Source organism: Mytilus trossulus, chromosome 13, assembly GCF_036588685.1.
Source record: "Mytilus trossulus isolate FHL-02 chromosome 13, PNRI_Mtr1.1.1.hap1, whole genome shotgun sequence".
NCBI classification, from domain to species: domain Eukaryota; kingdom Metazoa; phylum Mollusca; class Bivalvia; order Mytilida; family Mytilidae; genus Mytilus; species Mytilus trossulus.
In genome coordinates, this window is record NC_086385.1 from 10,341,040 (window position 1) to 10,469,372 (window position 128,333).

General features: G+C 32.4%; 2 protein-coding genes across 2 annotated transcripts; both read right to left on the minus strand.

Moving 5' to 3' along the window:
* Window positions 1-19,821: 19,821 nt before the first annotated feature.
* On the minus strand, window positions 19,822-49,755 carry LOC134694774 (electrogenic sodium bicarbonate cotransporter 1-like). Its single transcript, XM_063555827.1, has 19 exons — window positions 49,583-49,755; window positions 41,896-42,043; window positions 40,247-40,407; window positions 39,039-39,272; window positions 38,733-38,827; window positions 36,854-37,099; window positions 35,655-35,801; window positions 34,648-34,727; window positions 33,554-33,728; window positions 32,546-32,679; window positions 30,372-30,921; window positions 29,204-29,317; window positions 27,716-27,880; window positions 26,858-27,036; window positions 26,006-26,078; window positions 25,552-25,620; window positions 24,194-24,370; window positions 22,545-22,661; window positions 19,822-21,414 (listed from the first exon to the last, which is right to left on the minus strand). The coding sequence occupies exons 2-19, from the start codon at window positions 42,039-42,041 to the stop codon at window positions 21,046-21,048; spliced, it is 3,231 nt and encodes a 1,076-aa protein (XP_063411897.1). The 5' UTR covers window positions 42,042-42,043; window positions 49,583-49,755; the 3' UTR covers window positions 19,822-21,045.
* A 10,612-nt stretch (window positions 49,756-60,367) lies between these two features.
* LOC134694721 (electrogenic sodium bicarbonate cotransporter 1-like) lies at window positions 60,368-114,795 on the minus strand. Its single transcript, XM_063555762.1, has 20 exons — window positions 114,754-114,795; window positions 87,643-87,838; window positions 86,141-86,301; window positions 85,373-85,588; window positions 83,670-83,773; window positions 83,006-83,251; window positions 81,950-82,096; window positions 79,687-79,778; window positions 79,115-79,289; window positions 78,430-78,563; window positions 77,261-77,810; window positions 76,250-76,363; window positions 74,873-75,037; window positions 73,944-74,122; window positions 72,801-72,873; window positions 71,856-71,924; window positions 70,763-70,939; window positions 66,027-66,143; window positions 63,675-63,713; window positions 60,368-61,152 (listed from the first exon to the last, which is right to left on the minus strand). The coding sequence occupies exons 2-20, from the start codon at window positions 87,834-87,836 to the stop codon at window positions 60,838-60,840; spliced, it is 3,267 nt and encodes a 1,088-aa protein (XP_063411832.1). The 5' UTR covers window positions 87,837-87,838; window positions 114,754-114,795; the 3' UTR covers window positions 60,368-60,837.
* Between the last annotated feature and the right edge of the window lie 13,538 nt (window positions 114,796-128,333).

The window sequence follows — 128,333 nt, forward strand, 5'->3', positions numbered from 1 at the left end:
CTGCCTTTGAACTAGAGTTTCCTACTCATAAATTGGCATTAGAATAGCATATGAGAGAGATCCTTAAAAGGTATAATAATTGTTTGTGTCTTAATTTGTAACAATAAATGATACTTAAAAATTTTGCTTTTGTTTATGACTTTTTTAATATGATAAACCGTTACATTTATAACTTTTCATAAGTAAACATCAAATGATGGTTTTAAGGTTCAAAATATCTCGTGTCAATGACTACCACAACACTTCCCTTGTCCAGTAAATTATCAATGGTTAGTTAGTATAATCAAATGTTATTTCAATAGTTGAATAAAAAAACAGTGCAAGTAAGTACTTTTGATAGCATTTATATTGTTCGTAAACAGCTCGAGAACCACATTACTGTTAAGATTCAAAATATTGGTATCAACAAATTGTATTATAAAAAGCGTTCACAGTTACAGTTTAGTGCAGAACTAGCATTTAAAATATCGTAAAGGCACGTTAACGTCGCGTACACATATTTCGATAATGAACTTCAATTTTCGCGATAACTATTAATCGCGCTGTTACTATAACTACGTTAACGCTCTCAAAATGGAAACTTCCAATGTCTTCCCGAGTAAACGCGTGTTTACTCTGTGACCGTTTAGTAAACGGGCCTTTACCTCGGATTTCACTAGCCTTTTTTTTCGTGCAATTTAAAGTAAATTGGCATTTACAGATTTTACAAACGCCGGTTACTTTTCGTGTTACTTCAAAGTGTAAATTATACAAAACAAACTTCGTGTTATTTGCACATCTGTTTTATTTGTTAAAACAACTTTATCTTAATATTTTACGCACGTTTGGCATATTAAATGTTAAACCTTGTGCCTTTTGTTAGCTATTATTCGTGTGTTTCTCTGTCATTTGTGTTCTCAAATTCATGTGTAGTCCTGTCATGGTATGTTGTCATTTTATGTTATATTTAACATTGCCATAAAAACGAGAGGTTTGGCATGCCACAAAACCAGGTTCAACCCACCATTTATTTCTTAAAATGTCCTGTACCAAGTCAGGAAAATGGCCATTGTTATATTATATTTTGTTATGTGTGTGTTACATTTTAACTTTGGTTTTATTCTCAATCGATTTATGAATTTTTAACTGCGATATACTATTGTTTCCTTTATTTCCGTAGTATTACATGCATTTTAACCGTAACAATTAAAAGAAAAACACCTTCAACTCCAATTATCAACTTTTATTTATTACAAAAAAATATATAAGTTCCAATAATATATCGGATATTTCTATTTTTGCTTTTCAAATGTACAGATATCGACTCACAAAAATATTTGAAACTGTTATTGAAAATTAAAAACTGCAAAACTATGTGAATATGTAATTTATGTTGAATGCAGTTTCATGAGTAATTGGTCAATTTCTTTACGCCAGATTCGAATAGATTATGCTTCAAGAAAAAAAAATGGCATATTGTACAATAATATGGTCCCATGCCGTAGCACATTATCTCAGCTTTTCATCTACAGTTGATCATGTGTCAATTTATATTAAAGAGGTGTTATATCATTAACTGTCATCGTCAATCAGTCTATCAAAAATGGACAGTTGGTCATTCTGATGAACCTTATCATTCGATATGTTAGATCGTATCTAGGATACGAGTTAACGCACTTTTTCAAACAAGCAGTAAACGTGTGTTTAATTTTTACAAATTAGAAGACGTTAACGCGGAGATACGTACACGCGAAAGAAAACACCCGTTTGTTTTATTGTCTACTGAAATTTCTGAGTTAACGATCACAATCAATGAATTTAAACAGCCAATGTTCAGATTGATTGTATCTAAAGATAATTTCTATATAAGCCGTACATGTTTGGATATGATGTCCCATTTGTAATTAGTTTTTTTTAAGAGGCAAGCCTCAGCTTTTATATCAATTATTTCTGTACAAATTTAGCTGACATTTGGAGCAATTCTTTTTGCAACTATAACCCTGATAGTGTCATATGTAATGTTCGTGTTGATTCGTGTAAGTTAGTCCTAAGTTTCTTCCTATTTTATAAGTTGATTGGTGTTTGTTTTTCATAATTTTTGCCATGATTTTCTCAGTTAATACTCGACCTTATAGTTTGTTAATGCCCATTCCATTTGTTATCTTGCAGTTTCATTGTGGACTGCTTAAATTAGGGATAAGGTTAATGTAAAATTTTAATTTTAGTCTGATCAAACCTCAATTAAGTGATTTTTTGAAAAAAAAAGAATGCATCAAACATATGCTTTCTGACTTTCAGTGGCCGATAAATTCGATATCAAATAAATGCGATTGGAGGATGGGGATTCAGTTGAAGTCATCCCTTCGTCAATTCTACGGACGCTATTACGAGTTGGTTGACCGATATGGATTAACCATTTTCACAGATGATATTTGATAGGTTCCCTATGTCGTAACTACAATACCCTTCCATTTTCGTGAATGTTACTACCGAATTAGACTTTTAACCGGATTTATGGAAACATAAGAAACACGACGGGTGCCACATGTGGAGCAGGATTTGAAAACGTATCCGGAGCACCTGGGGTCACTCCCAGTTTTTGGTGGGGTTTTTGTTGCTTAGTTTTTAGTTTTCTATGTTGTGTCTTCTGTGCTATTGTTTGTCTGTATGTCTTTTATTTTCGATCTATGAGTTTGACTGTCCCTCTGGTATCTTTCGTCTTTCTTCTAAATCTTCTACTGAACAACAGTTTATGTATGTTAAGTCCATTAGATGTTCTAGATGCATAATTTGTAATGCTTTTGACTTTACACTAGGAGTCGGTAACTACGAATACTCCAAGTTATGTTCTTTTTAATGTTATGATGTACAAGTACCCGGCCATGTCCACTCTATGTTTTTTGTTTGATGTTTCTATCCATATCTATATGATGAGTTAGGCCTTTTTAAACTGTTTTGTGAATGCTTTCCCTGATGTTGTACTGTTACACTTTTGTCCAAGGTTACAAGGAAAAGGTGGTGCCCTCTAACGTGAGGTGTAACATATTTGTGTTTTGTTCCTCTTATCGTACATTAATTAGGTTGCTAAGCTTCTCGTTGGAAATGCTTTACATTTGTCATTTAGATGCCTTTTATAGCTAAAGATGTGGTGTGAACTTTGCTCATTGTTGAAAGCCGTTCCATGACCTATAGTTGTTATTTTTCTGTCATGCTGTCTCTTGTGAAAGTTGACAAGCATACCTAATCTTCTTTTGAATGGCTAAAGCTGATTTTTAAAATTGATCATGTTATATTTTTTTTTTCAAATTGATAATTTTACATTTCTGTATGACTATTCGGAGAAAAATCATTTCCTCTATGGTGAAAAACAATCAACCTAAATTCCAATTTCAAAAGTTTACAAAAAGGAAGCCTGAATATCAAAATAAATGACATGTATTGAAAAGCAACAGTAAATATTGAAATTAATCAAAACCGCCCGGAACCACACGTTGGCCAATATTGATTGATTGTTGACTGCTTAACGTCCAGTGAAAATAGTTTATGCATGTTTAGGAAGATAAGATGTTGTCAAAGAAGATGAACATATTGTCTAAGTGTGTACAATTCATTATTTTGACACGATGATAGGTTATTCATTTGTACAGCACTACTTTTTAAACTAGTGCTTGTGATCATGTTTCAATACATCAACGTCTTATTTTTTAATGATGATTAATACAATTTGAAGAGTCGAAGAGCTCGTTACAACTAATAATTTATTATAACTTAAATTGACTATCAATTTAAAGTTTCTATTATTTCATAGGAAAAGTCAGAATCTATTTTGGCCAATTTAAGCTATTTGAATAAAGATGATTTCAAGGATCTCATTGGTCTCGGAACATTTGCTTCCTATGAAAACAGGGTGTATTTGGCTGGACCTTGCAATAGCGGAAAATCTTCGCTAGCAAGTATACTTATTGGCGAGACTATTCCAAGGAAATGGTTTTCAACTGATGGACTCATTATACACTTTGGTAGAAATGGTATCGATTTGCTTCACAAAAAAATGATTCCATTGAATAAAGGTATGTATAAGCGAGCTATTTCCTTTAAAGTGTATGTTAAAAAGATTACATACCGATAAACGTAATCTACTATGTCCATATGCCTTTCACTTTTTTTAGCGTTATTGTATATCGAAACTATGAGTAAAACGCAACAAATATATAACGATCTTATACTTCGCATGGAAAATCTTAATATAAGTTATTATTTTATTTTTTTATTCCAAAACCTATTAAGAAACATGTTGATGCAAAACACGATCAATTGAACAAACATTCAAATTACAGAAGCACCAAATTCTGTTTTACAAAAAAAAATAGTCAACAAAAAAGAAAGTAAAATATGTTAATGATTTAAATGAAAAAGATAGTAGTGCAAAGTCCAATAATTTTATATACATTGTTTGACAAGCATGTTCATCAAATTTCCTGAATATAAATCTTAGTATCTTATAAGGAATAAAAAATAAGAAAAATACTCAAAAAAATTGCTTACCAAATATATATTGCGTAACTAACAAAATTGATTGACATAACAATGTTTTGTATCAATCACTTAAAACAAATATTTAAAGTACAGTTGTATAGATGGTTGCTTTATATGTGAACCGAGTATGTATTTTCCTCTTTTTCTACAGCAATATGAATATGTCTTGCTTTTCCGTGTGTACAAAAGCTTCGTGTTGAAGACCTTTAATTGTTTAATTTTTACACATTGTGATTGAATAGACAGTAGTCTCATTGGCAGTCATGCCATATCTTCTTTTTTGCTATGTCGTTATACATAATTGAAATACTGTAATATATAAACTGCATCAAATGGAAATTGACAATATGTACGAGCGTGTTTACATGTAAATGAATAATACTTTGATTGTTCAATTTTCAAACATATACAAACTTTCAATAGATAATCTTTCAACCCGACATAGGATAACAGATGTATTGATTTGTATGTGTATCAGGTCGATTTTATCCGATGCAGCTTATTTATTGACTGCATAAGATGTGAAATATCTATAAATAATATCCCTACATTTGACCTCGAGTTATAGACTATCAGATTTTGTCAAAATGTCATATATGGAAGCATGCAATAAAATAGAAAAAAACAAATGTTCTGAAAGATGTACTATTTGGTATCAGAGACAAATGTAAGAAGTCAACCATAAATATTTAGATTTTGAACGATATGATCTATTCAAGAGACACTAAATAAAATATAATTGAAAATGACATTACAAAAGTCCAGAGAAACAGCACGTTTGCCATTTCAAGTTATTTGGGTTACTGCGGACAAAATGTCATAACCAGAATTAATAATATGTGCTTTTGTGTTGGATGGTTTAACACAAATACTGGGGATTCTTATACCTAGGACTATTGCAAGAACAATAAAAAGGGTGCTCTGTTATATACCTTTCTATAAATAAGGCTGTTTGTTGATATATGCTTGACTGTATGGATGCTCCATGACCTTCAAAAAATTACATTCAGTTCTTTGTTCATTAACGGTATCTCTTTGCATTGCTATATCACCTTATAATGCTTATACTACCCTCGCTGTAGCTGCTAGTTGAATTACAGAATCAATTGTATATCAGATTCGAACACTTATAATAACAGGAAGATATTGAGTTGCAAAACTAGAAGAAAGCAGTTAGTAGATATAGGAAGATGTGGTGTGAGTGCCAGTGAGACAATGAGGTTTATATTGATAGCATTAAATTAGTTATTTTGAAAGACGGAGATGGGAAACATGATACATGATAAAAATCTTCACGTAGTTCCAGTACTTCAAAATGTTTTCAAAAATTTCATAGCAAATAAAAAAAAGACATAAGTACGAAATTGTACTATCCATACATTTTGTACTGTTTTTATTAGGTTCATTTTCTGGATCAATCATTGCTTGCAGTTTAAAGTTAAATGATAATTTATTTGAAATAGGCAATGGCGGTGTTTTAACAAAACTTCTGCTTGGTAATCCCGAATTGAATGAGCAACACGGAAAGTACCATTCCTCCCAGACCCAGCTGAATGAAATGAAAAGTAAAGGTGAACCTGAAGATGCTCCACTTCAAAATCCTAAGATTGATCAACATCCGATCAAAAAGCAGCAAGTCAAGACTAGTTTGACTTCTAAACATACTCCTTCCGTTTGGCGCCCGAAAGTGCCACCTAAACCTGATGCATCTAAGATAAAGTTGTTCGCCAAACACAAGAAAGGTGAAGTACAAGATGCTTCAAATCAAAATTTTAGAAAAATAGAAAATCCTTCTGCTGGACGTCCACAATTACCACCTAAACCTGATCTGAAGAAATTAAAAGCCTTTCAGAAACGACCAGTGTATACTGCACATTCGATTCAGCAAGACATATTAGACAAAATTAAGAAAGGATCTTACATTATGAATGTAGCACCGTCTGATTTGGTAGATTTTGGAGGGCAAAAATCTTTTGATATGACTCATCAATTATTTATCCAGCACAAGGGAACGTTTATTCTAATGTTTAATGGACGAAAAGGGCTTAATACTGAACTGGATGAATACCCACAAGGAAATGTAACAGCAGGCTGTAAGTTTATTTTAATTCAATTATCAAAATAGTGACACGTGCATTCTAAATAAGAGAAAGTCATTTACAATTAAGACATTCATCTTCTAGCGTAAGCATTAGTCGTGGTTTTGGTCCTGTTTAGAATTATCAGCTTGTCAAAATTTTCTAAGTGTACTGTTTTTAAGTTGAGTGATAATCGATAAGGGTACATAAAACATATGTGCACACTGGGCGAATTTGAACATCATAGCGGGCGCAATACTCTTCACAGAAAAATGTATACAAAAAAAACAAGAATCAAATATCATAAACAAAACTCAAGAGCTATGAATTACATGCTCCTGTGTTACGACAGACATATAAGGAATATGTGGTGAAACAAAAAGAAAAATAACACAGTCACATACAAAAAAACACAGTATGAAAAAACAACAAGAACAAAATAGGGTTGATCTCAGGTCCACAATTTAGAAACTCATTTTGTGTCACTGTAACTTCAGAATGAGAACATAAACATTAAAAGGTTGATCATGGCGAGTTGACAAAGTTTGATTCAGAGGAATTTAGATCCCGATATAAAAATTGTTGAAGACCAGTTGGTGGCCTGGAGCAGTTTTCTCTTGCTCTTTGGACGGCTTGTTGTCTCTTTAATTGCCCCCCCCCCCCCCCCCCCCCCCGTTTTTTTTTATTTGTGTCATTGATCTGTCATATGAAGAAGCAAGATGTAAATTTTAGACAATGGTTTAAATACAACTCTATAGCAAATAACTCAAGATTGCACAAAAAGTTCTGAGTTTGAACCCCGCTCGTGCGGTTGCACTCAAACTCAAATCTAATAGGATTGTCAGTTTTCATACCGAAGGTCGAGATTTTTCTCCGGGCACGGCCGCCACGACATAGTCAAAAAGGGGTGTTTAAAATAAACTCATCATAGATACCAGGACTAAATTTCATATGTACGCCAGACGCGCGTTTTGTCTACAAAAGACTCATCAGTGACGCTCGAATCCAAAAAAAAAATTAAAACGAAAGCCAAATAAAGTACGAAGTTGAAGAGCAATGAGATCCAAAATTCCTTAAAGTGTTGCCAAAAACAGCTACAATAAAGTGGCGTTAAAACCCCCAAAAATCATAAAAGGACCGACTAACCGGTGAACATTTTTGTATCAGATATTTGGTCCTTTGAACAGGTAACGAGTTAACATGTTACTTGTTGAAAACACAGATATTTGCCAATGTAGAATAACAGTGTTACGTGTATCGTGTACAGTCGTTAGTTTAACTATTTATTTTTTTCAATTGGTACAACTTTTTCCAAAGCTTGCTATACATCTTTTAGTTGATAGAACTGATTATAATTCCAATGTATGCAATTATTGCGAGCACCTGGATGAAAATTGACTTACTTGAAAGGTAATCTCATTAAGTTATCTCTATTTTCCAGCGATTCTAGAACACTGGATTAATTCTATATTGACTTACTGCAACAAAACTGATGATAAAATGCCGAGAATCATATTTGCTGCTACACACGGAGATAAGTTCTCTGAGGTATTTTTTATTTATGTTAACCATTTGATCGCTCTGTCTCTGAGTAACTTACAATCTCCTTCGTAATTGTAACATATAAGCCGTGAACAAAATATGAGCCCAATGACCATCACATTGTGACGAAAGTAATACGTATGTACAGCAAGTAATGTACCTAAAGACGAAACATTACCGAGGCGATTTACGTATAAAGCAGGTTAAACTTAGAAAAAAAACATCTGGTCTAAGCTTGTTTGTAAGGTCATCCACCATAATGTACCTAAACTTTTGTTTTATGTGTTTGCATTATTGCACATTCTGTGTACTTAATTATTGTGTTGTTCATGTAAATATATCCATTATCAAAGCCAATTATAATAAACCATGCAAATGCCCAAAATACCGCCATCTGCAAATAAAAAGTTTTGTCAGCTGTTCTATGTTAAAACAATTTGTATGAAGTCCGTACCAGGTTGACAAACACAAATCTTTAAAATGCAAAAATGTTAAGGGATACAAATAATGCACAGAAAATCTATGTTTTCTTTCAAGATGTTTAGAAAAACAGAGCGTTATTTTAGTAGATCATCTGTTGAGCTTTGATTAAATAGTAACATATAAAAACGTATATTTGCACTAAGAATATATATGGTTAAAATGTTGCCACTTAATCTAAAATATCTACACAATTGAATGAATTGTGAGAAATGAAAATTGTGGTTGAAATTTTAATTGGTTTTATGTCATCTTAACATACATTATATTTGGTGGTATTTTTTTTTTAACTAAGCCCTCTGTTGTTGATATTACAGCAACTTTTGGTGATTTTCTTACTTGATATTCCTATTTTTTTTTCGTTTGGGTTTTGTTTTGGGTTTCAAACAGTGCGAAGATTTCACAACAACAATACGTGATATAAGTTGACATTGGGAGGAAACCGTACACAATGAAATGTATAAGTGCTTAGCCTATTTTCAGCGGTTGTCGATCGTTGCTGTGTTTATTATTTTTGTATCGTTCATCATGCGTATGAAGACTAGACAAAACACGAGTATGGCGTATCAATATATAAGCCTACGTGCTACCTTTTATATTATGTTAATTCAAATATTCAACAAGAATGAACTTCGTAACATGTCTTTTAATGTCAAAAAACAGATTTTTACTAATTATATCTTGTGTTTTCCTTAAATATTGCAATTATCCTTTTTTCAAAGATAGGTGACAATATCATCTAAACAATAAAAGCAAAATAATCATTTTGCAGATGGTAATTTTTTTTATTTCAATTTTATCATATTTGTAAGTTTTTTGTCTGAAAATTCAATGGTTTGTTAATTATGCAATGAACAGTTGAGTTTGCCTTTGATTTGGAATTGTGGTAGTTTGCTTTTTTTAAGGATAAGTTGATTTTTAGAAGAAATAAAAAGTACCAGAAAATGGCATTTGGTTTAATTCTTGCCAAATTTTGGAATATTCAGTTATGACCTTTTACCTTAATTTCACGAAACTTGTATCGTGCGAATTATTTTCGACCGAGCAAAACAGCAAGTAAAGTTAATGACAAGGATTTTATAGAATTCTTAAACATGATTTTTGTATGTAATAAAACTAGAAAAATAGAATAGTAGTAGCGGGCAAAACTGTTTTTGACACAACATCGATAAAACAAGAGGATTTCGAATATCTGGCAACAATTCAAAAACAAGAGAAGCAACAACTGTTTACTATAGTTTTAGTATTTTGTTTCATTTCAGTGATCCCTAATTACAAACAATAAACAAAGATATATACATATTTGTTAAACTATTTCAATTTTGTTCATGCATATATATTTTGCATAGTCCATTTCTATTCTAATAATTTTATTCAAATATCTTTCTTTCTTTTTTAATTAATATCCCAGTAATCGTCCGAATTTCAAATCTCTAACACAAACCTTGAAGGGGCACTAGCTGTCAAATTCATGGTCACCAATTTGACTCAAATTCTCATATTTGATTTATAACAATGTAAAACATTTATCCAAACTACCAAAAGACCTCAGATGACAATATAAGCGATGTAAACATAAATAACGATATGAATAGATTAAACCAACACGTGCAATTGGATTTTTATAAGTTTGTTTGATTTTATCTTAAGTTATAGATTAAAAAAATATGTTTATCATTGTTTTTAACCGTAAAAGAATGATTTTATATAGATCGAATCAGTAATCAAATGATTTACAGTTGTTTCACTTTCATTGTTGACACTCTTTTTCTTTAAATAACCTGGACACGTATAATGCATGCATTGTCAACCTCTAGCTAGGTGTTAAATTGAAGTTCACATGAATACGAATTTAATGAGGTCGACTGATTCACTTGCAAGTGAATGAGTAATTATCAATGTTTCTTCGCTTCATTTGACAAAATTGAACCATTTTGGCTGCTAAAAGCGAATCATTATTTCACTATTTCACTTTCATTATTGATTGAACAAACAAAAAATTACTGAAGATTTTTTAGATATCTCGTAGCTAGTGCCCCTTTAATAACAGTACATATAAGCTATTCAAGTTTGGCGCACATGAAATCATTCCATTGTGTATCAAATAAACCACAGATGGTATAATGTGTCAGGTAAGTCACATGCAGAACAAATATTGATGTTACACTTTTCTAAAAATAAAAAGTCGGCAATGTCAGCATCAGGGAAATAAAAGTGTTTAAATATTGACCATGTTGGGTTTCTTTCGTTTAATGTCCGTTTGGTTTTTATTTCTTAACTTAATTTGGTGCTAACAGACGACTTGTATGATTTGGGAAATTAACGTTAATTTTTTTGGCAAATCTAGATATTGATATAACAATACATTCATCGTTGAGAAAGAAAGATTTTAACAAGTTACTCTTTGATATTGTCCTTTAGCTTGTATCAAAATCATTCTTTTAACACACCTTGGTGATCTTGATGTGATGGTTAAGGATTTTTGCAACTCTTTTTTTTTCTTTTTTTTCTCAGATATTCGGAATCCTGTAGTGTTATTCATGTAGTTCCAATAAAACTGCCTGCGTATCCCTTCAGCTTCTCGAATGTTGCTACATAGAAATAGGAAGTTTACAACTGGGAAACTGAAATCATCTCTTTTGTCGTAGAGTGTTTTAAGACTTGGATGGATAGTCGTCTCATTGACACTCACTCCACATCTTCTTATATCTTTTGTAATATTGAAAAGTAGTAGCGAACATCATGAAGTAAATAAATAACCTCCATTTGCAGTTATAAGGACTCACGGTGACATGTAACTGTTAAATTCTGTGTCATCTGGTCTCTTTTTGAGAGTTGTGTCATTGGCAATTATACCACACAGTCGTTTTACATTCATTCGATGCCAATAACACAAAAATCACCGAACAAATAAAATTGTGAATGAAATGAGGATTGTGTCCAAGATAACTTGCCAAAGTGCAGAAAGCAGCCCGAAATCCCTGGATATCAAATGATTCCCTTTCCAGAGCACACTATACGTAAACTCTTTTTTTTTTAAATACAACATTTACGATTTATTTGTCTCAGTTTTAGTGTTAATCTATTGTAATTTACAGGAGGAAAAAAAGGAGCTATCTCTGCGTTTCCAGAAAGAGCTGACAAAAAAGTTTTCTTCACATAAGCTGCACAACCACATAGTGTACGACAAGGTTTTTTTTATCAATGCAACAGACGCAACTGATCTAAATATTGATCGATTGAAGGATACATTAGTTGATATCGCTTTCCAGCAGTCAACATGGGGACAAAGAATGCCGATTGTTTGGGTACCACTTGATTTACAGATTGCAGATTTGAGATTAAATGGTTTAAAAATTATAACAAAACAGAGGGTTTTGGAGATAAACAAGTCCAATAGAGAATTTGCTTTAACTGAAAGAAGAGTTGAAGATTTCTTACTTGTGCAGCACTCTATAGGAAAGTTATTGTACTTTGACGAACCTTCCTTAAGGGATTTTATTGTAATTCAACCTACTGCAATGGTCAATATCCTGAGAGCCTTCATCACAGACAGAATGTTTTGGCCAAAAGAAGGAACCATTCGAAACATATTGGAGAATTTAGCCTCTACAGGAGTTTTAAAGAAAACAGACCTGTTTTCCTTGTGGTCACAACCAGCTTTTGCAGATATCTTGACGGATGACAAAACAAAAGAATATACGGTACAGATGCTTCTTCACCTTGATATCCTTGTAGAACCTAAACGTTACTCTGAAAAGGATATAGCGTCAGAATTGTTTTTAGTACCAAGCATGGTTAAGGAAAAGATTCCACAAAAGTTACAGAAAACTGAAACAGATCAAAATACTATATGCATTGCATATCATCTGAAAGATACGGTGGTCCCATCTGCATTATCATTCAAGCTTATAGGCGCTGCAATAAGCATCTGGCCTTTGAAAGTAATAGATAATCGTTTTTGTCTATATTTTCAAGCTGCTATTATGGATGCCAATGATCAAAATGAGCTGCTCATTTATGTGGAAGGACAACGAATTGTTGCGTGCCTACGCAACAAAGTTTCAAAGCAATTAATATCACCAGATCTAGCGACAACAACTCAGGAATGTTTGACCTTGGCATTAGAACGTATTCTTCAGTTTTATCGTCGTAGTTTTGGTACACAAGATAGCAGAACCAATTCAGATTTGATGGAAGTTGAACTTGGCGAAATTTGCAATGACGAAACATGTTTGATACCCTTGGTAGATGCAAAACAATTAACACATTGGTGCTGTGGAAGCAGGAAAGAACATGAGACCAAAATTCCTCTGAATTGGGTTTATGACAAGGTATGTAATACAAAATTGATTGTTGCCTATAATCGTTATGATCAAAATTAATATAAAATGCAAAACAAACATTGCTATCTGGTAGTATCTTTCATTCAAAGATAGTATTTATAAAGCCAATTTCGTAATTTTATAAATGACAGCCTTCCATTCAGCTGGACGTTTTAATCACATACCTTTCGTGAAGACCTCCAAAGATCAAAATTAGTGTTTGTCAAAATGCTTTATATCCAATTAATTTATTCATGTAAATTGTATAGTGCAAACTTTAAACTTTGATGTTTTTGTAACTTGTTTCAGCAAATATTTCATTTAAATTCCATTAAAATTAAGATAGACAAATTTCTTTAAGCCAAATTGCTGAGCAGTCCATTTACCTTTTTTATATTACTTATTACCATAGGAAAGGGAAATTGATGTATTATTGTTCGTGTCAGTATATGTTGCATTGACGTTTATTTTGTGTTTACTCGGTGTTTCTGTTGTTTCGTTGTTTTCCTCTTTTTTCCTGTAACAGATATATATATATATTTCTTTTTTATTATTAGAATCAGGATCACTGTGACCCAAAATGTCAAGGTAAAACATTTATTTCATTTATAGTCAGAACATATGAATGAATTGCTGTATGAATGCACGTATAAAATAATAGATGGATGCACGCATTGGCTTGTGATCGATTAATACTTTTTTTACAAAAAATATTGCGAGGATTTTGTTGATAGAAATAATGCGACAGTGTAGGTATCGTATTAATAAGAACTCGCATTTTCACATCTGACGCCTATACCAGTAAGTAGAATATTTCAGAAATTGCAATAATTTAATTCGCATTTATGTCCATATTTCAAAATTCGCAATAATAAATTAACTTATAAATTTGTGAATATAAAATTAACTGTTGATCAAGATAAATCTTTCCTTGACAACAAAATTACCACGTACACTTAACATGCTTACACTGTGATACATTTCTATAGTTTGAGATTGTTTCGATATTAAACACGTGGAAGAAATATTTATTTTACTGACATAATTACATTTCATTTCAATATATCATATTTTTTTATTATTATTTGGTGACCTTTGTCGTGAAATGAGGACAAAGAAATACATAGTTTTGCAAAAAGTTACATGTATTTCATTCCATTACTGCTTTGATCAATATATTCTTATAATTTCGTTTCAAGGCCTCAAATCAGAAACTCTGGTATTAAGACCAAATGATCAGCATTTTGTTCAGCTAGCAAGAACAATAGGGATCAGTGATTTCTACAACTTCTTCATTCACCTTGGTATGACAAAATCTGATTACGACAACTTAAATTTTCGTTATTTCTCAAATCCAATGGATTTTATGCTGATGGGTCTATTTGATTGGAGAGATAAAACAGAGAGCGGCAAAGCAATGGCATCATTCGAAGATTTGCAGAAGGCACTGAGTGCAATTGAAAGACAGCACTACCTTTGTCAGGTTAGATGGGGTTTTTTTTGCTTTTATTTTCTTTTGTTCAATTTGAATATTTTTTGTGATACTCGGATTGAAAAATGTGTGTGTATTTTGAGTTGCATCAACTTTTAAAAAAAAAGAATACATACTGTAATACCATAAAATAAGGAGATAACATGTGATTGCAAATATGACAACTATCTTACAGGGTCAGCTATTCAGATTTCTTCCTAGTCTAATAATTATGACGTCTCGGAAGGCTATTTTTAATTTTTGCCTCGACGCATTCCTGCGATGTCATAATACTGAAGCACCATTTTCGGTTGGAATTTGAGAGCATATTTTGCTCTTAACTTTGAGACCAAATTACTCCATAAAAGATTCATTGTAGGCTAAAATGTTTTGCCTATATCAAAATTCTTTCCTGTTATGTGTTTGTTTGTGAAAAATATTTTCAATTAATCCCTTGCAGTAATAATAAGATAAGTTACAATTCCATCCGAGGCGGGAATTTCTAGACTGTTTTTTTTCTTTTTCTAATCTGTATTCTTTTAAGGAGATTATTAAATAATTTTTGCACCAAACTTTATATTATCCGGAAATTCAGGTTCGTCAAATATTACCGAGTTTGGCTATAAAATATATTTTATACTCCCAAAATGAAACATCCTTGGGACATATCAGCTAAACGTTTTAATAAAGCAGTAAATTTCCTCTCAAAGTCCAACTGAAAATATGAGTATGGCGTTATGACGTCGATGTAAGGCGTAAAAAAACAATATAATAGCCTTTTAAATTGTTATAATTAGTATGACTGTATAACAGACAGCAAAAGACGAAAACCAAGACAGAAAAGCTTCGGACTTTACAAGATATCCGTAGCTTCGAGACACAAAGGTCTTATCTACATTATATAATATTTGATTGAATACATATTTGCTTTCAATTTGTAAACTTATTTGCATAAATAATTGTGTTCGTTAGATGTAGTCTTTGTCCTTTCTAAACTTGCATTGAACATATTTTAGGTATGCAGAGAGGACCATAGTTTAGTGGGTAAGTAGTATGTTTAGAATATAAAAAAAAGAATACTCAGGTTTATGACATATTCTAAAAATAAATATAAATTAATACTATACTTATTATTGTATTTAACAAAATGTACCTTTTTTATTAAATAATATTGGACTGCTATAATTTGTTATGGTTGTTTAAAGATGGTTATTTCTAAATTTGATATACATGATATATAAAATATGGCATTGTTTTTATTCCGTTTAACGCTTATATATCTTTTAGAAATAGCGCAAAATCGGCTACAGGTTAGTCCGCCAGATCATGTTATCAAAATGTTGACAGATAAGAAGCTGATCGGTGATTGTGTGGTCCACTTAGGAGTAGAATTGGGTCTGAGCATTGGTAATATCAAGGAGACTATGCACAACTATCCGAGGGACTTGAATGGTCAAATTAACAATCTTCTTGTGAAATGGACTGATTGGGAAAAGTCAAACAGGTCGAAACCAACGATTTACCGTCTGATGGTTGTTTTAAAACGTATCAAGGCGGCTGAAGGACTAGCCTTTGTGAAGAGCACATACGATGTGAAGTGAACATTTGAACTATATGAAAAAGTCTTATGGTGTGGAGTTAAATGTTGTACTATATAATATCCATGATATGTATACATAACAACATGTCCCCTCCTTCATATAAAAAGAGATGAGCTGTCTTATCATTTAAATTTTTTAATGTGAGTTTATTCGATTTCACTTAGACAGGCAATTAAAAATGTAACATGTTAAAATTATTTGTTGTATATAAATTGGTATAAAGTAGATTTGACCTATGCATCTATTGGAACTTATACATATCGAAAATGATTCCTTATTGAATTCAAATATAACTGTAGTAGATAGTGCAACTGTTTAAATGAAAATGAGATAATGTCTTCTTCATTGCATGTTTCTGTGTTTTAAGGTGGCTCGGGGTCTAAATCATTTTTTTTTTATTTTGGATTTTGCTATATTTTCCCATAAATATACTTTATCTTGTACCTAAAATAAAAATAAAATTAAAAATTGGGGTCACCCTTCATTTACGCTCACAATCTGCATTCGAAAGAAGCATATATTTTTGTAAAGGTACTTTTTCTGTTGAACTAATTGCAGAAATAGAGGTATTATCGAAATGAAAAATAACCTAATAACAGAAATCGCTTATATTTTACAATTATCTAGTTTAAGTACAGCTTATTTAAAAGCAATAATAAAAAATATAGGTCACCGATGCGTCGAAAAAGATATTTCAATTTTAATGCCACAAAATGTTTTTTTTGGACCAAAGGGAGATAATTTGGAGCTTTTTCAAAGATATAAACATTTTAAAAGTCTGGGGGCAAACAGAATCGATTTTATTGGTTGATTTTTGTACCATATCAAAAAGTAATAACTAATAGTGTAATAAATAAAATTTGTAATGAAAAAACAAATGTTTAATTTTTTGCTGTAATTTTTGTTCCCGCGAGCCTCCTTAAGGTAATTATCTTAATGTAATTTTTCTTATTGTTACTTGTAAAATCTTCATTTTCCGCTGTATAATCCTGTAAATATCAAGTTACAGTTGTACATGTATTGGGTTTTTTTATCTCTCCACTATTCATTTTTTTATGTCTGTTTTTAATTATGTTATATTGAAATATTTCTGTTTAATTTTCTTTAATATTTTAAAAGCTTTGACACAGGAATTACTTTTCCCAACTATTAGTCGACCGATTAACCTTATATTCAATAAGACAGGAAACAATGATGACTGCTACATGTAATTGATGCATTATCAGAGATTGTTTTGCAACTTTTATCTTATGAACTTTCACATTATCATTCAAAAGACACAAAAAAGGTAGAAAAACTGAGAGAATCTTGCCAAAAGAGAAAGATTTATGTCTACGAGGTAAGCATCTCAGGTGATGCATGCAAATATAAATTACTTCGGAGGAATCCCAAATATAAATTTCCTAAGAGAAGAATAAGGTTTTTACTAAAAGTATGGTATTTTCTTCTGTCATGAATTTTAATAACGATATTCAGAAACGCTTTCATTCCACAGTATAATAAGATCACTGTTTAAAACAAATCAAATGTTGATTGTACTTTTTATTCAATGACCAAGTGGTACGTGTCATGCTGGTCATTGCAAGTATAATGCCACAAGAAATAGTGTAATTTGGTTACAAAATCAACATTTTCGTAGAGATAAAAAGTATGAACACGTTTGGTATATGTCTACTAGCTACATTACATCAACCCATATCAATGTACACAAATGAAAGCAAACCAACTGGGGGAATCTAAATGTGGTATTTAAATCAACACATCTTCTGCTTTGCTTGAAACTTCTCTGTGTTCATGTTCTATTGAACTTCGAGTAATCCATACTTTGTACAGACCTCATCAAAATACTACAAAGTGCCTTTTGACAAATTGTCTCCTGTGTTCCTTATTTCCATGATACGAAAAGAGATATATTTCAAAAAAATAATATTTGAATATAAGTGTTTTCCCCCACTCTTGGTACATTTATCATGTAAATTGTTATAATATCCATGGTCAGAGCATGATATAGTGTACAAGACATGGGAACATCTTTTTGTAAGGAACTACCCTGAAAAACGTTTGATATGAACTTAAAGTACAATCACCTACATTCTGCTAATACATTAAAAAAGAAACATTCCACATGAATTATAGAAATGCACTTGAAAATTATATTTTTGAAGTGTAACATTTCAACGTTATATGAAATCATTTGATGAATATGAAAATAAGTGTTTCATTAAAAGATTATTATGTATTATGATTACTTATATGTATCCGAATGGCTTTCGCCAATGAGCAAAACCCATAATGTACATCAAGCCATACAAAGTTATAAGAATAACAAATGTAAAGCAATGCAAACGAGAAATCTAACGAACATTTTAATGCACAAACAAAAACAACTAAATTAGAGGAGCCTGACTGTTTTTGACAAAAAATCCAAATTAAAATGATATTTGTTCGAATATATTTGGGGAAAAAATTGGTGGCAATTTAAAAATAAAATCATCACACTTACTAATCGTATATTCTGAATATGAATGTATACTATATTTGTTCATTATTAAGTATTTATATTTAATATTTAGATATGGAAATAACTATCTGACTTGTCTTGAATATCCACAATAATTATCATAATTGAAAAATAGATTTTGTTGGTTTTTTCTTTTTAAATATCTAATTGACTGGATTAGAAATAAAACTAAGTACAATAAGATGACGTGCTTTGATTCACATTAATAACATTTGGATAAATTGGGAAATATAAAGAAATAATGCTGTTTTTTCATCGTCAATTACTGGAAAAAAATATTTTCGTTACCTTTTTCGCCACTTGTAAGCGCATTTTAATACAAATAAATAAATTTACATCATACAAAAACACGGGATTGTTATTCATGTTTAATCTTTAAGTTACATGTCAGATTATTAACTGTGGTTATTTAAGTTTTGTTTAGACAATTCAGTTGCAGTCAATTCAGTACTGTTCAGTAGCTTTTCAGGCAATTCAGTAATAAATAAATTAATTTTTCATACAATTCCATTTACACAATGATTCATTTTTCTGATCAGTATGATTGAGTAACAACCGATAGATATTACTTGACTGCAAGCGCATGGTCTGAACAGTACTGAATTTACAGAAGCATTAAAATTAAACGAATATGAATAAATAGTTTATTTTGGTGTTGACATGAATATCAATAATGTGGTCAATTTTATAAATTTCCTGTATACAAAACTTTGAACTTTTTGAAAAAATAAGGATGTTCTTATCCCAGGCATAGATTACCTTAGCCGTATTTGGCACAACATTTTGGAATTTTGGATCCTCAATGCTCTTCAACTTTGTATTTGTTTGAATTTATAACTATTTTGATATGAGCGTCACTGATGAGTCTTATGTAGACGAAACGCGCGTCTGGCGTAAAAAATTATAATCCTGGTACCTTTTGATAACTATTATTGGTAAATCTTATTGGTCAACCTAGTTTTTGGTGGAGTTCATGTTGCTTATTCTTTAGTTTTCTTTGTTGTGCCATGTGTACTATTGTTTGTCTGTTGGTCTTATTTCATTTTAGCCATTTCGTTGTCGGTTTATTTTCGATTTATGAGTTTGACTGTCCCTATGGTATCTTTCTTTCCTCTTTAAACTTTAAAGAGCTTTACAGATCAAAATGACAGTTTCACAAAACATGCATTCAATGGTGTATGTTAAGCATGAAAATAATCCCATCAATCTAAAATATAATGAAAAGATAAGAACATCTAAAACATTATAAAAAATATGTAAGGAAACATTTCAGTTATGTGATTTTTTTATTACTGCAAACATTTAAAAAAAAAAAGTTTAATTATTGTCATCCTTGTATAAATGGAATACTTCTGATCTGCTGATTGTCTCCTTAAATTGTATTCTGAACTTTTAAAAAATTAAATCTATTTTAGAATGTTTTGCTGAATGGTAACGCTACTGGAACACTTGAGATGACCCATTTTCTTTAATTCTTTATTATGCCAAATCTTCAGTTTCTTTTAACTATATCGCAAAATGTGACATTTTTCATTTGTTCACGGTGTTGTTTAATCTTCGATTTGCGAATTCATTCTTACATACACTAAAGGAGACACTTACTTGTTTATCTATTTTTTTTCTTTTTTTTGTTTCTTTAGTCGATTATTTTTTGTACTGTTGGTAGGTACATAAAAATGTTTCGACTTGATGATATTTGAGGTATAAACCATGTTAACCACAATGTAATAAATGTTATACATATTAGATAAAGTATTACATAGCAATTATAGTTAAAATGCAGTAACTGATTTGTGTTAAGTCGGTTTTATAACAATAAACTTCAGAAAAATGTGAGTCAAAACCAAACTGACAATTCCATGCAAACATAAAACAACAGTACAAAAAACCACTACTCAAAACTTAAGACTGAGCCACACCCAAATCCAAAACGTGTTGACCCCAGATGACCAAGAAGGTTAAATTATACTAAATTATAACACTGGTACTTTGATAACTATTAAGCAGGTTCTATATGGACACTACAGTAACTATTCAAATATCACACAAATATAAATTGAACACTAGAAATATAACCGAAATAACCAAACGGTTATATCGGTTTAAAGAGCAATACAGTAAGAAGTAAAATTGCATTGTACTGTTGTCCACTTGTTACAAATGTCATGTTATCGTTCGTTCTTATTTAACAATACGAAAAGTTATAATGATACGTTTTTATCGTCAATCAACATACTGGTCATCTATATACATTTATATAAGGTCATTTATTCTTATAGCAACACATTGAAAAAGTACAGTTTCATATATGATATTACATCAATACATTATCGAGCAAATAATACAAATAATGTCCTCTGTGAAGCTATCTGACAGTAGAGATTATTATATACACTAGTTCAGTCTTAAAGCCAACACTTTCAAAACGCGGTACTCTCTTTAATACAAATCAATTTATGAACTCCTACAGTTTTATTATGGTTATATGTTACGCGGTCACGTGGTTTTTTGTTTACTCGTGCACTGTTGGTGGTGGTATAGCAAGTAGAGATGGTCGTCGTGTTTTCCTCTTGTCAAATATTTCTTGATTTCTTATACCGTCTGTATTTTCCTGTGATAATGACCTGTTTAAACAGGAAACAGATAACTGAAAATCACTATTTATAGAACGTTCACTTGACTTCCGGTAAGTTTTGTCATCCGGAAGTGCCATTAGTGAAATCTTCCTTTGGCGTTTATCAAATGCATGCAAGTTGTGTGTATTCATTGCAGTTTCGTCAACACTTGGTAAATGAGGTCGAAATCCCATGTTTGCTGTTGCTGGTAGCGATTTACACCTTTCTCTTCTTGCTGAAACAGACTCTCTCCTACGTGTATTGTCCTGTAAAAATAACAACTTTATTTATCAAATTTCCAGAATCGTAATTGTGATGAAAAACAAATATGTCAATAAACGTTTGCTAATAAAATTTCTCATGAGAGCAAAGCAGTAAATTAATATCTCCAAAAACAGGACGCATGTTTAAGATTAATTCATATAATTTGCATTGACCTTTTTGATTTTATTTTTTTATTATCTGCCCCGCTTTTTGAGAAATGAGAAATTACTCCTTGATACTAAATATTTTTAAAGTTAGTACCAATTATAATAAACATGTGTTAAACAATGATTGAGAAATATAATAACGAAAAAGGTGGAGCAAAAACATAAGGGAGATAACGCTTGAAGTAAAAAATTACATGACTTCAGTAAGAGAAAGCAAGCTTCGTAATGATACAAACTTGTGTTTGTGAATTGTGTCTAATTAAATTATGCATGACAAATGTGTGATTCAAATTCCTTACAATCTTGCTATTTTTGAGGACAGGAAAATATTTTATAAACATTGTAATTATAGATTATCGTTGATTATCTCAAAGAGATTGATTTTCTCGCTTGAGCTGGTACAGCGAAAGTGAGAAAAGCATTCGAGTTGAGATAACCAATGATAATCTGTTTATCGCTATTTTACCTATGACGAAGTTGTCAATTTCAATGTCAATTTCGTTAGCAACACCACGTGGCCTCCTTAGTTTCTAGCAATAATTTTTCCATATCAAGCGAGAAGCATGATATGAAAATTATCACAAAAAAATATCAAAGGAAAAATGAACAAAATAGCGATAAGAAAAATTACAGCCAAATGCAGTAATGTCAAAGTGTTGGGTATCATTTTAAACAGGTGATAAAATTTAGATTTGAAATGGGAAATATGTCAAAGGGATAACAACCCGACTAAAGAGCAGACAGCAACCAACAGCCACCAATTGGTCTTCAACGCAGTATTGAAATTTAACACCCGAGTCTTGTCCACAGCTGACCAATGAAAACAATTGTGTAATAGTTCACAGTGAAAACTATATTTAGATACACGACCATATTGATATCCGAAGTACATGAATGACAACTTATCGATTTCACAAGATGCGCATGTCTACAAATAATTTCTCATAACTTTATGTAATATTTACAATATGTTTTTCATTTTCAATTTCCTTCTTTTTAGGTGGTGATCCGTCTAACCATTTTAATTCATGCTCTGAGAAAAAATAATCCATCCCTTTCCTCACAAAGCATGTTGCTAGAACCTTTTGAGAAAAGAAAATGAATGATTATCTTATATCCGATGAAAATACTTAATATATTATTAACTATGATTATAACGAATACATAATACATTCTGCTACATTTGCTTCAAGTCATGGTAATATTGCTATAAAATAGAGAGAGTAGTTCGTTTTTTGCAAGGTTAATTTATTTCCTGTGCTCGTTAGAAAATCTACGACATCGATTTCAAACAAATTCAAGGTGATCTAAGCGATTAGTGATTATCTGTTAAACATTCAATTTGAATAAACTAGGCACCAGAATTACCAACGAATATAACATTATCATCTGCTGTGTGTATTATTTTCGATTCAGCTCGTTACTAATAAAAGTAATTAAAAAACAAACATACTCATACTTGTTGTTCGGTGTGAGCCAAGGCTCCGTGTTGAAGGCCGTACTTTAACCTATAATGGTTTAATTTTTAAATTGTTATTTGGATGGAGAGTTGTCTCATTGGCACTCACACCACATCTTCCTATATCATATTTGTTTTTGTTCATATATCGTCAGGAATAAACTAGTTTTTTTTGTTATTTCAATCCGTTAAGCAAGATACGTCTTTATTGATATGGTGTGCTCTTACATCACTATCCCAGGTTAGGGTAGTGTTTTACCCCGTCATATGCTGTAAATGCCTGTCCTAAGTCTTATCATGCAATGCAATGGTCGTTGCTGCATATCATTTTTTTTTTCGTTCATCGATTTTGACATTGATAAGAGCGTTAGTATTTTCGTTGAATTGTTTTGACATTTTTTTGTTTCTGAGCCTTTAATAGCATACTGTGCTGTATGAGTTTTGTTCATTGTTTAAAGCCGAATGGTTACCTTTAGTTTTTTATTTGTATGTAATTTGGTCTCTGTTGGATTGGTTTTTTTTATGGGAATACATATCAAGGATATAAGATCCTTTTTTTGAGAGAGAAAGAGAGAAAGAGATATATATATATATATATATATATATTAGGAATCCTCATGTAATGTCATTAAAAAGATATCAACTACACCCTTCTTTTCTTTTCAAAGTTCAATTACTTACAGTTAAAAAAGTCAACTTTGAAAATAAAAATAAAATCCTTTAATTATTATTAAATATTTATCATAGTTTTGGAAATAACAAATGTTTTTTTTTATGTTGAAGAAATGAAAATCAAGAGAGAATCATTTCCCCCCAAATTTTCAATATCTTTTATCTCGAAAAAACAAACCCATGGCTCCTTAATTTGTTTCGGTTTTTTTAGATCCTTTATCATATGCTATCAAATTATAACATTCTTTTCCACAGCTTGTTATTGTGATAAAGAGCAGAAAACATCCTCTGTTTTCCTAGCATTACTAAATACAGGCAACAGTAGTGTACTACTGTTCGAAATTCATAAATCGATTGAGAAAAAAACAAATCCGGTTTACAAACTAAAACTGGGGAAAACGCATCCAATATAAGAGAAGAACTACTACACAACAAAAACACAACATTAAAATGTAAACTTACTCAAATATACTGACTACCTACCATCACAGGAAATATTATTGAAATCTCATGAATACTTTTAACAGCCCATAAAACACCCAAACAAATTATTTGAAGGAATGTGAAGAGATGAACCTTCATCAATGGAACATGTCGGAGGTATTCATAATCAGGCTGGTATTTTGGTGGAATAAATACGATTTTTATTCGTTGAACTAGCTGAAAAAAAAGAAACTCAATCATACTAATGATGCATCATTATGCAGTACCCCTATACATAAAGAAATCTTGATATGTTGCATAGTCATTTACTGGTTTTAGTTTTCAATATTGGAATGTGCAAGGAAAGAATCTTCTATTAGGTAATGAAACTGTACGTTATGCTTTTATGAGTTTGACTGTCCCTCTGGTATCTTTTGTCCCTCTTGTATTGAGGAAAACACGTGTCACTTCGAAACAAATGTAATGAATTAAAAACAATAGCCATGGTAAAAATATTCAATTGTATTCATTTGAAAATAACAAAAGCAATTGTTAGTTAGAGTTCATTAATATCGTTGACCGTTGATTTAAATAATCACAGTGCTACAGTGTAGACAGTATAATTTTATTTGTAGGTTTCCTCATTAGACACAAATCATTATAATGAATTCGCCGTTTCAGAATATAATGTATCCTTGGTATTATTTATAAAAGTGTATACTAAAACGCCGTGATTGGTTAAAATTGTCATAACAAATGAGAATTCAACCATAGCTGTGACGTTATTTTCATTTAAGGGTACTGACAATGAAATAACATATGGTTCTTCAGATTCTACCGGCATATTCAAATTGGTATATATTAGGCTAGAATGTGTATTGATAAACATGTTTTATTATAGGGGAAGCAGAAATGCTCAGTGATAATCACCGACTTTCGATATGAATACTGACAGTCCTAGTCATTCAAGATTAAAGTTGAATGCAACTACCACGTGTCAGATTAGAACGCATCCTTAAGGTAGGCAGGCTAGTGATATGGTATATTCACTATTTACACCAAATTGCGAGTGAGATCCCTATATAAAAACGTCCCCTGACTATATATGTTCTATCATTTATTTTATACAACGGAACAATGCAACAATACTCTAGTTGGATGTCGTGTATTTCACTGCGTGTGTGTATATTCTTTACACTCATCTAACAACTGAGGACTGACGACTCACTATTGACGCTTAATTAAAGTTAAAAAAAAAGGCTAATAAAGTGCGAAGTTGGATGGCATCGAGGACTCTTAATACATAAACGTTTTCCAAAACAACATAGTGATGTTCGCGTTTTTTGGATTGTTTATTTGCACTTACTCCACCAACATTATGTTTTAAGATGACTAACAAACACTGTACCAATACTGACCTGCATTCCTTTCAGGGAAGCAACACCCATGTAAAGAAACACACCATAGAGAACTGGCATTGGTATGAACTATAAAAATAGAAATTTGGATCAATATTATTCAAACAACACATGTCATGCAAGATATTTGTGCAATCCATCTTAGAGAAAGGGGAGCGAAACGTGCATTTTATTGTTTTTGTCGTAAAACATTAATGGATGATGTGTTTTTATAACTGCAGACAACGTGCGTGTTAAAAATTGTGCACGACTCCTAGTATGTGTTCTACTAAATCATGTAAATATAGCCCTAACTTATATTACTGGTAAAGCAAAGGAGAACATATACATACGTTTGTTCCGATTTTGTTTTAGTGATTGCGATTCCCACTCTAACCATGCATTATTAAAAAATAAAAAAAGTTATAAGCCTTTCACATATTTCATTAAGCTAAAATACAAAAAATACGCTTACCTTGAGAACTGAAGTTATAAGAACAGCAAAACCACTCAATATTCCCACAAGTAATGCTGTTACCCTCTGTTCCCTATAAACATTATCAATATTCAGATAACAAAACCGCATTGTCATTGGTATCATCAAAACGTGATACAACTCTCTGTTAGGTAAAGGAACATATTTCTGACATAAGTTATTTGACTTATACATGTTCATTATATCATTAGTTACATAGATAGTTATGTAGTCAGTAAATCCATCATATATAGTAAAAGGGCACTAGCACACTATGTAACGAATTTATCGTATCAGGTAGCATTTCGTCAAGTGACCTATCAAAGTGATAAAGATAACAATATGCTTTGTTTTGCTCATTGTTCAATGCCGTACGATGACCTATAGTTGTTAATGTTTGTGTCATTTTAGTCTCTTGTGGACATTTATTTGCAATTGTACCACATCTTGTGTTTTATATTTTCAAAATTCTGCATATACTTCCATTGGTCAATACAAAAACAAATGCCAAAATTAACTACTTGCTTTTATGTATTTTCGGGATTTATTTAAATCGTTCATTATCAATTTCTTCGTCTGTTCAAGGTCTTTTGGATTTTCTTCAACAGCGCGATCACTTTTAACCAATCATATCCCTATTTATGTTTAGGAGGCAAGATACTTTGACAGTCACTTCCCTATGACCGTTATCATCGACATATCATTAAATATTTCAGTTTTCTGTTGTTGAATATTCTTGTTATTTCTAACTTGTTGTGCATGCTTTATCTATTATTTTAGACTCTCATATTTATGTTTGATTATCTTCATTGGGCTATTTGTTCCCTGTCCATGATTAAGCTTCTTTATTACCTTACACCAAGAAACGTTGGTTTCTCTCCTGGAGCAGCACATTCTGACTCTCTTGTTAAACTCTTTATGTGCGCCAGCGCCGACACGGTGGCTGCAACATACCATGGAAGTCCAAATAACGAGAGAACAACTATCAATATACCAAGAATGAGCATGTCTAAATGGTAGCCTCCTCCTTTCTAAAATACAAAGAGAGGTTTGAAGGTTGGTATTAAAATCAAGATACAAAATTTAAAAAAATGTTTAAGTCTGATTCTAAAATGAAGCTTTTTTCGCTTTGTAAACAACACCATGATATATATATAAAAACGCAATGCAGACTCATAGATTTACATAATAAAAGCTGATACAATATTCCTGCCTCGTAAACCCACATATATCGTAACCCTTGTGCAAACGCTCTGTCGATTTCGCTGTATAAAACATAAAAACAAAATATAAAAATCAGTTGAAAAAAGGTTAATGATGTACTCAGGTAATCTAAGGTAAAATTAAATAAATGAAAAATTCAAAATTGATACTTTAAGCTTGAAGAGTAATAGTTTAGAATCAAAATAAGATCAATATATTGATAAGTCATGGAGCTCCTTTTCAAGATATTTGATTATAATAAAAGATGGCGGGAAAAGGCTGACTCTGACTTTAACCTTATATTTGTATTGGTTATTTGGGTCTCAAATCCAAAGAAAGAAAATCAAGAATTAGCTTAAATTTTGTGAGATGACCTTTTATGAGCTATTAAGTCTTACATGTAAATAATGTGTTAAAAACAACAAGGAGTCCGAACATTTGACACTTTTTCCAAAACCTCTAATAAGTACATCCTTAACTATTCAGATTGATAAGAATTAAACAAACCCTAAGTTTATGAGCTGGTCGATTAACGATAACAGCTGTTATTTGCTGATCCATGAATATCAGGATTGTTGTCAGTAGTGCTGGGATAGCTGCTACTAATATCAACCACCAGGGATTTTTATCACTCCAGGGATTGATGAACCAGCCACGGGCAGCATTACTAGGCTGAAATTAAAATAAATGTTACTGTGGGTTTTTCATTTTTTTCGTGGGTATCAATTTTCGAGGATTGAGGAAAATATTAATTTTCGCGGATATATGATTTCATGGTTTCGCCAACGTCGCATAGACAGCCTGTCGAAAATTGTAGGTTGTGAAACATTTGAATTGATGGTTCACCTATACCAACGAAACCCACGAAAATTAGTATCCATCGAAAATAAAATCCACAGTACTGTGGATTCTTTATTATTTATGGAGTAACAATTTTCGTTGATTTTGTGGTAACAGATTAATCACGAGTTCAAATGTTCAACGAATAACATATTTTGATAAGCTTTGTATACAGATTTTGGCAAAACCACGAATATTCATTTTTTTGGCAATCCACGCAAATTGATACCAACGAAATAAATGAATCCACAGTGTGTGTTACTAGCCTTTAAAATGTTAACAAGCTGTTTCTTTATTTCTCGCTTTCATAATTTTTCCTTCTTATATTTGTCATATATCGACAGATATTTGTTCTGATAATTTCTTGTGCGTGGCATTGCAAGACGGCGACCACTTGTACTAATAAATAAGTATTAATTTTGTTCCCTATAATTATGTAGAGATTTGACTCAATATGTTTATTAACGTTCCTTTTTGTCAATATAACGTTTTTTATGCGACTGTCATACTAGTTAGAGGTTTAACTCCTATAAACCAGGTATAATCCACCATTTTCTACCTACGGAAATGTCTATACATAGTCAGGAATATGACAAATGTTATCCATTCGTTGTATGTGTATGAATTTTTATTTTCCCATTTGCGTAGGTACTTTCCGTTTAGAAATTTCCTCGGACTTTCGTATTGTTGTTAATTGACTTTTTGTCGAGAAATATCATTAATAGCTTTAAAATTGTTTCAAAGAAAAGATTTTTAATTATCCGTGCCGTGCTCTTTATCAACAAAACCTCAATATCATGCATACCAAAATAGAGAGCCTTGGTATAGTGATTAGTACATCGGACTACTTACACAAAGATTCCTGGTTCGATTCCCATTCCGGGATGAAATTTCAGGGACTAACTTTTCGGCTCTCCCTTGACACCATTTGCGAGTATGGTCTTGAGAAACCAAAAATTTGCCGTCGGAAGGTACAATGAATTGCTGACCCGTGTTAAACGAAAGCCATATATCTTGCACGTTGAAGCGCCCTTGTAGATTTCGAAAAAGAGCAGGTCAATGCCGATACAAGGCCGCAAAGTGGAAAGGAATTAATATAAGTTGCAAAATTTGTTTCCCGATCCACTATGAATAAATATGTTTAAACATGCATACCTTAAACTCAGCAGGAACTGATAGTTTTTGTGTCGGAACGCCAACTAAAGCATCAACTACAACCATAGATATGATGGACAGTAGAACTCCAAAGTCACTGATAGTACGCCTTACCTACAATAATAAGCATTATATAACTGAGCGAAAATATAAAGCGAGACAGGAAAAAAAGAAAGAAAAACTATATTAGCATTCCAGACAAGTAATCGATCAAAAATCAATAACATTTTCAACAAAACTGCTTTTTTATAACATGTACTAATGAAATGTACGGAACTAAAAAAAAACTAAGAGGAATATAACTAAAAGAAAAGAGTTATCTCTTTCAAAGCTTCCTGAACGCTGTCATAACTTCTCAGCTTTCAGAAATATGTGTGGTTCATAAAACGATTTTTCCTGTCCATTCACATGATTATAATATTGACACCTTTTTGGAATTAAGTGTCCTCAATGCACTTCAACTTTGTACTTGTTTGGTTTTACAACTATTTTGATCTGAGCGTCACTGATGAGTCTTTTGAAGACAAAAAGCGCGTCTGACATTTTAAATCATAATCATGGTACCTTTGATAACTAATAAGTAGAAGTGTATAATCGCATAGTAGGTGATGCATGCATATCAGGAGTTTGTCGCACTACTTTGGAGTGCATGAGATTATAACATTGTTAACCTTGATTCATGATGTTTGATCATTAGTAAACTACGTTCACATTAACGTTAATGATTTGACTGTTGCCTCTCCTACAAAAAGACCTGGTAACATGTCTTGAGAACGTTCACCTACGGTTTTGTAATGACATATGTTAAAGGACAATCAAATTCATAAGTCGTATTTAATCTTGCATCACTATGGCATACAAAGAAAAGAAAACAACAAAATCTGATCTACACCAGTCCCACTAAAAATTTGGGTTCCATATAAGATCTTCAGTCAAAATGTGTTTTGTCGACTATTCACTTTCACCTTATTAATTTTAGCCAATACAATGCGTATCTTCCTTCGCTGCGTTTTTGAGCGGTTTTTTTTCTCTTGTTTCTTCTTTTACGATGATTTTTTTCATAGTCCCGAAAATGAGATAAAAAGTTCGGTTCTTATTCAAAAGAGGGACAAAAGATACCAGTGGGACAGTCAAACTCAGAAATTGAAAAAAAACTGACAAATCTTACCGTTGCAGTAGCAAACGTTCCTCCCTTGATGTTAACTAAAAATATTGCAATTCCAAATGTTCCTAGGAAAAGCAAACACGACATAAAGAACACATTCGGCTCATACAGTTTGTCGCCACATCCACTTCCGGTAAGATTACCGCCATATTCAGAACAGTAAGTTGGAAGCACACTATTGTTTATAGTACCCGCATCATGGAACGAAATATTGAAATCCCTGTCATGCGCATTTCTGCTTGACATGTTCGTTGTATATCCGGACACATTAAAATTAGTTGATCTATTATACGGTATTGTAAAGTTTTCGCACACGCATGAATTAGTTAATGATGCATGGAAATGAATTGGATACTTGTCTTCAATCTTAATTAAATTTTCAAATGCTTGGAAAATGAAGATCAGTGCAATAAGGCAAGCGAAGCATTCTTCTGTAAAACGGGTGATGAATCGAACTAACGCACTTAAATCTAGTGCAACGATAATGAAAATTATAAATGCTATCCATATTCCAACCCAGCATCTGAAAGGCATATAATCCCAATCTCTGTCACTGCAAAATGAATAAGCCTTTTTATTTTACAAATATATGATTATTATATTACTCATTATAGTAAAGAAAGGGTTTAATTGTTTTATTTTTAGGGGACGACCATTTGATATTCTGGGGCGGGGGGGGGGATGGGGTCAGGAGGATTTTGAAAATAAATAAGTCAGCCTTGATAGTCACAAAAAAAAATGGTTTGTCCTTTGGTTGTTTGAAAATAAATTACCTGACTTGCTCCGCATGGCGAAATATGATTGACAATACTTTTGACATAGGTTAGGTAAAATCAAACTTTAATACTATGTATGTATGTATCCAATACATGTATATTAGTTGGGAATATAAATTATTCATTTCCTGAAGAAAAGTATAAATTTAAATATTTAATCTAATTATACCAATTGTCTTTTATAATTTACTACGTATTTGTGTTTCGTTGGTCCTATCTCGCTTTGTATTATCTTGATATGTTTGTATATATGGTCCTCTTGTACACAAGTATATATATATGTGTCTGAGGTTATGACGAACATCTGGATTCTTAAAATTTCTAAAGGCGATAATGATTTATTTTGATTAAATGGTAAACAATAACTTGACCATTTGTTGACTATACATGTATTATTCATAATTAACAAATATTTAAAAAATTGTATGTTTTCGAATTTTGTAAATAATGTCATGATAGTTTTGAAAATAAATAATCAGTCCCTTTCTTTAATGAAAATGACAAATCTTGCTTCAATAGTGCAGAAAATGAATAATCTGTCCTCTTAGTTTACAAAAATGAATAACCGATCAAAAACAAACCATCCTGCCCCCCCCCCCGCCCCAGAATATCAAATGGTAGTCCCCTTAGTGTTTTAACGCCATTTTAAAAGCACGGAAAACGTTCTATTTCATGACGGCCAGTTTGTATATGTACAGGAAGCTGGAGTGCCAGGGCAAAAATAGCGACCTTCGATAAGAAAACTGACAATTTACTTCAATCAAGATAGAAGTCCAGTTACACGTACGAGGAGGATTCGATTTAACAACCTCAGTGTTGACTGGCTATTGTTTACAGTAATAACTATTTCGACCATTCAGCCATCAAGGTCCCTTAAGAAAAGGAAATACACTGTAACATGCAGTATTGCAACGCTGTTATATCTTTGTTTTTGTTCTTTTTAGCCTTTATTGACAAATTTTACCGAAACTGTAAAATGCATTTGTTTAACCTATTCCGTCTGTTTGTTTTGATTTCACATTGTTGTAAATATAATGAGACTGTATGCTACTGAAATATAAATTGGTTGTTTATCTAACTCTAAAACAAGTCTAAATCCACCATTTTCTAAATAAGCAAAAATAGTTTTTACGGAGTAATCTCCCTTTTTAATGGATTTTCAATAAGAAATTTATAATGCAAAATTTGAGTTTTCCTCAAGTAAGATGTTATGGCCCTTTTTTCTGTGTATATTTTGGGCTTAGGCTAAAGATAAGATCTGAAATATTTTCTATTGCAATTAGTTTGAGGTTTAGGTTCTTAGTCCATGGAAACTTGATTTTTAAATACAATACCGATTTTTCTTGAGCATTTTGGTTTTAACAGGTTTCACTGTAAATAAGAAATGTAGGTAATACTTACACGCAAAAGTTATACAGTATCATTTCTAATACCAACATTGGACCTGTACTTCCTAAGATATTCATTGGCTGACCAGAAAATAAGGCAAACACCACACCAGTTATAGCCGCGGCTAATATACACTCCATTGGTCCCTGGGATATAAAGATACACTACATGAATGCACGCGTTTACTTTCAGTTTGATAGATGCTTTTTGTGATTTTTTGTAACTTTTTGTTTGATTTGAGATTGTAAAACAGTAATGTATGCTGTAACAATATTTTGACTATATACCTATTATGTCTGTTTTGTTCACGCATCGTTGTATTTATAACAGAACAAGTGAAGGGTTTGGCGCTATTTGTCGACCATTTTCTATATTTGAAAATGTCTGTAACAAGTCATGTATATGACAGTTGTTGTCCATTCGTTTGATGTATTTTATCATTCGATCTTGCCGTTTGATTACGGACGTTCCGATTTGGGTTTCCTCGGAGTTCTGTGGTTGGTTTTTTTTTTGATTTTGCTTTACGCTACACGAGTGCATGCAGTTACTTACATATTTTTTCCCAATAAATGCACGAAAACAAAAACGATCAAATTATTCTTTTATTTTACGTTAATTGAAATGTGTAATTAGTATAGAAAAACGACTGGATTTGATTAACTTCATCTGGTTCGATTTATAGGTAAATAAGGCTAAGTTAGTTCAGTTGGATCTGATTATTTTATTGTTCAATTTGAAATTGCAAATAAGTATCAGCATTTCCAAAACGCTGCCCATCTCTTTACATGATGTATTTATTTCGCACATAATACTATGTTTTTGGAGTGAAAGTCACATCTATTTTTTATTGTTGTTCAACGTATATGAATTGCTAGAAATTGGTGTAAAATTGCAATAATAAGTTATGTTTTGCATTTTCAAATGACAAGTCTGAAAAGCGTATGATTCTTTTGTTAATTTTCATTCAAGAGAATATACAAAAGTGTATCATAAATAATTCTAATCCATTTAAAACAATACCATAAAATTATCAATTTCGTCTCCAAGTAATCCACCAAAGGTCACATTTGGTGCCAAAGTCGCTAGAAATAAATATATAAATGACGCAAAACACTGAATATGTAATCCATCCGTAAAGTCACTCTTATACCAGGGTAGTTTTCTCTTAACATCTGCCACAAGACCACCAAATAACCTGAAAATCAGTCCATTATATTTTATGAGAGTATGCAACATACGATCATGCAAACAACGTGCATTTCACGAATTTGGTCTAGGTAATTAATTTTTTTACATGATTTGTAATAACATTAGTATCACGTAAGGTGCCACAGGTTGAGCAGAATCTACTTACCCTTTCATTTCATTGAATCATTTGGGTGATAATTTCTAAAACCACTGACCCCGAAGTTTGTCCATCAGGAACGTATTGCATTATCTTTTTTACACTTCTAATAACATAGTACAAAATGGAATCATCAGATGTTCAGTAAAATTAAAAACAAACATACTGCCACTGGATGAAGGTGTTTGGTCCTGTACACAATAACATTCTGTTGTTAGGCAAATATCAAGCATCTCAATGATCGAAGTCAGTGTTTGTCAAACTGCTATGTATCTCATGAAATATTTCCCTTAACGTGTTTGGTTTTGTTTTAACTTTTATTTTTGTCAAAGACTATGATAGAATCATATTACTAATAAATATTTTGTCAAACTTTTCTGAAAACTTTACGATCAACATTTGTTTTGTCGTTGTGGTTAGTGTCACCTTCACAAGATTAAATCATCCATCATTGGAGGATAACTTGGCTTTTGCTTTTGATGCAACTCAGTGTTCTGTTGTTGATGTTGTTCCTGTGTTTTCATCTTATAATTTCGGTGTGTCTCTATGCTTTAGTTTGTAGCCCCAATTTATTTTCTCTCAATCCATTTATTAATTTTGAACACCGGTAAAATATTGCTGACAATTACATTATTAACTTTTGAAAAAGGAGGTGACAGAAAGTTGTAAGGTTATCAATGTTTGAATTGTGTTTGTTAATAATCAAGACAATTGCCGTGTCTTTTACCGGTATGCCATTTGAAGAGTATATCATTTATATAAGTATTACCTGCCAGTTCTTTGCAGGGTGGCATCTATATGAGTTTGGGGTTCTTTCTTCTTAAAGGATTGACCTGCTTTTCGAGTCTCCTGCAAATTTAAATAAGAAAACTTTAAGCAAATATTTAGGAAAACTGCTGAAGGAAAATTCAAAACGTAATGTCCCTAATCAAATGGAAAATGCTACAATGTTCCGATGTTTTATCAATATTATACTGTATGTAAATATTATCTTATACGCATTCCAGTTTCATTATCTTGATCCCATCAAAACGCTCGACTATTTCAAACAACATCATGATTGGAAAATCAACTTTCATGTTCCCGACTTTGGATATGCCTTTCTTTATGTACGGAAATAGTGGGTTGTATAGCTATCTAGTTTATTTTTAGTTCCGTACGCGTTATATCGACAAATCCAACAGAAACAACTAGTTTTAAAACTAGCCAATAATACTGAGATATACTACCACACATACAGCACTGACATAGAAAACAACTTGTTTAAATAATAATACAAAAGATAACTTACAGTACTTATAAAAAAAATCTGCAAACTCTTTACAGTTTGAAACTATAAGAAAGGTACTACTAGTATCGATAATTAAAATTGGTCATACATTAGGGCTAGTAAAGGCAACAGTAGTATCCAGGTGTTTAAACGTCATTGAGAGAACAATTCCTGGTTTAAAGAAAATGAGGGTAACGAAAAGAAACTACCGGAACAACAGTTACACTGAAGTAAAAAAATGTACAACAAAAACAAACGTCAACATACATAGAAACAAATTATTTTATAGCAAGTGCCATATTCCTGATTTAGTTCAGGACATTTTATAAATACTGTAAATCAATGCAACATTTTTACAAAGATACGCGAGTGATTTTTCATAGTCAATAAAAGACACATTCTTGCATATTGATTAGCCTAAAAAAATGTTTTTTCAATTTGAAAACGTGGAAGGAATGAACTATATTTCAGAATTTCGAAACATAATTTGATCCACTCATTCAAACCTTTGTTGGTAAAGTATCCGGAGGTTCTATTCTTGTAGATGGATTCCAACATCCAGGTGGCAGAACTGTTGTTTGACTGGTAAATTCTTGAATTCCGGTTAATATATCTATCTCTGATTCAGCCTTGTATGCTACCTCCCTAAAAATCTAAAGCAAAGGATTTCATTCAGAATAACTTTTTCATTTTTCTATTTCCTACTGTATTCGTATTACTCGATCTGTTTAGTGTTTCAAGGTGTGTTGTTCATGTTTTTGACATTTTCTTGTTTCACTTTTCATCCATGTTGTTATCTGTCAATCTTCATCTATCGATATCAATATCAACCTTGATTTATACCTTTCATATACACCATGGTATAGAACAATATAATTTCTTTTTAATATCTTATATCTAATATAAGTAGCATTGATTGTCATTAATCGAATGATAAGTTGTCTACAGTGATTATGCTGTACAACAATGAGGATGTGAGTTCGAATCGCACACAGGGCAGGTGCTCTCGACTCTAATATTTTTTTACAATGATTGCCAGTGTTTCTATCAAAGATCGGTGGTTCTCTCAGGGAACTCTGGTTCCCTCTACTTATAAAAGCTGTCTATCTCGATATTATGCTGATTACAAAAATGTAGAAAATAGAGTCCCACACACAAACAAACATAAACAATCTTTAACCTTAAAACGTTGATATCGTTTGTTTTGTTTAATTTGTATTTGAATACCCTAAAAAAATTATTTTCACTTATCAGATTTGAAAAATAATGCAAATTGAATTTGTAAACTCATAGTAAACAAACTAAGGGATATTTTTATTGACCTTATAATCATGATTATCTTATCTAAAGATGATTAAAAAGATATTGTATTTATCATTAAAAAAAAAGTTGAAATTTAACAAAGAGGACATTTAAAACAGTATTGAAATTTAAAAGTAAATAGTTGAATTCGTTTTTTCTTAATATTCATTTAAACGTCATTGATGAGTCTTTTGTACACGTTTCTGGCGCAAATACACTATAATTTCAATCCTGGTATCTATGATGAGTTCATTTGTCAGACGTGTCTCTGCTCCTAGTATAAAAATAAACAATAGAGAATCAGCAATTATTTTTCGCCTTGTACGACACGGTCAATTTAGTTTAGTCTCCCTTACTTCGAAATCTCAATCTCGTCCCTGGTTGTATCCATTTAATTACTTACGTCATCTGTGATCAGTGTTCCCATACATCGAGCAGCTTCCTCTGCTGGTTCCAAATTCCCTTTTGGAACCAGTAAAATAAACAGGAAACGAGTTGGTAGATCAACTTCTGTTATCATTCCAATATCACTAGCAGTTTGTAGTCGTACAAAAGCACACAGATTTCCCATCAAACCTTCGACTTCCCCTACCATAATATTCATTACTTCAGAACCCGGTGGTATCTTCTTCTTAAACTTCGTATTCCTCTGATAATAAAAAATGTAACTAGATAGTCAGTAAAAACACAAAAATACTGAACTTTGAGGAAATATTCAAAACGTTCAGCAAGAAAAAACAAATAAAAAGCTCAAATACATCAAATAAATGGATAACGACCGTCATATTCCTAACCTAGTTAAGGCCTTTTCTATGTAGACACTTTCGTTGTCAATATAATCGAAATGTATGCGACTGTCGTACAAATGAGAGGTTCATGTAGCTTTAAAACCAGGTCTAATCCTCCATTTTCTACATAAGAAAATGTCTGTACCAAAGTCAGGAATATGACAGTTGTTATCTCTTCATTTGATGTGTTATAGCTTTTGATTTTGCCATTTGATTACTGACTTTCCAGTTTGAATTTTCTTAGAATTTGATATTTTTGTTACTTTATTTTGAAAATACCATATGTACCAAAACCTAAAAAAACATGAAAACAATACTTTTTAAATTTTACACCTAAAAAACAACATAGACCTGATTTTCCTTGACCAGGCCTCACGGTCATAAAACTTTCGAGCATGATTTTTGTACTCAGACTCGAAAAGCAACAAATCAAATTGCTGGATTTCATGATTGAGCATCATTTTTGTGCTCAGAGTACTGAGCAAAGTTTTATGCCTTAAAGGCCAGGAACGCACAAAGACGAATATTTGAAAGTCAAGGATGTAAAAAGATCTCTAACAGTTGAAGAGCTGTATGAACAAAACAGGTCTTAAATTAGGAACAACATTTAGCTCAGGTCCAGTTACCAGAAGGAGTTTAAACCAGAGTTTCTTAATGAGTTATGGATTTATAAACAGACACTTTTAAAATGATTAACGTTGATGTGGATCATGTCAGTACAGAAGTGTCGACTACTGAGACGATGATACACTTAGAATACCCTCTAAAGTAAAAGAAGTGTTTGGGTGTTTTTTTCCTATTAGGTGTAGCAATGTATTTTTACAGTAAATTCCAATCATACTTAGTATTTAAAATTGTTATCTTGTGATTTGTTAATTGATATCAAAAATATATAAAGACGAAAATTTGTCTCGTCTACTTAATTTAGAGAAATCTACTGTACATATAAGCAGAATAATGATTCTCTGAATACTTTTTTCTTCAAATTAATGTTTAAATTTATTAAAAAAATTGACATATATGTATAGAACAATATGTAAAATTGAGAATGGAAATGAGGAATGTGTCAAAGAGACAACAACCCGACCATAGAAAAAAACAACAGCAGAAGGTCACCAACAGATCTTCAATGTAGCGAGAAATTCCCGCACCCGGAGGCGTCCTTTGGCTGGCCCCATAACAAATTGTACACAAGAAACAAAAAATTAAAATAATACAAGACTAACAAAGGCCATAGGCTCCTGACTTGGGACAGGCGCAAAAATGCGCCGGGGTTAAACATGTTTATGAGATATCAACCCCCTCCCCCTATACTTCTAGCCAATGTAGAAAGGTAAAGTACATGTTAAATAGTATAACCAGTTGAAATTATAGCGGACAAAAATACATTGAAAATGTGCACAAGGAAGATAAATTCCTTAATTTTACATATTTTCAAAAGATAAATGTCTCGTCTTCTTTGATCAACTTTAATAATAATACAAAAACGTTTACCTCCCCATCCGAAAGTCCAACCTCGTTTTTGTGATCGGATGTTCCGTTTTCAGTATTGTCTATTGATTCGGTAGATTCAGAATGGTTATATGCCTCTGAAATTAGAAAATATCCTATTTATGGTAAATTGTTAAGTTAAATACTTTTACTAACTTCTTCGATTGATATTAAAATTTGGTTTGAACTTTGAAAAATATCCACCAATGAACAAATGAAGTTTTTAGAATGCAATTAAAGTAAAACACCTTGATTTGTTTACCCGTTTGATGCCTGGGAGATAACTGTCTACTTAAAAACAGTACTTACGATTTGTGTGACTTTTTGACTCATTCGGGGTATCTCGGTCTTCGTCTTCACTCTGACTATGATTTTCGGATAATTGTACCCCCGATCGTATCTTTGGCAGACTTTTTGGCAGAATGTTATGAAGATGTTTATGAAGCGTCTTGTGTTTATGTTTCTTTAAGAGAACAGTTCTGACGTGGTTCAATAATAACGGCTGTAAAGTACCATCGCTGGACCAATGTTCAAGCAACAGATCTGAAATCAATCATACGATGATAAAAATCTGAAATCAAGCAACAGATCTGAAATCAAGCAAACGATGATAAAAATCTGTAATCAAGCAACAGATCTTGAATCAAGCAAAGTTGATAAAAATCTTGAAGCAAGCAACAGCTAAAAAAATTCTGGAATCTAGCAAAAGATGACAAAATTCTAAAATCAAGCAACAGATGACAAAATTCTAGTAATAAGCAAAAGATGATGAAATACTGGAAGCTAGCAAAAGATGATAACATTCTGGAATTAAGCAGCAAATGATAAAAATCTTGAATTAAGCAAAGGTGATAAAATTCTTGAATTAAGCAAAGGTGATAAAATTCTTGAATTAAGCAAAGGTGATAAAATTCTTGAATTAAGCAAAGGTGATAAAATTCTTGAATTAAGCAGCAAATGATAAAATAATTGAATTAAGCAACAAAGGATAACATTCTGGAATCAAGCAAAAGATGATAAAATTCTGCTATTAAGCAAAAGATGCTTAAATTTTCGAAATAAGCAACATATGATAAAGTTCTGGAAAAAAGCAAAAGATGATAAAATTCTTGAATTAAGCAACAGATGATAAACTCTGGTATCATGCAATAGATGACTTAATTAAGCAACATATGAAAAAATTCTGAAAATAAGCCAAAGATAATAAAATTCTGGAATTGAGGATGTAATTACGTGTAGGTAATTATGTGATTTTATTGGTAAACAATTTGTGATTATGTGATTCCTTATACCTTGTTTACACGTACATTTTTGTTAATACGAATTAAAAGTTATGTCGTGCGGATTATAAATTGAATTGACGCGTATTTCAATTCGAATTCGAATTTACGTTAGAACGTGAAACGTTTCAGATGCTAATTAAACTAGTTCGAATAAGTTGATGCGAATCGAATTCGAATTACGTGTGAATGCAGTATTAGACATCCTCTTAAGGGGCCACTCTACTTCCTTCTTACCTACTATTTCGTGCATAGATGTCGCTTCTAGGTCTAGCAGCACTGGATTGGCTGTTACAATCAGATGTAACTCTGTTAGATACTGCATACTCAATGATGACACGTGCGGCTTGGACCATCGTTTTCCATCCTCCTCTAGTTCCTCCTCAAACTTGACCCAACTTTTGTAAAATAAGAAAAAATATAAGCTTTCATATGTTTTGGTTTGTGAACCTGATTTGTTTTCGCTTATTGGATTTATGATAACTGAACATAGTCCAGTCAATCTAAGATTTAACCTCAAACTAATTGCAACAGAAAATGTTTTAGTTCTAATCTATAGCATTATGCCCTTAATATACACAGAAAACAGTCCCATAAAATCTAACTTGAGGAAAACTCAAAATCAGCATTTTTAATTTGACTAAATTATATGATCTTCTGTTCATGAAATGTACAAAACCGAAGTGTTATGAAAGTAGTTTTATTTTATTCATGCATATTTCATTAAAGAAATAGCAAATTTGAAGCTTTGTGACTATTTAGAAAAAAATAATGTGAAAATTTGGTAATGTTTATACCTGTATATTATATTGTTTCAGCAACTTACTTATCTAAAGAAACTCTAAACCACAAAAAGAAGTATACATGATTAATTATTTTGATTAATTTTGAGATTCTTTACCTTGACATGTTGAAAAATTCAATAAATGGTCAATTAATGAATTATGAAATCTAGATTATAGCTTGATAAAAGATATGAAAACACCGTTAGAGTTGTTTGTTATACACTAAAGACCGCTAAAAAATCAAAAATCAATACATTCTGATGAATAGAAGCAGTAAAGTAATAATTTTGTATCAATATTTTTTTATATTTCTGCCTTTTTTGCAAGAGTTATCTCCCTTTTCAATGCAAATCTCCATAGGAATTCTAAATGGTGATTTTTTTTTAGTCTTCCTCAAGTTAGATTTTATGGGACTTTTTTCTATATATATTTGGGGTATTATGCTAAAGATTAAAGCTTAAAAATCTTCTGTTCCAATTACTTTCGGGTTAGGGTCAAATTTATGCTATATTGACTGGACTAACAGCGGTATTCCAATATTGTTGCCTTGATTTGCTACGACAGAACATTCATTTTTCATCAGACCCCTTGTGTGTGGATAAACAAAGTCAACTCATAACTATTTTTATGATAGCAACATTCACCTGACATGTGAGCATTTTAATAAACGTATACTTGTGTGAAAATGCTAGCTAATGACAGAATAAAGCGTTATCAAAACTGTCGTATGATGCCATTGAGAGAAATATCCAACAATGACCAAATGCCACGAATGTGACCTACCGAATTAGACTAAACCAGGTTTGTAATAACATAAGCAACATGACGAGTGCTACGTGTGAATCAGGATCTGCGTATTCCTTCGGAGCCCGGAGCACATAAGATCAACCCCAGTTTTGGTTGGGTTCGTGTTGCTTAGTCTTAAATTTTCTATTTTTGTCTTGTGTAGAATTATTTGTCTGTTTGTCTTTTTTTCTTTTTTAGCCATGGCTGTGTCAGTTTATTTTCGATCTATGAGTTTTACTGTCCCTCTGGGATCTTTCGCCCCTCTTTCGTAACATTTAACTGTAGCACAATTGAGAAGTTTTACTTAACACCTACCGCCTGACCTCTTTCCAAACAGATTCGTCATGGAATGGCCTCAGAGCATCCATTTGACAAAACACAAAATGGCAAACCTCGCTTTCCTCTTTGTCAATAACAATATCTGGAATCCCATTGTTCTTTGGATTTCCTTCCACAGACATTTCTTCAAAGAAAACCAATATAGAAATATACGTCTATAGTCAATTAGTGAATTATATAAATCAGAGAATAGGATATATGTAAATGAATACATTGTAGTTATGATACTAATATTACACAATAAACAAAAATGTGTCCATAGTACACGGATGCCCCACTCGCACTATTATTTTCTATGTTCAATGGACCGTGATTTGGTTCGAAACTCTGATTTACCATTTAAATTAGAAAAATCATATTGAAGGAGCATTTGTACTAAGTTTCAAGTTGATTGGACTTAAAATTCATCAAAAACTACCTTGACCAAAAACTTTAGTCTGAAGCGGGACAGACGAACGATCAAACGAACGGACGAACAGACGAACAGACAAACGGACCCAAAGACCAGAAAACATAATGCACCTCTACTATTGTAGGTGGGGCATAAAAATAATTGTTTTGTTATTTTTTATGATACTGTTATGATATTGTTGTCAGGGCTAGCGGCCATGAAACTTTCGAGCACAATTATTGTACTCAGACTCAAAAATCAACCAATCACATTATCAGATTTGGTGTTTCAAGGATAATTATCGTACTCAGATTAAGAAATCAACCAATCAAACTATCAGATTTGTTGTTTCGAGCACACTTGTCGTACTCAGACGAAGAAATCAACCAATCAAATTATCACATTTGGTGTTTCGAGCACGATTATCGTACTCAGATTAAGAAATCAACCAATCAAATCAAAGAATCAGATTTGGTGATTCAAGCACAACTGTTGTACTCTGAGTCCGAGTATGTTTTCTGACCTAGAGTCTAGATCATTAAAGATGGTATATTTTGGTATTAATGTTGATTTACTCATAGTCTTTGGATTGGGTTGGCATGCTACATGTTATGGTTTTTTTTTTACATATATGTTGTGATGGTATGATAATAAAACCTTAATTGAAGGGATGGTGATCGATCATTGAAACACAATTTTTCATCAGTTTTGTTTAGGTCGGGAGCTGGCATTTCAGTAACTACATGTACTAGACTAGTCAGGAGCCTCTGGTCTTTCTTAATCTTGTATTATTTCAATTTTAGTTTCTTGTGTACAATTTGGAAATTAGTATGGCGTTCATTATCACTGAACTAGTATATATTTGTTTAGGGGCCAGCTGAAGGACGCCTCCGGGTGCGGGAATTTCTCGCTACATTGAAGACCTGTTGGTGACCTTCTGCTGTTGTTTTTTCCATGGTCGGGTTGTTGTCTCTTTGATACATTCCCCATTTTCATTCTCAATTTTATAATCTTTCAACTAATTTTATTAAGATCTTGAGCTGGCATGTCAGTACCTGCTAGTAGTCCCTTGTTACCTATTTGGCACCGTATGTCCATTGACAATTAGTTTAATATATACCTTATATAATTAGTCTTAATTAGTGTGTACCGAAGCCTATCCCATTAATTAAATCTGAAACGCAGTTACTGTTAAAAAGTGAAATTTAATGTGTACATTTCATATTTTACATGTACATGTAAGACACATGATTTATAGGCGTCACTATGATAATCTATCTTGTTTCTGCGTTATTGTATATTTAAAAAATGTGAGACAACAACAAAACATTTTTATAGGTCATGACGCGAATATTAAATTAACTATGAAATATAGTAAGAAATAGTTACCTGCAATGCAGAAATACTGCATGTATATGGAGTGAAGCTGTACATGAATCAATGACTTATTTGTCGGGGAATTTGCGTTACTCTTCGGGTCAAATCCGAGAGTAGACGAAACTTTGAAAAGATTTTTGATCCAAAAAAAAAGAAGATGTGGTATGATTGCCAATGAGAAAACTTTAATGTTGATATTTTTGTAATAATTTTTTTAGTTATACATCAAAACAAAAATATTTTCATATTTTTTTTGTCATTCGTCTCAACTCGGCCGATTCCGTAACCTCATAGAATGAGAGTAGCGGATTCTACCGAGGATTGCCGAATGATCATTTTGTATACTACTTTTCAAATACACTTTCGGGTCAAATGAGCTCACCTAAAATGGTTGGTGTGTTCTTGTTTCTCAGCATTTTAGTCTTTAAAATCTTTATCGTGAAAATATGGATATGGGGTATCAAACTTATTCGTTCATAGTGTGTTAATTTTTCGTTTTTTATTGAGTTAAGCTTGTCAGTTGATATTTTATCGTGTGTTTTTCTATGTTGTGATGTTACGCTATTGTTTCCGAAAAAAGGAGAAGGTTTGGTACCACTAAAACGTTCAATACCACTGCAAATGTTTGCACCTGTCTTCAGTCAGGAATCTGATGTACAGTAGATGTGAGTGTCGTTTGTTTATGTAATTTATCGTTTCTCTTTCTTGTTCTTTATTTAGATTAGACCATTGGTTTTCCCGTTTGATTGGTTTTTCACTAGTAATTTTGGGGCCCTTTATAGCTTGTTGTTCGGTGTGAGCCAAGGCTCCGTGTTGAAGGCCGTACATTGACCTATAATGGTTTACTTTAATAAATTGTGATTTGGATGGAGAGTTGTCTCATTGGCACTCACACCACATCTTCCTATATCTATGATTACAAATTAGACACCTATCAACAAAGTTCAAATGGAGTTGGTGTTTTGATGTAAGCAGTTATAGTCGACCGTACTACCTTCACCAACGAGCAACATCAATACCGTATACTGTGGATTCATTTATTTTCGTGGGTACCAATTTTCGTGGTTTGAGGAAAATTTACATATTCGTGGATATTTGTCATTCGTTGAACATTTGAGTTCGTGGTTCTCTTATACCAATGAAATCCACGAAAATTGATATCCAACGAATATTAATGAATCCACAGTAGTCGGCTATGAAAGACCCTAACATGAAAAATACGCATTTATTCAATTTAGAAAACTAATGGTCTAACACATTACAAAACTATTTACATAAACAAATATGACAGATATGAACCAACTGCAACCACTGAACTACATACAGTCTTGGGACAGGCACATATAGAATTTGGTTACATGTGGTTTCATGTTTGTGAGCGCTCAGTCCTCTCCTAACTTGGGGTAGTATAGTGTATCAGGACAACTTAAGAACAAACTATCGCTCGGTATTAAGATATTAACAAAATAATATAATGCCTACCCATGTTAAAATGAGCATAGAGCATGGCATGAAAGAATTATTTCTTAATTTAACTATATATATACTGGTTACAATTTGAATTTAAATTTGATAAAGAATGGTTTTCGCATTCATTTTTAGATAAAAATGCTTGAAACAGACCCAAATCCTTTAAAATTTGCTGTTTTATTGCATAGTGTAGGTAGATTCGAGCTCGATAACACATCTGTAAGTTATTTTCAAACAAGAGACGCGTGCATACATACAGAGAGTCGGAAATTACGATACCAAGTGGGTATATTCATTGTAATTTGAACTCACTATACTTACCACGGTGTCATAAAGTTATCTTTGCCATATAAAAAAGACAATGCATATTTGTTGGCTTGTATCGATAACACACACATAAAGTTCGTACGCGCGCTTGACAAAACCCAAATCCAAAGAAAGACATTGGAACTTTCGAATTGTAGAAAATATCATACGTCACTACATGCACACATCAAATTTATCATTGGTTTGATTTTATATATATCGTATTATCATTACTAGTACTTTACACGCCCCCCCCCCCCCTTTTTATTTATATCGCATTAGTACTTTACACGCCCCTCCCCCCTTTTTTATTCCCATGGATCCATCACTGGGTTTTGATCAAGAAGCCTTTAATTTATAAAAAACATTTCATATTTCATGTAAAACATATTCTAAAAATTTATCCATATGTGATTTTTATATTTTCAAAGGTTTATCTTTTGTTACTCTTATACCGTAACAGTATACATGTATAAACCTCGTGATGTCTAAATACGATCCACCATTTGATTAATTAAAGTCGTTTAGAATTAATTTTTCACTTATCTGACATAATACAAGGATAAAATATTCAACTATATTTTTGAGACAAGTAAACATACAAAAAATCCGAAAATACGTCTATGCATGCACTACTTGTTTTTTTTAATATATATCGTTACGTAAATCAGACAGGAAACAAATGACGCAACCAACCGAAGGACATCTACATGTGGCTTAAGAGGCCATCATACAATCTGCAACAAAAGACTCACGTCATGCATGACAAGTGAAATATACTCAACAAGCTCAACAAAATAGAATTAAATATGTAACCTTTTTATTTGATTTTAACTTTTTCACCCAAAGCCATATAAAATATTTCAGTTTTTTTAAAAAAACGGTAGAAACGTGAATATTTGAATAATCGATTTCGAATTTTTATGTACACGTTTGTGTTGAGAATGAGTTTATCATTTTACCTTTTCAATCGCATAAGAAAACCCACTTAAATGAGAAAAAAATATATGAACGCAGTTAACTTTCATCCTATTAATGTCTTCTATTCCCCTCCTTTTTCTGTTTCGTTATTTTGGAGGGGGGTCAAGGTTGGTGAGAGGTTTCCGGATGGGTGGTAATTAGAAATAATGAATGAAAGAAGAAACGTGATTTAAAGGAATTAAAATTACCTGCACATAAAAAAACTAAACAGCCAGCAGATAGTTAACCCTAATAAATGCAGATATATGCACTCATGTGCTCCAAAATTGGCTAGTCTGTAAAACTGCATAAAATAACGAGATGTTGTCTGATTGCTAAAAAGACATATTTACCCAAGCCGCAATGACGTATATTTAAACAATTATGGGGTCGGTAAACGGCCTTCAACACTGACAAGGCCCCTACATGACACATTGTAAAACAAATGATTTCAAACAAGAAAAACAACGTTCTGATTAATGTACTGAAAATGATAAACGAAAACACAAATGATAGAAAGTAACCAAAACGACAACCACTAAGCTTTAGAGACTTTTACAGGCATTTCTCGTTTTGTTTATATAGATTAGACCGTTGGTTTTCCCGTTTGAATGGTTTTACACATGTAATATTGGGGGCCTTTATAGCTTGTTGATCGGTGTGAGCCAAGGCTCCAAGTTGAAGGCCGTACTTTAACCTATAATGATTTACTTTTTAAATTGTTATTTGGATGGTGAGTTGTCTCATTGGCCCTCACACCACATCTTCCCATATCTACATACAACGGTTTGTCATTTTCTTGCATTGTACGGGAATATTATACAATTACTGTCTTTTGGTGAGGTTAATGTGTGGTTTTATTGACTTTTGAAAAACTGATATTCACTGAGGCCAACGGCCGAAGTGAATATCAGTTTTTCAAAAGTCAATAAAACCAAATATTTACCGAAACAAAAGACAGTAAATGTTTTATTCCATATTCCGAGAGAAATTATTGTAATGGAAAATATTTACCAAAACCAATTGTACATCAAACGTTTTTTTACCAAAATTATACACGTAAAAGCACGCGACGTTTTGCGCGGTGAATATCCTTTTTCCGCAGGTGAATATGCTTATTTATTCAAAATCCTATTCATATAGAAAAACCTACTAATATTTTATCAATATGGAATAATCGTAAATATTTGCGTGCATTTTTGTCAAATGATCTGGCTGCAGATATTTTGCCTCTTTTGACACAATTGTAAAAACTGCTCATGAGGGATATTTGCCCCACTTGTTTTTTTTATACTTTTTTTCCAAATATTCGGAATCCTCTGGTTTTATCCATGAAATGACATTATAAATTTGGCCGCTTACCATTACTTTCCTTTCATAAATCTACTACATATATAGTATAAACAGCAATATTTTAAAGATCTTATGAAACCCTTGTTATCTTTATTCATTCTATCAGAAAAAAAAATTGCCAATGTGAAATGTAAGAACAACCTAGAGAGAATAACTTTTCAATGATGTATATCATTCGGCAATGAATCCTCGGATTCTACCGCTACTCTCCTTCTATCACTCGGTGCTAAAAGAGGGTACGGAATCGGCCGAGTTGAGACGAATGTGATTTATATCTCGAAAACAAGGACACGGAGCACCAAATTTTCTATGTTATTTCTTTATAGACAGAAAAATATTACAGTCATAACTTAAATATAATACACTGACCGACGTTAGTGTGAGTAAAACATAACAGATGCATAAAGAACATGAGAAAAAATGGCAAAAATAATGGGTTTTTTAGAAGTTTGATAATTGTATCATTCTTGTCATTTGCAGTTTTGTCTCATCGTTTTTTTGTGTAAACGTTCAAATACAAACTAGAGGTCTGTCGTTTTCTATTTATTTTACTTTTCAAGTATTATACATGTGTACATTCGTTCAATAATGCCATACATGTTCTCTGTGTATACGACCTTTTAGTGCAATATACATAAATATATATAAGAAGATGTGGTGTGAGTGCCAATGAGAATAGTCTCAATCCATCTCCATAAAACACGTTTGAAAATATCATTTTACATTGAATTTCATATTTTGCATGTTTATCATCACAACGATAGAAAAGAGAAAAATTGTGCACTTCTTGTCCCCAAAAGTAGCGAAAACGATATTGACTTATGGATTAATGGATTTTTATGAGTACTTGTTTTTGTTGAATGAGGAAAATTAGTATTTTTTGCAGATATTTGATTTCAGGTTTTGTCAAAGTTTGCCTTGAAGCATTAAGAAAACTTGTATTTGCTGAACACAGAAATTCAACGTTATTTTCACAAACGAAATCCATAACAATTTTATATGTCGATCTTTATCAGGTGATACCTTTCAAAATTATATTTAGATGCGGTTTGATAGGAGGAAAAACTGCTTCCTAAAGATACTGTTTGAGTAGATATAGCCAGGAAGATGTGGTATGAGTGCCAATGAGACAACTCTCCATCCAAGTCAAACAAAATTTATAAAAGTAAACCATTATAGGTCAAGGTACAGTCTTCAACATAGAGCTTTGTCTCACACCGAACAGCAAGCTATAAAGGCATAAAATTAACTACTAGTATAAAACCATTCAGACGTTTAAACCAACGATCTAATCTATATGAAAAAAGAGAAACGAGAAATAATTATATTTTAAAGAACCACATCAACAAACGACAACTACTGAACATCAGATTCCTGACTTAGTATAGGGGCAAACAGTTGCAGCGGGTTTAAACGTTTAAATGGTACCAATCCATCACCTTATCTGAAACAATTTTATGTAATAGCATCACAACATAGGAAGATACACTATAAAATATCAATATCAATTGCTTAACTCAATCAAAAGACGTAGTAACATTAATGAACATACACTGAACGAATGAAGCATACTTTATGGGTTCTGCTCGTTGTTGAAGACCGTACGTTGATTTAACATAGATAATATCTGTATTATCTTGTATCATTGCAAACCATGCCACATCTTTCTTTTAATATTCAAGAGTAAAACTACCAGTAATACAGTTTTACTACATTGAGGTTGTGATAAACAGTAAATCAAGCATGCATAATAAAAATAAATTCAGATTTTAAAGATTACTAAATAGTTCATATCAAAAATCTTACCTTAATTGTGTAAGTTGAAATGCAAATAAAACATACAATATAAGCTATGCAATGTTACAATGCTTCCATTTGATTGAAATACGAAACTAATAATGCTGCTGCTGTGATCACGTGACCGACAAGGCAGGGACCTGCGAAAAATTCCAAGAACGCCCCTCTAATTACATTGTTATGGTGTTGTACAAGTGAATTGATGAGGATTGTCGGTAAATAACATTAATACTTGTAATCTAAAGTGTTAATTTTCATGTAGTAAATTTGCTTTTTGACAACAGTTTGACCTTTTAGGTCACTCTACCTCAGGGAAAGCCCTTCAAATTTAAATTTGAAAAAAAAACATGCATTTTTCTTTTTTCAAGGCTGGTACAAGTACATATAAAAGAAAACGACAAATACAAGTTTTATTTATCTGTAATCACTGAAATTAGCATGCATCCCGTTATCCAGAAAAATAAATCATTAATTTCCGAGTCAAATATATGTAAATCCTGAATTCCCGCTATATAATTAAAGGCATTTTCCCGAATTCCAGAAAAATGAAAAGCTAATCATGACATTCCGAAAAAGTTTTTTCGTCCCTCTGCAATGTTGGTGATTTCTGGCCTTGTGGTCATAAAACTTTTGAGCACGATTTTTGTACTCAGACTCAAGAATCACTAAATCATAATACTGGATTTCTGTTTCGAGCAGGATTTTTGTGCTCCGATCACTGAGCAAAGTTTTATGACTTCAACCCGCCTGTGTATGTTGTTCATGTAACTGAATGTATATCCGTTGATTTCAGATCCTGAGGGACTTTGAAGGTTAGTTGATATGGTTTTATTGTGTTCATTATAGTTCTGCTTTACGTGCCTTTATTTCAATCATACCGTTATTTGACGTATACAGGATCTTACGCTTTTTATGATTTATTATTAAATTTACTTATTTGGCTTCATCAACACAGATAACAATTAATTAAGGAATGTAATTGAGATATAAAAACTAGATTTACTCTTCTTCAAATGGTCATGCGCCCGTGTAATTTTAAATATATATATCCGTTCAATTTTAATATTGTTTCCGTTCTACCTGCTTCATTTACTTGTCGGTAATATTGCTTTTGTTGCAAAAATACACCCATGTGGGTCAAGCAAACACAAATACAAACATATATAACACAGAAAGTGAAGAACTTCAAATAGAAACATTAATAACAAAGTTATAATTGGCAATGTAACCTTTGATGGACATGGACCTCATTTTCGCAAATCAAACGATTGCTTTATAAGTCACCAACTTTTGACAAAAGCTCAGATTCAGGGTTTAAAAGTTGTTTTACATGTAGCTTTAAAAGTTGTTGATAATTTTTATAATCAGGGTTAATATCAATCTTTGAACATAAGCAGTCTTTTTTTAAGTTCAGTTTGTAATAGATAAAAAATGGTATTCATCACCAAGTTATATAACGTGTTATAAAGTTTACATTTATAATTTACATTTGATCTCTTGGAACATTTCAACTTCTAGATTACTGTCATATAATCTTCACAATTTACGTACCGGTCATAACGATATCTAATGGGTGTTCTACTTTTGACATTCGTAGTATATAATATATGACAATTAATAATGACCAGTTCAGCTAATGTGACACAGGGTGATGAAGAAATAAATTTAGCAAACAAAACTCTTCATCATCTTTTATCGGACTTTTTTTTTAAGCAAAATACATAATCATGGAATGTTAAAAGATAAGCATGATAAGTAAAGCTAGCTGTTATCTAAAAGTTAGCACAGTTCTTCGTTTTTTATCGGACTTTCATTTTCTAGCAAAATGCATATGAACGACTGTTACAAAAATAAGTAAAGCTAGCTGTTATATAAAGGTTTAGCATACTTTTTTACTCTTCATCATCTTATATTCGGACTTTCGTTTTCTAGCAAAATACATAAATGTTACAAAAATAAGTAAAGGTATCTGCTATTCAAAAGATTATCATGATGATCCTTTTTTTTTACTCTTCGTCATCTTTTATCGGACTTGTATTTTCTAGCAAATTACATATGAAATGTTACAAAAGTAAGTAAAACTAGCGATTAATTATCTAAAAGTTAGTACACTTCGACCATCGTCCTTTATCGGACTTTCATTTTGTAGCAAAATACACAGGAATGTTACAAAAAGCTAGCTGTTAAATGTAAGTAATCATACTTTATTTATAATGTGAAATTAAATCAAATGACATTAGACGATTTATATACGCCATTTTATTGCTTTTTTATGACCCTAATTTGTGTATTGTCATTTTTCCTACTTAAACTGACTAACGGTTTTTCTCACAAAAACTGACAGACATTTGATAAATGTACACAAGATATTAATAGGATGACCTGACTGTATAGAAAAATAAAGATATGGTGTATGATTGCCAATAAGACAACTAAATCCGCAAAAGTTCAAACGGAGTTGATGTAAGCAATTGTAGAAAACCGTACGGCCTTCGCCAATGAGAAAATGTCCATTCCGTATTATTTTCAATCGGCTATTGAAGGCGCCCCGACAAAAAAAATCGGATTCAAACGAGAACCTTATCAGTTCAAATAAGTTTTTCATGTGATATGACTTGAAACAGGAACATGAAAACATAATGTTTGTGAACATGTTTGCGATCGTTCCATTCTCCCTTTAACATTGACAATAGTGTAACACCACAACATTTAAACAAACTAGAACACATATATCATGTCGGTTACTTATTAGGGGACAGCTGATGGACGCCTCCGGGTGCGGGAATTTCTTGCTACATTGAAGAGCTGTTTGTGACCTTCTGCTGTTGTTTTTTCTATGGTCGGGTTGTTGTCTCTTTGACACATTCCCCATTTCCATTCTCAATTTTATAGCACTCATATATCATGTCGGCAAACTATAAAATGAAGATATCAATTAGTACACGTTCAAAGAATTAAGCAAACCTTCAAATCCAGGCGCGGATCCAGAGGGGGTGCCGGGGGTTGGAACCCCCCTTTTTTGGACGATCAATGCATTTGAATGGGGACATGCAATTGGAATCCCCCCACCTTTTGTCTCCCCCCTTTTAGTATGGCTGGATCCGCCCCTGAAATCTACTAGTTTGTTATGGAGAATGTTTGTCATCTTCGCTAGTCATCGATTAAGAACTAGTCCCCTGCCTCCGACTGTACTAGTCCGGGACCACAATTATTTCGTAGTGCATTTCTTTTAAAACATAAATGAAAATAAAAAAAATCCCACCTGCGCTTTCTCAAAGAAACTTTTACAGTGTGTTGTACTACTTTTAGGACAAAAGATATCAAAATTATAGAAAAAACTTCATCGGCTCTAACTCAAAATATGGACAATTTTATGTAGAGGGCGTCTTGAAATCTTTTGACAGCTTCCGAAGTGCTTATTTTAAACTTTTTTCAGCTGGACCAAATCACTACGTTTCTTTAAAATTCTGGACCCAAATTTTTTACAGTGTAATATCACCCCCATACTTGTAATATGAGGCATTAAACATGGAGAAATAAATTTACAAGGGGTATGAAAATCAATGGCAAGTAACCCACTGTCAACACTAGGGACTATATGGTCTCGGACCTACTGTATCGTTATCCTTAGCTAACGATGATTAATATATATACATTGTATCCATGTATGAAAAGCAGACTCTGTTGCTTTTGACCACAGTTTGAACTTTCGCATTTTTATCTGCCTGAAAGCTTAAGGTTGTTGTTTATCGTTGTTTCTATATTGTGGGTTATGATCATGATCTCAGGACTGACATACATGTATTCAATAAAAATTACTTGATACACAAGTACTGATGTTTAAACTCATCGATCACGTGATGTGATAGGGTGCTGCGGGGTTTTATACTGTTGACATGTTCTCTTTTCACTTGCAATTAATTATAACATGTACAATTGTACAAGGTTTAATCAGAACATGCATTTTCTACATCTTATAACATAGTGTGTTGTCTGCTAAAGTTACATGTTCACATGTCGTTTTAAAAAACAATGTGTTAGAAAATTGCAGGTAACCGGTGGTACAATGTACAATGTACATGTATGAAATTCTCTAAACTATAAAAACAAATAGATGTACATTTGCATTGTTACAACTTCATACAGGGTTAAAAAAAAACATTTTTATTAAATTAAATACGTAAAATTGCTCACAATTATTATGACAACATTATAATCGAAAAATAGTAGGTTTAAACGCCTTTAAAAATTTGACCATTTACCACATAAAATGTAACTCCCTTTATGCTTCATGTGCCATTTACATGTACGTACACATTGATTTTGTTTCGAATTTAAATGATTTTTTTTTTATTTTATTAACCAGGCAGTGGTGTCACGGAATAGAAGTCCCTTCATAATATAAGATCCAAAAGGAAGAAAATTCTGGAATATTATTTCCACAGGAAATGTTAGACGGAACAAATATACGTTGACAGTGGTAGTGGTGCAGGTAATCCTAGGCTAATTGTGTTTCAATATATAGATATAAGGAGATGCGGAATTAGCGCCAAAGAGACATCTGTCCACTATAATGGTTCAAGTTTATCTGGATCAATCAAATTCGGCCAATTAGGTAATTACAAACTGTAGTAATGTGGGGTTACATAACAGATGATAACAGGCAAATTATAAAAAAAGTAAAAAAACAACAACTTAAAAATCTAGAATGGAGAAGAACGAAGTACTAAAATATCAAGAAAAGAAGAGAATAAGGCAAACAGTTTACGAAAAATTGCCTACAAAATTCAAGAATACAAAAAGAAGACCCCTCCCCCTTTTTTCCAATCTAGATTCTAATAGATGTTCAACGTTGATTTTGATTTAATTAGATACGCCATAAATACTCCATTTGATGGTCGCAAAAATCAGTCTAACGCATTGGAACCGCAAATCTGCAAACGTAATACTGACTGTTATATATACTGTTTTGAGTACAATATTTTTGAGACTTCATGATTCCATGCTCAAGTTGTAACCTAGCTACTACAATTTCCAAATGCAAACAAAATATTAAACATACCATACCATACTTTTCTACAATTGCTTTTTTTTTAAATTAATTATCATGATAATATGCTTCAACAGTAACTTTCTGTTCTAAATCTGTCGTTTTTATGTAGAGAGCTACGATTTCTACCTTTATAGTTGAACTTAATGATATACATGTATAATTATATAAATTAAATAAACCTTATTCTTTATTGTTAATATTTTCATAATATTTAAATATTCATGCACAAGTTTTGGTCTAATGAAGCAAAATCAAAACGTACTTACTAATTAATATATTATGAATGCAAAACTTTTTAGATATGATGCTTCCGAAATTGTATGTGTTTGTTTTTCTTTTCATTAATATAACGTTAACTTTATCAAGGACGTTTAAACATAAATATTTGAAATCCCAGGATATGCTGTTTAACTACTTGATAACGACGGGAGTCAAATGACCTAAAGGGACCTTAAACTTTTAACCTTTTAAAACGTTTTTGTAACTTACTGAACTTATACATTTGTAATCAAATGTGTAACTTAGTTACCCTAAAATATTTGATAGAACAATAATTTCAAGACAAGACAGTCACGTCCTTGAAATTCAACTAGATGCCAGTCTTCTATTAAATGTCAGCATTATATTGTTGTTATTACATGAGCATTGTAGTTGTCATATATTTGATCATCTTATGGGTGTAATTTGTGCTTAATAAAGAATTACAAGCATATCACTGCCTATACATGTAGCATCATTATTCAACAAAATGAAGTTGTTAACGTCTATCCGCGTGTATTTCGGTTCGTTCGTCATACCGTCTTTCGCCTCGTTCACGTCTATCCGCGTGTATGTCGGTTCGTGTGTCAGACCGTCCTTCGTCTTGTGCGTTTATCCGCGTGCATGTCGGTTCGTTCGTCAGACCGTCCTTCGCCTTGTGCGTTTATCCGCGTGTATGTCGGTTCGTTCGTCAGACCATCTTTCGCCTTGTGCGTCTATCCGCGTGTATGTCGGTTTAGTTTAAACATATTTATTTATAGTGGATTGGGAAACAAGTTTTGCAACTTATATTAATCCCTTTCCATTTTGCGTGTGCGAGTGCTGCATTGTAGCGGCATTAGCCTACTCTTTTTCGAAATCTACAAGGGTGTCTTTAACGTGCAAGAGATATGGCTCTCTCTTTACACGGGCCAGCCAACATATCACTGCCTATACATGTAGCATTATAATTCAACAAAATGAAGTTGTTAACGTCTATCCGCGTGTATGTCGGTTCGTTCGTCAGACCAATCTTCGCCTTGTGCGTTTATCCGCGTGAATGTCGGTTCGTTCGTCAGACCATCTTTCGCCTTGTGCGTCATCCGCGTGTATGTCGGTTCGTTCGTCAGACCGTCCTTCGTCTTGTGCGTCTATCCTCGTGTATGTCGGTTCGTTCGTCAGACCATCTTTCGCCTTGTGCGTCTTTCCGCCTCTATGTCGTGTTGGTTCGTCAGACCGTCCTCGCCTTGTGCGTCTATTCGCGTGTATGTCAGTTCGTTGGTCAGACCGTCCTTCGTCTTGTGCGTCTATCCACGTGTATGTCGGTTCGTTCGTCAGACCGTCCTTTACCTTGTTCGTCAAACAAATATTTGCATCACACCTGTCTCAAATATTATCAAACAGTATGACTGCATCGCTTTATGTTTTTTTTTAAGGTTAACAGTGATGTTGAAGTCTGAACGGTAATTTATAGATATTACATGTACCTCCGCTGTCATTTTGTATCTGGCGGAGAATTGTCTCATCTGTATCTGTATTTTTATTTGTATGTGTACGTTGAAGATACCAATTCTGGCTTTTACTCAATAGGAGAGAGAGACACCTATTGGCGGTCTTAGGTAGTACCCTTGAAGCTCTCAACTATATCTGCGCATACAACACAGACTTCCAGTTGGTTCCAGTATATAGTATGCTCTTGACAAAGAAAGAGTTCTTATATGGATCGGTGTTGCAAGGAATAGTTTCTAGTGCCTTCGTATTGTTCTTCACTGAATTTGTTACTATATTGGCACTTACAAAATTGTCAAATGTTTTAGGTTTAATTTTAATAAGAAAATCGTCGGGATTAATAGCTGGGACCAACCCCTCAACTACTTTGTACAGAAATTCAGCCGTGGACTTGTTCTTCTCGATTGAAGGTTGTCTAGTTCTAACTCGGCTATCATTTTGAAATGAAAATCTGCAATAATACCATATCTCTTTAATATATTTATAAGAGTAATAATGTGTGTGCAAATTTTTGATCTGACAGATACAATGTATCTACTCCATGTTTGTTGATATTTTTATGCCCCACGTACATTAGAAGAGGGGCATTATATTTTCTGGTCTGTGCGTACGTTCGTCCGTCTGTTCGTCCGTTCGTCTGTCCAGCGTCAGGTTAAAGTTTTGATTGAGTTGAAGTTCAATCAACCTGACACTTAGTATATATGTTCCTTATAATATGATTCTTCTAATTTCAATGTCAAATTATAGTTCTGACCCCAATTCCACGGTCCACTGAACATAGAAAACGATAGTGTTAGTAGGGCATCCGTGTACTGTGGACACATTCTTGTTTTTTTTTATATTTCAACATGTTCAGTACGACTAAACAGAATACATGTACATGTAACTTCATATTTCGTCAACAGCTTGATATGAATTTGTAATTCGGGCTCTTCCGGTTCCGTCAAACACACATTTTGATTTACCATTAGGGTATGTTTAGCGCGAAAATGCGCGCATTTATGTTTACAAGTTCATATAGTTTGATACATTGAAAACACGTGTTGTGAGAATGAAATATACATTATTCATTTTACAACTAATAATTTTGTACTTCTGTATACTGCCTGTTCTTATTTTTATTTGAAAAAAATGTACATGATGTTCATCTTGTCGGTAAATTCCTGGTTCATAAACATAATTCAAACGTTGTAAAACTATGACCGCAACTCCCTCCGACAAATTTGACCGCAGACGTTCTGGAAAGTTTTGTTTGAAAGGGTTTGGAAATCTGTGCAGATTTTGATATATTTGAATTAAAAATAACATCTGTGATCACGTTCATAAATCCCGTGCCCCAACATTATCACTTGGAACACAAAATCGCATCAGATTCACGAGTATACTAGACTCATTTCTCTTAGCTGATAATTACACGTGGAAACGATATCATGTTCTAATTATCTAACAAGTTACATGAAATTCTGATATGTTGATTCAAAGAAGTTACAATGACAAATGTGCAATAGTGTATTTAGGAACACATTATATTAAGTTATAGGGCATCATAAGTTTCTGTTTATGCACTTCTAAATACTAGACTAAGTATATATAGTATCAAAGTATGTGTTGTTTTAGAGGATCCGGAGTTGCTATGACAAGAATTTGGCTTTTGAGCCCGGCAGATGCCAAATCGTGCCATCAGCCACTCATTTTTTTTCATTCGAACTACTAGTTTGGTCATTTAATAAAAAGCATTGTTGACAATATATTGGAATTATATGAGACTGCCATACAAGCGAGAGGTTTACCTAGCTATAAAGCCATTCCTTTCATTTCTACAAAAGGAAATGGATGTACCAAACCAGGAATATGGAAGTTGTTTTCCATTCGTTTGATGTGTTTTGATTTTGCCAATTTAACGAGGACTTTCTGTTTTGAAAGCCTCTTGAAGTTCGTTAATTCTAATCTATAAAAATTCATGCTCAAAGTGAAAAACGAATAAAGTATAACTGGTAACAATTTTTGCTTGTGGAATTATTGGAAAAAAGGGGCAAAATATACTAAATGGACTTTTAAACTCGTTAGTTAAAAATAAATTGACAACATCATGACAAAAAAAGACAAAGACAAAGGACAAACAAGTTAGAGTAGTTATCAAAAGTGCCAGGATTATAATTTAGTACGCCAGACGCGCGTTTCGTCTACATAAGACTCATCAGTGGCGCTCAAATCGAAATATTTAGAGTATACTAGTATATACATTTTTTGTAACACAACGTGGTAAAGAAAAGACTTATCAACACGACTCTGATGAAAACCGAGTGATCCCATGTGCTTCGGAAGAGTTAGTAGATGTGATTCTCGTCAAGGAGGTTAGTTATATAAATTAAACGTCAAAACAAACGTTTTATTCTCAAAATATGAGCATTGTAATTGTGACAGTATGATACTATGTCTGTTCTGTATCTTCCTCCTATAGTAGGAGCACCACTATGGGTTATGGTGTAAAAAAAAGACATTTAACACACTGTTTCGGTACAGATTTAGTATGAACATTTGTCTATCCAGTTTCCCAGCCTGGCCGTGACGGGTTCGTTCTTAATTTATGTATCATTGTCATTGTTATTTTGCTTAGTTTTACTTGTTACCTTTGTTGACATCAGATTCTGCCTTCTTCAAAAATGAGTTTTAATGTACGTATTGCTGTTTGTTTTTCTTTTCTTCATTGGCTAGAGGTATAGAGGGGTTTGAGATCTCAAAAATATGTTTTGCGGTGACCTATAATTGTTTATTTCTGTGTCATGTTGGTCTTATATAGAGAGTTGTCTCATTTGGCAATCATACCACATCTCCTTTTTTATATTATCCCCGCCGCATTATTGCGCCAGTCCAAATTCAGGTGCCTTTGGTTTTTGATTTTAGTTCACTTATATGTATTGGAGTTTAGGACTAGTACACATTTTTGTTTAGGGTCCAGCTGAAGCGTGGGTCCGGGCGCGAAATTTTCTGTCTGTGTTGAAGACCCATAGGTGGCTGTCGGTTGTGTATTGCTCTATGGTCGGGTTGTCTCTTTGACCCATTCCTTATTTCAATTCTCAAGTTTACAATCACACGTCAGGTGTTCCATTTCCCCCACTTGGTAAACGTGCCGCTACCATATAAAACAAAACTTTAGATTTCTTATAAAAGCAGTAAATAGTTATCAAAGGTAACAGGCTTATAATGTAATACACCAGACGCGCGTTTTGTCTACATAATACTCACCATTGATGCTCAGATCAAAATAGTTATGAAGCCAAAGAGGTATACAGTTGAGGAGCATTGCATGAGGACCTCAAATTCAAAATAGTTATGCCAAATACGGCTAATAAAGGTTAATTTTATCTATGCCTGGGATAAGTAAATCCTAAGTATTTCAAATAGATGTACTTGACTTTATTCATTATATAGTTTAGTAACTTTTTTTTCCATTCTAACAGAAGTCCCCTCCGCTGATATCAATCAGAACAAAAGTAGGAAAACATACTACAGTGAAACCTGGCTAAACCGAATCCTGTATCAACCGAAAACATATAAACCAAATATGTTCCGTCAAGCACCGTCATATCAAATTATGTGCGTTGTAAACCTGATGAAACCTTACATCGACCAAAACCTTACATCGACCAAAACCTAACACAATGTTAAGTCCCGAAGAGGTTCGGTGTATACAGGTTTCACTGTATTGAGCATATCCAACTAAGTTATACATCACGTGACTTTTGAGACGTATAATAGCCGCCATTTTGTATTTATATTTCCCCATATAAAATGCAAATATGGTTCTATAAAGTTTAATTTTCTCGTAAACCTGATCCGTTTTCTTACTTTTGCAAATCAATCTTTGATATTAAAACATATTTCTATCAAACAATGTTGGTCCTAACAGTTTAATGTTTGATTAAATTCGGTCAAATCGGAATCGTAAAACATGCACTTTGTATGTACACAATTAAAATTAAAGAAACAACATATTCAGCACTGATTCTTTTATAAATAAATGAAATTGCACAATTCCATATTAAATTACATATTTACAAATACTAGATTCTCATTGGACGATATAAATAAAATCGTAAAAGTCAACTATTCAAGACAAATCCGTAAGTTCCGGGTATATTTTCGCGCTACCTTGCACAACTATAACAATTCTAGCTTTTAAAAATGCATTCGAAGAAAAACTACATATTCCTAAAAATAAATTATGTCTAGGGAATGTTAAATGCGTTATAGGTCTTAAACATCAAAACCCTGAATTACATTTGGCCATAATACCCAACAGTGCGTAAACATCACTTGACATGGACACAGTCAAACTCGAATTCCGTTTACGCCAACTTCACACAAAACGTTGAACTGTTCTTATTGATAGATATTTACATTATTTTAGTTACGTTGTTCAAAACAGTTTCAATACTTTTGAATACACAACTCGCGTATATTCTCACTTGTATATATTTATAGAACGAGAAGATCCCTTTCTATTGGCATTTAGATCGTGACCAGTCTTTTCGAGTTCTTCTAAATAATTGAAGTTTGTTGGTAACGATAGCAACGACAATTTTCGGGTTGCTCTTTTTTCAAATATGTCCTGGTTCCTCGCTGAGTGTACTGATTCCTGGGATATTGTTCGTTGCAGATATGGTATTGGTGGCGGGAAACTTGTTTCCATTATAACTGGTTGCTGGGAGGTATAAATTGGCATCGACTTTGATCGACTTGTCTTTTTCTTTATGTATTTGGAAGGCTTTCGTATTTTCTGTAACGTGGAGAGAAAGGTTGATTTAAAGAACAATGTTTTGAATTTGAATTAATTAATACAAAAGAAAATCATATGCATACATCTATATGTAATTGTTATGCATGCAGACGGTACATGCCGAGAGACATACAGACTTAATATGATGTCACATTCTTGTATATTAGCGGAATAAGACGTATCAGACACGCATTACGACTGTTGAAGGAAATACATGAATACTTTTAGAGTCTCATTTGTCGTTTTGTCTCTTTCTTTGGTCCTTTCGTGTTTGTGTTTTGGTCTTTGACGGATTTGTTTTACTAGTATCGTCAGTTTGTTTTGACTTATGCGTTTGAACATATCTTTTGCTAACTTTAATCTCTCGTCTTTTCTTTTTATAATCGAATAATATTGTTCTTTTGTCCATCTTATCTAGAAATTGAGATGATATCATCAACAGTTTTCTGGTGCTTGTTTGTACATGTCTGATAATACATCTTATCGCTATTTGTCCGCCATTACTGGATATCACACAGGTTCCCGTAAAATTTTGACGTCATAAAACAAAATATCTGACGCCACAATGGAAAAGTGATTGTTATTTGCGTCAAAAGTTCAAGCGGCCGGGTCGGCCGGCCGATAAGGCAAATAACGATAAGGTGTATTGGTGGAAGCTTGAGCAAAGCTCACATTTCTTTTTGTTTTTTCTTTTCTTATGTGCACAACCTAGTACCGGCTATCACTATGGTAGATACACTGTATCATGTGTTTCTGATTGCCATTAAATATATCCTTTTTGTTAAATTTTATATGATGTGATGTAGCAGTTATTTGTTTGCGTTTTTATAATACTGCATTAAGGTGGTGCCCAACACTTTCCCTAAAATTAATTTGGCTCGTTTAATTTTCATAAAATTTTGACAAAGTATTTACTTTGACCCCTTTACAAAAATATAAAAAATTCAAAAAAATTGAACCAAGCTTTTTATCAGAAAAATTACACTGGTTATATAGCAGTTTGAAAAACAGTAATTTTGAACATTGAGAAGCTTTACATTGCCTTCACAATGCAACGTAATTAAAACGTTTAGCTGATATTACAGAGTTATCTCCCTGTAGTGTTAGGTACCACCTTAAACAGATTTTGCAATCGTGTATGGTAAATTTTGATCTGGATGCGTTACCTATTGCATCTATCATACCGATAGTCGGTTATATGATAGCCGGTGATATGATAGCCGGTTATATGATCGCCGGTTATAAGAGTGGTGTATGAAGTCGTAAACTTATATCCTAAGTCTGTATGTATTTGCTGGTTTCTGTTATTCATCTTGTTAGTTTCATAAACCATTCTCCAATTAGAACCCTTAAAACTTGACACCAAGAAGAATAGTCTTGTTACATATACTTTTTAGGAATCAATCTACATTGTAATTGCCATATATATGTTAGTTTGGGACAATTATAATTGACAAGTTATTATAGTTGAACGGTTTATAAACTAATACACCAAATAATTTAGAAAGAGTCATGCACTGCATATGTCGAAAATATAAACACATTTGTGACACGTAATAACTTAAAAAAAAATAAAAAAATCTGAATTTGACTAAATACCAAATCTGAATTCATTGTCTCACAACGTACTACTCTGTTCGGTGTGCCTTGATGTAAAAGTAGACTTAACACATATAATGATATAACCAGAAATGTTACGTGTATTTCATGCAGGCATGGTTTTAGGAAACGAATAGGGGTAACATACAGGAAATTAGAATATTCAACAAAGATCTGATTTCCTAATGCTTGTAGGGTAAGATTTTTGTTAGCCTGCTTGCTTTGTATTTTTAAAACGTTTACTCAAGCGTTGTAATAAAGATTGACATCTGCTATATAGATAGTTAAACCTGTATATTATGTTTATATTTGATTGGACGTCATCACAAAAACAATTGTACAATATACCAACAAAGCTAGCAAGCTAACCAAAGTGTTTCGCTACACACATTAGGAAATTAGTTCTTAAAAACTCATAAGTTACATTTAAGTGAAGTCTTGTTTTAGTCAAGAAATATAAAACAATACATCTATCCAAAGGCTTATTAAATGGATTAGGTGATATGTATACACTTCATGCAATAGATATTGCTTATATACATGTAGATTGGATTATTGCAGGGTTAGCCGTTTGATACTGTAGATAGGTTGAGATATGACGCAATTTAAGTTTGAGTAATTTCCCTTTACGCGCATAAATGTTTGATTTTCTTATTCAAATACAGTGACTTCATTTAAAACATGCGGTTTAATCAAGTCGCTGAAATGAGTTAATCAAGATAAAAAAAAACTAATTTTTCAAAAAAATATTTTTCCTGTAGCATAATAATTACTGATACCGAATTGTATCTTGATGCTTTTTTAAGAAACCTGAGCACATGGACCATCGACGTGGCCTCAAAAGGGAACTAACTCTTGTTTAAATAGCGTCAATCGATTTTGATTTATCCAGTACATGCAAGAGATATGATCATGTTGTTTACCGGTACGAAACATTGTATCCTTCTCCAGCAGTTTTCAAGCTGAAAGGGACAATGTGATATCAAAGTAATAGATGCAAGAGAATTCATTCATTAAGTTGAATGATGGTACCGTGACGTACGTCATAATTATTTTTCGTATGTGAACCAATCATGTCATGCGTCACAACTCGGCCGATTCCGTGTCTAAGGAGAGAAGCGGAATCACCCGAGGATTGCCGATTGCCAATCATGTGTCAATTTGTCCCTTTTCTAATGTTAGTCCATGTAAGCCAATCATGTGTCAATTCCACCGGAGCTGATGATTTTTTTTCAAATAAGCGAGGAAGATGATAAATACTGGTTCTGAAGACTTTCATATGTTTTAATTAAACAACATATTACGTTGAACTTGTTTTTTCACGTTTACATTGTATTTATAATAAACATGTATGATGATATTTGTACAGAACATGTCACGTTTTGGTGATCTCATTTTCATAAATTCAAGATTTGTTACTGGGTCGTTTTTGACATTTTTCCCCTCACATCGACATCTGTCGGCAATTCTTTTTTGGGGTTGGTTATCTCCACTTGATGCATGCATGATAATACGGGGCTCTAACGGACAAACCATTGAGACTAGCTGACATTTTTAAAAATTAATGTTTACGATCTGGAAATCAATTGTCGAGTATGCGCAATGCAATTTCAGAGAGCAAAAATATTGATTGCATTGCAAAATAAGCTTAGGAATCAGACAAAACAATACTGACAAGCTTATAGAAAGTTAAACAAAAGCTGAATGCAAAATACACAACTCATCGATACCAATTCAATATTCCATTTTCGTTTGGTCGAAAAGACTAGATTCCTCTGCCATACAAAGTAAAACACAATGATCTTAATTTTTATTTGAATTTGTAATATTAAAATTCATAATAAAATCCTAAAATTCCGTTTAGGTTTCCTTATTAGCTGTTTACTTCACTCTATATTGTGTAAATTCTTACTAGTCCTCTCTTAAATGCTGTATTTCTGTTCATAGTGTGACAGGCACTATTGATCTTTATTATTTATGTTGAAGTACATGTATCTATGGGTCATTTAAGGGTAATGCTTTTGTAAAAGTCAAAAATACCGTATGTCAAATATATGTGTCACCTATTGATTTTTGCAGTACTCGGGCATTTTTAAATTTTTTTATTCGAGCATTACTGATGAGCCTTTTGAAGACGAATCGCGCGTCTGGATCAAATATAAAATTTCAATCCTGGTATTTATGGTGAGTTTATTTACAGGCTTATAATATATTCCTTGAAGAGCGAATATAACAAAAAAGAGTTTATGTAGAGTTATGGCCCCTTACCAAGGTCAACATTCTTATTTAATCCGCAGCTTTTGTTTAACATTTTGCCATGGCAGTACATCAATATGAAGCTACATTTACAACATCTCAAAACAACAATCATACTTGACAGTGATATAAAAACGCGCTCAGCCATTTTGAAGCAGATATCAAAAGGGTATCATATTTACCGCCAGAATTTTTCTGAAAGCGAATAAAATTCCAAGCTCTGTATGTTTTACTTTCGTTATGACAAATGGAGGGAGAAATGATTTCTCAACTATTAGTCTACATTGACAACTTGACAAAAGTTAAGTGTATATGCATGTCCTACATAAATGTCATAAATTTGTCACTCCCCCCCCCCCGTAATTTTAAGATGTTGGATTGAGTGACGATAATAGGTATTTTCTCTTAAATTGATTCAAAACTTTTAGATTTCAATTCGATTAAGTGAGAGCTTGACTTTTTTTTAAATGAAATATGTGACTATTTTTTAAGACAGACAGTGGTTTGGTAATTTGCGTGGTCGGTCTGTGGACTCTAATGGGTACTAATATCTTCTTGTACATGTACGCATTCGGTATGGCAAAATTGAGGAAAAGAGTACAAAGTTTTAGCTACGACCTTTTATTTTGTTTCTTCATGTTTCTTTATGCTTCCAATTTAATCATCTTTATTGTTAAAAAAAGTGCTGAAGAAAACTTTCAATCATTTTTTCTTGGTTTTCCGTTTGTATATGTCGGAGTTTAGTTTTGCGTACATTCGCTGAACTAGTGTACATGTACATTCATTCGTTTTAACTGAAACCCGCCTCTTAGTTCGTTTTTTTTCCGTTGCGTTGAAGACCTATAAGTGGCGTATGGCTGTTTTCTGCTCTTCGATCGAATTTATTGTTTTTTGACATATCCCCCTTTTTCCATTCTCTATTCTATAAATGTTTCATTGACACATTACCCTTTTCCGTTCTCTATTCTAATAAGCAATTAAACAAAAATATATGCAATGTCATTCATTATAATTCGTACCTTTTCACTGTGTTTTCGGAACAATTGTTTACCAGGAAGCAGGTCGTCCAGCCACTTCAAATCATGATCAGTAAAAATCAGTTCCAGACCTTTCCGAATAAAACATGTTCCAAGTACCTTTAGAGTGAAAAAGAAAACATTTAATTAATATTACAGTGTTTTTGAGATATACTAATATCTTCACAGAGAACAAATAGTATGTTTTGAAAATTTTCCAAATCTATGACAGAACTACACGTACCTTGATAAGGGAGCTACCATTTGATTTTTATGGGGGGGGGGGGGGGCTAGGATGAAAAATTTTGTCCTGCTTTTTTTTTTACTGTAATCTCTGTCCTGCCTTTTTATTTTTCACTCTGTTCTGTCCTGCCTTTTTTTTTAAAAAGTTTATCCTGACTTTTTTACCTAGATTGTCGTCTTGACTTTTTTACCCAGATTGTCGTCCTGACTTTTTTTTTGCAAGTGTCTCATCCTGCCTATTTTTTTCAAATTTCATCCTAGCCAAATCAATTTAAGCACACTATTTGGAGTCTGGAGCATTTTATGTGCTCAGAGTTTGGAGTTTTATAAAACGAGATTCCAAGTATTGCAGTCAAAATATTCTAAGCAGTTCTTTAATTGACTACCAATATGTGCTTGGAACTCAAATTCCATGTTTTGATAGTTTAAGTGATAGTATGATAATCGTACTCAAGACTTTTATGAATGTAAGGCCTGGCCTTTCAGTCATAAAAAAAAGTATAAAAAATGAAGATGTGGTATGTTTGTTATTCTTCTGACAGCAGTGATGACCAAAAAGGAAAAAAATACAATGTATTTTATTTTTTACCGGTGTCCCATGTAAAATGAATACGGGCAAATGTTACTAAAAGCTGTGCACAAACGTAAAAAAATATCTCCCTATATGCGCGCAAAGTATTGAACTGTTGAAGGCCTCGCTTTCGGTTTGCGCTTACATGGAGGCGATTTGTACATTACGATGTTCATTATACAACACATTCACGAGAACAATTTTGATTTAATATTGATTGATTTGACTTGTGAAAAGTGCATGTAATAAGTCGTAACCTTGATCGATTTTATTCATAAATAGTATAATAATTAGCCATGGCCTTTAACAGTTAATTCCATAGATCACCGGCACAGATTAGTTTAGTTATAATTGTTTGGATTTATTTGACGTTTTACATACTACTAGTAAGTCGATAATTTACAATTTTAATAATTATAAATAAGTGTTGTGTTCTCCTGGTTTGATTTTTTACGTCTTGTACGGTAAGTCAGTAACATGTAGATACATTATGTAGGTACCATTCAAATAACTATGTATAGTTGTATAAAAAGAGGATTGTTATTGACATTTATTTACACAAATCAGAATCATTATTTATTTGCATAGTCATCTGGTTCGATAATACAGACAATATCTCGACTCTGCTTAAGGTATCAGCCAGCGACAAAATATATATTTAATAGGACGAGAACATGTGTATGTTGTATGAATAATAACCATATAAGTCTGTAATAGTTATCCCATGAAGACGCAGTGTGTCATTGTAAGATCATCTCGAAGGCCGGAGGCTAGAGGTTAAACTGTTACGTTCACCATTTAGTCCGAATGAAATAACTAGTTTACATTTGAGCTGTTCTAAATTCGTATAATAAACAATTACGCTTCATAAAATCTAGTTATGAACGCCACACAATCCTTATGATATACTTCATTAGCTTGACTTTAAATATGCTAGTTCACAATAGGTGACCAATATACACAAGGGGTCCAAGTAGTTCTACTGCTGTTATCACTAGCTAGTCAACACTCAGGTTATGAGTTCGAACTCCGCTCGAGCGAGCGCACTCGACTCCAATCTTAATTGACTAGGATTGTAAGTTTTCCTATCGAAGGTCGGTGGTTTTCCCCCTGGCACTCCGACTTCCTCCACCAATAAGAAATGACCGCCACGAAATAGCCTCGAAGTGGCGCTTGAAACGGTGGCGTTTAAACATAGAAAATTAATCAATCACAAGGCAAAAGTCCACTGGAAGGCATGTCACCAACCCATACATTAGGACTTATCCCCTTGTGTGTATTAAAATTTATTCTTTTTCTGAACATAGATATAAAAAGATGTGGTATGGGTGCCAATGAGACAACCTACCTTCCAAGTCACAATTTGTAAAAGTAAACCATTATAGGTGAAAGTACGGTCTTCGACACGGAGCATTGGCTCACACCGAACAGCAAGCTAGAAAGGGACCAAAAAAATATGACTAGCGTAATACCATATGCATTTAAACTGGAAAATCAACGGTCTTATCTGTATAAAAAAACGATAAACAAACATTCATGATCCACATCAACAAACGACAACCCTTGAACACCAGGTTCCTGACTTAGGACTAGCGCAAACAAATGCAGGGCGGGTTTAAACGTTTAAATGTATGAAATATTTGCCACTTGGCTAAAAACAAACAACAATCAATTAATCATTAAATCAATCAATCAATTTTGACTTCTTAAATTTTTTAGGTAACAGAAATGTTGTTATACAGACTCCTACGCGGTGGTGAGAACGTATCTGGGGGAATAGTCGCCAGGAACCCACAGTCTACAGTTTCTATAATCGATCATATAGCCTCTAAACAGGGTAACAGCTGGTGGGCAGGAACGAGGTTCATCTCTTCATGCCGTAGTTTAGAGGCTGTGATGTCGTTTGCTCTAAACAATATGACAACAGACTCATCTGATGTGAACGTACAGATAGCAGAAATCGATACGAGTACTTTACCTTCGGAAGTGGAAGTTATTGATTTATCGTCAAGGGAAAAGAGACGCGCATATTTGCAAAAGGAAGGCATAAAAAATACGGAAAATACAAAATTCCGAAGATTTGAGGATATCGCTGAAACGTCAAAAGAAGTCACAATAGCCAGCTTTATACCACCACAGTGTATAAAGCTGATAAGTAAAACAATCACTTCTCATTTACTGTTTAGACTGTTAAGAGACGAAGAAGTCAATCTCATTCAAAACGGAGATTCGATAACAGCAAAATCGCTTCTATCAGAAACATCTGTTGTTGATCACGTGACAAACGGCCTCCAATCGAATCCTTCGAAGTACATATCTACGTGTACGGCAGTCGATATTGTGAGGGAATTTGCTGCAACTCTTGTGAAATCAAACAAAACGAAGACATCAAAAACTTTTCACATAGCTAAGATTAATGTCAACAAACTGATTCCAACACAGTTTGAAATCATTGACCTGAGCTCCGAAGAAACCAGACGAAAACAAATAAAAAAAGAACACGATGAAACGAAAATTGCCAATTTTCACAAAGTCTGCGAGAAATTTAATGTTGTATTATTAGTGGGTCACGTGCCTAGTCGTTGTATTGACATTTTGAAATTGACTTATAATCCTGCAAAAGACGATTGGTCTGAATAAAACACACCATCAAAACATTTCAATTTCGTCACAACTAGGCCGATTCCAGAATTTGGAATTCATAGAAGGAGAGTAGCGAAATTACCTGAGGATTGCAGATTTCATCAAAACATTTAAATAACCATGGAAAGCCGTACGTTCTCGAACTCTGTGGTATTGTACCGGGTGAAAATGCGTATCACATATGATTGTTAAAAAATTGCACACTGTTGAAGTCAATACATTTAATTTATTTCTGATATTCAAACAAGGTGGTGCGCTCTTTTTCTATCACACATTTTGTTATTTCGTTTGTTGAGGAGAAAGATGTATGAGGGCTCTTTGAGAATGCACCTGACGTAATCATGTATCATATTAAAAAAAAAAAATGAAAAGTCATCATATGCAAATTTTCTAATATTTGAACAAGGAGATATGCCCGTCTTGTCGACGCATCTAGTTTTAATTTGTGATGTTATTGGTACAGTTCAGAGTGCGCTCGGTATGCGAGTTCCAGACGATCAGAAATGCACGGAATCAACCGGAAGTTCAATGAGAGATAACCGGCTGTGTTTTGAACGCGTTCCAAGTGTGCCGAAAAATATTCAAAGTGTCGGAGAAAGGAACTAAAAGGTTAATTAAGATACATGATCTTTCGCTTTCGTTGTTTTCGTTTTCGTTTAAAAATGTCATAAACAAAAAGTAACGATTCAACCAATGACGTGAGGTTATTTTCATGTTTGGGTACGGACAATAAAATTACCCATGATTCTTTGGATTCTGAAAAGATGAATTAGATTTTGATCACCTCGTTAATTAGCATATATACTGTAAATGTTAAATACAATAAGGTAAATGATCAAACAATACAAAACACAAAATATTGTCAATTCACTGGCCGAGCTGGTACGGTAATACGAGTTTGTCATTGTACGAGTTTGTTATAGGGTTATTGTTTTAGTCCGAATTCACCAACAGTGAGATTATCCGGTTCCCATTCATTCGACTGACATCTAGAATCTAGACTGACGGGATCTGTTCAGAACACTTCAACCGAGCTCACCCACAGACTCTCATGCTTGTTCAATAATGGTCAACTGGCAGAATCTAAAGGACGATGGGTGAACTCATTGTTCGTACTTAAAAATGAAAATAACGTTACGTCATTGGATGGATTTCCATTGTTTAGAACATTTTAAACCAATCACAACGTTTTGGTGTACACTTTTGAAAATATTACCCAGATTGCATTCTGAAACGACCAACTACCTTTTACTTAGAACCGGAAATAATAGTCGATACTTACCATTATGGGAAATCCTATTGATATTACATTGACACTTTTAACAATCCAGAGAATAGCTAAACATCCAATCTGTATACCGGTAAATATATGAACTTTCTGGAGCGGAACATGACGGAGATATTTATAGTCCGGTTGATATTTCTGTGGCGTTATCAAGAGAAAAAATCTATCTTTTAGCTACAAAAAACCAATACACATACTTGAGTTAAGCCTTCCAATTGATATTTTATCGTGTTTTTTTCTATGTTGTGATGTTATACTATTGTTTCAGAAAAAGTGAGAAGGTTGGTATCATTAAAACGTTTAATTCCGCTGCAAATGTTTGCACCTGTCCTAAGTCAGGAATCTGATGTACAGTAGTCGTCGTTTGTTTACAAAGATAAGATTAAGACCGTTGGTTTTCTCGTTTGAATAGTTTTACACTAGTTATTTTGCAGTGTATTTTAACAATAAAGGTTAAACAAAAATGTGTCCATAGTACACAGATGCCCCACTCGCACTATCATTTTCTTTGTAAAGTGGACCGTGATATTAAGGTAAAAACTCTAATTTGGCATTAAAATTAGAACGATCATATTATAGGGAACATGTATACTAAGTTTCAAGTTGATTGGACTTCAACTTCATCAAAAACTACCTTGACCAAAAACTTTAACCTGAACGGACGGACGGACACACGCACAGACCAGAAAACATAATGCCCCTGTACTATCGTTGTTGGGCATAACAATAGAACACTACAACACAAAATCTTGCTATAAAGAACATTTAATAGTACCTAGATTCTATACTGCATTACCATCATGTATTATTTTAAACAAATATTAATCAACAAGATCAATAGATTATTATTGCAAATTGCCTGCATTCCTTTGAGTAAAGCCACTCCTATGTACAAAAACGCCTATTTTTGAAAATAACCTGCACTCCTGTGAGTGAAGACGCTCCCATGTACAAAATACGCCTTCCTGCATTTCTGTGAGTGAAACCACTCCCACGTAAACAAAAATATGCCTATTTTGTAAATTACCTGCATTCCTGTGAGTGAAGCCACTCCCATGTACAAAAAAAAACGTCTATTATTGCAAATTACCTGCATTCCTGTGAGTGAAGCCACTCCCATGTACAAAAATACGCCGTAGAGCACTGGCATCGGAATAACCTGAAAGGGTTATATTTGAATGATTATAAAAGAATAATCAAAGTACTGAAGTACTGCACATTGGATGACCGCTAGTTCTTGTGGATGGCCAAAAGCACTTGTCAGTACTCACTGTAAAAGATCACATCTCTATACCTGAAACTGAGGTTAATGTACAGAGATATTTTTTTTGAGACAAGTTCGTGCGTGGATGATGAATAAATGACAGGAAATTCAACCGCATCTTAATAATTATTGTATTGTAGTGATACAAATCAGTATACACTGCAGTTACATGTATATATATAAAAAAAAATATAATTTTCATCGGTTTGTATATCCTTCCATTCTTCTATTCTAATAATAGTGCATTGCAAGTGCATTGTTGACCCTTTTCTGTAAAAATTATATTTTGCTTAAAGATTGGACATGAGTAGGCATTCATATTTTCCGCAAAAAAAAAATACAGAGTTAACGGTCGTTGTCGGGATTGTCGCAAAACGTTCTTGTGATATTCTTACGCATGCTTTAACACAATTTTTCGGTACGTGTGCATAGATAATATTAATGATTTTTTACTTATATATATATATATATATATATATATCTAACGACAAAACATTTTCATATTATTAATTTATGTTCTAAACAAAAATATTTTTATCAGTATTCAGTCAATGAAGAGATGTATTTATAACAAACTATAAGGAATGTTAGTTTGTACAACTTAATTTCCGCGTATTGATCGTTTTTATAGATCGGTTACAAACCCCAAACGAAAGTTACGTGTGCAAATCTAGGCGAGTGCAATACTTCGGAATGCCCTCACGGTCATCTCGATGTAATAATAAGAAATTATAACCTCAACGTTACTCAGTAAATATTTTCGAATATTACCTGTAATATTGATGTAATCAATACTGCAAATCCACTAAACACACCAACCAGAAGGGCTGTTACCCGCTGCTCTCTACAAAACATTTTGAAAATAGTGATAATGATAAAATATTTGTCCAGTTCGCTTTTGCTTTTCAGTTGTGTCCCTTTGATCAAATGACACATATTTACGTTATAGTTGTATAGTGTCTCATCAGATTCGACTCAATAAGTTTAAACAGGAAAACACGATAGTCGTTATGAGCGGAGCGGAAACGATATGTCGTTTAAACATATTTATTTATAGTGAATTGGGAAACAAGTTATTACAACTTATAGTAATCACTAAAGCTTTCTATTTTGCGGGTGCGATATTTACTTACCGAGCCAGAACACAAAACATCGCATGTGTTTTTCAGTAAGGTTTAATTTGACGAAAGCTGGTTTCCTTTTTGATTTTCGGTATATCTCTAGGTTTTATATACTATGGATTCAATAACTTTCATGGACTACAATTTTCTTGAATTTAATGTGTAAAGTCGAATCACGAATTTAATTTTTCAACTTAGTACAAATTATCTTTATTAAGTTTGTGTGCAGACATTGGTAAAACCATGAAATCACATATCAACGAACCATTTTTTTCAATTAACGAAAATTGGTATCAACTAAAATTAATACTCCCCAGTTACTTAATACAAGGTGGTACATACAAATTAATATGAAAGATAACCCTGCAAAATCGATTGAACGTTTAAAATATATATACAAGGATTTTTTTTTCAGATAAAATGTGTTGTTCAAATTTTTAAATTCATATATTTGGGTCAAAGGGTCAAAGTAAATATTTTGTAAATATTTCATGAAATAAACCGAGCCAAATTAAATTTGATTTAGTTGTTTGAATTGATACCACCTTGAAAGGTTATTACACAATTAAACTGTGTTTTTCCATCCACGTGGGTTTTACGTGGTCAGGGTCCGTATGCATAAAGCTACTTAAGTTAAGATTCGTTCCGAATGGACAGATTAACCCACATGTTCAACGCTAAATATGTATAACGATCGGATTTCTTAACTTCAAAGGTTTTATGCATACGGGCCCAGGTCATTAGAGGAGTACATTTTATGCTAATTTCAAATTAATTTCTCTCTAGATTTTACCTGACTCCTAGGAAGGTTGGTTTCTCCCCAGGGGCTGTACATTCGGATTCCTTCCTTAAACTCATCACGTGGGCCATGGCCGAGACTGTTGCTGCTACGTACCATGGTAACCCAAGAAATGATAACACTACAATAAGTACTGCTACTACAAGCATGTCCAAATGGTATCCACCGCCTTTCTGTAAGATTTTATAGATACACAATGTGTATGCAATATATATTTATGTTGATTAGTAAGTCTTAGTTGAAAAAAATCAAAATACGCTAGGTGAAGGAGAAACGGAAATAAACTAGATTTAACGATTTTCTTTGAAACTTGAAAAAATATTGTACAGATCATGAATTGGAAAACTCAATTTTGTGTGATAAAAATAAAACTACACTTTAGAATTTTAGGAAAGAATATGAGAAAATAGCTGTAATAGTATACTTTCAGAGAAGAAAAGATGAACAGAATCATCGGACTCGTTTTCTAGCTTCAAAACAAAAGACGGTAAATTCTTAATACAATCAATTATAAAAGTTATTTAATCTGAGTTATCTTTCCTTATCTGACAAAGTTTGAAAAACATGACTCTTTGTGTTTTTTGTAAAAGTTAGCAGTAAAATATGACAAAAAACACTATGTTCTATAATAACATGAAAATTCGAACTGATGAATTACGTGCAAACCTCGAAATTTGTAATTTTCGTGAAAGATCAAGACCGATTGTTATCTGCTATTGCAAAATTTAAGATGGCGGAACACACCCCAGTTAACTGATACCGAATGTTAGAGGGCTGTATAGCCAGTCAAGGTCATTCTCAGTTAAGGTCGTTACCATTCAAGGTCGTTAAAAACTTTCATCATCAGCTAACTCATAGATTGTATTTGAATCCCTAGTAAAAGATCAAGTTATGTTTGACTCTTTACAATGCATTAATATTACCTTGAGCTTATTTTCTTTTCTATTGACAATCACAGATGTAATCTGTTGATCCATAAAGATCAAGATTGTTGTCAGAAGGGCGGGAACTACTGCGACTAAGATTAACCACCAGGGGTTCTTATCACTGATAGGGTTGATCAACCATCCTCTTCCGGGCTTTGTAGGCTGAAAATGTATAATACACGTTATTTCATTGGACGACTAATCAGATTCTACAATTGATCGGATATCACCGGCTGTCTATGAACAAAGTGTAGTAGTCAGCCGAAAACCAGCTTACAAATGATAAAAGACACATAATTTCTGTATTATTTACTTCTTTATGCCAAATCCTAAAGCGAATCCTAACAATCGTTAAAGACATTTTAATGGTTTGTCTCATTTGAAGTGAACCATTTTACACTAAAAAAATCGTTCCAATTTGAAAATAACAATTCAAAATAAAGTCAGAAATTAGAGATATTCTCTTTTTGACCACAAAATACCAATAACCAACCGAAATTACTTTTTATAAGTGTTTTTTATGAGTCAACTCCTATTATTCAATTTTCGGTCCATTTTTTGTTTGTTTTGTTTTCTGAGACGGGGCTATTTCTAACCATTAGTGAACTGTGTCCTTGACTAAACCCTACGGATTTATATTAACCACATGACGGTAGTATAACCAATCACAACGTCATTATTTTCCCGCGAAATGGGAAAATGTTCTAAAATTTCGTTCGTATAAAAACCGCTGACATTATGATTGTTTGTAATTTCAATGATTTCTTACTGATATAATCCTCATCTACGTATATAATAACTGATGTTCTTAAAATATAAATGACTGCCATTGACAATTGCCAAATAAATCGATCACTAGGTGTAACAAAATGGATCTTAATAATAATTTAAATACCAAGTATTTAGTAGAACACAATGAACATGCGGCAAATATGTTATACCACAAACATGAGGTGCAAAAATTTGTACACTAGATGCGGATTTCGACAATCATGATCATAAATGTCTCTTTAGTTAATGAAATCATGCGTTTGCTATCAATGTTAATTTGATATTGTAAGTAAAAAAAAGTTCATTCGGTAATCCTTGGTAGAACCAGCTACTCTCCTTTTATCCCTCGGCTGTAATACGGTATGTGATATATGTCTACGCCTCACATTTCTTCGCCGGAAGATGAACAGTTTACTGCTAGTGTTAACATTTCTAATACTTAATCCCCCTCCTTTATAGGAGATCAGTAATGGAAACCTACGTATCACGGAGGTAAGATTCGGGTACGGAATCGGCCGAGTTGAGACAAATGTTAGATGAGGGTACGGAATAGGCCGAGATGAGACTAATGAGTATAGTTATGTCAAACAAGTGAGCACTCACCTTGAATACTGAGGGGACGTTCAATTTAGGTGTTGCTACACCAAACCATGCGTCAAATCCCACCATCACTACTATGGCAATCAGAACACTAAAGTCACTCACTATTTGTCGTATCTAAACAAATGAATACTCATATCATATCATTGACCGAAAATGACAATAATAATAGCTCATTGACGGGGAGTGTACTTTTTTTGCATAAATGGGATATCGAGGGTTCAGAAATTGAAGATTTTGGCTATAAGGGTTTAAAAGATGGGACAGAAGAAAGGAAAAGAAGTTTTTATGAAAGTTGGAAAGAATAACAAAACAAAAAAGGCAATAATCATCGGATTCTTTTCCGGAAACTTTTTATTTTCTTCTTATTACAAGAATGGTCTGACGTAGGACAGCCTTTTGTGGCGTTGTGCTTAATTTAGAGTTCCTTACTAACTATATTTCTAAAGTATAAGACTGTAGTTTTATGAGTTTTTTGTCATGTTTTGGGATTTTTGTCGCATTTTTGGAATCCTCTGGTTTTATCCATTTGAAAGTCTCAGAAAAATCTTTTTTTTTAATTAATCTTTGTACATGTATAATGAAGAGTCATCTGACTGTAAATGTAGATGTTTAGAACTCAAACTTGTCAATGATAAAGCTATGAAAAGTCAAAAGAGAATATTTTCCCGCCGAAATTTCAATGGCTATAAATATCTCGAAAACAAGCAAATTGACCTATATATATTTTTGTTTGGATCTTTTGATACCTTTCTTAATCCCGTGTCTGTATTTATATTGTATGTTTCTCTGTAAACTTGTATCTAGTTTTTAGAGAATAAAGTATCTATCTATCTATCTATCTAATATAAACTATTCTTTTGAAAAGCTAATTATTTTGAAACTGAGAATGAACTCTACTAAGATTGTTTTTCATCCACTTTGATTCACTTTATTTAAACTTTGGTAGTTATGGTATCTCATGGCTGTCGTACCATATTTCCTTATTTTTATGATATTTCTTTTTATACATACCATCGTAGAAAAATAACGTGTTTTTTTGAAAGACACCAGTAGTCTTGCAATTATAAATGTTCCAAAGAATAATACAATGGACATAAATAAAACATCAGGGGACTGAGAACTATCACATCCGGATCCAGTTAAAATCCCACCATAAAGTGTACAATTTGAAGGTGCAATAAACTGATGTAAAGGCATATCGTTATTTGGTGAGCGAGTTAATATATCTTCATTTGAGGAAAGACTGAGAGAAGCTGATCTGACATGACGAACCAATAAACCTTCTTCCGGTTTTGGCGGAATGGTAAAATTGTTTATGATACAAAAACATCCACTGTCAGTTGTCCATCTTTGAACTGGATATTTTATTCCGATTTTATATAATTGTTTAAAGGCTTGGTATATAAATATGAGTGCAATGAGACAAGCAAAACATTCTTCGGTAAATCTTGTTATGTATCGAACCAACGAGCTTAGATCAAACGCAACAATGATAAGGATTAAAAGTGCAGTCCACAAGCCTACCCATACACGTATAGGCATAAAATCCCAATCTTGATCTCTGAAAAAAATAAAAATAATAATTAAAAATTAAAATATGTAATGGACATGATTTAATTGATTGATTAATTGGCTGGTATTTAACGCCACTTTCAACACTATTGTGCTATTTCATATAAAAAAAGAAGATGTGGTATGCTTGCCAATGAGACAACTGTCCACAAGAGACCAAAATGACACAGACATTAACAACTATAGGTCACCGTACGGCCTTCAACAATGAGCAAAGCCCACACCGCATAGTCAGTTAGTTTATCATGAACAATCAATTAAAAAATTGATTGGAAATCATTCTCTATGAATTTTTCAACATTTAACATTGTCACATAATATCTTTAAAAACCTTGCAAAAAAAAGAATTTCAAGATAGACTTTTGAACTTTTATATGTAACGAAATTATGATGAAAAAAACTTGGGCAATTTTCTATATATAAGAACTACATAGTTAAAACTAATGAGACCGTGTTATAATAGCAATAATTTAAACTCCCATTTGTAATTTTTCGCAATATCGCAAAAATGGAAATCGCATTTTAGTCCAAATGACAAAATCGCAATAATAAATGCACGCAATAATTACTGATATTTACAACAGAGTATCATAATGAAATTATCGTACTTGCAAAATTTAAACAATATCATCTCCAATACAAGCATGGGTCCCGTGCTTCCTAGAATATTTAATGGTTGTCCAGCAAATAATGCGAATATAACTCCTGTTATCGATGCTGCCAGAATACACTCAATTGTTCCCTGTAAAAAACGTTTAGAAGATTAACTGTTCCTGCTAAAATGGGGAAAGCTGTCCGAATACATTCAATTGTTCCCTGTAAAAAAACGTCAAAGGGATTTAAGTCAGATGAAACGAGTAACTGGTGAAAAATAATGTTTATCCAATTCGTTAACCGATGCATGTATAAATTCATAAACTTAGTCTTCTGTGCACGATTTTTTTCATTTCTTACGCAAAAATATCGTATAATCGTTATTTTTTTAGTCTGTCTGTAATGATTTAACAAATATGGCAACTCATTAATTGCTGTGTTTTGAAGCAGTAGTTTACCAAATATCACCTTAAAGTAAACAATCAACAAAGAAACATGGATATTGAGCACGTATTTAACCTGTACAATCAGATAAAAGTTTATTCAAACGGCAGATGACACATAACAGTTTTGAAGTCTTTTGTTGACCAGACCATGATTCGACGGTCCACAGCCATCTGCAATCGATGCCTACTTTAGGCGAACGCGGCATCACGAGACCTTTGAGTCGCTTAAATTTTGTAAAGAAGAGACACTTACCATATATCCTTCTGTTGCAGTCGACAGCAATCCACCAAAGGTCACATTAGGGGTTAATGTGGCTAAGAAGAGATAAATGAATGATGCCACACACTGTATATGCAATGAGTCAGTAAAATCACTTTTGTAATGCGGAAGTTTTCGTTTTATGTCAGCAATAAGGCCACCAAATACTCTGAAAAATTACAAAAAGTTCACTTTCATAATGTTAAATGAAAACAAAGCACTTTAAGCGTTCGGGATGCTCCGACCAATACATTAATAATAAAGCCCCATATTTAAAAACAACTCATTTTATTAAAAAGGCTACATGTATATTACCAAAAGTGATCTAATACAAAAAGCTGAAGTAATCCTTGCCTATTCTTGACATATTTAATTGTCAATTCGCCTTTTCAAAATATAAAAGAGCATGGGTAATTTCATTTTTCGTACCGCAAAATGAAAATAACATCCTGTAATTTGTTGAATTTGTTAATGACAATATCTAACCAATCACATGTATATTTTAGAAATATTACCCAGGATGCATTAGATTCTGAAACGGGGAATTCTGATATATCAATACAAACCTTCCTGTTCTTTCTAATGTCGGGTCATCATGACTGTCATCCTCATTTTTATTAACAACAATAGTGGTATACACTGGAGGTTTTCTCGATTCCTACAATAAAATATACATGTAGTACAGATTCATTCATGATATATACGGTGATTTCTCTCATAATTTATGCGTTGATTTGTCTCATGATTTATTTGTTGATTTGTCTGATGATTTTTTTTTTTTTTTTTTTTTTATGATTTATGCGTTGATTTTTCTGATGATGTATGCATTCATGATTTATGCGTTGATTTATGAGTTCATGATTTATGCGTTGATTTGTCTCATGATATAGCAAACGTTGATTTGTCTCATGATTTATGCGTTAAATTATCCTCCTCCAAAGGAGTGCATTTTCATACTTTAGTATTGAAATTTATTTGCAATACACTTATACATTGTATTAGAAATATCATATCAACTTAAAGGTAGGTTTATAGTTTGCTGTTTACTTTATGTCCAGTGGCAGATATTTGAAGCATATAGACGCAACGTCAGATATTGCTACCATTTAGTGTAACAGAAAAATGACGTTAAATTGGAAACGCGCTTTATCTAATTCTTCCTGCTTTCCTTTTTGGGTAAATGCAAAGTATAATACACAAGTATGAATACCGTGAGAATTCATTAGTCCAATATGATCTTATAAATAACATAGGATATTCAATTTTACTGCTAGTAATTATGTGTTTTTGGAGGAATATTGCTGCATTATATCTTCAACCCGAGTATCATTTTATTCAAGCAGTGACATACAATAGCTTATACTTATGATACTGAAGTTTTCTTACTTTTTGATCGTATTATAGATGTGTATTTTTGTAATGTGTGCATCATATCGTTTTGTTGAAAGCAGGACATTTATATTTTAGGAAGGAACACGCGAATTCAGTGCATGCCGTCCCTAGCATATCACGCTTGAGGCGACGTCAAATTATGATAGCGGACAAACTTGCAAGACATTTTCAGTAATCCGTATTTTCTATAGATAACCCTGTAATCTTAATGCTATTTGGTGAACCAACTTCAACTTTAAAAGTACTTTTTATTGGTATAGTTATCAAAGCCGAAAAATAATCTTCACGAAATCAAATCTCTGTTTTTTTTGGCCGTAAAAGTTTTTTGAAGGCATGAAAGTTTAACTCGGACATTTCCGCAAGACATTGCAAATCTATTGTTTTGAATTGAATATGTAGCTCAATTTATTTTTCAATTCGAATGTTGGGAGCTAACACTTAGTACAAAACGATCGTGCTTACAATTTAATGAATTATCTGTCAAAATTTTATTTTTGAACTGAGATGTTTCAAGTTTCCAAATTAAATTTTCGATGGGACATTTCCGTACATGATGTCATCATATTTTTTTGGAAAATATGTATGCAAATTTTAAATGGAGACAGCCATGTTAACTATACTGAAATAAATCACGTCATATAATGTTCATGCAACATTTTGAAGAGTTGCGTGAACATTTCACGAATTGTTCGAGTTTTATGTTTCGAGTTTGTTACATGGGACAACGCTAAAGTAAACGTTTTTCGGATAATCTGTGACTTCCTAAGCCTATGAATATAATATTTTTATTCTTTCTGTATCATAATGTGAAAATTTAAGAATCAATCTTTATTTTCGTGTATGATTTTAAATATTTATTTCAGCGTTTCTATAAAAAAAATCCCGTCAAATATTTACTTAACGCTATTTTTCGGGGTAGTAGCAATATCTAACGTTGCGTCATACCTATTCCAAATGATAAAACAATTTAACAATCAACACAACACGAAGCATTCTAAGTGGATCAGGAGGTCACCTATACGGCTATACGCACCACTTAGAGCAATGTAATCACTCAAGAGTGTTTTAACACTTAAAAAGTAAGATACTGACCTGGGAAGCGTTAATGTGTTCATACTTAATTAATTGAGTCGTGCTTAGGCTAAATTTTGACTGGAGAAGTTAAATCTGATTTGAGTAGCATTTTTCATCAATGAATTAAGTTTAACTTATGTCGCAATTAGTACAAATGAATCTGATTTGACTGTAGAGAGATATTGTTTCAATGAAAAGAGTCTTACTCCGGTCGCTTTTTGCGGGGATGAAATAAATCTGACTTGAGTAGCATTTTTCATCAATTAGATGAGTTCACTTAGATCGCATTTTGCCTGAGATAATTAAACCTGACATGGACATCCTTTACTCTCGACTAATAAAACGATTTCGTGATTTTCCTACCTTTGTGGGGATTTCAGCTGGTGGTTCTATTCTGATGCTAGGGTCCCATGATCCAGGGGGCAGCACAATCGTTTGACTGATGAACTCCTGCAATCCTGAGAGAATATCAGTTTTATCCTCAGCAATGTAGGCAATTTCCCGGAAAATCTAATTGAACATAAATTATAATTTGGAATGGTGCACATATCAACGAATACATTAATGTGATTGGTTCGTTTGAATTTCTTACATAGATATACGCTGTTGTCATGACTCTTGACCATACACCTTTACTCAGCACTGGCAGCAGCACATGTGTATTTCTTTTGGTTAATTTCTGATACTGAGTTCATTAATCGTGTTTTCATGTTTGAATTGTTTACACTAGTCATTGTAGGTCCATCTATCTACAGGAGCTTACTATGTTTTGTGATTCCTTTTATTATTTTAATGTATTTTCAAAAACTCTAGTACTGTAGAATCAAAAATGAAAAACTAATAACACTCAATTTATGACTATTTTGAAGGACTTTCTATGCTTTTATTCTTTATAATAAACTTGTTTTCTCGTCAGCTATAAATATCCCAAATTACATCTATCGTGTATTTCATCTTTTTTAATGTTTTCATGTCCATATTTCAAATACTGTATTGTCTTGTTAACTAGATTTCTGGATACATGATAGTTAAGAAATGATTGATATATCAATGAAATACAATTTCTACTATTAAAAAGTACGATATTTATAAATAAATATACAAACAAACATAAAACAATAAAATATGACAAAGTTTTTTGATTTACATGACAATGTCAGTGTAGCTAATCACACGATTAAATGTTTGATCGTCTAGACTTCATGATAGAGGGTCAACAAGGGGTCCATCATTTCTATTCTTTAAATATTTAGGTCATGTTTTTTTTTTATTCCCCATACTTTTGTCCATTAATCAATGAAATTTATATTTCTGCAGCTCTCTTAATGGTAAAGATTATGTTTTAATTGTGAGATCATTACATTTTTTAAAGGAATACTATAATATGTTAGGCGCATGCGCGTTTATCATCAGTTTTACCTCATCTGTCATCAGCGCTCCCATACATCGACCAGCTTCTATTGCTGGTTCTAAATGAGCTTTAGGAACCAGTAGTATGAACAGGAAACGAGTTGGCAAGTCGACTTCCGTTATTTTTCCTAGGTCTTTTGCTTCGCGAAGACGCACAAAAGCACACAAGTTGTCAGTGAGTTCCTCCACCTCGCCAACCATTATATTCATAACCTCAGCTCCGTCTGGAATCTTTCTTTTGAACTTTCTATTTGTCTGGATTAAAAAAAAACCATGAATTACAGAAATCGATATTTTAGTTTCAAGTTGCAATTGTGTCTTGAAAGGTCCCGAAAAAAGTCTCGCAATGGAAAACAGAAAAAAGTTTTGAAAAAATTCATGTATGTACTAGTATTATTTTCGAATTTGTTCCTATTTTATACTTTTGTAACCCCGTTTCCTATGTTACCCTTATTTGTCATTCATAGGAGTGTATTCATTGTTTTAAATTTTGATTTAAATTTATTCATATATTTCTTTGATCAATGTGTTTAAGATGTAAAGAGTCCTCTTTAAGTTTCCCTTCTTTTTGAAGGAGCTGGAACTTGAATAATATGTTATTCTGTAAATGACAGTTCTGAACTATTATTCACTAGAAAAAAATGTAATATGTAAAATTCATGTCGTAACCAACCTCTCCACCGAATGATAGTAAATTAGGATTGCTTGCTTTAACATCACCATTTTCAATTCCGTTGGCCATCTCAGATAGGCTTTGTGAGCTAGGCTGGTATCCTCCTTAAAGTATATATTATGGGGTAACAGAAGAATCAATGATAAATTAATTTTAAAGGTTAATTTGAAGGCAATATATTGTGTGTTGAATTCTCAAAACACATTCTCTGCCTACTACCTAGACTATTTGGGGTGATGGGAGGTGCAGAAGTATAGCTAGTTTTTCTTTTTTGTCATTTCTTGACTGCAACCATTCGGACTATCTGAACCATGCGTTCTTCATTTGTTGTATTTCTCTGTACGCTCTTTTCCTAGCAGGAGTCAGATGTTCGTGGTTTATTTGACATGAACGTCAGGAGCTATTTGTCACCGTATGACCTTCAGAAATGAACACAATCCATTCCGTATGTTCAGATATAAAAGGCCCCTACATATCGGTTATCAGCCTTTCAACTAAGGAAACCACCAGCTAAATTAACGATAAAACTGTAAACGAAAAATGACAATCATCAACCAACAAAACCTTTGAATTGCAGGTGTTTGACTTAGGTGAGAAAAATAACACATTTGAGAGGGCTACACATGTTAGTAAGATCTTAACACTACGCCTAAAATAGAACACTTGTAATAGGTGTAATAGTACAACATAGAACAATGTGAAAAACAGAAAGATACATCTTTTTTCATCATTCTTAAATTTCATTTTTTTACATTCCAGTTTAAACTAAGTTTAAATTGATCTTGGCAGAATGTTCTGATCTGTTTGTACCTGCATAAAACATGGTCTTTTTTGCACACAACAAAGAAATACATGTGGTCTCGGTTTTCCCTAATGGTACGACATTTTGCATTATAGTACTTTGTCTTTGAACTTTCTATGACAAATTAGAGGATAATTAGTCTAAATTAAAATATAGGTACATGTATTCTGTACTTTTGTTACCTAAAAACCACTAATAAACAAGTATTATATCTTGATTCAACTTAAATTGTTTTGCATGCACTTTATAAACACGTGCTTGGGTATCGATCACGTGACCGGTCGAGACAAATCATATACCTTCAAATTTGACAGCTGCTGAACTGCTATTATGGTGGTTGCATTAGTAAGGGTAGATAAATGCAACAGTAGTATACCGCTGTTCAAAACTCATAAATCCATTGACAAAAAATAAAATCGGGGTAACAAACTAAAACCGAGGGAAACGCATTAAATATAAGAGGAGAACAATGACACAACACCGAAACGCAACACACACAGTAACGGACCATGCATCAGACAAAATCCCACGAGAATAACACATATAACATCTAAGCCAAATACATGAATTTGGAATAAACAAGTACCGTGTCACGTCTTATCCTAATATCTCAAAAGGGTAGAACTGTTCAATTGGAAGTCAGAAACATGTAGCACAAATTAAGCGAATATCCTCTTATCGAGTTTAGCATTTAAAACTGACTTGTCTTCGTTGGTGGTTCATATTACATAGCCATCTCATATAATAATATAACCTTTTCCTAAATATGGCTACAATATTTTGGACGTTCAATAGCCATCCATCTATTAAAAAATACAAAAAGGGAGGGTTATAGTTATTTACGCCCATCTGTAATATAAAGCATTTTATTTTTTCACATTAACTTCTATTCAATACAAACCATTCATTCTACTTCTTGTTTCTGGTGATGACGGCGCATCCTCTTCGTCACTGAGGAACGCCCCTTGAAACAGATTATTGGCTCTACTTTGGTGGCGCTTTATTTGTCGTCTGCCGACATGCTGATGTTTGTGTCTTTTAAGCAGAACAGCTTTAACATGATTCCATAGCAGACTATTTAAAGTTCCATTTAATCGCCATTGCTCCAATAATGTATCTGAGAAAGAAAAATGTATGACATGATAATCCACCCAAATATACGATATTGATATGGTCTGAATTTCATTCATGCATGTATTCCTTGTTAAAAATATGCATACATAAACATAGCATTAGTAAACAAAGGCAACAGTATTATGCCACTGTTTGAAAATAATATGCTGACATTCCAATTTAACATTTGTGTATGTTGTGTGTTACTCTGCACATGTCTAAAGAATTTTGAATCTGTATATCATTATATTGTATTATAATTATCATCTTACTCTATTGTTTTATATTTATGTTTGAACTTGTGGATTTGTATTGTCAATATACGCACGTAATCAATAATTTTATACATGTATTTGCTATGCAACCTCACGGTTCTTCGATAAATTCAGCGAACCAGTAATATTTCTGGGAAAACAACTATACTATTGGAGTAAACAATTTCCGGAATGAGTTTTGAAAATGACATTAAAAACTTCTGAAATTTGACAGAATAAACATTAAAAGTGAAAATATAGTCATAGCATAAAATATTATGCCGACATAAAGCGACACCTACCGACTATATCGAACATGGATGTAGCCTCTAGATCTAGTAAACACGGATTAGAAACCACAATTTGATGTAGCTCTGTTAGATACTGCATACAGATCGATGACACGTGGGGTTTTGACCATCTTTTTCCTTTCTCTTCTATTTCTTCTTCAAATTTCACCCATCTAAAAATAAAAATAAAACAAATGTTATTGCCAATTTTCATCAATTTAAATTTTCACCCGTTCAGAAAAAGGATACTTTGTTCTATAGTCGGGTTATTGTTTCTTTGGCACATTCCATATTGTCATTCTCAATTTTATTTCAATTACTGACAATTTATGATTGGCGTCCAATAAGGTTACGCTATACATAAGATTTAAAAACAGTGCTGTGATGTAATATCTGTACACACTTTATTATAAGGGGTATAATCAAAGGCAACAGTAGTATACCACTGTTAAAAAATCATAAACAGTTAAATCACAAAATACTGAATCAAATCTGGGTCACAAACCAATCCGATTGAAACACATCAACTATATATAAAAGAAACCAACAGAACAACAGACACACTGAAAACATACTCAGATAGCTTCAATACTTAATTTTGCCTTTTTTTAACTTGGATTCGTGCGTCACTCTTAAGTCTTTTGTACACAAAGCGCGCGTCTGGCGTAAATGCAATATTTAATCCTGGTATCTATGATGAGTTTATTCAAACCTGTCAATGTATTTAACATCCAATGCATTCAACTGTTTTGGTTCCAGTGGTTCTGAAGTTCTGGACAGAACAAATAATAATCTTTCAGACCCTGACTAAGTAATTAGTTCAAGTATTCAACTTAAATAAAGGCTACTGTATACCGCTGGTCAAAAGTCATCAATCGAGAATTCATAGTCAATTTTCAAATAACCGGTTTTGTATCACATTTTAGATTTTTAATCAAGAGAGACAGCTCCAAGAAGGACGGATGTATTTGCTGCCGATGTGGATGGATAAAATTAAGAATAGAGCATGATTTGATATAATTTATCATTTTATTTCACACTCCAGTGGGTACTCAACACTTTGACTAAAAAGATTAAGCTCGTTTATTTTATTTCCATAAATATTTGACAAAAATATTCATTTTGACTTATTTATAAAAAATCAATAAAAGATATAGACATTACAACCACACAATTTACAACAATTGTTTTGGTTGGATATGTAGCAGTTTGAAACACACTACTATTGACCGTTGAACAGTTTGATTTCTCTTTACTAATAGTATGCGATCATAGCTCAACTGGGTTTTTAAAACTTCCCGATTGAATTTTCCTCGGAGTTCAGTATTTTTATGATTTTACCTTCTACTATCAGTTTTGACACAGTAGTAGTAGAACACACAGACTGTTGTACAGATAACAGTAGTTATTTCTTTCCATCCTAATTAAAAGTAAGATTGTTTTGTCAAAATTATAAAAATAATAACATTGTAGTTTGAAAATGGACTATTGAGAGAAAAAGGGGCTTTACTCACCTTCGTACTTCCTTCCAGACAAAGTCGTCGTTGTAGTGACGCAGCGCGTCCATCTGACAGAATAAATCACGTGGTTCAAGCTTCTCCGATACATCGTCAATAGTTATTTCAAACTTTGGTACCTGTATCTTTTCACTGTTACAAAGTGCAGGATCCAATCGTGTTGGTGTAACTGTTGCTATTTGTGATGACATTTCTATAAAAGAAAAAATCTGTAAAATTACCCAAACAGATTTTGTATAGACAAGTTTATTCAGAGGCAAAACATTTTGATAGCAAACCATCGTCACTTAACCCATGTAGCAATTATGTAACTATTCGACACGACAACAATCGAAAAAGAAATTGCACAACACACCCAATTAATGATATCTGCTTCAACATATTTAGATGAAATGAAGTCACTTTAAAAAAAAACAAAGGTGCATGCCCTCTTAATCAAGATACACGTATTAATAATATTTTTAGTAAAATTTTATTTCTGGATTGTCTAAATGAACTTTTTTAAGTATCAATTTATTCAAACGAAATGTTGAAACATGATCTTATTCGGGGTTATTATGGAGGACTCGCGTTTATTTAGGACAGATAATAACTACATGGCATAAATACAAAATAGAATACTATTGAAGGAAATAGATAATAAATATAACGAACCAATCTAAACAGCAAACAACGGTGAATTGAGCAAATTTATCAGGTTAAAACTGGCGAATCTTAATTTTAAGTATTTCTAAAATATATAGACATTTTCTAAGATATGTCGATGTGTATCGAAGTCGTATTATTAATGTTTTATGTTGTCATTATATTCCGGTCTTTATCACTACAATGGTATATCTAAAGTCATATGAAACGAGTGACTGTTGAAAAATAATATTTGTCCAATTCTTGAACCAATGCATGTATATATCATAAATTTATTCTTCTGTGCATGATTTTATAACTTTTTACGCAAACATTTCCTATATTTGTCAATTTGTTTTCCTCTGTGTCTGTCTGTGAAAATATGGCCTCTGATTATTTGTCGTGTTTTGAAGCCTTAGTTTATCGATTATCAACTTACAGTTAACAATCAACACAATAGCATAGATATTGAGCACGTGTATAACATATACAATCCGATTATAGTTTATTTCAGTGACAAATCCTTGCGTATTGCGGTCACCGTATTTTTACGAGATGGTCACACTAAGGTCATTTACATACGTAAAATGTGTCGGTGTATTTCTTCCTGGAAGCAAGCAATTAAAAAGAAGTTACTTCTTCTAAATGTGGACAAATTGAAGTATTTTTTAAGAAAAAAGTATACGTTCATAAGTTTATAATGAACACTATCTATTTAGTTATGAGAAAACATATGCATCATTTTTTTTAATTTCAGGTTTCATATGACTTTAAGCTAAAATTGTTGGGGGAAAAATTGAACAGAAAATAGCAACACGCGGCCAAACCAAAATTTTTCGAAGTTTTTGATGGAGGTATTTATGTTTACAATATCAAGAGTGTGAAAAGAACATTATATGTACCATTTACTGATCATGTTTATCCTTTTGAATAAAGCAATATGTTAATGAAATGTGTTTGTTCTATACAGTATATAAAAGGTGATAGCATGTAAACAAATTTTGTAATCATATGAAAAATGTACAAAAAATCTTAGAACCACTCAACACTTATAAACTTGTAAATGAAGTTGTGGAGGGGGATCTACAAAATAGAGAATGACGATAAACTATAAAGAATAAAGAACAAAAGACCAAAAAAAATAAGAAAAGAAAATAAAGACGTGCTCAAATATAAAGATAAGATAACAATGGGCAAAAGTTGTAAGAATACAGAAAAAGTCTAATAAACGCAACAATAGAATACCGCTGTTCGAAATTCATAAATCGATAAAAAAAAAAATCCGGATAATAAACTGAAAACGGAAGAAAACGAATCAACTATAGGAGGAAAACTACGACACAACAGAAACGCAACATTTAAATATAACACACACATAAACGGACTTTGTTCCTTTTAAAATTGTTATACGATGAGGACTGATGTACCCATATTTTGACTATTTTATTAATTGTGACTGTTTGTTTAACGCATCATGTAAATGTAGCGGAATTTGATGAGACTGTTATTAAAGTGAGAGGGTTAGCGCTATAGAACCAGGTTTAATCCACCATTTTCTACATTTGAAAATGCCTGTACCAAGTCAGGAATATGACAGTTCTTGTCCATTCGTTTTTGATGCGTTTTGTTTTTTGGTTTTGCCATGTGATTATGGACTTTCCAAATTGATTTTCCTCTGAGTTCAGTATTTTTGTGATTTTACTTTTTTTTTTAATGTACTTAAAAAATAAAAGAATATGGAAATGAAGCACCCCCTTCAAGGTCATTGTAAATGACAGAGTGATAAATACATAAAATATGAATATTATAGTTGACAGCGGATAGCCTTGGTTAATACATTGACAAATTATTCTTCACACATTAATCATGCAATAACGATGTAACAAATTATTGTTGTGTACTTTTTATTTATTATGGTAAAAGTCTTAGGTGTCATTTAGTAAAACAAGATCCGAAATCGTTTATTTTCTTCTTTTTCCTTATGAGACTTTTACTACAATGGTAAGATGAAGGAAACAAGAGAGAAAGCCCTAAATTTTGCATTTCACATTTAAAGAAAAAAAGATTGTCAAAACCCACCGGTCGAATTAAGTAAATGTGTTTTGCCAAAGTACAAAAAAACATGAAAAAAACAATCTGAAGTCTAAAAAAACAGTACAACGAAAACTAACGAAAACTAATGAGTGAGCAACATAAACCCATTAAAATCGGAATAATATCAGGTTCTACCCCCCCCTTTTTTTTTTTTTATTAAATTGCAGATATGTTTAATACTACTGTCATCTTCTCTTTTGACAAAATCTTATTGTAAAATTTTCCGATGGCTGATGACAAGTCAGACTTGTTTTGTTAATTTAATTAGACCTGTATAAGAAAGCTATATTTTGATTGGTTGATAGCCAGTATATTTTTTGCATTTGTAATTTTTTTATCTAATTTCAAACGAATCTTCCTGTATTTCACCACTGCCGGTGAATATGGCTCAAATATCATGCTATTTGCCATTTTGGATGTTCCCTTTTTACCCTCTCGAGCATATTCCCGCCAAATGTTTTGGGATATGACGTTACATAAAAAAGCGAACTAACACGTATTAGTACATATACATTTCCTGCAGTTATCCTTTTATCCACAAAATTATGCATACACATATTAATGAATTACAGCTTTCAAGTAAAAAAAAATCTTCACCTGTACAGAGAGTTTCAATTTTAATCTATTCGGTTAAATTTAACACACATTTCATGTTATGGAGGGGTGTTTGCGAACAATACCAGTCTTGGGATCGAATATCCCTCGCCTAGCGGCTGGGGAAATTTTACAGTCCCTTGATGGTATTTTTCGCAATTACCTCTCCATAACATGATGTATCTGTTCAAAAGTTTAAAAAAACAACTCTTTCGAATTTACCGAACGGCTAACAAAATATAAATTCTTTGTCATTAAACGAAGCTGACATTATACTGTATTTTTCATTGATTAACAGTATTCGTTTTTTTCCCGTTAGATTAACAGTATTCGTTTGTTTCCGTTAGATTAACAGTATTCGTATGTTTCCGTTAGATTAGCAGTATTCGTTTGTTTTCGTTAGAGTAACATTAGTCGTTTGGTTCCGTTAGATTAACAGTATTCGTTTGTATCCGTTAGAGTAACATTAGTCGTTTGTTTCCGTTAGATTAGCAGTAGCTCATTTATGTTTCAAGGATTTTGATATAATTGTCAATAACTGTTCCCATATCAAAATTATTTGCATTTCCATTTAAACACTAAAAAAAAATGAGATTTTGTTAACCTTAACCATGGAAGTAATATTTAAATATTAATATGAATAAATATGATTTTACAAATGAAAGTGATGTTTGTCCTGAGAAAAAGGAGTATGATTAGTAAAAAGAAGTTGAGTTTGTCCTGAGAAAAAGGAGTATGATTAGTAAAAAGAAGTTGAGTTTGTCCTGTCCTTAGACAAATGTAGGAATGTACAGTATACGATTGATTGTATAACTAAATCATAAAAATCTAATGAAAGTGGACAACCTTGACTTATACCTAGACATGTAATATTACCTTAGCAGTGACCTTACATTTGGTATTTATATTGCCCTGAAGTAGACCGATAATATATTAGATACATGAGAATTTATATGAATTTTATAAATTAACCTGACAGTACATTTCTATGAACAAACTGGAACGTACACATTAAAAAAGGATTAATTTAAAATGTGACGGAAATCTCATTTGAATGATTTCTTTGATAATGGGATATTGGTACCGTCCGTTTCGCAGAAAACATGACATAATCAATAAGATTCAAATAAAACGAATAACTGATCATGAATCTAATAATGTAAAACAACCCATTGTTTTAGTATTGTAATATATATTAATGCAGTTATAATATTTTGAATAAATCACTATCTTAATGGCCGACAGTTAAATACGTACAATATATGTGACTATTCCTTTTTCGAAAACAATTGTTGAATGAAGAACCGAGGCTAATGTTTTATATTTTTGAAGTATTTATAAGTGATAAGTAAGAAATTCATGTTGTAATTAAATCACTATTTTTAGTAGTAGAAAACTGTGTGAGGAAAATGTGTACATAACCACAAACATAAACACATCATGTAAATAGTAGTTACGATTCCTGGTAACACGTTATCCGGTAAACACGATTAACCAATAATACATGACCTTGATCAAATCTCGCTCACGATTTGTTGACTTCTTACGAGATTTCTTCCGTTTGATGTTAACTTAAAAACATATGTAAATCATTCTCCACAGAATTTCCGTCAATTGTGAAAAAAAATAATAACAAATGTACATACAACTTCCGATCTATTAAATTTGATTTACTTCAACATGAACAATCATTTATATATATAACATTTAAGTATTAAACTGTTACATGCATGACCTTTATCGACAATCAACTATCTATTAGAGCATTTGCATTAATCAAGTATTTGCTGGCGTATCCGTATCGACGCATCGTATAACACGTATATGAGGAAAGAATAAATTATGGCTAGTTGGTCCCGATGAAAATATTTTATAATGCATTAAATTTTAATTGAGATCGGGGTAAAATCATTATTGTAAACAAATCTGCCCGATACGTATACGTCGATCCGTGCACGTATCCTGATACGTGAATAATGCAAATGCTCTATTAAAAACCATAGGGGTAGGTTCAACGTTAAAACTTTGTCAATGACTTTAATTGTTTCTACGTTATATTATACTCTCTCTCACTCTAGGGTTTACTGTCTATCGATTTGTCTAATAACAACACACCTAATACGTATATAATGTTAAATGGAAGGATACCTTTATTTGTATCATTCTTACCTAATCAAGTGTCACAATACAGTTTATTTTCTTGTCGCAGGGCCAAAAACAAGATTCTCAAAAGAAATGCAGTTATTGTACATTTACATTTTATGTTACAAAAAATTACAATGTTGGAAAATTTGTATATTTTTAAATGCGTTTGTCAAAATAACTTGTTTGTATTTTAAAAGGTGTTAAAACAACACGTTTTACATGTTTTTGATCAAGTCTTGTGCTATAAATGAATGGTACTATTTGAAGGAATTTAGATTTCTAACATATCTAAGCAATCCCTACATACATACAACGTGATGTTACAGAATACATGCATGGCGCAGCAAATGTAACCTGTAGGCGGGAATGTCACGCAATTCCCCATACAATTGCAAAAAAAGGCGCAAGTTAATTCACACTCAATGTCGAAAATGAACTGACAATGTCATGAATACAGAAAATCAAACGGACAAACAACAGTACATAAAATACATAATTGAGCAACACAATTAAGTCCTAACAAAAACTGGAGTGATAGCAGGTACTCCTGAAGAACAAGACGATCTTGCAAAGTAAAAGTCTGATGTTTGTTATTGTTCCAAATATTTCATTAAAATGAGGACTCAAGCCGTTGGTATGAATTTTCATAAAATTGTCTTTTGTCACTTTTTTAGTTCCTTTATATTGGCCGAATTGAATTAGCAACCCGAAAAGACATTGTAAGAGAGGGACGAAAGATACCAGAGGGAGAGTCAAACTCATAAATCGAAAATAAACTGACAACGCCATGGCTAAAAATGAAAAGGACAAATAGACAAACAATAGTACACATCACACAATATAGAAAACTAAAGAATAAGCAACACAAACCCCACTGAAAACTAGGGCTGATCTCAGGTGCTCCGGAAGAGTAAGCAGATCCATTAGTTTTTGTGACAATTATATTGATTTAACAGCCATAACTGTATAAACATACAAGACTGACATACAACACAACTGACCGAGGGAGTAAAACAAAATCTGTCCTTGTTCCGCCAGTGTATACACCCATATTTCCTTTTCATTCAGAAAAATGGTAGAGATATGAAAAAAAGCGAGAAATAGAACAAATTCATGTATTTGGTTTTCAGGATATATTTGTTATTCTCGTGGTGTTTTGTCTGATGCTTGGTCCGTTTCTGTGTGTGTTACGTTTCGGTGTTATGTCGTTGTTCTCCTCTTATATTTAATGCATTTCCCTCGGTTTTAGTTTGATACCCCGATTTTGTTTTTTGGATTTATGAGTTTTGAACAGCGGTATACTACTGTTGCCTTTATTTAGCTATCAAATAATGAGATAAACTCGTCAATAAAAAAATATTAAAATACGCGTGATTATAAAAATGTTTCATTCTTTACGTAGTACCAGACTAAGAATTTCTAACCTTTAATCTGTTTATTTATTATTTACTTTATACCAGAACATTAAGGTGGTACCCAACACTTTCATTAAAATTAATTTGGCTCGTTTAATTTTCATAAAATTTTGTCAAAGTATTTACTTAGACCCTTTAACATAACTATAAAAATTTCAAAAATTTTGAACCAACTGTTTTTTTCAGAAATACACTGGTTATAGAGCAGTTTGACAAACACCAATGTTTATCATTGAGAGGCTTTATATTTCTTTTCCAACACAACGTCATTAAAACGTTTAGCTAACCTTACAGAGTTATCTCCCTGTAGTGTTAGGTACCACCTTATTATAGTTCCTGTCAAGATAATATATCTGACATAAAATCCCTAAACAATAAAGGTAAACTACTAATTTATTTACCAACATTCAACAGAACTATTTTAAAACGACACTAATATCTTTACATAGTAAAGACACCTTCAAAGGAAAGCTATGTGATGACCAATGTTAATGGAGCGAAAATGTTAAATTTAATGCAATTTCTTGGATATTGTCATTGATCAAGACAAGTAGAAGGTTTTGTGCAATAAACGCACATACATGACATGATTTAATGACAAAGTATTCTTCTTTACAAGTTTAAATGTCCTTAATTGGTTTGACAGATATTCTCTCTGCATAGAGTTAATTTTTAAGTTAAACACCTGTTAATCCACTATGGACAAAAAATGTCTTAAAGAGGGGCTAAAGATACCAAAGTCACAGTCAAACTCGTAGATCGAAAAAAAAACCTGACTACGCCATGGCTAAACAAGAAAAAGTCAAACAGACAAATAATAGTACACAAGGCACAACATAGAAAAATAAAGACTTAGCAACACGAACCCCACTAAAACTGGGGATGATCTTAGGTGCTCTGGAAGGGTGAGCAGAACCTGCTCATCAAGTGGCACCCGTCGTGTTTCTTGTGTTATTACAAATCCTGTAAATAGTCTCATTCGGTATGTATTAATAATTTCTAACCTTTAATCTGTTTATTTATTATTTACTTTATACCAGAACATTTACATAGGTCCTGTCATGATAATATATTTGACATAAAATCCCTAAACAATAAAGGTAAACTACTAATTTATTTACCAACATCCAACAGTACAATTTTAAAACGACACTAATATCTTTACATAGTAAAGATACCTTCAAATGAAAGCTATGTGATGACCAATGTTAATGGAGCGAAAATGTTAAATTTAACTGCAATTTCTTGGATCTCTTTGATCAAGACAAGTAGAAGTTTTTTTGCAAAAAAGCACATACATGACATGATTTAATGACAAAGTATTCTTCTTTACAAGTTTAAATGTCCTTAATTGGTTTGACAGGTATTCTGTCTACAAGTAAAGTATGTTTTACGTAAAACACCTGTTAATCCATTATGGACTACATTTGTCAAAAAGAGGGGGCAACAATACATAAGGCAAGAATATGCCAGTTGTTCTCCATTCCTTTGATTTGTTTAAACTTTTGATTTTACCATTTGATAAAGTCTTTACGTTTTAAATTTTCCAGGGAATTCAGCATTTTTGTGATTTTACATTTTTGTTCACAAGATGCATGTGAATGTAACAATTCTTAATGCCGAATGTTCTTTTAGTTTTAGTTAATATTAACATCTTCAATTGCCTCGTATATGATTTTAACAACCGTACCAAATCTTCTTATTTTTACAATGTGTATATGTGTATAACAAGCTTATACAATGTACTACTGCTTTTAAGGGTTGCTTCAGCGATGTGTGTTTATTATTTCACGTCTTTCAATCTATTGGTTAACATTACAATGCGTCATATATAACATGAAAAAGTTCGTATAATACTTATATGACAAAAGCTTAATTTGCCCTTGATATAATAATTTCATATCTAAACCTACTTATCCATTTAAATATGTATATTTGAGTATGTGGTTAATTTTTTTTTTTTTTTGATTTTTGACTACGAAAATACTGTTAAATGTCTAAATATGTTGATATGTGGTTTTATGCCTTGTTTCTAATAAGAACTTGTGGTTTGACTGTTGTCAATTGCCACAGTTCACTATTTAAGCATTAAAAACAAGGACAAACATTTTTCAAAGCTATTGTCAGTTCGATTTCTTGTATGTTATTTCCTTTAACAAGTTTTATATCCCTGTTAAGATTGTATATAATGCAGTGCATTGTGATTGAATAGATTCATGTATAGATAAGACAGAATATTTAAGAAAATAATTTAATTCTAGCTTTCATTTTAAACTGTAGAAAACCATGAAAAAACGTTGATGACGTCACGGTCACATGACTAAATTATGTATAAGGGCTGATAACAAAATAACGTCAGCCAATCAGAAGACGCGTTACATCCAAAATTAAATTATTGAACAATATACACAAGAGAGTTTGGCTCTTTAAGACCAACTTAAAAATCTGTATGTTTCCTATTTCTATATCTACCCTCTATTTTAAGAATATCATACCTTAAAGTTTGTTTTGGTCATTTTTCAATAAGCACTATTAATGTCTAAATTTCTCTTCCATAGAATCAATGTTAAAAAAGTTGTAAAATAAAAACAACTCCCTACCTGCCTACCCTTTATTTTTCAAAGATGAAATAGAAAACACTCATATTATTTAACTTGGTCTAACGATTTGAGTAGACATTGCTGGATTTTCATATATATCAATACAACTAGTTGATTGAATAGAGAATCAAAACCGTAAAGGTTTCAAAGAGAAAACAACTTCACCAAAGAATAAAACGATTCTAAAAAATAAGGCATGTTATCGCCGGACGAAAAGACAAAGGTAGGCAAAATTTCTATACTCCAATCAATTCTTTGGATGATCAGTAGCGGATCCAGAAATTTTCAAGAGTGGCTGCCTTAGAGGGAGCCCGCTCCCGATATGATTCAGTGATTCCCTATATAATTAATCAAAGTTGATTCACAAAAGTTGGGACCGGGTCGCTTCTGATGATCAAATGTTGAAAGTTTGACTACATATAGTTTGTACACTACCAGTTTTAACCTTGGGTTGAACAAAAGTGATTGATCACTGAGAATTATGTAATTGTGTTCTATATATGACTTAATCATTATCATATAACAATACATTGCAAAAATCTTCATGATGTTCTGATTTATATTTAACACACGTAAAGTGCACAAAAAAGACAAATGCACAGACGTAAGATATAGCAATGCTTTTTCTGTGTTATGATTAGGAATTGAATGCTTCTTTCATAGTTACATGATGATAACCATTGATACAGAGCATATTGCGGAAAGGCTTCGTATAATAAATGTGCGCTTTTACAACCAAATAAAATCATAAAAAAGAAGCATTCAATTCTTATAATTAGATTGTTATGCTACAACATGAAATTCTGTTTTTTTTGTCAATGCATTATTTTAACATTACCAGCGATAGCACATTCTGTCATAGGTGTTGAAATTTATACGGAAATAAGATATAATATCTGAGATCCATTTGAGTAGTATCAGCCAATCAAAATAACGAGTTCTAATCAAACATACATACATGTAATGTAAGTATTATGCATTGTATTTAAGATGAATAAGCCTAAATAGCGGCTTAATTATAATAGTTATCAAAGGCGAATTTCGTCTACATGAGACTTACAAGTAACGCTCAGATCAAAAATAGTTTATAAGTCTGGTCTTTTTGATGGCATGTTCTAAACCCTTAACACTCATCTGACCATAATGAATGTATATTGTCTTCATATCTGGTCTCTTCCCACTGTTTTGGCGCGGTGTATAGATCTAAGATAGCTTAGCATGATTTTTTTTATAAAACATTGGTCTACTACTTTACGATATAAAAAAAATACATAGTGTCCCTTTTTTTTTTAAGCTTATACAATATATTCTCACACACATATACATATATTAGACCGTTGGTTTCCCCGTTTGAATAGTTTTACACTAGTATTTTTTTTGGCCCTTAATAGCTTGCTGTTTTGTGTGAGCCACTGGTCCATGTTGAAGGCCGTACTTTGACCTATAATGGTTAACTTTTTATTAATTGTTACTTGGATGGACAGTTGTCTCATTGGCACTTATACCACATCTTCCTATATCTATTTGATAATAAAAGATAATTCGTAGCATTCTTAAAAGGAAAATAAACCATAAATATTTCTTATATTTTCTCAACATAAACATTGCACTACAAGATGAATAAGAACCATGGAATCACGATGCATAAAAAAAAACAGTAGGGGCCAACTTTCATCATAACATGAGAAAGTAGTTGTCGTTTATTTATGTAATTTATACGTGTTTCTCGTTTCTCGTTTTTTATATAGATTAGACCGTTGGTTTTCCCTTTTGAATGGTTGAACACTATTAATTTTGGGGCCCTCTATAGCTTGATGTTTGTGTAGGCTCAGTGTTGAAGTCCTCACATTGACCTATAATGGTTTACTTCTTTAAAACTTTTATTTGGATGGAGAGTTGTCTCATTGCCACTCACACCAAATCTTCCTACATCAATTCACATTTATATAACATGAAAAGACATACTATAAAAACAATGAAATTGATCAACTCGATCGCATGATACTTACCAAAAACAAGTAACAAGGAAATTAGTATGGCGTTCATTATCACTGAACTAGTATATATTTGTTTAGGGGCCAGCTAAAGGACGCATCCGGGTGCGGGAATTTCTCGCTACATTGAAGACCTGTTGGTGACCTTCTGCTGTTGTTTTTTATTTGGTCGGGTTGTTGTCTCTTTGACACATTCCCCATTTCCATTCTCAATTTTATAAAAACTCTAATGAAATAAAAATTAACGACAACCACTGAATAAAAGCCTTACTACATAGAAATACACGCTATATAATTTCAGTTAAATGGCTTTACTTTATATAGCTATCAAAGAGATATTACACATAAAATAAGTAAACAGCAGCTATAGAATAATTTTAATCTAGATGATTATGCACATGATAAAAAACGTTTCACTTTATTTTCAGCTTATACGATATATGTATACACACAGAGTTACTTTGGGGATACAACAAAGTAATTCGACTTTTCAGAATCTAAAGGACTATGGGCAATTGCATTGTTCGTACACCAAAATGAAAATAACGTTACACCATTGGATGAATTTCCAGTGTTTAGAACGTTCAAAACCAATCACAACATTTTGGTATACACTTTTAAAAACATAACCCAGAATGCATTAGATTCTAAAACGGCGAATTCTTAACATTTCAAAAGGACACAAATTACATGTTGGTGTGTTACGAATATGTACACTTTGATCTAGACCACAACATGACACTGTGCCAGATAAGTTAACATGCATGTTAAATAAGTCCACGTCCGCAGTAGGACATGTAATATACTCCGTAACAATATTATGGTTCAAATATAAAAAAAACAACAAGATGTGGTATAATTGCCAATGATACAACTCTCAACAAGAGTCCAAATGACACAGAAATTAACAACTAAAGGTCACCGTAACGCCTTCAACAATAATTAAAGCCAATCTGTCTTTTAGTTCTTTTAAAAAAATATATATTATGGTCGCAAATTTAAATGTTCATCCATTGCTTTGGCCCAGTATCTAAAGTGAAAAAAACTATGAACTGAAATACCAAATCTAAGGTAAAATTAAAAAGGTGAAGTTCACAAAATCTATTAAAATTAAACGTAAGACTGTATCTATTAACTGTACGAATAAAATACTTTGATCAACATATGCTGGTGGCAAGCGTCACCAAACAACCACTGAAAATCATATTCCTGCCTCAGGACAGGTGCAATCAATTGCAGCGGGTTTGAACGTTTCAATAGGTACCAACCTTCACCTTCTTACCTAACAACATTATGTATAATAAATCGTCAATCGGGGGAACTCAGTCGGAACTATAACATTTGTCCCTTACGTGAACTTACGGTAACAACCGAACATCACATTACTAACTCATGATAGGTGCTAACAAATGCAGCGGGTTTAAACACTTCAATAGGAACCAACCTTCACCCAATGTTAAATAAATCGTCAATTCGGGGAACTATAGCAATTGTCCCTTACGTGAACTTGCGGTTAAGAGGTGTTTCTCATGCATCATATTGTAGAATTTAACAAAGATTAAGTATTAATATGTGACTTAATATCTGGCCTCTGGTAAATAAGTTACGGATGTTAATAATGAATGTTTTCATGTAATTTATAGTGCGACAGCTAAGTTTAAATACATAAAGATATAATTTAAGAGAAGTATGTGATACATCGAAAACATGTTTTATCTGTATCAAAAATTTGACTTTTGTGCCAAGGAAAAGAAGACAAATCTTCGTAGTAAACATTTTATTATTAGAAGCATGTTACACCACTGGGTCGATGCTACTGCTGGTAGACGTATCGTCCCCGGGGGTTTCAACAGCCCAGTAGTCAACACTTCTGTGTTAACATGAATATCTTTAATGTGGAAATTTTTTATAAATTTCATGTTTACAGAACTTTGAATTTTTCGAAAAACTAAGGATTGTCTTATCCCAGGCATAGATTACAATAGCCGTATTTGGCATAACATTTTGGATTTTTTTTTATCTTTCATGCTCTACCACAGTGTCCTTTTTTGCTTTATAGCTTTATACATATTTTGATATGAGCTTCACTGATGAGTCTTATGTTTTAATCCGGTTACATTTGATAACTATATTCATCATAAAAGTGAAAAATACCGAACACCGAAGAAAATTTAAAATGGAAAGTCAGCAATTAAATGGCAAAATTAAAATCTTAAACACATCAAACGAATTGAAAATAAATATAAAAAATGGTGGAGTAAACCTGGTTTTACAGCTAGCTTAACCTCTCACTGGTATGCCAGTAGTTTATAATTCCTTTACTGTGGATTCATTTATTTTCGTGGGTATCAATTTTCGTGGATTGCTGAAAACGTTCATATTCGTGGATATTTGATTTCGTGGTTTTGCCAATCTATGTATACAAAGCCTATTGAAAATATGTTATTCGTTGAACATTTGAATTCGTTGTTCACCAGTTTCCACGAAACCCACGAAAATTGGTATCCAAGGAATGAAAATGAATCCACAGTATCTTGGCAACGATGTTTGAACAAAACAAACAGACATAATTGGTAAAAATGTCACAAATAGGAGTGCAAAAGAGGGACGAAAGGTACCAGAGGTACAGTCAAACTCATAGCTCGAAAAAAAAACTAAAAACGCCATGGCTAAAAATAAAAGGACAAACATACAAATAATAGTACAGACGACACAACATGGACTAATGACTAAGCAACACGACCCCACTACAAAAACTGGCGGTGATCTCAGGTGCTCCGAAAGGGTAATCATATTCTGCTCCATATGTGGCACCGTCGTGTTCCTTATATTATAACAAATCCGGTAAATAGTCGTATTCGGTAGGTCAAATTCATGAAAGGTATTTTTATATTAAAATCTTAACCACTATAAAAAAAAAGAAGATTCCAAATGTGTCAAAAAAGAAAAAAATCAGTTTTCTCTTGAAATATCATTGAATATGCTTGACAAATGAACTTTCCAATTCTGGCAAATGAATGTTAATTTTCTGAATATTTTATTCATCAGAGATGACGCAAAATGTCAATATTGATTAATCTGCAAGCTTCGATTTGTTTAAAGAATAAGAAGTGCATTATAAACCTAAACAGGGTTTTGAATACAAATTGACTTATTTTATTTCCTGATGACTGTCTTAATAGATATATTTCTAGTCATTATGTGTTTCTGAAGATCATAGGCTCCTTACTATTGTCAATTAAATCATAGACATGACCAAAAAGTTTTTTTGTGAGAGAATGAAAAACCAAAACGAATGATCGAATTTTCATTGATATATTCCAAGACAATACCTAACTCTCTCTCTCTAAAACTATGCAGTAAATCGACATTTGACATAAACCAAAATAACAAAAAAATACTGAACTCTGGGGAAATTCAAAAAGGAAAGTTTCTAATCAAATGGCAAAATCAAAAGCTCAAACCCATCAAACGAAAGGATAACAACTGTCTTATTCCTGATTTGGTACACGCATTTTCTTATGTACAGTCATTTATAACTCCGTTATATTGGCAACGATTCTGATATTAAAAACTATTGATAATTTGAAACGTCTAACTGTGAATCAGAGGGCAAGAGGTTCTAGGTTGACTATGCAAACTTAAAATACTTATGTTGCATACAGTAGGATACTTAGCTAGCTTTAAAAATCAGGTTTAATCCACCATTATCTACATATAAAATTATCTAAAACAAGCCAGGAATATGAAAATTGTTTTCCCTAAGTTTGATGTTTTCCACATTTTGCTTGTGTCATTTGACTTTCCGATTAGAATTTTCCTTAGAGTTCGGTAGTTTTGCTATTTTATTTTGTCATAGATTCAAGTTTGAGGTCATCCAGGTGTGTGGCATTATCAGTCAAAAAGACTGAAGATATGAAGATGATCTTCTAGTTTCTTATTAGTAAGTTCACCAGAATATATAAGATGCAAGTACACCAATACATGTGTATTATTGAGTGACAAAATATCACCTGTAATTGTAGAGGGGCGTAAAGGGGCTATTTGCACGAAAGAACGCGAAATAAAATTGCCATTTCGAGAGGAACGAACAATTAAAATGTCTTGAACGTTAAACTTTTCACCGATTTCACGGAACACGGTGAATAACGAATCTTTTGCACGACTGCAAGTGAAATGAAAAATGGCAAAACAATTTGCTAGAAAAAAAGCTTTACCACACTTATTGAAATTGTAAAATGTTTTTTCTTAACTTTTAGCCTATGATGCAGATACTCACTAACAAGTGTGTTATTGGTTGACAAGATATCATCTGAAATTCAAATTAGAATTTTCAAAAATAAGATTTTATTAGAATTTTCACTCAGCTTTATGATTACTTTGGAAACTTAACCAATATACTTTGGGAACAACTCAGAGTTCTACGTTGAAAACACGTTTGGCTCCAACGCTTGTCGGTCGATACATGCACTTATTATGATTAAACTGACACCATTTAGAATAGCATGCACCAAAAGAAAACTAAAATCAAATACTAATCAAGAATAGTACAAGCAATTAAACAAGGTGGCTACAACACATGTCCAACATTAATAAAGATATTATTCTGTAGATCTTAAATGTAAATACAGTATATCAATATGAAAAGGTAGATGTGGTATGATTGTCATTGAGACAAGTCTCCACAAGAGACTAAAATGACATAGAAATTAACAACTACAGATCACCATACGGCCTTCAGCAATGATCAAAACTAATACCGCATAGTCAGCTATAGAAGGCTCCGAAATGACAATAAAAAACAATTCAAACGAGAAAACTAACAATCATTTCAAAACTTCGTGTAAGAAAACTTGACAAAGATTTCAGGTTTATAATATCGTACGCTAAACGCATATTCCGTCTACACCAATCTTGATATTGGGGTCCAAGTTGGACAATTTGAAGGAAAATAAAAAAACAATTTGAAAAACATTCATTGCCTCCAATTCCAAAAAAGGTGAAATAAATACTGAAAAGGCTATTCATGCTCTGTTTGAAAAAAATCCTAGTGATTCCAATATTTCATATTGTATCAACGGTAAAATCAAATGTTAAAGACACTTTACATCATGGTTATTAATTATAACACACTGTGCTGACTACTAGGCTAGTTGTACGTCTACTAAAGGGGACGAAACGGAAACAAGCAGTGGCGTTTTCACAAAGCAGAATTTAATTACTAGTAGATATAGGAAGATGTGGTGTGAGTGCCAATGAGACAACTCTCCCATCCAAATAACAATTTAAAAATTAAACCATTATAGGTTAAAGTACGGCCTTCAACACGGAGCCTTGGCTCACACCGAACAACAAGCTATAAAGGGCCCCAAAATTACTAGTGTAAAACCATTCAAACGGGAAAACCAACGGTCTAATCTATATAAACAAAACGAGAAACGAGAAACACGTATATATTACATAAACAAACGACAACTACTGTACATCAGAGTCCTTTAGACTTGTTTTTAAAGATTGTAGTACACTAATTGGTCTATTGAACGGCCGCCTTACGGGAAGCTTATGTTCACGCAAACAATGCGGAACTGTCATAATTCATAATTGATCATATACATCACGACCGACTTCATTGTTTACATACATTTGTTTACGTACAAGGTGGTAAATATTTTTTTCTTTAAGGTGTTTAACTAATTGTAATTTGTTTTGACGATTTTTTCTCTTTCTACGGAGTAGCTAGTTCGTTCATATTAATCTTTAATTTTTCTGGCATTTTTTAACGATACATATGTATCATTTTGTTAATATTACACAATTAACGTCCTTGATACGCTACTGCATCGGTACCAGAAGGTTCATTTGGTAAAGTGAGGTTTTGTGAAGCATAATTGATCGTGTACTCCATTATAGAATCTAATGTAAATATTGTTTACTTGTCAATGAAATACAGTGAAACCTGGCTTAACCGAATCCTGTATAAACCGAAAACCAGTATAAACCAAACATATTCTTAAGCTCCATCGTATCAAATTGTCTGCGTTGTGAACCTTCAGCCAAAACCGATCAAAATATAAGGTCCCGATTAGGTTCGGTTTAAACAGGTTTCACTGTATATGCGTTTATCCTAGATAATATCTGTAAATTAGTCACTTCATGTTTTTTAATCATTAAATGAAATTAAGAGTTACAATATATCATATTTGGTAAACAACAAACAAATAATTATATTGAAGATTGATGTGTTGTATTAATATGCAAAGGAGTATTGCAACAATTTTTAAAATCACGGACCTTCAAACCTTTCAAAAGTTAGTTGACCGTTATTGACTGTTTCAGAATTGAATGCATCTTGGGTAATATTTTCAAAAGTGTACACAAAAACGTCGTGATTGGTTAGAAACGTCATAAACAATGGAAATTCAACCAATGACGTGACGTTATTGTATATCTGTTTCAGATATGACGACTGGTATGTTGAACTTTAGTGGGCAGTTGTCTTATCGACTGTCATTCCACAATTCCATATTGTTTACATGAATTTTATTTATATTATGTCTATGCATCTGCACTTTGAAATTCGCGGTGCATTTTCTTCATATTTTGGTATTTTTCCTTTTAATTTGTATAATAGTATTGAATAAATGAAATAAAAGAGAAGTATTAAGCACAAACACGAAAAAACACACACACAAACAAACAAACAAAAGGGAAATAATGGTTCCTTTCGGTTCCAAATATACCTGAATGTTAGTTTGTCATGTAAGAGAATTGTGTTTTTGATGACTGATTCTTCAAAGTATAGGTTTAATTTTTGCGTTACCTTCCGAGACTTGAGGCTAATACTAGTGTGACGTATTTCGATACTTGTCTAGACTTGAGGCTATTAAGAGTTTGACGTATAAATAATGTTTGCTCCTCTGTATCAAAATAACGGACTGTAATAAATTGATAGAATATAAGTAAAGAAACATAAGAATGATCGCTATTCTGTTTCACTGTTATACATTGTCAGTACATTAATAGAGGAACTAAAAAGGCATTAATAAAAGGGCCCGTGTACCTGTTTTCGAGACATAAGCCACTGTCATGTGGCGGGAAATTGTGCTCCATAAATGTTCATAAACTGAACATTGGTCCCTTTTTTGTTATGAACTATGAAAAAACAAAAACGATTTTATAGCATTTTCCCTTTTTTCATACATTTAAGATTGGCATATTTCTTTTTTTCAAAATACGGGAAAAAAACAAGGATCATATAATAATATTTCTTAAAAGGACTTGTTAAGCTATATGTTTTATAATTATGACAAGGAACGTAGCGGGCATTATGTTTAATCTCACTACATAGATAAAATTAAGGGTTCCGATTTTTTTACAAAAATAAAAAAAAACCCGAATAGTTGACATCTAAGTAGCGTATTATTAAACCATTATATAGAACTCTATATATCTTCTGATTTTGTTTGTCTGCTTTGTTATAGTTCAAAGACACCGTATTCTTTAATTTACAATTATCAAAAAATTGATATTATGTCAAAATTAGTATATTTAAAGCATGTTGTTAATTATATCCAACCGTTTGACCGCGGAAGTAGAACATGAATATCTACATCAAAGAAGCAATTAATAATGACACTCATTATCAGATGGTTTGTTGTACTTACCACAGATATTAATTATTATAGGTAATACCGCGACATAAATCTCTTACACTCCCACCAATTTTATAAAAAAAAGCATTAATACATATATGAAAAAGTAAGGGAGAAATATATGCAACAAAAGTGGATAAATAGTAAAATGAGACGGAAATCTCTTATGTTTCGAAATCTATTTTCACAGTAAAAATTACAAAATTAGAAAGTATCATTAGGCCCGAGTACACAGTTATTTGGAAGTGCATTTTTTTAAGACAAAAAATGTAAATAGAAAAATCCCACCTTGGTTTTCTCAATAAATTGTTTACAGTGTGTTGTACTACTTTAGGACAAAGTACATTAAAATTGTAGAAAGTTTTATCGGCTTTAACTCAAAATATGTACAATTTTATGTTAAGGCTTTCTTGACATTTTTTGACAGCTTTCGAATTCCTATTTTTTAACCTTTTTCTGCTGGACCAAATCACTACTTTACTTCAAAATTCATGACCCAAATTTTGTTACACTGCAATTTCATCCCCCTTCTTGCTATTTGGGGCATACAACATGAAGAAATACATTTAGAAGTGGTATAAACAAGTATCACCCTGTCCACACTAGAGACCTGTTACATCATAAGCATATTTTGCATATTTTGAGAAAAATTAACATCTTATTCGTTCAATATTCATGTATGATGTAATTCAAATTTTCATTTTAAAGGAAGTTAAATGAAAATGATGTCAAACATAAATCAAAAGTAAAGGTACACATAATAATCATAGTCACATGCTTTGAAGAATTGTAATTACCCACAAACTGATTATCTATTGATATGTGTTATTTCGTAGGACATTATCACCCATCATGTTTCAAATTCTAGTAGTCAGCACTTTTCTGATGACATAATTATCATTAATATTGTCATATTTATAGATTAACTGATACATAACTTGTAATTGTTCAAAATAGTGTGAAATGTCTACCCTTGCAAAAGACCACATTGGCTTGAATTTGCAATATTTCCTAGATTTGTTAACCCTTACTTCTTTTCAGATTCTAACTTTAAGAAAATGTATCAACGAGACTGTTTAATACTAAAATTCTGCTTTATCTTAATATCACTTTGATGTCCCGAATATTAAGAATGCTCGCTGTTTCTGTCCTGTACGATAGTTTTGCTAATCTACTGATTAGGAGGTCTATATCACAAAAAACTAACGTAATTCCGCAACTTGTGCATACGGTTGAAACATAGCGAGCTTCATATCTTAATTATTTTCATAAATTGAAAAAAAATGTTCGATGGGATTTTGTTAACTCGGGCCGATAAAGTGATTGGTGTTTTGTCTGGACACCAGACTGTTTATTGTTAAAACTGTATTTTGCCTTCTAGATCTTCTTTGGGTATGTGTATTGTTGGATGTTGTCTTATTGACATTCACTTTATGTTAAATGTTTTATTCAACATCAATATTAACAGTAAGAAATCATTTATTGCAACTGTTAATCTTTAAACACAGCATGAAAACCAAAGACTGAGTGACACGTACTCGAATCAAAGGGTGTAGGGGGATGATCTCAGATGCTCTATATGGGTAATCTTATTAAATGTCTCAAGGATTGATTGTTGGAGTTTCAATGACACTTTTTAGTGCTATTGCTTTCATTTCACTTGACAATTTTGGTAGAAGTTTTATTTTGAAAGTTTTAATTTATTTACTTGTATCATAAGTTTTTATTTTAAATTATTATCATTTAAACCATGATATAAAAAACAACATTATAAACAAGAACGTTTACAAATGTGATTGTTTCAAATAGAATAGATCAACAGGTAAAATTGATAAATTACTTAAGAAACAATTATACCAATCATAACATGTACAGATATCCATTACATCTTACAAAAGGATCGGTACATCACGACTGTATGTTACTTAATTTGTTATAAATTGTTTTTCTTGATCTTCCTTATGCACTAGTTGATCATCTCTCAATGATTATTACATCCGGGTTATAAAATTTAGTATGACGTCCATTATCACTGTACTAGTATATATATATTTTTTTAGGGGCCAGCTGAAGGACACCTACGGGTGCGGGAATTCTCGCTACATTGAATACCCATTGGTGGCCTTCGGCTGTTGTCTGCTCTATGGTCGGGTTGTTTTCGCTTTGACACATTCACTATTTCCTTTCTCAAATGTATCTATCATCTTTTTAAAAAGGAGAGAAAGATACCAGAGGGTCATTGAAACTCATAAATAGAAACTAAAGTGACAACATGGAAAAATAAAGACCAAGCAAAACCAACCACACCAAAATCTTTCAAACTTACGATCTAGCAGTTGCAAGCGAAGATCAAACAAACAAATTGTAGCAACTTGCATAACGGTTTCTATTTTCATTGTTTTTGCTTCCGATCACGGTGTGGAGCTAGAAAAAGTTTTAGTCAACTTACACGCTTTTCTTAAAACAATTTCATATCACGTATAGACTCTGGTTGGTTGTTTCATGATGCGCTAGAGATACAGCAACAACTTGAATAAGATAAAGAATCACAGACTTTTCACGACTCAGGATAAGACATCAAATGCATTTAACTTTATGTATTTCAGTTACGACCAACTGTCATTATTTTTCATGCCCGTTTTATTATGCATATATTGCCATTTAAAATTCAATATTAAAATATCAATTACTGATCATTACTAATACGTGTTAACTTTCTTTATTAATTTGCAATATCCACGACTTGTTTTGCTAATAAATCTTCCTAAACAATGATTACAAATATGCATTATCTGTATTTTATACCTTCTGCAAATCTAGGCACACATTCAATTTCCAAAACTAAATCAACAGCCACATGCATACACATTACCTTAAATTAGGATAGAGAGAATCAGTCCATCGGTTTTTAGAAAGCTCAAACTTGTTAACTATTGTTGTCATTTCTGTTGTCATTATTTTCTATTATTTTGACAAGTATAGTTATTATTTTGACCAGTAGCATTACTATTTTGACAAGTAATATTACAAATTTGACAAGTAATATTATCAATTTGACAAGTAATACTAGTACTTTGACCAGTAATATTAGTATTTTGACCAATAATATTAGTATTTTGACCAGTATCATTATTATTTTGACCAGTAACATTTTAATTTTGACAAGTATTGTTATCATTTTAGCCAATAATAGTACTATTTTGACAAACATTATTAGGATTTTGAAAAGTAATATTATCAATGTGACAAGTATTATTATCATTTTGACAAGTATAATTACTATATCGACAAGTAATCTTATCTATTTGACCAGTGTTATAAACAATTTGAAGAGTAATATTATCATTTTGACAAGTAATATTAGTATTTTGACCAGTATAATTATAATTTTGACAAGTATCATTATTATTTTGACAAGTATTGTTATTAGATTGACCACTGATTTTATCAATTTGACAAGTTTTATTATCATTTTGACAAGTAATATTTTGACCAGTATCGTTATTAATTATCAATTAACGTTATTATTTTGACCATTGATATTCCTATTTTGACCAGTATCGTTATTAGTTAACAACATGAACAAGTAATTATATAATGTTATCTTTTTTATCATTTTTTAAAAACTCTTTAAACAAGTTATATTAATTTTTGACCAGTGTTATAACTTTTTGACTAGAATTATTAATATTTTGACAAATATCAGTTTGACCTGTTTAAGTATTATTTCGACAAGTATTCGTAATAACACACATTTGACCACTGTGGATTCATTAATGTTCGTTGCTTTCGTGGGTTCAGGGGTGCCATGAATTTAAATTTTGAAAGAAATACAAATTTTCAAAAGGAATGTTTGCAGAACTTGCCAAAACCACGAAATAAATTATCCACAAATATACAAATTTTCCTCGACCAACAAAAATTGGTAGCGACGAAAAAAAATGAATCCACAGTATGAAGGCATAACGGCACATAAAATACCCCAATATTTGATGGGGTTCGTGTTGTTCTTGTACACTTATTTGTGACATTTTGTTCACGCATCATTGCCAATATAAAGGAATTCGAGTCGACTGTCGTACAAGTGAGAGGTTTAGCGCTATACAACAAGGTCCAATCCACCATTTGCTACATTTGAAAATGCCTGTCTCATGTCCGGAAATATGACAGTTGTTATTCATTCGTTTGATGTGTTTTGCAATTTTTATAAAAGACTTTCCGATTGAATTTTCCTCGGAGTTCAGTATTTTTTTGATTTTATTTTATACAATGTCCTCTTGAAACGTCCGTTAATCGGTAAATGAACGAACCTCATTGGCTAGGAGTTGACACGTGCTTGCAAGTAGGAACAAACTGATATCTGTCGTTCATCATTTACTGATTAAGTCCAGATTTGTAATTGAGAATTGGAAACGACTCTTGTTTAAATGTGTTTCAACATTTCTATGCTTTGTATATTTGTTTATTTAAATTGTGATTAAGATTAAAACAAAATGTTGACGACTGTATCCTTATTCGTTGACATGTTAACCTATTGTGTCTGTTTGTTTTGTTTACATATCGTTGTCGATATAATGTAACGGTTAAACAAATTTGAGATTTAGCTAGCATTTAAACCAGGTTGTCGTTTGTTTATGTGTTACATATTTGTTTTTCGTTCATTTTTTTATATAAATAAGGCCGTTAGTTTTCTCGTTTGAATTGTTTTACGTTGTCTTATCGGGTTCTTTTATAGCTGACTATGCGGTATGGGCATGGCTCATTGTTGAAGGCCGTATGGTGACCTAAAGTTATTAATGTCTGTGTCTTTTTGGTCTCTTGTGGACAGTTGTCTCATTTGCAATCAAACCACATCTTTTTTATATATTTATTCACCAGTTTATACACAAGAAAATTCGTGTCCCAAGTAAAGAATGTGACATCCATTCGTTTGATGTTTTTTAGCTATTGATTTTTTTCAATTTGATAACGGACTATTCAATTTGGATTTTCATAAGAATTCGGTTTTTTGTTATTTTACTTTTAGCAAGACGTTTGCTTATTCGGAACTGTACATCAAATTTCAATGCCATGTTTTTATAATCGTGGTGTAATAAATTTAATGATCTTAGAGCATGCAGCAATATTCAAACGTCTGTATAATGTTTGTCTTTACATAAGGTTAACATAAATCAAAACAGTTATTGATGTCATTTGCAAATGTATATTCTTTAACTGGCATAAAAAACAAAAATATAGAAAAGGAAAACACCGATTTATTAATTGTATATGCGACCGAATAGCTTGTCTGTATTGAAAAAGAGTCAAAAAAAAAAGAAAGTAACTTTATTTGAGAATCATTTAAAACGGAGTCCATAAACAAATGGAAAATCAAAAGATCATATATCAAACGATAGGAAACTGTCTCTGACTTCGTAGGGGTATTTTCTTAGTATGTAAAAATGGGTTGCATTAAAACTGGTTTTATAGCTAGCAAACATCCCACTTGTATGAAAATTACATAAAATTCCATTATATTGACAACACTGTATGCTCAAACAATTAGAAATCATAAGTAAGCGTCACCAGGAAGGTTAAAATTCTAAAATGTCAGCTACATGTATCTATTTCGCGTTTTTGAGTTTACTCATTTCACAGAAGATAAGAAATAAATCTGATTTTTATGATAAAAAAAAGGATCATTTTAGATCAGAGACCACCAATTAACATATATGTGTTGGTTATTAATACTTATGAACGTTTAAAATGTCACATTCATTCAGTCTGTGCAATCTGTATTTTATTTGTAATTCATATCAGAATAAAACTCAATACTGTAACATTTAACATTTTTCAACAATATTGTTTATCCGTGGCCATGGAAACAGTAGATATTCAACTTCAGTAACAAGTATTTGAATTACCATTTATCAAAACATTAAAAGAATTTATTTATTTTCACTTTATAACAAGGACAATATTTTATAGTTTTTTTACTGACACTGCCTCTGAAGTACTTGGATATATGAAGAGCTACACCACCAAAAATTGACATAAAAATAAAAGCCAAATCCATTCAAAGTTACCTTTACCTACGGGAGTAAGTCATTTTCTATTTTCGAGAACTGGGTAGACAAATATACGGAAATGGATTATATAATAAATCCATTTGATCATATAATCCACCCATGTGAGATCATTAGCTCTGTAATTGAGGTTAGGTAAAATAATGAATAAAATTGAGAATAGAAATGGGGAATGTGTCAAAGAGACAACAACCCGACCATAGAGCAGACAACATACTTTTCTAAATAAAGGCAAGAGTAGTTTACCGCTGTTCAAAACTCATAAATCCATGGACAGAAAACAAAATCGGGGTAACAAACTAAAACCGAGGGAAACACATTAAATATAAGAGGAGAACAATGACCAAACAATGAAATGTAACACACACAGAAACGGACCAAGCATCAGTCAAAATCCCGTGAGAATAACAAATATAACTAAATTATCCGTTAATTTATTGGAAACTATCAAGAACCTTAGGTTCCAACTCCCTTGGACAAACATGACATACGATGCATTTAGTTATGCTTTATTTGGCCCATTCAAGCCTTATACAGTGTAACCTGTATAAACCGAACCTCATCGGGACTTAATATTTTGTTCAGTTTTGGATGAAGTTAGGTTTTATCAGGTTCACAACGCATACAATTTGATACGATGGAGCTGAAGAACATGTTTGGTTTATACAGTTTTCGGTTTATACAGGATTCGGTTTAGTCAGGTTTCACTGTATAGGCCTTCTTGATTTTTGAAAAACTTTTCATTATTTCCTTGCAATTTATTGTTTTGAGTGTTTCTGGTGATAGCAAATCCATAAAAAATAATTGTCCTAACAAATTTAAAAGTAAATTAATCCTCAATTCCAACAGAGGAAAATGCCTGTACTAAGTCAGGAATATTACTGTTGTTATCAATAAGTTTGCTGTGCTTAACTTTCTGATTTTGACTTTTGATTAGGGACTTTTCGTTTTGAATTTTCATCGGAGTTTAATAGTTTTCATTATTTTACATTTGGCATCTTTACAGAACAATGAAACAAGTGAGGTAAAACAAATGAAGATAGAGATAAAAACAAATGACGATACAAGGCAATAGACTATAAAAAAAATCTAAAATACAGGACAAACATTATTAAGCGTGGAATGTTTGATCGAGACGTATCATTTAACCACAAACTTATCCAACGCATTAACATCATCACTTTAATTGTCCAAGTCAGAACAAGAACAGCACAGTTTATTTTCATCATAAATACGAACATGTATCAATAGTGATCACTTAAGAACTTTTGAGTCTTCGATGTCACCCAAGAACTCTTCCAATGTAGATCATCTAAACGATGCATTTTTAAATAACTTTTTTCTCGGTCATTATTTTTATTCATGTGTTTCATATTTGTTTGTAAGTAAATTTTTTTTTAATTTAACCTTTTCTATCATCATATTCATGATATTGATAACAAAACATTATCGTTAAATGATGGACTAAAAAATATTTTTTTGTAAAAGGTCTATTTCTTTTATCTTAGATTTGTTGGTGTTAAACAATCGAAAAAAAAATAAATGATCAAACAGCTCTCATTGTAGTACCAAAATTAAATACATATGTTTTCAAAGTCTTTTACCCTTAATTTGTTAGTGTTAAACCATCGAAAAAAAGAAATGATCGAACATCTCTCGTTGTAGTACCTACATTAAATACATATTTTAAAAGTCTTTTACCTTTAATTTGTTTGTTGTAAACCATAGAACAAAGATATTATCGAACAGCTTTCTCTGTAGTATCTAAATTAAATACATATATTCTATACTCTTATATCTTAATTTTGTTGGTGTTAAACCATCGAACAAATATATAATCGAACAGCTTTCGTTGCGCTACCTAAATTAAATGATATATGTTTTACTGGTCCAAGGATAGTTTTAACATAGAAAAGTAAACTTACTATATAATGTCAGGAATGGGTCCTTTAATCTTAAATTACTTTCAATACACCATGTAACATTATTTGAAAGAAGATTTTATTACTTTTCATTTCTTTTTATACGCATTTGAACAACATCGTTCTAACAAAATCACGTGACATGTTCAATACACTGTTATCGTTTGTGACGTCAAAAAAGACAGTAAATGATGGCTGATGATTGTTATGAACTGACCTCTGCACATCATTATAAAATACAGTGCATTGTATTTTAAAGGTGTCATTTTATTCGCTAAGGATAAAATAACACAATGCTTATATTTCCGTTTTCATTTTCGCACGTGTTGACTTGCACATTTAAGTTCTCTTCATCATTCTTCTAAAAAGAAATTTATCTAAATATATCAAATACACCTAAAGCTTAACTATTTGCTAACCAACATCGTGCACACACTTTTTGTATCTTTCACGTTGATAGACCTGTACTTGGGTCTTGATGGATATGATATGCCTCAGGCTTTTGTCACTCGTTGTAATACATGCAATCTCTTTTAACGAAGTGTTTTGGGGTTAAGTTCTGATTTGTAAATCAACTTGAAAACATTTATCTAAAATTTCAAACATATTTTAAAATAGTATGGATTTATTTTTACTTTGTAATTGTTCGTGAAAATATAAATATACTTTCTATTGGATGTGTGATAGCTATTAGTTAGATGTAAATGTTTATACATTATGACAGAATAACACAGACTTAAATAAAAATGGGGGAGGAGAATAAAAGGGGTATTCAAAAACCATAAGAACATGAAAACTACACGCTACAAATGTGATGCGTCCGAATGAAAGTAACAGTAGTATACTGCTGTTCGAGATTCATAAATCGATTGAGAAATAAAATTCCGGGTTACAGACAAGGGCAGAAAATTAACTAATGCACGGAGAAACCAAAGTTGCAGAGCAGAGCAATTCATAGACAACCCACTTAAAACCCCGACATTAATTTTGTTTTCATGTATATTATGGGTTAAAATTCTCTGTAACCTTTGTACTATCATGGTTTTATGAGAATAAACTATCTATCTTTCTATCTATTTCAAATACTTCTGAAGAATAAGTAGTTCCTGGGCAAGATATCGCACCCGTCGTGATACTTAGATAAAACGATACAATAGACAGAAATTCCAAAACATGACAAGCGAACATCCTTAACGATTTTTAATTGATGTGTTTCATAATCTACTGATAAACAGAAGCTTATCATATCATATAATTTATGTAACCTTAATATTTCTAGTGTTTTAAAAATTCTAATTGGGAACATATATTACACTTTTTTTTAGTAAAAAAACAATTATTTAAGACGTTTCGGCAATTGACTTTCTTCAGTTGCTTTATTCTTAACTACATAGTAGACATTTATCCTTTCACAATCATTAAGATTTTATAATCATTTTCGATTCATCGAGTAATTCAGCTGTCCTACTCCCACTGGTTTGTACTCGTTATCAAATTAATGGATCAGCTTTTGCTCAATATGTAATTCAGTTCACTTCAGTATTATTGATTGGCGTTTAATCTTTGACTTTGAATTCTTATTTCGTTGTAACCATAGCGAAGGAGCGGACTATAAAAACTGATTTATTTGGTTCACATTGATGAAATTATCAAACACCGCTCGATATACAGCCTTAGCCAATCCAGTTTGCGAACTAACTTGAATTGACGTAAGTAAACATTGTTCTGAATGATACGTAATGAATTATAAAATGCAGAAAAGTCTTTAAGAAAAAAATATGCACTATAGTGCACAAAAAAGTCGAACTTAGATATATTTGAAAGAATATGCATGGCTTACATGTATGTACATAAGTTGTTTCGTTTTTTTAAAGTCGATTACTCAAAATTAAACATTACTTAATCATAGTTGTTGGAATTATCCATCATCAGCTGGAAAGACTTTATGAAGAGAAAAAACAATGACATGATACGATAGGACTATTTGGTACGCATATGAAACTGGATATAGTGAATTGCAAATATCATCGAAATACCATTTATGCAAGGTATAGACGATAGTTTCGTTACCACAAATCTCATCAGTGGCACTCGATACACTTATGAATTCGAGAAGAATTTGAAACGAAAAATAACGAAAAAACTTATACACAGTGTACCTTAGGTATATACTGCAAACAAACTTATTTTCGCGGATAATTTAATTCGCGTTTATCTGCAGCTAGTCTACTTCATGGCGATTTAATTCGGCGATTTTCTAACTTACTTGGTGTAGTTTAATAAGGAAATTTCCAATTTATACATATTCGCGACGATTCAATTTGCGTTATTTTTCTACTCGCGAAAGTCGCGAAAATTAATCGCTCGCGAAATTAAGTTGGTTTACAGTATTTTCGTTACTTTTGTTTACCTGTGAGTTATGTTGATTTGCAATATAAATCAAATCATATAAATAAGCAATATTTAAGATAGGCAAAATAAAAAGCTAACATTAAATTCATTTCTGTATTGTCAATTTACTTAAAAAAAGAAGTTAATGATGCTTGTATCTAAGGTGGGCAAGATACATAGAACACATGAAACTAATAGGTAAATTTTTTCCCTCAATGCTCTTCAACGTCGTACTTTATTAGGCCTTTTTAACATTTTTTTAATCGAGCGTCACTGATGAGTTTTTTGTAGACAAACGAGCGTCTGGGGTAAATATAAAATTACTATTTTGAGTTTATTTACATATAACTCTGACTATATTCAGTTCAGTTTAATCAATTTAATTCTGTGTTGTCATTTTACCGACAAAAAATTGTGTTTGTTAATAAAACAAAATCCTGAGTTTATTAGTCATCATTTTGAATCACAGTAGGCAAAACTGAATTAATAGATGCAACAGTAGTATGCCGCTGTTCAAAGTCATTAACCGACTGAGTAAACCAAATCCGGGTTAAAAACCAAAACTAAGGGAAACACATCAACTATAAGAGGAAAATAACGTAAGAACAGATACACCATTGCAGAAAAAAAACAACTAAAAAACACAAAAATACCAAGAAACGATGTATTTGATAACAACTGCAGGAACACTCAGCAGAAAGAAACACATAAAAAAATAATAAAAAATCATCAATATTATCATTGATATAGTATAGCAATATTTACAAATTTACTGTTTACAAAACATGGAATAGTCAACAAGTGATTTTTCGAAATACTATGAATTTTCTAACTTATTTGGCAAAACCGTTTAGAAATGTTTGTCCTCAATTCTCGTTACTTTATTTTCGAGCTTTTCATTTTTTTTTATTCGAGCGTCTTCGGTGAGCCTTTCGTAGACGGTCCGCGGATCACTAGTCAAAGCTATATATATATCATTACTATATTCGTTACTGGTAACGTTATAATCGAATATCTATGAAAGCTGATATCCCTTTTAAGAGTATAAATTAACTCCTCATAGATACCAGGATTGGAATTTTATAGTTGTGCCAGATATGCACATGTTTCGTCTACAACAGACACATCAGTGACGCTCGAATTAAAAAAACTGTTAAAAAGGCAGAATATTGTATGAAGTTGAAGAGCATTGAGGACCAAAAATTCCTAAAAGTTTTGACAAATACAGCTACGGTAATTTATTCCGGAGGTAGAAAAGCCTTAGTGTTTTAAAATTTCTGAGTTTTGTTAACTCTTAATTTATAATTATGATCATATCAATGATAACACAGAAGTTACTGACTAATTGGCTGGCGATACCCTCGAGAAATTAAAACTCTACCAGCAGTGGCCTCGACCCAGGGGTTATAAATAGACTGTAGTGTCAAAAGCGATATATATATATTTACTTTGTTCGTTACTGATTATGTTTTGATTGAATATCTTTAAAAGCTCATATCCCTTTAAAGAGTAAATAGACTCATCATAGATATCAGTTATGAATTTTTATAGTTGTGCCAGACGCGCGTTTCGTCTACAACAGACTCATCAGTGACACTTGAATAAAAAAAATGTTAAAAAGACAAAATTTTGAACAAGTTGAAGAGCATTGAGGACCAAAATATCTTAAAAGTTTTGCCAAATACAGCTAGGGTAATAGTTTCCGGAGATAGAAAAGCCTTAGTATTTCAAAAAATCAAATTACAATGTAACCTGTATAAGCCGAACCTCATCGGGACTTAATATTTTGTTCGGTTTTGGCCGATGTTAGGTTTTATCAGGTTTACAACGCATACAATTTGATACGATGGTGCTCTAGAACATGTTTGGTTTATACAGGTTTTCGGTTTTTACAGGATTCGGTTTAGTCAGGTTTCACTGTATTGTAAACTATTAATTTGTAGTTATGATCATATCAATGATAACTAAAGTCAACACAGAAGTGCTTACGACTGGGCTGGTGATACCATCGGGTAATTTAAACTCCACAAGCAGTGGCATCGACCCAGTGGTTATAAAAAACTCATCATAGATAACAGGGTTGAAATTTTATGTATGCGCCAAACGTGTGTTTATATATTAAATATTTTTAAATACTGGAAACCAACTTATTTTCGCGGATACTTTATTTCGCGTTTTCTTCTTTCTAGTTAACTTCACGTCTATTTAATTTCGCTATTTTTCAATTTACGTGATGTAGTTTGGTAAGGATAGATCAAAAGATTTATATATTCGCGACGATTTATTTTCGCGTTATTTTTCTACTCGCGAAAGTCGCGAAAATAAATCGCCCGCGAAAATAAGTTGGTTTACAGTAGACTATCAAACAAACATATGTGTCCTTGTACTCATTCACCTTCACTTTCTTCAACTGCGGTCCTGATTGATTACATTGTAACCTTTGCAGGGTGAGTGTATATTTGTGTTATATATAAATAATTTTTCAAGCATCTTATGAAAATTGACATCTTCTACCTGAACAAAATAATAATAATGACACTGTTAAAAAACAGATTTATCAATTGAAATAATGAAACAAACAATATTAAATCAGAACTTTTGCAAGGTATAAAGTTTCTATTTATAAAATAATTCTTCAAGCATCTTTATTGGAATGTATTTGACTTGTTCAACCTGATCAAAATAATAATAAACACACTGTTAAATAAATAGATTAATCAATTGAAAAATATGTAAAAAACGATAAAAATTCCAAATAGATTCATCAATGGGAAATGAAACAAACAAAAATAAATCCAAATTTAACTTTTGCAGAATTTGTATCTAAGTCATAAAAAATTTAATGTCCAAGCATTGTTATTTATCGGAATTTGACATGTAAAACATGAAAAAAATTATGATAATGACGCTGTTAAAAAACAACAGATTCGTCAATTGGAAAATATGAAACAAACACTATCAATTTCAAATATAAAGTAAGTTGTTGATGGTTTCGTAGATCTATTTGTGGTAAACTTGCACTTATTCAGCTCTAATGCATCATTATAAATATTGAACAACTTAACAAAATAACATGCAGATATGCTCATGTTGTTTTGCAGATAAGGAAATACAGCATGGTATTCCACTGCACGATAATGATTGGTTGGCACGACTATCCACCTTACTTTGATTGGTCGACACGACTATCCACCTTACTTTGATTGGTCGACACTACTATCCACCTTACTTTGAACACACGTCATTGTTTCCTCTGGGTATCGTATTATCCTTACGCAGCAATTATGAAAACATAAGAACATTCTTAACGTAGTGTTTCTCGTTTCTGTTTTTTTTATATAGATTAGATCGTTGGTTTTCATGTTTGAATGTTTTTAACCTACTCATTATTTGGGCCCCTTTATAGCTTGCTGTTAGGTGTGAGCCGAGGTTCCGTGTTGAAGACCGTAGTTTGAGCTATTATTGTTTACTTTTACAAATTACGACTAGGATAAAGAGTTGTAGCATTGACACTCATACCACATCTTCGTATATCTAATTAGTATATATAAAACTATGGATATGTGGAATGGTTGCAACTGAAGTTGTTTACTTAAATATGATGACGTGGGTTTGAACAATGAGAAAAACCCATTCCTTATGGTCAGTTATAAAGGTCCGACATGAGAAATGTGACCTTAAACTAATAGCCAAATTTATCAATGGTCAATTTTGCCATAGGGATCGAGTTGTTTATTTCTTTATTTCTAGCACTAGGTCGCCACGGTATAAACCTGATAAATAAATTATATGCCAGGAACCTCTGATGATTTAAATTTCCTGCGGCAAGGTTGAACTATATGGTTTCGGTTATTATTTATAGGTCCTTTTTGGTCATACACCTCTTTAACTACTTCAGTTCTAATTCATCCTTGGATGTCAAATATTCGATTTTCAAAGCTCTGACGGATGGAATTTTTAAAGGATTATCTCATTTAAAACAGTACTAGATCGATACCGCTTCTGGTGGTCTATCAGTCCCTGATAGTATAACAATTCTTAAAATTTCTTGAAATTTTTAAATGAACAGGATAACATGTTCTTACAAGGTTTGGTAAGTCCCCCCTCCACCTCCAGACAAAGTTGACCTCAGATGGATGGTAATTCCAGCAAAATCAATTCGGACGCATACAATTTATGAACAGTTAGTTTGATATTTCGGTTGTCCAGAGAAGCTGAAACTCAAGTTTCTTAACAACTTCTTAATTGAAATTATCAATATTAAACTAGTCATATATTTGATCTTAACTAGTGTTGTTCTTATATGAAATTGGTTTATTATAGACGTTTTGTTTTCGACTCTATTTCATAAGTAATTATGTAACTACCTATAGACTGTTTTTATTGCTGTTTAAATAATTTGATGTTGTTTAGAATATGTTAATATGTTAGTGTTATGTTCTTGATCCTGTTCTTACAATATAAATTGTCAAATCTTCGTATACTAGTATGGAGGAAATAAAGATAATCAATCAATCAATACGGAAGAGGGACAAAGGAAACCAAAGGAACATTTAAATTCACAAGTCGAAAATAAACTAACAGCGCCATGGCCAAATAAGAAAACAATGGCAATCAGAAAAAACATCAGTTCACATAACACAGCATCAAAAATTAAAGACTGAGCAACATGAACCAATCGAAATATGGGATGACCTCAGGTGCTCTGGAATAGGAAGCACATCCTGCTACACATGTGATGCCCGTTGAATTGTTCATGTACGTACGACCGGTTATAAGTCTAATTCGATAGTCAACTTCGGGGAGAAAGAAATGGATCGTAATTTCGACAATTGGAAATTTCCCTTGTCATCTATAAAACGATGTTCCATAACGGTCAATCAACTCGTGATAGCGTCCATAACAATTTTCGAAGGGACAATTTCAACTTCACTACTTGAAAATTTTGGTTTAATAGCTTACTTGTGAACAGAATTGGTCTATCAAGAAAATCATGACAGAAATTACAGGCCCTCGAATAGAATATTTCATCAACTATGATATGCTTGACTGTTGCTACATAGAAAATAAAAGTTCACAATGGAAAGTCCAAAAACACATCAAACGAATGAATAACAACTGTCATATTCATGACTTGTGGTACAGGCATTTTCTTATTTACAACATGGTGGATTTAACCTGGCTTAAAGCTAGCTAAACCTCACACTTGTATGACAGTCCCTTCAAATTCTATTTAAAAGGGGTACAGTAGTCAACATTGTGATATATTCTTAATCACTATAACACAAAAAAAAATGTAACAAAAAAGACATCCTTCAAAGTTAACAACCTCGTTTATTGGTTTTTTATTATACGATTTTATTTATCTGTGTAAAATCAACCCGCATGACAGATTTAAAGATTCTAAGTGCAATTAAAAACACAATCAGTCAATTAATTAGATTGATTTTATTGCATATCTTTATTGGTCTCAGTTGAATTGATCAATTTCTTTTTTATATTTGGGTTAATGTTGATTTAATGCTTGACATCTGTTTATTTTTCGGTGTTTTTTTTAATTGCTTGGTTTTGGTAAAAATATATATACACATGGAAAAAAGTATTGCAACACCAAATTGAAATTGAAATTAAAAAAACACTCTTCATTTTTTAGGATATAATTTTGTAAAATAGAACTAGTTAAACATTATTTAAGTATCACCTGAGTTTAATCAATAAATATCGACTCGATATTTTTTTATCTGCACATGTAGCTACTGTACGCGTAAACAGCAAAACAGTTGTTTTTATCCTCATTGTTTTTAACCCTTTAAATAAGCAAATTTTTAAAGTTATGTGATTGACACCTTATAATGGGTCCTTGACAACTCTTAACAGCAGCAAGATGGCAGATTATCAGCATAAGGGAAGCAGGGATGTCGCTGTAAAAACTGCACGTATTGTTGGTCATCACCATTTCACTATAAGTCGTTTTGAGAATAAATCAGGCAATAAACTAAGGATTTTCTTATTCCAGGCAAAGATTACCTTAGCCGTATTTGGCACAACTTTTTTGAATTTTAGATACTCAATGCTCTTCAACTTGGCTTTGTTTGGCTTTATAAATATTTTGATATGAGCGTCACTGATGAGTCTTATGTAGACGAAACGTGCGTCTGGCGTACTAAATTATAATCCTGGTACCTTTGATAATTAAAGATATTCCGAGATAATGAAGACCCCCTATACCATTTGCTAGGGAAAATCAAGCATAATGAAGGTTGGTCAGAAGGAAACCCATTGCATACAAGACAATTCTAAAAAGAGAGTGGTGGCCATACAGCAGTCTTTTTACAAGAACTATTCGAGATCGACTCATCGCTACTGGTTATCGTGCGATAAGACCATTTCGGAAAGCTTTGCTTACGAACAGACACACAGTTTTCCGTATCCAATGTAGTGCAGACCTCGTCAAAATTGAAAATAAGCATCGTAGAGGAAGATCCAATGTTCGAATGGAAATTTGGTTAATCTTCCTGGGCACGATCGTAACCCGGATTTCAACCATATCGAGCATAATTGGGATACTATTTGGCGGAAAGTGCGCGAAAGGACACCCTAGTCCAAAAACGTGATGAAATAAACAATGTCCTTCATCAGAAATGGTTACTGCTACCTAAGCAACAAATTAGTCGATTTATGGCAGGAATCAGAAGACGTTTAGATGCGGTTATCCGTTTGAATTGAGGCTGCGCACAAAGTACTAATTCTTTGGTGTATAACGATAAACCATGATATGAACAGTCATCTAAGGATTAATTTTAAAATGTCTGACATTGTAAATTTCGACTACAGTAAAAGTTGTAAAATGCATTTGTTTGTACAAAAAACACTCCATTTTTGGTATTAAAATTTTGGTTACATAAATCTTTTTTTTTTAAACATTTTTTATTCGTTTCAATGCCAATGTTATCATAAACTATGTTGCAATAATATTATACACATATTTTATTATATTTCATCCAAAAAAATATGCTGATTTTTCAAGTTTTAAAAAATCAAGGTATTGCAATACTTTTTTCCATGTGTATATTACATAACCTTCCAAATAAGACTTATAACCCGGTTTCGTCTTACTGAAACATGACAGGTATTACATGTGGAGCAGGATCTTCTTACCGTTCCGGAGCACCTGAAATCCGTCCCTGATTATGTTAGATTCATATCGCTCAGTCTTTGTTTTTTCTGATGCATTTTTGTTTACGCTAGTTTGATTTTTTAATCTTTTTCAGTTTTTGGTCAATACTGTTTTGGTCATTCTAGGTCAGGTTCAATTAACGAAATAATTACCAAAACTTGTCTTGATGTTTTTAGTGAAAGATAGGGGTGTTTGTTCTCAAAATGTAACTTATCTTTTTAACACTTTGCTTTTTGTTCTTTCATGATTTACTTTGAAAACTCCAGAGTAAGTATAATCTGTGCATACATTTAGAGGAGCCAACAGCATTTATATCTATAGCTCCAAGTTTTAAAGGAGTAGGTCCGGTAAGGACCGATTTTGGCCTCAAATTTCAGTTTCATCTAACGAAATTTTTTGGCCACTTTTTGAACACTTAAGGGTCTATTTCATTTGATTCAATTAATTTATATGAAAGTTTTGAACTTATTTCATCATTAAAAACGATCTGATTCAAGCTCAAATATGAAAAATCTACCAAAAATGCGAAATCATTTCTTTTCATATGTTTTTTGTCAAAAATGAAAGTGGCCGCATCCGTGTTCATCCTAAATCTTTATATATGTTGTGTATTATAATCAAATGCAACTTCCATTTCAATATTTTGGATGAACACGAATGCTGCCACTGTCGTTTGACACGGAAAACCGTCTAAAATTTAACTAAAATGCAGGAATTGTGAAGATTTCAGTAATTTAGCATGACTCAAAGGTGCTAGTAACCAATATATGTGCATCATATTGTCAAAAACAGCCCATATTTATGTAGCAGAACCATTCTACTATCCAATAAATAACTAAAAGTTTACATTTTAAAATATTTGTAAAACTGCTATAGTTTGGGGCCAAAAAGGGGTCTTACTGGACCTACCACTTTCTTTTAAAACGTTTTGACACTAGTTGGGCATTTCGACAATTTTTCAGTGATGCTTCAAGTCAAAATATCTAAACATCAATAACCAAATAGGAACATGGGATAGCTGACCATACCAAATAAAAAACTCAAGTAAAAACAATCATCAGGTCATTGAAGATTGCATATTTTGACTTTATATTGATTTACTTATAAACATGGGATAGCTGACCATACCAAAAAAGAACCTCAAGTAAAAACAATCATCAGGTCATTGAAGATTGCATATTTTGGCTTTATATTGATTTACTTATAAACATGGGAAAGCTGACCATACCAAAAAAGAACCTCAAGTAAAAACAATCATCAGGTCATTGAAGATTGCATATTTTGGCTTTATATTGATTTACTTATAAACATGGGAAAGCTGACCATACCAAAAAAGAACCTCAAGTTAAAACAATCATCAGGTCATTGAAGATTGCAAATTTTGGTTTTATATTGATTTACTTATAGGCTCTTTGCATAGTAAATATAAATTTATTCTTAAACCAGTTATTGGATTGATAAGAGTTATTATGTTCTTCTCATATATTTTATGATTGTATAATACTAAACCCGTAACAGGAGGTATTATTCTTGATACTCATATGATGAAGACATTATCTTTCAATCCGTTTAATATAGGTCTAGAGCTGGCATGTCAGTAACTGCTAGAAGTAATTTGTAAATTTATGTATCATTGTCATTTTGTTTAGTTTCATTTTGTTACCTATTCTGACTACTTTTGATCTGAGTTTAATTGTGCGTATAATCGTTTTTGGTGCGGGAGTTTCTTGCTGCTTTAAAGACACAGTGGTGGCCTTCGGCTGTTGTCTGCTCTTTGGTCGGGTTCTCTTTGACACATTCCCCATTTCAATTCTCAATTTTACAAATCTTGACAAGGCCTTAAACGAGGTTTAACCCCGCCACTTCGTAGGTCAGGAGCCTGTAATTCAGTAATTGTCACCGGTTCATTTCTGCCCTATTTTTTCTCTTGTTATTATTATAGTCAAACCTGATTAAGAGGTCCGTTTGTTTATATGCATTTCATAAAAATTGAACCTGTATTAAACAAGAGTGCACACACTGAAATGTCTCGCCTTCTTTACTAATCATTGATATTATGTTGATAGTCCTAAGAATAAAGCTTTATTACAACTGTCACATAAACTTAACATTAACCAAGATAGCTAATCAAAGACCAATGAACCATGAAAATGAGGTCAAGTATAGTATCTGGGATATGGACTTGACCACCAAAACTTAACCTTGTTCACTGATCAATGAAATGTGGTCGAGGTCAAGTGAAAACTGTCTGACGGGCATGAGGACCTTGCAAGGTACGCACATACCAAATATAGTTATCCTATTACTTATAATAAGAGAGAATTCAACATTACAAACATTCTGAACTTTTTTTTCAAGTGTTCACTGAACAATGAAAATGAGGTCAAGGACATTGGACATGTGACTGACGGAAACTTCATAACATGAGGCATCTATATAAAAAGTATGAAGCATCCAGGTCTTTCACCTTCTAAAATATAAACCTTTTAAGTGAGCTAACACCGCCGCCGATGCCGCCGTAGCCGCCGCCGGATCACTATCCCTATGTCGAGCTTTCTGCAACAAAAGTTACAGGCTCGACAAAAAGCACCTGTCTCATGAGACTTCATTTATGCTCTCCCTTGACTTGTCATCACCAGCTATCGTCCCAAAAGTGTATTTTCATCCCAGTCGTCAGCACTTCGGTGTTAACATGAATGTCAACTATGTGTTTTATAAAGATTAGACCGTTGGGTTTCCCGTTTGAATGGTTTTACACTAGTAATTTTTGGGCCCTTTATAGCTTGTTGTTCGGTGTGAGCCAAGGCTCCGCGTTGAAGGCCGTACTTTAACCTATAATGATTTACTTTTTAAATTGTTACATGGATGGAGAGTTGTCTCATTGGCACTCACACCACATCTTCCTATATCTATGTGGTCTTCTAAAAAAACATGAAAAATTAAGGATTTTCGTATCCCAGGCATAGATTACCTGCTGCATTTGGCACAATTTTTTTGGGATCTTCATTGCTCTTCAACTTGGTACTTGTTTGTTTTATTTAATTATTTTGATATGAGCGTCACTGATGAGTCTTATGTAGACAAAACGGGCGTCTGTCGTACTAATTTATAATCCTGGTACCTTAGATAACTATAATTGGATTTCTGTGTGCAATTATATTTGAAGCAAGGAGATTAAACTTTGACAGTAGAACTTAAAATAAAATACACATAAAGACACAAAGCAAATTTATTTTTGTATAAATGATTAAAAAATTACACACAGCACTTTAAACAATGATGCTTTTAATAAGATCTACATTAAACAATAGCTTACACAGATGGCATGTTTCGATGAATTTGGTGTCTGTTAAAAATGCATGTGCTTTTAATATTTAATAATAGGCATCTCACAAAGAGTCCCATTTTATAAACCTTTTAATCATAGTACTCCATATAGGGAGGTATTTATTGGAATACAGAACAATACACTGATTGATTCAAATCTCAGAATTTAAACAGTGTAAAAGATACTTTTTGCTTGTTAAATTATAAATTAGTTGAACAATAACCAAGATGGTTTTAAAATATAAAAAGATAATAGTTATGATAAGCCAGCAAAATATCGAAGTGTGTTTCTAAGTCAGTGTTTAAAACAAAATGAAAATATTATTAAAAAAAGTTATGATTGGTGCATCAACATCATGAAGATCAGGCCTTGCGGTCATAAAACTTTCGAGCACGATTTTTGTACTCAGACTCGGAAATCAACCAATCAAAATACTGGATTCGGTGTTTCGAGCACTATTTTTGTACTTCGAGTCCTGAGTAAAGTTTTGTGACCGAGGACCCAGGATGCAGCAGTAAACATGCCAACATAACAAAAGCTAATCAGATCACAAGTACTTAAAATATTCAGCTTATTTGTTTAGTAATCACAGATAATATAGATTGTTTACCCCTCCAGAAATAGAAAATATGTAAAAAGTGACCAGCATTCTATACAATATTTTGAATTCAGTACTGAAAATAAAAA

What these genes read in the sequence shown, in the direction of transcription:
- LOC134694774 (XM_063555827.1), bottom strand. Translation starts at nt 42,041, where the DNA reads ATGTCTGTGGAAGGAAATCCAAAGAACAATGGGATTCCAGATATTGTT. An exon ending in CCAACGTTTCTTGGTGTAAG is followed by an intron (nt 26,079 to 26,857) that starts GTAATAAAGAAG and finishes TAATGTTTATAG; the next exon opens with GGAACAGAGGGTAACAGCAT. An exon ending in CTTCCCTGAAAGGAATGCAG is followed by an intron (nt 24,371 to 25,551) that starts GTCAGTATTGGT and finishes CTTTTTTTTCAG; the next exon opens with CTAGTTCAACGAATAAAAAT.
- LOC134694721 (XM_063555762.1), bottom strand. Translation starts at nt 87,836, where the DNA reads ATGTCATCACAAATAGCAACAGTTACACCAACACGATTGGATCCTGCA. An exon ending in AACAAGAAGTAGAATGAATG is followed by an intron (nt 83,774 to 85,372) that starts GTTTGTATTGAA and finishes ATATACTTTAAG; the next exon opens with GAGGATACCAGCCTAGCTCA. An exon ending in ACGTCCCCTCAGTATTCAAG is followed by an intron (nt 75,038 to 76,249) that starts GTGAGTGCTCAC and finishes ATACATTTTCAG; the next exon opens with CCTACAAAGCCCGGAAGAGG.